Raw genomic sequence first — 117,206 nt, 5'->3', positions numbered from 1 at the left:
GTCATGTGACGCTGCCGTGACGCCGCGAGTTTGACGTCCCTGCTTTAAGTGACGATCTGGAGTGAAAGCCTTGTAGAGAAACGTAAAAAGAGACCTGTGTTAGTCTATTGTAAACAAGATTCAGAAGGAGTCTAGTAGCAGCTCTTCAGGCAAATGTTTTGTTTCATTAAAAGGCATTTCTGATTTCTTTTTCTTAAAAAGCATGAGCTTTTTTAAAAAAGACGTCTGATGAAAAGAGTTGCAGTTCACAAAAGAAAAAACCTTTTAAACAAATTTTAGTCTGAAAAATACCTGATTCCTCCTAAATTTTGTAAGACAAGATGGTTGCCAGCAAGCTGATTACAGTATGACAACAGACCTTATCTTCTTGGATGAAGTAAACTGAAAATAGAAAAAAACCTCAAATTATCAGTTTCTGTATCTCTACTGGGTCTCTTGATTTTGCACTTTTGTCACAAAGTAAGTCCTCCAATCTGGAGGTGATAAATTGACAATACTATTATTGTCCTGTTGCTAGGAGCTAGGAGGCAGATTTGTCAGCAGAAGATAAGCCTCTGGATGAATCACAACTACTGGACTGACAAACATAGATTAAGTGTTCAGAATATTGGTCTGATTTTTTTTTTACTTAAAATAGAAAAGGGCATTTTAGCCTGGGGTTCACAGACTCCTTTGGAGTCCTAATAGCTTTCTAGAGGTCTGTGAACTTGGATGGGGGAAAAAAAGTTACTTTATTTTCTCTAACCTATTATTGAGATTTTGCTTTTTATTCAATTGAATGTAGGTAAACAGCCTAATTTATGACCTCCAGATGCCAAAACTGTTATCTTTAATAAACTGAATTTATTATATTATTATTATGTATTCTTTTCTATTATAAATTTGAACATTAATTTCCTTTGTAAAGCAATTAAAAACATTTTTCAAAGAAAGGATTCACAGTTTCACCAGACACTCAAAAAGCACAAAAAAAAAGAAAAAAAAAGAACGAACTCTGAAAATACCCTAATTAGGGATACAATATATTAATGGAGAAACTTTGTTCAGTTTAAATCTTTTTGCATTTTGCATTTTATTTCAATGAAGCCCCCTAGAGAGAGAATACTTTTTCTCAGATCTGGGACTTATTTGGAATTTGAACTCTCAAAATGGTTGCCATATTTGTTTGAGTTATATTCAGGACCTCATAGCAGCAAGCATAGCCCTATCCCACAGAAATGTCTGAAGAAATTTCTTGTATGAGAAGCAAAACATTTTCAAGGAAAAAAACCAAGAAACTCCAGTTGCCTTTTGGAAAAGCATCTTTGGGACAACCATGACCTGGGTAATTGACAATCTCGATAGACAAACACCTAATGCATTTCCGTAGTTGAAGATGGGCTTGAACATGAACTTCCTTCTCCACAATGCCAGTCCAGCACTTCAGCCCGTGCTACTTCATGTTATTTGCAGAAGGGATGCAACAGAGATTGTTCCCAATTACAAGCTTAACTACTCCTGGACTAATACCAGAGGTCTTCTTCACCATATGATCCACAGCAGCCTTTCCTAATCAGATGTCTCTGGGACCTGGACTTCATGCTGTCTATGGATTCTGGAAATGGAAGACCAACCCCATGTGATCAGTACCAAGATGCAGAAGGCTACTTTGGTGTAAAGTAGTTGCAGACTTGAAGTAATTGAGATTGTAATCTGAATAGGTTGCCCTTGAGGCCCATACTCTTGATAGATAACTTTGGGAAACTGGTTGTAAATTGCTTTCTGGAATCCATCCATTCATCCGTTCATCCATCCAGTCATCCATCCATCCATCCATCCATCCATCCATCCATCCATCCATCCACCCATCCATACCTAACCCTAACCCTAACCCTAACCCTAACCCTAACCCTAACCCTAACCCTAATCCTAATCCTAATCCTAATCCTAATCCTAATCCTAATCCTAATCCTAATCACCCTGTTTAGGGTGACCCGCTCCCTGCTCCATCAGGAAGCGCGGGAGGACCCCTTGGAGGGAAGAGCCGAGGACTTTGTTCAATATCTGCATGACAAAATCATTCAGATTCAGGAAGATCTGGACTCCGACTGGGTAGGTCCAGCGAGGGTGACGGAGGCAGGTCTTGAGAATGTTATCTGGGACGAGTTTAATCCTGTGACCCCAGATTACGTGGACAGGATTCTGGGTAGATTGAACACGACCACGTTTGTTGGACCAGTGTCCCTCCTGGTTAGTACTGGCTTCCCAGGAGGTGATGCGAGGCTGGTTCCAGGGGATTATAAATGCTTCATTGGGTGAGGGTGCCTTCCCCGCCGCCTTGAAGGAGGCGGTGGTGAGGCCTCTCCTCAAGAAGCCTTCCCTGGACCTGGCAGTATTGGCTAATTATTGTCCAGTCTCCAACCTTCGCTTCGTTGCGAAGGTTGTTGAGAGTGTGGTTGCGCGACAGCTTCTCCAGTACCTGGATGAAACGTTGTATCTAGATCCGTTCCAGTCAGGTTTCAGGCCTGGGTACATCAGGGAAACGGCATTGGTCGCGTTGGTTGATGATCTCTGGAGGGCTCGGGACAGGGGTTGCTCCTCTGTCTTGGTCCTATTAGATCTCTCAGCAGCTTTTGATACCATCGACCATGGTATCATGCTGCACCGGTTGGAAGAATTGGGGGTGGGAGGCACCGTATTATGGTGGTTCTCCTCCTTTCTCTCCGACCGGTCGCAATCTGTGTTGACAGGGGGGCAGAGGTCGACCCCGAGGCCCCTCATATCTGGGGTGCCACAGGGATTGGTCCTCTCGCCCCTTTTGTTCAACATTTATGTAAAGCCGCTGGACGAGATCATCCGTGGTTTTGGGGTGAAGTACCATCAGTACGCTGACAACACCCAGCTGTACATCTCCACCCCGGACCACCCCAACGATGCCCTTGAAGTGATGTCCCGGTGCCTGGAGGCCGTACGGATCTGGATGGGGAGGAACAGGCTCAGGCTCAACCCATCCAAGACTGAGTGGCTGTGGTTTCCGACATCCCGATATAGTCATCTGGTGCCATCGCTGACTATTGGGGGCGAATCATTGGCCCCCACGGAAAGGGCTCACAACTTGGATGTCCTCCTGGATTCACGGCTGTCTTTAGAAGAGCACTTGACAGCCGTGACCGGGAGGATTTTTCATCAGGTTCGCCTGATCAGCCAGTTGCGTCCCTTTCTAGATCAGGACTCCCTACACACAGTCACTCATGCCCTCGTCACCTCTCGTCTGGACTATTGTAACGCTTTCTACATGGGGCTCCCCTTGAGGTGCACTCGGAGGCTCCAACTGGTGCAGAGTGCGGCCGTGCGGGTGGTTATGGGAGCAACGTGGAGCTCCCATGTAACACCTCTCCTGCGCGAGCTGCACTGGCTCCCGGTGGTCTTCCGAGTGCGCTTCAAGGTTCTGGTTACCACCTTTAAAGCGCTCCATGGTTTAGGACCTGGTTATCTACGGGACCGCCTGCTACCACCAATTGCCTCCCACCGGCCAGTATGCTCCCATAGAGAGGGGCTCCTCCAGGTGCCGTCGGCCAATGTCGACTGGCGGCCCCTAGGGGAAGAGCCTTCTCTGTGGGGGCACCTACGATCTGGAACGAGCTCCCCCCGGAGATACGGAGGGTCCCGGATCTGCGCACCTTCCATCGTGCGCTTAAAACGTTTTTATTTCATCAAGCTGGCCTGGCCTAAATCTTCTCCTTTTTTAAATTTAAATTTTAAATACAAATTTTAATTTGTTCAATTATGGGGTGTTTTAAAATTCAGCCAAATTATTTAATTCGTTTTAATTTATTTTAAATTTTGTATCTCTGTGTTTTATCTTCTGGCTGTTCACCGCCCTGAGTCCTTCGGGAGAAGGGCGGTATAGAAATTTAATAATAATAAAAAAATTCATGACAGACATTAAAATGTCCATCATTAACCTGGCCTTTTCTGTCTGATAAAATTCATAGCTGCTTTAAAATTTATATTAATTTTTGGAATCTTAAAGTTGGAAGATGCCATTTAGGTCCCAATGTTCAATCTCCATTTGGGGCATATATTTAAATGAAGGCTATGCTGATAGATGCCTAAAACATCTAGTGAAGGGATCCGACTACCACTCCACTCTCCCTGGAAAGCCGGTTCTTCTGTTGGCCTGCCCTTACTGTTCAGACTTATTTGCTTAACTTTTGGTTGCAATCTCTCTTCCTGTAATATTAACCCATGTTTTATACTCTCAAACGAGAGAGGACCTATTTCAACAAACACTTATATGGAGACTTAGAATACTTGAATTTGTTTTTCAAACATTTGTGAACAATGACAACCCACTCAACTGCTCTATACATTTTTGGGTATATACCATTATGTAAGGGAATAAAGCCATTTGGATGAACTAATTTAAGAGGGTAATAAGTAATGCACAGTAATAGTGCACTGAAATCATTGTAGAAGACATGATGTTTGATAATTTACCAGTTTTGAGACATGATGGTTCCTTTTTGTTTTACTTCTCTGAAAGTCTGAGTTTATTGGAGGCTAACATTTCACTTCCCACCAAGGTTTGGAGGTCAGAGATTTCTAAGGGCTGCAAAAACGGATTGAAGATGGATGTAGTTCAAGATAGTAAAAATTGTAGATTGGACAGTAACTGAATACTAAAAACCAGTTTATCAAAAATTATAACACACATTCCACCCTGAAAAGAAGGCTTTTTAAATATAATAATTTAGGAAAGGTCAGGTTCACCTATTTGGGGAAAGGCATGCCAGTCAAAGAGAATCCCCCAAATTTATGTAGCAGTGACGAATCTTCTCTTCCTGGTTTTGTCTAGTTATTTAGATCAAGGAAAACCCCCAGATTTAAGTTTATAGGAAGAATTAATACTTGGAATTCTCTCAAAGCGCCACACCCACCAGGTGTGAAACCAACAGGCTGGGAGGAAAATAGGACAAGCAACAAGTGGCTGTTTCTATGAATCATAGCCCTTGCCCAGCTGTTGGGCACAGTTGGCAATCCAATACCCACTTGACCCAGAATAGCTTTTTTTTAATTATTTATTTATTTGCCACACATCGTCTTTGGTGGCAGCTGCTGGCATATTTGTGACCCAAACCGATATTCATGAAATATTATGCACAGGCTGAAAGAAAACAAAGGCTGCAGCTGCCATGACCTCCAGCTGGCTGGAGAACACGCCCTACTCATGCATTTTAAAATCCTCTGGTGCGTCTGACAGTTTCTACTTTGTAACTACAGGATTATGAAGCGGCCATGAAGGTTTATCCACCCACCCACCCCTTGGAAAAAAAATAAGCAAGGTTACTTTCAGTTACTCATTTTGGCATTCCAGAAAGTTAGATATTCCCACCCCCTCTTGAAACATGTAACTCTTCCCCCAACACCCCGGCGAAGTGTTCCACGGGGGGGGGGGGGGAAACCAGCACTACGATTCCCAGAATTCTCCTCTGGCATGGCCACTGACAACAGGTTGTATACGCAAGAAGGCTGCTGCGTGTGCCCGTTGGAGCAATTCCAGAGTCTCTCTCTCTCTCTCTCTCTTTTTTACGCCGATCCTTGCAGGCATTCTGGTGCCTCTCTATCCGTTTACATTCTGGTTGACGTGCAGGCATGTTTAAATCTCGATGCAAAGGGCATTTCTTAATAGTTTGCGTCTCTGCCTGGAGGGAACATTCAGGATATTAACCAAAGGTGCATAATATAATCGAAGGGACAGGAGGACGCCAGGCTGTGACCTGGATCGCAATGCATTTAGTTCCTTCTGAATGACTCCTTGATCCGTTAATTAGGAATTCTGGAATCTATGTATACGATTCTGTTCCATTCCTGAAAAATATGAAAATAAATGCCCAGATCTCAGCGCGCCTGGCCGTCGTCTAAACCGCAGAAGGAAGTCCTTCTCGCCTCCACGGCTACAGTGCACCTGCAGAGACGCTGCCACGTGATCGAGAAATTTGTATAATTCCAGATGCCGGAATTCCCCGCACCCCACTGATCGTAACTCCTGGTTATCCGAAAAGACTATTTTTATTATTATTATTATTATTTTGTCCCTGTGGTTTTGCTAAGCCACAGTGCGGCTTACTTGGTTTGGCTCATGGGCGGTGAATCTGGATCACAAGCCTGGAAAATCCACGAGCGCAGCAGTGTCATCTAGCTAACCCCGGTTTATTCTGCACGCGCGTAGCTCAGCGCAAGGTGCGACCACGAGGCCCGTTGGTGGGGCGTTTGGAGCAATAGGCTTACCCCGAAATACCCACGCGTGTAAGTAAGGGGATCAGAAATTCCCGCGTTTACCTTCCCTAGCACGGGAGAAGCGAAAACGCCAGCAGTGAGCAAATACTGGAAAAACCCGATTGATCCAAAGGAAGAAGGCAAACGAGCGGGGGCGGACGGAGGTCCCGCCGGTATTTGTGAAACACCCGATCGGCAGCTTTTAAAGTCAACGTGGAAAATAAGGCGCGTCGTTCGACCTCCCTCCCCCCTGGCCTCCAGGTTAACGAGAAGAGTTGCTGGGCTGCTTTTGCTTTCGGGCAAGCGAGGGTTAAAACGTGGAAGGCGTCTCTGGGCTGCCCCAGAGGTTGGCCCTTGCCGCCGCCTCCTCCTCCTCCTCCCGAGCGGACTGAAAGCAGCTGGGGCTGAGAATCGAAGCCAAGCGGAGCCGAAGCCACCTCGACTCGCGTTGTTTTCTGAGCCCGCGAGGCTAGCCAGGGCGCTTTCATTGCACGGCGGGGCTTCTGTCTCAGGTAACGCCGGGCGTCGTTGCTGCCCCTGAGTGGAGGGCGATTCTGAGCTGTAGGATTGCGGGGCTTCGTGGTTTTGAGGGGAATGGGGGGGGCAGCGAGGACGGACGGGGCCGCGAAGTGGGGCTTGCCTGCCCTTGCTGGCCGCCGCTGCTTCCGATGGCTTGGGGTGGGGGGCTTATCTGGATCGAGGGAGAGTCTCCCCTTCAGTTTCCTCCTAAAGGATCTTTCGTCGCTTTTGCCTTTTCCGTACATCTTCCCTCCGTTAAAATTCCCCCTCCCCTTATTATTTTCGACTGGATAGATCTCGTGTCTGAGCATTCCCACATGACGATGGATCTGCCCCCCCCCGCCCTCGAGCAGAGTTTTTTCTCCCAGTTCTTTTTTTTTTTTTCCTGCGCGCTGAAGGCATCCAAGGATTGTGTAGGGCAATGATTTATGTTTCGAGGGAACTGTGGATGAGAGAGAGGAGGGGGGGGGAGAAGGGCCACGTCTCCACTACGAAGAGCCAGCTTGACAACTGATTTAAAAAAAAAAAAAAAAAACAACAACAATCCGGAGGCCTGTTCTTGGGTCTTCGCTTGGTCCTTTTGCCTATTCCCGAGGATCCGAAGCTCGATTATTTATAATTTATTGGGTAGGGCAATAGACTGTTTCTTCAGGGAAGAAGGAAGGAGGTAGGAGGAAGAGAAAAGCCCCCCCTCTCCCCGAATAGTTTTCAGGTTGGGTTGTTTTGGCTCTGCTTCTGCTTCTCTGGACAATAGTGGCAAGACAAGCAGAAGTTCAATAGGTGAAGACTGTTCCTGGCATGAGGGGCATTGCTAGGAAATGGTTCCACTTGAGAAAAAAAGGGATTTTCCAGGTAAACAGCACCGGTTTGGAGAAGGGCCGGTGGGAACTCCCTCCCTCCTAGGGGAAACTGGTGGGTTCCTTTTACACTAAACCTCTTCCTTGACCAGCAATAGCCTTTGGAAGCTGTCTGGCTGTTACTCAGAGTGTAAGAAGGGAGTGGGTTCAGTGATTGTCAGAAAAGCTCTCCCAGAAAAGCAAGCACCCCCCCCACACACACACTCTTTGCTCTTTGAGCATGAAGACTGAAGTCCAGCAAATTGCCAAATTGCTGAAGCCAAAGTGTTGTCTTGTTGCTTTCTCCAGTGGTGAATGAAAAGCAAGCAAGTCAGTTTTGAAGCCATCATATGTTAAATAGGCTTTTGAGTTTCACACCCTCCTTCTGAAGGTAAAACAGCTGATTGGGAGTGAGAGGCAAACCACTAATAAAGAACAAGGTGCTCCTTTTTACTGCCAACTGAGAAGGGCAGGGAGCTTCCCTCTGCCCAAGGCTGGAAATTCCCAGGTTTCTCTCTCTACTCCTGGCTGAGCGAGGAGGGAGGCAAACAATAGATAGTTGTGTTTGCTTGCTCACTCTCTGTGGCATCTCAGTATGGAGAATGACTTCTGCATTCTGTAGCCATCTCATCCTGCTTATACCCTCTATAGGCAGGGCATTTTAGAGGCTAGGTCATCACAGAAGTAGCCATCTGGCCTTTGGAACTATGTGCTTAGCTCAAATTGTCCAGCCCTCCTTATTATCACTTGAAAAGGTGAGTCATCAGGTAGAATGCTTAGTTTAACATGGAGGGAGAGTGAGCAACTAAGCAACCCATTACTTCTTTCCCGTCATTTTTCTACTAAGCTTTTTACTTCCTTGTCTAAAGAGAAAGACTGAGCATGCAGATATTCCAGTTTTCCGAACTTGCTGGTGTTATGTCAGATATTAATTACCCATCATTCAACAGGGATGATGGGAGTTTTAGTGCAGCACACCTGGAAAGCACTGCATTGGGGGAAGAATGGGAGAGGGGAGAGGGAAAGTGAGGTAAGCAATTGCTGAACAACGGTACTATTGCTTCCTCAAGTCCTACTGAGAAGGTCAGAGAATCTCATAAGGACTGAGCAAATGTATAGATGTGACAGCTTTCTTTTTGAAAGAGCAGTTGTTTTGCTCACTATCCTATCACTTTGAATAATACAGTAGGAAAGATTTGGACCCCTGGGTAGAATCTCTTCTGCTATCTCAGAACACAAGATAATAAGGTTGAAAGGGACCTTGGAGGTCTTCTACCAGTGAGAAAATGGTTGTTTCTTTAGTGGCCAACCTTTTCCGTTTTGTTGCCTGCCGGGTTCACAGAAGCTAAATCAGGATTGCTTGATTCACTGAAGTTTCCAATTCATAAACCAGAGATCGAGATTTCAAAACCAGCTACTGTAGTTGATAAAAATTAAATCAAAAGTAAGTAATCTTATACAGTTTCACACAACATGTCAACACTGTGAGATAGGATTCCCATATGCTAAGATTAAGTTAGTTTAGCTGTTTTTTTGATAGGCGCCTCAATGTTGTTTGATTTTTAGCACTGTGTGATGTAACAACCTAGTCAGGATTGGTAAATCATGGTTTGTGTATAAATAAAATTATTACTGTATGTTCAACACATTATGGTTAAAATAAAGGATGGTTTAATATGTAAAACAGCTTCCATGTGACAGAAAGTTCTAGGTATTTGGAGTAAGAGGTAATAAATGAGAAAATGAATCTGGAGGGCCAAATCTACATGCTACACTGCCCAGAATAAAGCAAATCAAATGTACAACAGAGGCTGTTTGCTTCTTGGCTCTACACCAGACCTGCCATATTGGGCCTGCAAAGTTCTGAACAACTTTGATTCCACTGATGCTGGAAACTATTTGTTGCCATCTAGTGGTCTTCTACATTTTTGCTTTGTTTGTTGAATCGCTTCATTTTTTGTCTTCAGAGAACTGGAGGATCTTGGGAAACTGGATGGGCAGGGAAATTCCAAGGTTTGATGAAAGGTCTTGCTCTTGCTTTCTTTTTCAACTTCCATCTTTTTTTGGGGGGGGGAGGTGTTGGAGGAAGAGAGAGAAGTAACAATTACAGTCATTTCCCCAGTTGCCTCTCTTTTTTTCAGGATAAAAGTGTACCCATTCGATTAAGCGTTTGCTGTCATGTATGGTTGGGCCCCCAGGAGTGCGTACATGTGTGGAGAGAGTTAGTGGGTTATTTTGCCATAGAGTTGGTAAATGCAGTCAAGCTTCAGATTGTAGACTGATGGTACTGGTACCAGGCTGAAAGTTCATAAGACATATTTGCCATAATAGCTGGCTGTTGGGAGTCTGAGGATATTTGGAGAGGGGTGAAAAATATTCCCTGAAATTCATCATTTTAGATGTAGGGGTGGGGTTGGGGGATTGTATGTAATCAGTTGAAGAGGAAAAATGAGCAAAGGGGCCTGGCCTTAAAACTATATTACTAAAAAAGCCTTAGGTGTGGCACAGAAGATGTACGTTGAGGCACGAATCCCAGAAAATCTTCACCTGCCCTGTCTTCCAAGCTTGTCTCAGCTAGTGGTGTCTCCTGGTGAGACATTGAATTTGTCTGACAATCGTATTTTGCTAATGAAGTGGCCTAATGTACACGAGCCTATTTGAACTAGGTTTGTATGCCATTTGTAATTTGGAGGTATGAAGAAATTGAGGCTCCCCAAAATTGGGTCTCCCATATAGAGATTTGTTAGGGGCTGCACTATTCTGATTGGTCCCCTAGGACAGAACTTTGTTATGGTCATTATTTATCACAACAACTGAAGGAGTGGTTTATAAATTTCCTAAAAAGGCAGTTTTCTCAAGGGAAGTTTCACTTGTTCAGAGCGATAAACCAATTAAGTTGGGCAAATAATTGTATGTGTTGGTACATTTTGTAGTCAAATATGATAGTTCTCCTGGCCCAATTTGAGTCAGCTCTAAGATTTTCCTGATCCATCTTGATCAAAATGTTGGTGATTAGGTGCTTAATGGATTATAGTCCTATGTAACTATAGCTCAGAAAAGGATGTCATTGCGTTGATGTAGCTGGGGATCTTTTTCAGGTTGCTTAGGAGAGTATTTTGTCATATTTAAAATTTGGGATAAAATTGAAATTTTTGCTAGGCCAGGAATATTTTAAAAATATAAATAAATGGATTCTTCTGCAAGAATGAGAAGAATTGGCAGATGATATCAAGAAATTAGGATTTACTTCCTAAAATATAACTCTTGTCTTCCTCTAAAATCTGTTACTTCCCCTCCTGTTCTCATCCTGTGGAATAGAAGTCAGCTAATGAGATATAGTGGTTAAGTTATTGGATTCGGTATTGAACTCTAGTTCATGTTTGATCTCATGTATGGAAGCTCATTGGGTGATTTTTGGCCCTGACATTGTTTCTCAGACCAACTTACCTCACATATTGTTGGGATAAAATGAAATGAAAGGCCTTTGTAGGCTGCCTTGAAATCCTGGGATTTCAAGGCAGCCTACATGGGATATAAATCTAGTAAATCATAGCAACCTAGATGATGGGTGTGGATGCTCACAAAATACTTTAATGTGGAGAATTGTGCCTTGAAGAAGTAAAGCATCCTTGCCTAGAATTTTACATGCTTCAGTTGAAATAATATTTTTCCCTGTAGATTTGGATCACCACATGCAAATTACATGCTTTCATTTGGTAACTCTTAAATGTACTAACTAAACTGTTTGTCTCTTCCATTTAATCTTTTACAATGGCTTTCATTTGTGGGTGCATTTATATTTTCTGATCAAAAAACTTCTACCTTGTTGTCTCAGATTATAGTGGCAAGAACTAAATTGTATGCCATGAGTATGAAGTTGGCTTGAACTTTTTGCCTTTTGTTTTGTTGCTATTGTAGTCTTGGATGCTTCTTGGCTGGGCATACCAACATGCAAAATAGGCATAACACTGAAATGGAAACTTCAGGAACTAATGGCTTGCAATTTTATGGATGGACTTAGGCCAAGCTTGGAAGGTTCAAAAGAAAACAAGTAATTTTCTGAAACTGTACATGCAAAGGGATCATTAACATGCAAGGCAGAAACTAGCTTTCTGCAAAACCTCATAAAAAATATAAGCATTCTCAGCTGACCCATTCCAGAGAAGTTGGTTTGTAATCCTTCAAATTATCTATAGACGATATAAAGTGGTGAGTCAGAGGCACTTCTTACATGAAAACCAATCGCTATAGAAGCAGGTCTGCTTCATCAGAAAGGGAAATGAATCTTTGTTTTTCTTGAGCATTTCAGATATACCATACGACAGTTGTTACCCTGTGGGTCCTTCCACAGGGCAACAGTTATATTGGGGCTACAATTTCTATAGTAGCATCATCTTGCCAAAAGATATATGAGGAATTTTAATGTTAACAGACATGCTGGACAAGTTGTGTTACTATCAGATACTTGATTATTGCATATGCATGTACTGTTCTGTGTACCGTCTTTCCCAGAAAATAAGACCGGGTCTTATATTAATTTTTGTTCCAAAAGATGCATTAGGGCCTATTTTCTGGTTAGGTTTTATTTTTTGGGAAATATGGTACTAAATATACCCATCTGGCTGACAAATCTTAGCTGGGGCTTATTTTGGGGGTAGGACTTATATTACAAGCATCCTGAAAAATCATGCTAGGACTTATTTTCTGGTTGGCTCTTATTTTCGGGGAAACAGGGTAGCAATCTGAATATTTCAAGTTAGTAAGAAAATGTTTATTTCATGCAATGAACAGTAAAGCAGCCATTACTGAGTGATTCCAAACATTAGCTTTTGATATTGTGACCTAACCAAATAATATCAAATAATATCCTATACGCAAATAATATCCTATCTAAGCTGAACCTCTCAGTTTTGGTGTAAAATATAAATCTTGGTAGAAGAAGGGGATCTACATATTGCAGCCGTCTATGTCACAGCAGCAGCATTTTAAATAAAATAGCATAAGGATGACAAATAACACTGCGGTTATGTTAAATGTAGGCTTAAGCTGATTTAATATCCCAAAGCTAGAATCTTTCTAAGAGTGACTTGGGTTGCAGTTTGTTTAAACTATGACTTATGTCAAAATAGAGGGAAAAAAATCCCTAATCCTTTCATGAGCTAGTTTAGTAGGCTAAGGCATCAAACTACAAACCAGGACACCTTGAGTTGTAGTCTTGCCTTAGGCACAAAGCCAGCTAGGTGACCTTGGGCCATTTACTCTCTCTCAGCCCTAGGAAGGAGGCAAGGGCAAACCATTTCCCAAAAACCTTGCCAAGAAAACTGCAGGGACTACCTAATCCAGGCAATTGCCAGCAGTCAATACTGGCTTGAAACTGCCAAGAAACCAAAAAAAAAAACAAAAAAAAACCCCACCTTCCACAGGGCTGGATGCTATTAAAAGGTAAAGGTATCCTTGTCAGTCGTGTCCAACTCTAGGGCATGGTTTCTTGGCCAAGGGACCCAACGTTGTCCGAAGACGATTTCCATGGTCATGTGGCCAGCATGTCTATATGCCAAAGGCACATGGAATGCTGTTACCTTCCCGAATAGGTACCGAAGTGGTACCTATTAATCTATTTGCATTTGCATGCTTTCACAGTGCTAGGTGGGCAGAATTGCTATTCCATTAAGTAAATGTTAATCTTTTCAACTTGAACATTACAATAGAATGAAGTTAAGCACCCAGACAGATTTGTTATAATATTCTCTCATCTTTTGTATGTCTTTAATAAGACCATCTATAGCACATTGGAAACAATGTATATCAATGCCTCTTGTTCCCGCATATACATCTTACACTTTACATTCAGTTGTAACAAGGCCTATGGGGTCTGCATTATTCATAAGGGATGCTTGTTTTCTTTTAATTCATTATTGTGAATTAAAATCTAAAATCCAAGAGAACAAGCCACAGGTGAATTTGGCAGGTATCTTAATCATAGACAGCATCCATACTATTAAGATCCTGGCATCCTGCATGTATCTGTTGCCAAGGCTGCTGCATCTGCCTATGAGAACTGAGAGGTATTTCATTTCAGATGAGTGAAGGATTGCAGGCAATTCTCCCTGTTCCTCCCAGCACCGAGAAGTGAGTTATGGAATTTTGTTCCCTTTTTATTGTCAGCTTTCATGTTGTCTCTCCTTCAGGGGTGGGTTCTACTTACTTTTACTACCGGTTTGCAACCGGGCCACATGTGCACTTACTTTGCTCGTGCTTGCTTTGCTTGTGTGCGTGCTTCTGTGCATGCGTGCTTCTGCGCATGCGTGCTTCTGTGCATGCGCGCTTCTGCGCATGTGCACTTCTACGCATGTGCAGAAGCTTCCTGATGATGTCGGGGTCAGTGGGCAGAGCCTCCCGCTGGCTTTACTACCGGTTCTTGCGAACCGGTCCGAACTGGGGGCAACCCACCATTGCTCTCCTTCCCAATCTTCAGTCTCTGTTCCCTTATACCCCTGAAAAGGATTTTGCTGCTTAGAAATACCTTTCTAGATATAGTAATATTTTAGGAATTCTAATATTGCATTATTTCTTGAATTTTTCTTGAATTGCAATCAAGGATTGAGGAATAGGCAGGAACTTGACAGACCAGTGTTCTGGGTACTGGACATATGAGGACCCCAAATATATGTTCTTGGTAACCTGAAAACAATGCTGGTTCAGATTAAAAAACTGGCAAGATTCAAATAGCATTTATTTGGTTTCAGCATACTGTGATGGGTGAACTTGGCTGCTTTGGTTGTGAATGTTGTGACTTAATGTAAAGTGTGAATCCAGACACCTGTGGTCTATTCAACAAACCATGATTATGCAAACTGTGAGTCAAGCATGGTATATGAAGTACTGTTTCTTCTCTCCCACCTGAAATTACATTAAACTTTTCCTTGCCTGCATGGTGAGATTTCTTGAAGTTAAGACATCCTGAGTTTGAAGATTTTGGCTACTTGCCAGTGTGAATGGGGGAAATCAGTGTTGCATAAAATCTTCAGCCACAGGTTTCTATTTTGGTCTCAAGTAATTTACCTTAATTTTTTATGTTCCACTTGTTTTTCTAGTAGAGGTAGTAGACTACGGTAGGTCAAATTGTGTACTGTGTACTGTGTACGCTGAAGAGATCTCTGCTCTTAAGCCAATGCAGTGCCCTCCAGATTCATTGAGGCTAGAGTTCTCATGCTGACTGAAACAACGACTTTGATTACTCTGGGAATTTGTTGTCTCAGCACAATTGTTGTCTCAAGGGCTGGGAATAGCTGGCCTATGGTGTGAACTGTATTTTGCAAAATTTAGGATTTCTGCCAACTGTTTTTTTTCCTGCTTCTGTTATTACTGTGTTTTTAGGGTTGGTGTGTATCTAACTTCCACTACATGGAAAAGCCAACTGAGGTATGAAAGGAGAGATAATTTCAACTCTTTAGGGTCAGATCTCAAGCTGACTTTGGCTGCTTCTGTGACTATTGTGTACTGTGCCCTCTGAAGACCAGCCAAAGCTATGCCTTGTAACATTCACAAACATTTCCTGTGCACGCAGTTCTCTGACTTCAGTCAGCAGCTGAGACCATTGGGGTAAAGAGTATACATTTTAAGCAATGAGATATATTCCCCCATTTAAAAATCTGCTTTGTATATTTACCCAGCTATGTACAGTATAACAATGTGATTCTGAGTAGCATAAAATGTTGAAAAAGAATGCAAAAATAATACAAAGAAAACACAATAACATCCAGACAGAGCAATAAAGAATAAAACCTAACATAAATAATCCCATAAGAATCCTACCACCCATCCATGTCTGTAGGAAAAACTATGCTTTTAAGGACTGTTAGAACATATGCAGGCTAGGGGCCTTAAGAGATTTCTGGGAGGGTGCTGTTCTGGTGGGTGGATGCTGAAATGGAGAAGGTTTATTTCTTGGGTCTTTATCAACAGATAACAATTTGTTACATAGGACCTGGAACACGGAATGGGATGACCCACAGCCAACTCAACCATGGCCAACTCACCACGGACAACTTGCTGCAGGACAACTTGCCATGGCTAACATTCTGTCCCTCCTTTTGCATCCTTTCTTTGATATTAGTGTAACTCTTGTCCCACAGCGAATTGGCCATGGCGGCAAGTTGGCTGCGGCAAGTTGGCCATGGCAAGTTGGCTGTGGCGAGTTGGCTGTGGGGAATTGGCTATGATAAGTTGGCTGTGGAGAATTGTCATAGGCCACCTTGCAGCATGTCAAGTCGGTCTGATTGTACAGGATAGTCAGAAATTATTGGAAGTAGACGGAGATAGATGAACATATGTATTAAAGTGGTGTTAAAATTCAAAATGTAATGCATTCGTGCTATTCGTATCTCCTTTCTCTTCATATGTTCCAAACTGCCTTCAAAACATTGTCGTCTTCTTTTTGCATGGACTTCATTTGGCTTGCATTCCTGTGTTAAACACTGTGTGCACTGATAGTGTTATGGAAAAGACAGCCTGCTAAACAAAATGGTAAACTTGGCAGCATTTTCTCCTAATGACACACCTCTGTACTCTGTTATAAACACCCTTCAGTTTGGTTTCATAGTTGTGCAATTAGAGATTGTTTGATTTAGGCTTAGTGGCAGTTTGAACCTAGTCATTTTGGGTTGTAAAACTTGGCTTAGCGAGGTATGTTGGACTCTGCCAATTGTATCAGCAAACGATGGTTTTACACAATGTGTGAACATTGCTTTGGTGTGTCTAGTAGAATAAATTGGTCTTGCTATAGTATCTACAGATATGAAAGTTTAGACAGGGAAGAAAGAGGAATGTTTTAAGGAAAAATTCATGCTGTTGAAGAATCCAAATGGCAGTGTTTTCTGCCAAGTTACAGATGATTCATTTTAGAGAAAAGTGTTCTCTTTTTAAAAAAATGTTGATGGTTACAAACGAGTGCCTGCATAAACTTCAGCTTTTTCAATAGTTCCCCCGTCCCCCCCCACTCCTAGGGAAAGGTAAAAAAAACCCAGTCTGTCACTTCTGGAAATGTTTCATCTCTGCTTTTAAACCTTCTAAGGGTTTTTTTGAGGCCTTGAGGATAGCTCAGATCAACTGCAGTAAACAATGAGTCAGATATGGTGAATCTTAGAAAAAGGTAACAGTCTGGAGAAACTTGTTATTCCACATGACTTCAACCTGCTTATGGCTAAAACCTCTCTGGCCACTTAGAGGCTAAGGATGAGGGTGCCCTTCTGTCACAGAGACATTCAGCCTATATGCAGCATGTTTCCCCTCTTTTCCAGAATCTCATCCATGTCTGTTCCTTTTTAAACTGGAGACACCAAAGGTTCAGCCTGATTGCCAATGTGTCATAATGTTTTATGCATATATGCAGCATTCTTAGCGTAGCATAGCTGGTTGATACATCATGCAGACAGCAAGCCCTTGTAAATAGCAATAGCACTTAGACTTATATACAGCTTCACCATGCTTTACAGCTCTCTCTGAGCAGTTGACAGAGTCAGCATATTGCCCCCAATAATCTGGGGCCTCATTTTACCCACCTCGGAAGGATGGAAGGCTGAGTCAACCTCGGCTGGTGAGAATCAAACTTCCGAACGGCAGTCAGTCAGCAGAAGTAGCCTGTAGTACTGCATTCTAACCACTTTTCCTATTCATAAATGCACGAATGCTCTGTTAGCTTTTGCAAGATGAAGGGAAGAGATGAGATATAGGCTCATTGAAACAAGGTGGGGATTGGCAATATGGTGCTGATGACATCACTAAAATGGGGCCTTCAGAACTGAAAGAGAGGCTGACATGATTTTAGATGTTATCTCAGACGCATTTGCTCATTTACTATATTAATTTTGCAATTGATTTGTAGATTTCACATCTAAAAAAGGGGTCTGATGATAGCACAACTTGAAAAGAGGGGTGACCAGGACATATTGTAAAATATGTGTAGCTATTGAAAAAGAGAGAAAAAAAAGATCTTCACAAATATTCTGACATTATATATCTATCAAATACTAGTAGATTTTTAATCTGGGGGGGGCTGAAGAGATTGAAGTCTACTATTCTGAGTGGCTGTACTCTGATGTTCATACCTTATTTCTTTGTCTTAACCTCCTTGTGTGAATCTTCATGGGTGTTTGTATTAGGGGAAAGAGGCATCTGCATCTTCCTGTTTTTTTTTAAATAATGCATAATTGCTATGATTTTGCTATTTTCCAGTTGTAAAATTTGGGGTTTTCCAACTGGAGCACATAAAGCTTCTAAACAGCTGTCCTTTGTTCTGAGAAAGAATATTGCTTTGTAGTCCAGGATTGTAAATTTCTAAGCAGGTATCCAGCAAGTTTTAATATGAGAAATGAGTGGAAAAACAAACTCTATAGATGAGGAGAGAAAGCTTGCAATGTTACTTTGCATCCAACTACCATCAATTGGACAGTAGAGACCAACAGTAAAAATGAAATAATATTCTTGAAAGATCCTGAGAAAGCAAGTAGTAGAAGAAAATGAACTTCATGTGGCAGTTGATAAAAGATGCATGTGGAAAAGACAATTGGCTGAGCAAAATTTCCCTCTTTCCATGCAAGGGAACAGTATGAAACAATTTTAGCTTCTGCTAATTATTTAATATTTCCCAGATTTTTGGCTAGCTTGTAAATATTTTCCAAATGAAGAACTGATGAAGGAGCAGTGAGTAGCTGCAGTGAGTTGTGGCACTAAGGAGATCTTGATATAGACCAAGACTGTGAGACTACTGAATTAGTAGTCTGGGATGATAGGCCCTTTTTGGTTTTTCAGACATTTTTAAAGACTAGAGCTAAATCTAAAATCGTTAACACAAGAAAAATCACCTAATTTTACAGTTTTTATTTTGAATGTAAACATTGAGTGACTTGTCCAGGCAGTGCCCAAGAGTCAATACTGACTCAAAGGCTTACTTAGATGTTTCTTAGCACTATTTTGTAGTTTGCCCCCTATTGCCCAAGCCAGATATTTTGACCTGCTTTCCACATAATGCTTAGCAGTAAAACCATTTGTTTTGGGTGTGGCATAATATATCTTTCCATACATCCTGGCATTACATTATGTATAAACAAGATGAATATGAATTCTTTGGCTAATTCTTTGCTGTTAAACAATAACTTGGTTTAGGATTATGTTATGAGTGGCAGATTTTTTGTTATATTTGCTCCATATTTGTTAGAATAGCTTTCTTGGGATTTACAGACACTTCCCGCTATTGTTGGTAGATTGAAAGTCTTGTTGTTGAACCTCAGACTCTGCCCCTTTGGAGTGGGCATGTGATACATTTATGCAGTCATAAAATGGGCAAAGCTTCTGGCATGAGACTTTCCTCCCAACCTCCTTCTGCAGAAGCTGCCAAACGCTTACTTCATCTTTCTTCACATAGATGTTTTGGAAACCCGTTGATCCTCTTGTGTTTGGGGTGGTAGTTTTGTTACAAGACAGTCCTCTTTATTGAAAGGCCTGGAACTGAAATAGTGTGCATGCAGTCAAAAAATATTCAGTTATGTAGAAATCTGATACTTATTGCATTAAATACCTCCTCACACCTCTAGCCGAAGAATGCATTCCTCAAATTCTAGACCAAACTTGCTTGGTTGGAATCACTCAACTCTCCAATTATATGGTCAGCATCAAGTTTTGCCAGTTTGACTGCTATTTGCTAGTTTACTCTGAAAATATTCAAAGGGCCTGATGGCTCAGCAGACTGATAGCATTGTGATTTAACACCAGCTGTCTGCAATTACTGTAAGTTCGAATCTCACCAGGCTCAAGGTTGACTCAGCCTTCCATTCTTTCTAAGGTAGGTAAATTGAGGACCCAGTTTGTGGGGGCAATAAGCTGACTTTGTATAAATATACAAAAGTATGAAGGTTATTGCTTAACGCATTGTAAGCCGCCCTGAGTCTCCGGAGAAGGGTGGCATATAAATCAAATTAAAAAAATATATATTACTTTGACAGTCCCTACTATTTGCTAGCTTAGTTTGAAAGTAGTTTACTTTGAAAGTTCTTCTGGACTGGAAACTTTTATCTACCCCATTCACCTCTATTTTTCCAAACATTTATGAAATAGACAACATTACGTTCCCTCTTGTCACTGTTTGCTCCAGGTTTCTGCACAAAGTGCTGTGAGGTGTGTCAGGTAAAAAATCCACCTTGGTGGGCTCTTTGAGGGCCTCTCTACAAGAAAAGACTCTCATGGGTGTAGAAAAGAAGTCAGCCTGTGCTGCTAATTTGGGGGGATTTAGTTTGAGCTACTTGAATGAGAAGATAAAATGTAACAATATAATATAACAGTCCTGCATTTGTTTACAAATGACCCAGGATCATTTATGATATCTAGTATTGGTTTCCTCAGGGTTTGAAGCTTGTCTTACAGTGATATTTTTTTAATTTAAGGAAACTAGCTTAATAACTGGATCCTCATTTTTGTCACAGTCTGTAATTCCACAGTCAGATGATGAAAAAGCAGCACATTCTAAGTTATCTTGGTTCTCTCTGAGCTTGGTTGTTTTCTTGCAGACTTTTCATTACCCAAAATAGTTAACATGATCAGTGCTAGCCCTCATTTCAATCCTGAGCTACAATTATTCTTCTTTATTGGTCTAAATTATCTTTCTTCCACATTAAGAAGAAGAAGATGTATGAAGAAGAAGAAGGTGTAGAAGAAATCTTCTAAGGACATAAGAAACATTCAAAGATGCAAGATTAAGAGGAAGCGACATATAGGGATAGCAAATAGACACAGCTTAATGACTTAAGTCTCTCTTAAGATCATTTCCATTTCTGAAATTTTATGGTAATTCTTTCACAGTATTCAGAGCCTTCTGATCAGCACTCATTGTTATAGGAGCATCTGATAAAAGTATGATACCAGATTAGCAGTGGTTGCAATGTAGATTGGGCCCAGTCTATTCACTACTTGTTTCTCTCTCTCTCTCTCTCTCTCCCTCTCTCTCTCCCTCTCTCTCTCTCTCTCTCTCTCTCTCTCTCTCTCCCTCTCTCTCTCTCCCTCTCTCTCTCCCTCCCTCTCTCTCTCTCTCTCTCTCTCTCTCTCCCTCTCTCTCTCCCTCTCTCTCTCTCTCTCTCTCCCTCTCTCTCTCCCTCTCTCTCTCTCTCTCTCTCTCTCCATATCCTGTGAAGTTCCTGGGAGCATTGCTTGCATACATTTCTTGGCACTACAAAAGAATCCTTCATTTAATATGCAGCATGTGTGGCGGTCTGCAGCTTCTCCTCCTCTTGGTTTCCTGATTTTGCTGTTGCTCTCAGATGCTGAGAATAGAACTTGAATGATTAGCAGGGGATAATAATGGGAGTCAGCCAATGGCCTTGGCCCTACACCAGAATTCAGCTTGTGGAGTGAATAGGGAAAAAGGAACTTTAATAGTAAGGCCTGGTAGGCACGAAATAAAGCCCTATGAATAAAAAAGTTTCTGTTTGTGTTCACAGGCCAACCAAAATATCAGCTTCTACTTCTACTTCGCAATGGTGATACAGTGCAAAGTGTAGCCTAGGAAGAGAGTGATGGTTTGCATATTAATTAAGCAATTGATCTCAGCTAATCACACATATTTTTTGGAAGGGAAAAGAGCTGCAACTTGAGAAATAGGATGAATGAAGAATAACATAGACTTTATTCTAAGGAGGAGGGATAAATTTTTACCATTTTTTTTTACTCTAACCTAATAGGAAGGAAAAATCACTGTAAGTAATTGTCTTGTACCAAAACAGATTTAAGTACCTTTGTAGTAACTTTTGATTGTTTGTTTGTGCTCTGTATCGAACAGAAATACCATCTCCTGATTAGGAAATCAAGTCTTGGAATGTATTAAGCAAGAAGGGTTTTTTTATTTTGCCTGTACTAATCTCTAACAATGCTGATAGTTTAGTGCATTTTCATCGGCTTCTTCCCTTTCTTTAGAATTGTAATGCATACTGTTAACCAAATATTTCAATAAAATAAAATAAAATAATAGTGTGTTTTGAATCTTGTAAAGAATGTTCTAATTCTCTTCACGTGCTAACTTAAAGACTTTGATATTATTGAATATCAAGTGCATATGAATATTCTGAATTGGGCCTCTGGAGAGTTGAATGCAACTATTCTTTGGATTTCAAATGTAGGCAGGATTGGGCAGTCTTGGCAGGAAAAGGTTTTCATAGATTCATTGTGTCAAAAGTAAATTGGATTATTGCTTATCCACGGGTTTATATGTGTGCATGTGTGTATGCACACCAGGGGTGGATTCTACTTACTTTTACTACTGGTTCGCAACGGGGCTGTGCGCGCTCATTTCGCTTGCTCACTCGCGCGCTCTTCTGCACATGCGCAGAAGCGTTTTGATGACATTGGGGTGGGTGGGTGGAGCCTCCCTCCGGTTTTACTACCGGTTCTATAGAACCGGTCCGAACCGGGCGCAACCCACCACTGATGTACACATGTATGTATGTAGGTAGGCATGTATGTGTATACACACATTAAGCCTCCCAGGGAGTCTCCCTAGTGGACTGCTGAAAATGAGAAGCCTGATGATTTATATTAGTGAACTATAGAAATAAGTATGATGTTTTTACTTATGGCCATCTTTGGGAAGCAAAATATGAAGAGAAACTATAATCTGCTTTTGCTCATTGTCACAGCATCGAAGATGTCTTGTACCTAGGTTGTACATAACTTGTTTATGTTTAGCATTATGTGGTTAGTCTTCTTCCAAACCTCTTCCCTTCTGTAACCATGAAATATGGTTTCTTATTGTTCAGCCAGAATCTTTTGTGTAACATCCAGCAGGCTTAAATTTAAAAAAGTAAGTGTTAACTGTAGTTTATGAAGTTACCTTGTTTAAATTAAAGTAATTGCAAGGAATTCTAAATGGTGTTTCTGAGCGCAACGGAATAATTTGCTACTATGTGGTCAAGAAAGATAGACCACACAAACAAGGAGAAGGCTCATTTAAGTTAGTACTAAGCTGTAGTTTTGTTATTTGAATGTGAACATTTTTTGAATTTAGTATTATTTCTAAAATAAATTTGATTTCCAAAAGAAAATAGCTTTAGACATCATATCCCATATTTTGAACAGTCTCCTTTAACTTGTTGGGTACAGATTTAGGCTAATTGATAATATAACTTTATTAACCAGTGTAACGCCATATCCTCTGCTGATGATGAAGCTAATTTATTTTGCTTTTGCCATCTAATCTAAAATAGTAAAACTGTTTTAAGAAAATATAAGCTATATTTCCAGCGATATTATTTTTCTTTGTTTAGACTGTTTCTAGGTCTAAACATTGTGTTTTGCTTTAACTTCTCAAAATGATTTGAAAAAAATATTATTAAATCATATGAAACTCAAGTACTGTATTTTTTTTAAAACAACAAATCAGTTTTAAAAACTTGTTGGTGCCATTTTCGCTATTTTTTTAGCTTATTTTGATGACTGTCTTCTAGAAGAAGTTGGGTTGACAGTCTTCAGGTTGGATTAGAAGATGGATTCATGAATAATCATCTTTCTAAATAATATCATTCAACTGTAAGTGACATTAAGACCTGCAGTAAATTAACAAGCCTCTTCTTTTATAATTATATCCCTTCCCCATGAAATGTTGCATATCTTCTTGTCAATAGCAGAATTGAATTGTGATCCTCCCACCATTTTACTGCCAACTCCTTGGGTAACAGTTCTTGAAAGAAGGCCAACAGTTACCTGTTTGATTTGAGAAAGTGGTTCTACTTCTTTACTCTTCTTACCGCCTACACGGTTGCTTTGTTAACACTATAGGAGACAGCTTTATCATCAGATATGTAGAAGTTGGCCCTGACCGGAGACCAGTCACCTAACCTGAATCTGTTATTTCAGTAGTGCTGCTGGAAAGATAGTGTTCAGCAGATTGAATGTGCAGCTCTCTCCCTTCTATTCATAATTTCAACTGAGAATGAAGACATTCCCAAAGCCAAAGTATTTTCTTGAGTACTGAGAAAATTGTGTCCTTGATGGTCAATCTAGTCCACATTTGTTCTTTGGGTAATATGCTGGGGGGGTCATTTTCTGAAAAGAAGGTTAGGACAGGGCATACATCAGGAAATGTCCCGGTTCAGACTGGTTCAGCAGAACCGGTAGCGATGGCAGCCAGTGATTCAGAGAACTGGTAGCGATGGCGGTGTGAGGCTCCACCCACCTGCCCAGTCATCATTTAAAACCAGGAAGTAACCTTTTTTTGTGCATGCACAGAGGGTCCGTGCACAGCGCGGTGCATGCACTTCTGAACCGGTTGGGAAAGTAAGTAGATTTTACTCCTGGCATACATCTAAATTGAAATGTAATTAAATGAATATAATGAATATAATTATTATTGTATTATTTCCTCCTTCTGCCACTTTAAAAATTATGATTTAATTGCAAGTTAAGAATTGCTTCCAGTGATTTGAGGAACAGCATGGTAGTTTAGGGACTCAAGTTGTGCTCTTCTGAACTAGAAGGAAGATGCAACACACATACAATATTGATAAACTGATCTATCTTTAAGATTGTACTATGGAGATTAAGCATGTAGCTTTATTCCCCAATTGCATCGTAGCATCAGGAACAAGATCCCCAGAAGTTCTTACTCACTCTAGGGCAAATGCAAAATTACATGTTATGCCACATAAAGTGTAATATAATTAAACGTTACAAAACATGTGTTTTCTTTGGAATGGAAATAACCTAATATCAAGAGGCTTGAGTTTAACTCAGTAACATTATAATTAGTTTCTTCTCTCTGCCCAAAACTATGTTAACTAGGATTATCTTTTGCTAATAGAAACCAAAGAATATTCAGGGTTAGTGATGTAATATGTATTACTCAGGTTTCATACACAGATTCTGAAAAATAGTGATACTAAATTGCCCTGCTCTTATTCATAAGATTATTATATTAATTATTCTGAACTTTATGTAATATTACTGCAATAGCTACAATTTTAGTACTTTTTATGGAACCTCCTATGTCAAACATTCTTTACCCTTTTGGCTTGCACACCTCAAGTTTCATGCATCATTGAGTCTCTCTAGTATAACCCAGTCAAAGCAATTTCTGAAGTCAGTAGAAAATATTCTGCAACTTTTGAAATTTTTTTTCAGATGAATCTTATACTTAATGTTATTTAGGCATCTATATTTATCTTATTACAATAGTATTAGAAAATAGTACACCTAGAGCCTAGGCATTAGAACTGTGTGAAGACTCATTTTGGAGCAATGATTTAAAAGATATTCACTCTCGGAGATCAAATTGATGATTTGATTTGAGGCGTTGAATTGAATTAGGTACCTTTGAATTGCTTTGGGGAGATTTAAACTAATTCAGTGGACTTTCTGATGCTGCTGGCTTTGGCAACAGGTTCATGTTGTAGCTTTCTTTGCAGTTTTAGCTAAAGCAGAAGAAACACTGACTAGTGTGATGGGTTTCTTGAAGTTGTCATGAATAGCAAATCGGTGAGCAGGGTCTTCCTATAAGAGACTTTCTTTTCTTTTTTCCCCTTCTCGTGTGTGTGTGTGTGTGTGTGTGTGTTTCATACCTGTCTATTATCATATATTGAATAAAACTTGGGCAGTGAATCTTTAGATTCGCTTGTGTGGGAATGCACTAATCTGTTTTCTTTATATCATAAGCACTACATATATAAGAGCTGTGGTGGTGCAGTGGTTAGATTGCAGTATCGCAGGCTAATTCTGCCAACTGCCAGCTGTTTGATCCTGACCGGCTCAAGGTTGACAAAGCCTACCATCTTTCTAAGGTTGGTAAAATGGGGATCCAGATTGTTGGGGGAAATATGCTGACTCTGTAAACAACTTAGAGAGGGCTGTGAAGCACTATGAAGTGGTGTATAGCCTGTTTCCCTCAAAATAAGACATCCCCTGATAATAAGCCCAATTGGGCTTTTGAGCGCATGCGCTAAAATAAGCCTCCCCCTGAAAATAAGCCCTCCCTGAAAATATTTAAACATAGAGCTGGAAATCAGGTAAGACAGCAAGAGGAGCCCCATCTTGCTCAACACGCCCCAAAATAATAAGACCTCCCCAAAAATAAGTCCAAGTGCTTATTTCGGGGTTCAAAAAAAATATAAGACAGGGTCTTATTTTCGGGGAAACATGGTAAGTCTAAGTGCTATTGCTGTAATAACTAACACCCATTTTTCTGAATGTGGAGAGTATCCGCAGGATGACAGTGGCTTTGATGCAACTGCACAATTGGAAGCCCCAACTTTTATTTTGTGGTGGTGTGTGTGAAATACATGTAAAAAAAGAGGCTAAAGTTTATCAGGCTATTGCAGCTACTATCTTTGCTTTTTAATGCGCACTTGTGGTAAAGTGGAAGTATATGTATTCTTCATATCGCTTATATATTCATTTATACATTTCCTTGGATTCAGAAGCTATTCATTTCCACCAGACTCTGGGCAGCTTACAACATTAAAAGCAGGAAAACAATGGAATTGAAGATCATGTGCCTCTGGAAGAGAGAAGATACGTAATTCGATAATATTCCACAGGGACTCAACACCCCTCTACCTCAAAGTCTAAGAGAACTGTCATGTTATCAAGCCTTTCCAAACATCCTCAGACTTGACAATCATCTAGATCTCAGGGTGGGAGAAAATGGGGTGCTATTCCAATGAGCAAATACCTCAACAGAAAGGGTGCACTGAGCTGATAGATGGCATTTTGAGTAAAAGGACCTGGAACACACTCTGCAAGACAAGCAGAAGCTATTTGAAGTAGGCAGTCCCTCCTATGAAAGCCTGTGTCCTGAACAGGCTATCTTTAAAGATAGCCTTTATATTTTAATTGTGGAACTGTATATTTTATATTTCTGAAATTACATTGGCAATAAGCCTCTGTTAATGTAAGATCCAGACTGAAGAGAAGTCCTATCAAGTTTGCTATTGTAAAATTCTAATTAAGACATCCTTTCAATGTTCATTTATGTTGTAAAAATCAATTCATAGACGTTACCTTTTCTTGGTATTTTTCCCTGTTTAACAATTAATTCCCCAGATTCACTTCATGCAGCATCTAATCTTATAGGCCAAATAAATAGGTGCTTTATTCATTCTTCCACCATAGTAGAATTTCTCCATGTTTGATGAGTGCAGCTTTAAAAAAATAAGTATCCCTAGGATTACAGTTCCTAAGTACTATTACAGTCATTTGTACACCTTACTGAACATGCCTTTCTCTTCCAAGCTATATATAGCTAATTCTGGGGCTAGAAGTTCTTCTCTAAACCCTCTTGCTCCTTGCTGCAACTTCATTCTGACCTAATAAACATGCTCCATTGTGAAAAGAATCTGCTGACTCAATCAATGTAATTGGTTTCAGCAAATTGCATCTGATCTGGAAATTCCTAGATAGATAGATAGATAGATAGATAGATAGATAGATAGATAGATAGATAGATAGATAGATATAAGGAAATAAATGTTTCACATATTTTTGGCTCTCATTTTTTCCCCTTCTTGTGATGAAGTGGTAACATAAGTAGGCCTTCCTGGATCTCTCAGCTGCCCTACCCTGTACTGGTTCTCGTTTTATCCAGTTAATTCTTGGTAGTCATTATGTGTGCCTGTGGTTTTGAAACTCTTATCATAAATTTTGAGGCTGTTGATTATGGGGAATAAATGTCTCAAGGTACATAACTTGTACAGATATCACCTTCCAAAACAAAATCTTTTTGGTTCTTTCTTTCATTTAAAGTAGTAAAATGTTTTAAATGATTGCATAAAAACTATATAAAACCATTTTGAATGGGGCAACTAATACCCATATTCAGTGATGGGTTCCTCCCAGTTCGGCCTGGTTCTCCCGAGCCGGTAGTGGTGACGATATAACGTCACCGAACCGGTTCTGCCCCCCCGTTCCCCCCCACTCCCCGCATTATTCTTACCTTTTATTTGGCCCCACCCCCAATCTATTGCTGCCTCCTGAGTCCCAGCTGATGGCTAGAGGGAAAAAAACTGTTTAAACTCTTGCCAGGGGGCTTCAAAGGGCCCGCCCTACAGCTGATCAGTGTTAAAAGAAAACAAATGAGTAGACCGGTGCCTGCAAAAATACATGAGTAGATCAGTGCCTGCAAAAATAAATGGGTAGACCAGTGCCTGCAAAAATAAATGGGTAGATCGGTACAGCTCTGCAAGCAGTTAAAAGCCTGGTAGACCAGTACCTCTGCTAAATCCTAAATAATTGTACATGACCATCAAGCCACGCCCACAAAATAACCCATGCCCACAGAACCGGTAGTAAAAAATTTTAGAACCCACCCCTGCCCATATTATAACTGATGGTTCAAAAACTTCCATCTTACTGTTTCAACAAAAAAAAAAAAAAAAAACAGTTTAAAAACAAAGTAGCTGCCAGCCTACCATAGAAAGACTGCTTCAAATATCAGTCAACCACTGAAAAACCTCTGACATTCCAAACTAACAGGTGTAGATGCAGGCCTCCATGGCCATGCTTAACTTCTATGTGGATTCAATTAGACATTGATGATCTTTCAATGAACAGTTTCATAGCCATTTATGGCTTCCAATATCGGCAATTTAAATTGAACCTAGAATGGTGTTGGCCTAGGTCAGGGGTGTCAAACTGGTGGCCAGCAGGTGGGTTGCGCCACACTCAGGCCACTCCCACCCGAGCTCCACAAAGGGGAAAAATGTTGTGATACGTCACGTGACAGCAACATGATGCTGCGAGTTTGACACGCGTGACCTAGTTGGTATTAAATTGGTATAGTATGATTTAACCCTGAAAATATCCAAATCTCATTCTGTACTAAAGAGTGCTTTTAGTTAGTTTTGAAGGCAGCCTTGCTTTTAGAGCATGTTAGGCAAAAAAAATCTTACTTAGTTCTAGCATCACTAGGTGCTTGGGATACATTAACTGTGGAGAATAAGAGGTCCTGAAGTTCTTGCCATGGTTTCTTGTGGTGCTTTTAAGCGTTTTGTGCTCTTAGTAGAGGAGAACATTCACCATGTTGATGGGTAGCATAGTTCCAGGCAATAAATACTTCTGCCAACAGATAGACAATAGATTGGAGAATTGGTTTTGAACATACACAGGAAAGCTTTTATAAAAACCTCTGGATGCTTTTAGACTAGGCTTTTGTTAGGCAACCCCAGAATTTTACAGAGGATCCAAATGAGGCTGCTTTCTATGTATAATCTTTCCAGGTCTTCCACTTTTTATGAGTCTCCTTCAACTCAAGCTGAATTCCTGTGGATTTCATGGATGCATTCATATTTTTTTCTTGGCAATAATAGGGAAACGATTTGCCATTAACCTATGTTGGGGATAATTTTCTGATTTCCAGTCTAGCCTAAAGCACTGGAATGTTCTGATGGTCTGCTGTTCCTGATATCCAAACCTGCTTAGTTTGCCAAAATCATCTAAGTACCCGACTCTTTTTTTTTTAATTTCTAAAAAACCCTCCAACCTGTCAAAGGGAAGATGGAATAGATGTGAAGTGCCTCTTAGTTGTTAGTGTTAGAACCCTGTGAATGCAGAATTTAAGTCTATTCAGATGTGGGAAAATGTGGATATTTCCAGCTATTTATCGACTAGAGGTAGTAGATACAACTCTTGATTTGGATACATACATCAGAGAAGTTTGTACTAGACGTGTTTTTTGTTCTCTTATCGCCTCATCCTTGGAGCTCTCTACTCTCTGGCATTCTTGATGGCATCAATTTCCTCAGTGTGAATTGCCAAAAGGCTAAATTAGGAACAAATGCTTGAACATGCTTATTTCTTTTTCCCTCCCAATCTCTTTTCCTTTTATACTGGGTCAATTACATTGTAAGCTTGAGAGCAAGAATGCGCCATTAAAAAAAACCTCTCTGGGAACCTTTTGGGCTGAAGAGTTATGCAAAATGCCTCAAATATTTTTTTTTTATATTTTATTTTTGCATATTCAGTTGTAGAAGTTTTTTGCAGCCATTCCAAGCCATCCTTTGTTGCCTCATGGATCTTTTGGTGTTATTCCATCCTTCAGCTACAAGAAACAAAATGTATCCCTGTTAGCTCATTTTGAAGAACCTGAGAATCCTAGGTACTCCTTATAGTTCTCTACCGACTTGGACTTACTGGCTTATATGAATTTAGGAATAATAAAGGGAGCCATAACTTTTGAGATTACAGTCCTCACACCTCTTAAAAAGCCCAGTTTCAAGTTGGAATTGCGCAAATCTGATTCTGTTCAGGCTTGGTGGGCATGTGATCTCCATGTTACAAATTTAAAGCATAATGCTCTGTGCAATTGGAAGAGGCCACCCAGCCTGCTTTTGTTCTTGGTTAGCCCATCTCCAGACAATCTGGACTGAAATGCAACATCACATATGCCTGTCTGGAGCCCTTGGAATCCCTCCCACCCCTCCCACCCCAGTTCTCCATATGTACTTCCTTGTATAAATCCAGCCTCTTCTTCAGTTGCCAAATTCCTGTGGTACTTGACACCATATGTATGTTCTTCCCCAGCCCCTCACTTAGCCAGAGCTCCATCTGCTTAGATTCGTCCGGTCAAAGTGATAAATGCTCTTGTGGCTTTTCAACCATGGTGCAACAAATGGTAGAGGAGACTTAGGATAATGTCAAAAAATCAGTGTCGGGACTTGGTTATGAAACTCGCCAGTTCTTTAAAAAACCAATGTATTCATGCTGTTCTACTTAGTGCATTAGGATCACCCAACTACTCAGTAATAAGCTCCACTCTGTTCCCATTCCCAGTGAGTATAAAAATCTGTTCATCAACGTGATGCCGCTAATAAGGTTTTCCTTGTTTTCTTTGTTTAAAAAAATCTGAAATTTCCCATTTAGCTTGATAAAACAACTGAACAACAACTTCTGCTCAGCATAACGACATGACATAGCTTGTGCTGCTTTAGACAAAATTGAATACTGATGTCAGAAGTTGCGGTGTTTGAATTAGGGCAAGGAGATGGGAGAAAAATGAGGATGGAGGCCATTATTGGAGGTTGGTTAGTGAAAAGTAACATGGAAGAATCCAGAAATCTAGTGCTTGCAGTGTTTTTAAGCTTTTGATCAGGATGGATTTGATTTAAATTGAGTTGATTTAAATCACAATTTAAATCATGATTTAAATCACTAGTAAAAAGGCTTGATTTAAATCAACTCGATTTAAATCATAATTTTTAAAGAGCAACTGTCATCTCTGCTACTCCTTTGACCCACTGTTGACTCACCGATAGTCCCAGTGTTGCAGAATATACAGCCTCATGCTACATAACTAAGCTCCATTTCATGCTGAATAAACTAAGTTATTTATGTATCTTAAATAGAAAACTATCTTACGATAGATTTTTACCCCAAAAGTTTTTTATTAAAATAAATTCGATAAAAATTAAAAAAATCCAATTTAAATAAAAAAAATCTGATTTAAATAAAAAAAATCTGATTTTATTTTTTTAAAAAAATCATTGATTTTTATCGACCCTACTTTTGATTAATGTTTGATTCTAATGTCACATTTCCCTTTAAATCACGCAAGCTGGAAATATTAAATATATAAAGACTGCCCTTGGATTGATGTAGATATAGCCTCCTATATCTTTGGCAGTATATGTGACTCAGTTATTTCATTGGATGTTAAGATGCATGTAAACATTTAACCACACTGAACAGTGAATAGGACTGACTTTAGTCCTGGCTCAAGAATATGGTGCTTCTAGGTGATTCGATATGGTACCTAGGTGATGATAACACTACCTATCAGTGCTTACACTTGGATTTTTAAGAAAACATCCTCTAAGCTATGTGGCCCTGGGACAGTGCTGACATTTAATGTATAATTTCAGTGTCACTGGTTGGAAACACTTTATGGACTTTTTTTTTTTGATAAAAACATTAAAAAATATGAAGTTATGATTTGATAATTAGAAAAAGTAGAATGTGGAAAGAAGAGACCTAAGATGTAATCTTAAAGAGGATAAAATATAAGTGCATTTAAATTTATTTAAATTAAATTAATAAGAGACTGGACAGCCACTTATCTGGAATGGTATAGGTCCATGATGGCGAATCTATGGCACGTGTGCCACAGGTGGCACGCAGAGTCATATCTGTGGGCACGTGAGCATTGCCGTACCTCAGCTCAGCACACATGTGTGTGCCAGCCAGCTGATTTTCGGGCCTTCCAAGCCCACCGGAAGTCAGGAAACAGGCCATTTCCAGCCTCCGGAGGGCCTCCGGAGGGATGGGGAAGGCCTCTGGAGCCTGAGGAGAGAAAAAAATGGGCCTACTGGGCCCACCGGTAACCTTTTTGCTGTCGCGTGCCAAAAGCAGGGGAGCACAGTGGGATCGTGTGCGCATGCACTGGGCGCATTGAATTATGTGTGTGGGCACATGAGAGTGTCGCCCCGCGCTTTCCCCATTTTTGGCACACGACGGCAAAAAGGTTAGCCATCACTGGTATAGGTTCTCCTGCTTGAGCAGGGGATTGGATTAGAAGACCTCCAAGGTCCCCTCCCAACTCTGTTATTTGGCAATTCTGATGTAAAAAATATATTTTACTTTTTTTCTTTCTTGGTCTTTTTTCTTTCATTTCTTTTCTATTTACTTTACACTTTTCCTTTTTTTCTTTCTTTCTTTCTTTCTTTCTTTCTTTCTTTCTTTCCTTTCTTTTTCGTTTAAATCTGTATTGTTTTTACTTTGTAAAAAATCTTTTTAAAATAAAAATTAATTAATCAACTTGAAACTTGGACGCAAGATATGTTGGGATTAAGCCTTTTAATGTTACAATAGTAGTTAAGGAAATGGGGCGAACAAATTACCTCTTGGGTTTAAACTTTTGTGCATGGGATTAAATCAGCTCACATAGCCAACATCGTGGTTATAAACTGTGCAGAACATTCTATAGTAGGAAGTGAAAATGCAGTCTTCTGACTGGATTCTGTGTGGCTTATGTGCCTTTTTTGAGCAAAACAAAAAATTGTTACCATCAGTGAAGCAATTAAGCTCTTGAGAATATTAATTCTGGAGGATTAAATGAAGAATTTATGAATTGTGAATATTAAATTAGATTTTAAAGGTTAAGTACAATTGAAACCAGAAACTTTTTTTGAAGCTAATGGGTAAGCAACTACAAAAAAATAAATAAAAAATATCATGGGACATTTTTTATAACTGCAGTGAGATGCTCAAAAATGAAAAAGTTCAACACTACCCACAATGGAGGAATTGTTGGTGAATATGATTAGAAAAGAATTGATAGCTACATTTATGCTTGATTGGAAACCCGGTCTTTTTGCATGAAATGGGGAAAAATGTACTTATGATTTGTGGTTTTGATGATTAGAAAAAACTGGAAATTAGGAAAAAAAGTGTAATTATGTCAGCATTACCTTGTTATAATTCAGTAGGCAATTATACTGAGTTGACGAACTGAGAAATAACGGTCTTATCCCTGTAAGATTTTTCATATTGACTATTTCTATGTAACCTACATAGTTTAACCCATAGGAAAAAACCTTTCTCTTTTTACACGTGATAAAGCCATTCCATAATTGAGATTTGATGCTCAAGATCTTTGTCAGCGCCCTTCCTTACTTGCATCAAACCACTGTAGACTAGACTAGACTAGACTAGACTAGACTAGACTAGACTAGACTAGACTAGACTAGACTAGACTAGACTAGAATAGAATAGAATAGAATAGAATAGAATAGAATAGAATAGAATTCTTTATTGGCCAAGTGTGTTTGGACACACAAGTAATTGGTCTTTGGTGCATATGCTCTCAGTGTACATAAAAGGAAAAAGAAAAAAATCATCAAAAATCATAACATACAACACTGAGTGATAGTCATAGGTTATTAGTAAGCAATCAAATCATACTAGGAAACAAACAGAACAATATAAATTGTAAAAATTCAAGCAACATGGTTATAGTCATAAGTGGGAGGAGATAGGTAATAGGAAGGAAGGGAAGAAGAATAGTAATACTTAGTCTTAATAAATAGTTTGACAGCATTGTGGGAATTAGTTGTTTAGCAGAGTGATGGCATTTGGGAAAAAACTGTCCTTGTGTCTAGTTGTTTTGGTGTGCAGTGCCCTATAGCATCATTTTGAGGGTAGAAGTTGAAACAATTTATGTCCAGGATGTGAGGAGTCTGTAGATATGAAGTATCTTCCTGCTGTTTCAGCCATATGATCTCCAGTCCATGCCTGAGGCAACCTTAAGTCATCCTTAGCTGTATCTCTGTTAATAGCAATAGCATTTAGACAAGCACTCCACAGTGCTTTACAGCACACTGAGTGGTTTACAGAGTCAGCATATTGCCCCCAACAAACTGGGTCCTCATTTTACTGACCTCGGAAGGATGGAAGTGAAAATACAGTCTTCTGCCATGGTTCGGTGTGGCTTATGTGTCTTCTTTGAGCAAAACAAAAAATTGTTACGAGCAGCGAAGCAATTAAACTCTTGAGAATATTAATTCTGGAGAATTAAATGAAGAAAATCCCAACATGACTTGTCCATCAGGTTTCAAGTTGATTAATTAATTTTTATTTTTAAAAAAGTTTTTTACAAAGAAAAAAACAGTACCGGTGAGGATCGAAATGAGTCAACCTTCAGCCGGTGAGCATCGAATTGCTGGCAGTCAGCAGAAGTAGCCTGCAGTACTGCATTCTAACCATTGTGTCACCACAGTGTTAAAGCAATGCTTTCCCTTCTCACACATTTTTTATAGTGGTTGCAATCTGACATGCTTTGATTGATCTGTCATTGGCATAATAAAATGAAGCCCCAATGGGTACAATTGGCCCAGATTTTATTAGCTACTAAGTCTGATGATGGCATACCCATTCCATTCTGAGCCCTGTCCTCTAGGGCTATTTTGTTTTGCAGAGTAGGAAAACTGGTTCTTTCAAATTGGGTATTCTGTATAACAACTATGCAATAACACAGGAGGAAACTTTCCCCCACCAATTTAGTGCTGTTGAGAAAGTAGCCCATTTAACAGATGACACACCCAGGAGAAGGGCTGTACATTGGGGCAATCTCAGTTCTGTACATTGGGGCAATCTAGTGTAATCCAAGTTACCCTATCAGCTGATAGGTTAAAAGTGCTCAATCCATGTTTAAAAATAGACTGACTGGGCTTCCCATGGGTTGTGTAATGTAGTTGGTGACTCTTTCCTGAAGAATCATTCACTGTTCCCCATGCCTGTCAGCAGCTGCTCAGTGCAACAAATATTGCTGTTCAACTGACAATGTCATAGGGCAGAGAGGTTGCACAATGCAATGGGGAAAAACTTTTTTTGTTGTTTTTTGCTGCATCACCCTGTTTGGTTTTGTACCTCAGTAGAAAACTCTTTACTATTGTGTCCCATATTCCTTCTACTTGTTCCTTTAGCTTCCTCTCTCCTCCTCTTCCCATCTCTCCCAGTTTGGGGATCATCTGATGGGACTGGGAAAGGTGGTAAGAATATACTTGGAAATCCTCAAGATCAGCAGTTTTGGGGCTTTGAAAAAGCTGCCCTATTCTATTCACTGTCTTCTTCTTTGGCCTGATCAGCTGTGGGAAGCCAGTTTTCCTACCTTAGTTAAATCTGCTGGTCTATTCAGCTTCCTAAGTTTGCTTCAATCTCAAACCATTTAAGAAGAGTGATTGGAAATTTATTTGTTTGTTTGCTTTTCCTATTTCTCAACTTGGTTGTTTTTGTAACAGCTGGTACTGTTTTATTGGAGGGAGAAAGCCAGGAAAAAAATCCACTAGTCTCTTTTATCGATTTATCCAAGCACCACAATTTGGTTCTTCCTGTTGCAAGATAACAATCGGTAGGGGGAGAGGGGCAGCAAATTGTCTGCCAATATAATTATAAGATTGGTGCATAGCACTTTAAATATACCCTGGGCAAGAACCCTATTTTGGCTTTCCTGTCTTAAAGAGAATATGCTGTGGATTCAAGGCTTTGCCTGCCTGCCTATCTATCTGCCTGCCTGCCTGCCTGTCTCTCTGTCTGTCTGTCTCTGTTTAATAATTGGCATGAGGGACTTTCCAAGAGATTACATATCTAGGAGTGGGTAGACGGCAGTGGAAATATGTATTCTGGGTGCGGAAAGATTCCAGTTCAGGGCAGGAACAATATACGGTAACTCAAGTTTGCATTTTTACAATGTTTAAATAGAATTTCTTGATCAAGACATTTTTCTGCTTGCAAAGAGAAAATAGTCCGCTGTCATCCTTTAGTGCAGTCCAGATTCACAGTTAACTTATTAGCTCACTGGAATGAGAGTGTGGAAGATCTTTCAGTGTGATTGGGACTTAAGAATTAAAATTTTTTAGAGGAGGAAAAAATATACAAAGCTATGGTATAACATACAGTAAACTTTTCCATTTGTGACACATTATCCACGGGAATAAAAATAGCTGTGAAGAATGATAAGTATTATTCTTTCCCAATCTTTCTTTGTCAACTATTTTTGTTTTTTTAGTTTGATGACTCTTGCATGAACAACTTCATGCAAAAGAAACTAGTTCTTCATATCTATTTCCCATATGTAAAACCGGTTCCTCTCCTTGATTCTCTATTCAGCTTGCTTTGTACTATTTAGACTGGGGGATTTACTTTGGCATAAAAGTGAATCCTTCCTTTTGGATTTATTCTATATGTAGCAATATGATCAGATTTATGCTGTAGATGAGGTCCCCCCAACCTTTTTGGTTCAGTGGCCTGGTGGCAGCAGCAGTTTTGGCCATTTCAGAAGCGGGGCAGGGGGGGGAATGGTTTCATGGGTGAAACCTAAATCCTGCGCATGCCCGAATGAACCTTTGCATGCTCACCCACCGCTTTGATGGCCCAATCCCCACCACGCTATGGCCTGGTAGCAGTCCACGGCCCGAGGGCCGGGGACTCATGCTATAGATTATTAAGAATTGAAATATGTTTCTGGAGTGCTATGAACATCATCCTTTACTGCCAATGGGCCTTTTTTATTTCTTTTTTTTTTATTATTGTAAATGAAGATTATGCTTCTAGCTGAAGCTATTACACCTGTTTCCCCTGTTGGTCAGGGGAAAAAGTCCTTATGCTATGAGAAATCTCTTTAGCTTTTTTTTTTGTAATAAATCTCTTAGCTTTTTTTTTTTTTAAGTACTCATGTGCTTTTTGGGGGCACTCTTGACCCTAATTAGGGGAGAAGCCAGTAAGAGGACGTTAATTGTATAAAGGCATTTATGTGAATCCCTTTCCACCCTCTACTTACCTGTTTCTCCCAAAATAAGACATTCCTTGATAATAAACCCAATCAGGCTTTTAAGCGCATGGCAATAAGGCCAAGTGCTTATTTCAGGGTTCAAAAAAAATATAAGACAGAGTTTTATTTTCAGGGAAACACGGTATGATTTTCTGAAAGCTATTCTACATGCAATTGAACATCTCAAGCTTACACATTTCAGGTGCTACCTGAAGAACAAACGGAGAAGTCATTGCCAAGAAACAGCAGGAGGAATAATTCAGATATAGGGAATTGTATAAGGCTACAGTTGTCCAAAGGGGATGTGGTGGCTCAGTGGCTAAGACACTGAGCTTGTCGATTAGAAAGGTTGGCAGTTTGGCAGTTCGAATCCCTAGTGCCGCATAATGGAGTGAGCTCCGTTACTTGCTTCTGCCAACCTAGCAGTTCGAAAACATGTAAAAATGCAAGTAGAAAAATAGGAACCACCTTGGTGGGAAGGTAACAGCGTTCCTTATGCCTTCGGCATTTAATCATGCCGGCCACATGATCATGGAATTGTCATCACACTGTGCTGGCTCTTTGGCTTAGAAACAGAGATGAGCACCGCCCCCTAGAGTTGGGAACGACTAGCACGTATGTGCGAGAGGAACCTTTACCTTTACACTGTCCAAGTCATGATCTTGGAAAAAATCTCAACACAGTGCATGCAAATGTTTTAAGAATATTTCTGATTTAGAACAGTACTGCAAATAAAAGGTTGCAAAAAATAAAAATAGAAAAAAAGAATAGAAAGTCTCTGGTTTATTTCAGAAATAGATTGGAAATTGTTAAATGTCTATGGAGATTCTTAGTCATCCAGGTCATGGTTGTCCTAAAGATACTTTTGATTCTTGAAAAAGCATCTTTGGGACATTGGAACTTGTTCTTTCTGTAAAAGAGTTGTTGCAGAATATTAACTGAAACAGTGTCTAAATTCTACACCTGCTATATTCTTATTTCTGCCTGTAAACAGCTTAAGTATACATTCAAATTTGTGAATTTATATAGATTCTATCAGCTTCTATTCTTTTAGGGATGCAGGGATAAATACAATTTGACCAGATGTCTAACTTTTTGCATACAATTCTGCAAAATTCTTTTTCCTTCACAAAACAAAGTGGCTTGTGGAACTGGGGTTTAGAATAGCAGTTACGATCTCTGTATGTTCCTCCAGGTGCCACACTGTAGCAGGCATTATGCCTTCTGATTTAGAACCCGACTTACAAATATAAAATCCAGTTAATTCAAACTAAAAATCTCTCCAGCTTCAAAATTCCTGAATGGTTGGCACAATTCATTTTTGCAACTGACTTAACAGGAAGGTTTCATTGGTAGATGATGAAACAGTTCTGATGTCGTATACTTTTAATTACAAAACGGTGATGTACTGGAATTGTCTTCGGATATTTCATTTTGACTGTATTTGACAAGCCTAATCTGATTGGTAGCTACAAACTTCCTGGCGGATTGCCCCCAGGGATGGGTTGACTCCTATTAGTAAACAAGGAGATTATTAATTCTGCCACTGCTTATTAGTTTGCTGCAGGTATAAGGAAAGTATATAGAATGCTTATTCAAAAGATCGCCATACTTACTCATTTTGTTGTCTTTCTTCCCTAACTTTAAAAAAAAAATAGCTTGATTAAAGAGCTTGGAGACAAAGCTATGTTTATAAATCTTGTCTTTGGAACCTCAAGCTAACTGGCAGAGCCAGGTCTTTAGGCTCTTACGGAAGGCCGGGAGGATTGACTTACTGTATATACAATTACAGAAACAAAATGCCATGAGCACAATGGGTAAGGACACTACAAGCTCAGACGATCCTTTCATGTAGTAATTTCTTCTTGAGTGTACCTAACATATGCACATACTGTAGAAAACATTGTGCACTTGTGGAGTTTCAGAGAGCCATTTCATTTTCCCACTGGGCCAGCTGAATGACATTCCCAAGGGATTACTGGGGCAAGCAGATAACTTGTTTACTGACTTGAAAATTAGAACAAAATATGATTTTTTATTAACACAGGGAAAATAATCTTTCTGAATGGAAAATGAATGTGTGTATTTATGTGTGTGCACACACATACGAGCAATTAAAGGTTTCCAAAAATTTAGTTGGCAAGAAATGGTATTTCCCTTCTTGATTGGAATCCAGTTTTCACAGTAAAGGATGTAATTATAAGAAATGTGATGCTCCCATCATAAAAATAATTACTTTGAGAAAGGTAATGCCTTTGTGCAGTGGTTTCTCTGTTTAGTTTTCCCCCCCAAATTATGTGAATGTCTTATTTCTGCATGTAAGCATATATTTAATGAAGGCAAATATATACATTCCAGGATAATGTTGCAGGAATTTTGTGGAACACATTCTGGTAGAGAGAAGTTCTGTGAGCTCCAGCATGAGTCTGAAAGCATGGAAGACTAAACCTTTGGTCCAGGCAGCCAACCCAGATTGGATCCTGCAGTATACTGGACCCCTCATATGGGGGGGGGGCAACAATAATTTGTGTATAGAAGAGTAGTTGTGTTATAGGCTCTACCCCAGTAATATATCATGGTATTGTTCATTGGTGGATTGCAGGGGTGGGTTCTACTTATCTTTACTATTGGTTCATAACAGGGCCGCATGCACGCGCTCGCCCTCTTCTGTGCATGCACAGAAGCTTCCTGATGATGTCCGGGTCAGTGGGCAGAGCCTCCGGCCGGTTTTACTACCAGTTCTTACAAACCAGTCCAAACCGGGGGCAACCCACCACTGGTGGATTGATAATATCACAGATTCTGGGTGAGAAAGAGCAAGCTACCCAGAAAATAGCTAGCACCTGTGCTGTGTTGTCCTGTCTCTTTAAGCCTTTCCCCAGTTAGCAGGACAATGTGCTGTGCTGAGAGAACTTGGTATGTGAAAAAGAGGAGAGGCAAGGAGGTGTTTGTGTATGGAAGTAAAACAGCTAGAAAGAGATAATTTTCTCTAGTAAAACTCACAAGGAGTAGGAATAATAGTCCTCATGAGAAGTAGTTGGAGTAGCAGTAGTAGTAGTAGTGGGCAAGAGTGGAGTAGGGATAAGTAGTGACTGTAGCTGTGAATGCTTGTTTGTGTAGGTTGTCTAGCGACCTGTGTTGTTGTTGGCTCTTTTGGGCATGGAATCAGTAAATTGAATATAGTTAAAAGAACATGTGACTTTCTAGTGATATAGATTTCTGATGTTCTTTCAATAATTTAGAGCTAAAGATAATATAGTTTGTTAAAGAGACACAATGATTTAATTCTGTTTAGGAAAGTTTCAGATTATAGCTTGAGTTGAATTCGGTCTATGGACAGATGCTTATACCAATTTTTGTGCATGAAGTCCAAAGTTGGCCTTTTGCACTTGTAATATTGTGCATGTTGCAGGACATGATAGCTGGGCATTAACAGGTGAATGTTAAACATGCGAAACAGGAATTTGGACTAATAATGCAGCGCTAATAGTTTGCTGTAGCTTTGTCTGATGGATTTCCCTGGGGTTCGTGAGGATCTATTCAGCAGAGGCTTTTGAAATTCTTTTATTTTTTTTTCCATTGAAAAAACCTGGAAATTTCCTCAGACCCTTCCCTCTCTTTCCCACAGTATCTTTTTACACTTCTTTCAGTAGACTATTTGGAAGCCGAGACGGTGTAAGAAGAAAGAGGTGGAGCAGCAAAACATGCTATGGGTTTGGTCTTATTGATGTATGTTTTCTAAAAAGAAGGCTAGCTGGGTTTATATTACAAAATCGGAATGAATAGATTGTGAATGTGCATCCTCCGACCTACTGGAAAAACATCTAATGTTTTTCTAATGAAGCCCAAATGAACAAGATGTGCATGATAGTGTGAACTCCAAGTATTGAGTTAAATATATTCAGAAACCCTACATTTAGCGTCCTAAACAAAATAACCTATTATACCATCTTCTATGGGAGACCATTTTGATGCCCAACCTTGCAGCCTCCAGATATGTTGGAACTTCAATTCCCAGAATTCCAAGTTGTTGTAACTGCTGGTTAGAAACTCTGGGAGCTTAAGGTTTTTGCTGAAGGGTGTTCACTTGGAAGAGCATTCTTGAATGTGGCATTTGCAAACTTCACTTGAATTTTGCTCAAGCAGTATCTTGAGTGGATGCCCAGCTCCCAACCGAATTCTGCTTGTATAAATAGCAGTTATACTTACATTACTAAAATACATGGGACAATTACTTTTTTGCAATGTGCATATAATTTAAACTTAAGAAAATGTTTCCAAAGTTCTCTTCCTTCCCCTCCCCTTATTTATCTTGGAAAGAAGAAGAGCTGTTTCTGAAATGCTTAAGATAGAAAATAGCAATTTTAGAAAACAGGCTGACCATACCCTACAGCGTCTTATCTGCATTCATGCTTCACTCAGCTACTCTCAGTAACGTGTTTCCGTTTGTTTATCCTGCTTTAACATTTTCCTCCTTAATATGGAATATAATACATAATATGTAATATAGCATATAAGATAATGTGTAAGATAATATAATGTGCTAGTGCCTGGGGAGAAAGATGTTCCAATTCCATTCTGATCTTGGTATTGACCTAAATAACCTAACAGGATTAGAAGCAGGTTTTAGACTGGAGCATAATATCTGGCTTTATTCCACTATCCTTTGCTGAATTGTTATCTCACACAAGGAAGCTCTGAGCTGATCTGCTGCAGGTTGAAGGGCTAGCTGCTCTTAAGACTGTCATGTTTTATTTCCTGTTGCATTGTTGTGGAAGGTCATTAAGGATGTTGTCAGATTCTAGTTGCTCAATACGGGTCATGAGAATTGCCAGCTGATTTCCTATTTTAACAGCTATGGAAAAGGTAAGTTTTTGGTGAGTCATAGAAAGCGAAAGTCTCTGATGATTGACTAGATGAGACAAATACACATTGTCTCTATTCAGCATTGGTCTCTAACTTTGAAATATCAACACAAACTAAGGCATATTGCACAGCTGTTTCATTTCTGTTTGTGTATGGTTGGAAGGGATTTCTTTCTTTTTTGAGTTCCGAGCTCAAATTTTGAATAGGAGGAACATAACATTTCCTTTTAACAGATCAAACCATCGATTGGAAAAGAAATACCAAAAGGAAAAGACAATGTGAATCCTATGTTGAGTTAGTTGGCATATCTGGTATGCAAATAAGGGTGGGTGAGAAGAGCAGAATAATGTCAAGGATGGCTATTCATCTAGTTCTTTCTACTTCTAGATCTGAAGAAGAAGAAGAGGAAAGATGGCATCAGGCTGCTTGAAAGTCACAAAATATTTTCTTTTCCTCTTCAACCTCCTTTTCTTTGTAAGTATTTGCAGACAGAATCTGAATAAGCTGCTTTTAAATTTTAGCACAGAGAGGATTTATGCCAGGAGAAGTGAATCAGAAGGCCCTCCAGATGTTGCTGAAATACCCCTAGCTCATTTCTCACCATTGATGACACATAGTGAGTCTTCTGAGAGTCGTAGTTCAGCACCATTTGGTGGGCCGTAAGTTTTTTCTTCTCTTTCCTAGCCTAACAGCACAAGTAAATTATAAGACTTATTAGAAACAAGGGTTCCAGCTATGACAAATTCATTGCCAAAGGGCACAAACACAAGGCATAACCTGACTGTGATGTTTAATGATCATATGGGAGAAAATAAATACATTTATGTTCAGTTGAATGGAGGAATGTTTAGCAATATTGAAGGTATGGAGGGCTGGGTAACAATCTGGACATTAAGGTTTTTTTTCCCCCTTGAAAACATTAAAGAGGAATTAGACAACATGATGGTCTCTAAATGTTTAGGAAATAGCCTTAGTAACCATGGCCCAGCCACTAGGAGGAATAGTTAATGACTTCTGGGATCTTCAAACATTTAGGAGGGTATTAAAATGCTACTGTATTCAGAGATATTATTAACTGTAGTCAGGATACCGTCTTACCTGTAGGGTGTTTATTTTATGATGACCCATATAAAGGGCACATTGCAAATGAATAATAGAATACATAATAGAAACATTTTATGCAATCTAAGCTAATCAACTCTGTGAAGATACCTTTAATTGGGTTACAACAATGTAGACTGGATGATTAAATTTCATTAAGAACTTCAGACTTATTTAGCATTTTGGTATTATTGAAATCACCAAAATATTATGTTAATGGTCTTATTTCACAACTCAGTAACTTGTTAATTAGACGGAATAATGAATGCCTTACATTTTTCCCATAGAAAATAATTCTCAAAGGGAAAAAAACAGTGGCTAAAGACATGGTATTGATTGTGTATTATCTGTAAAGGTTTATGTGTTTTGTGTGTTGTACACTCTCCTTGACACACAGCCAAATTGGTGGCCAATGCATGTTAATCAAGCCCATTCTAAAACGATGTTCTGTTTTATGCAACTTCATTGCAGTGGCCAAGATGAGCAGTAAATCTATTTCTAGGGTAAAAATCAGGAAAAAAAAGACTAGACATAAAGGTCAACCATTCTTAAAGATGATGTCTTTGTCAAAGCTCTTTATGTCACCATTGTAGAGGGCCATATAGTTAACTGATAGATCTCTGCTGTTCTTGCAGTAAGCTAGTCACAAATATTGACAATTCCCTCTTTCACTCCCTCTTTAGATGTGTTCCTTTGACAAAAGCACTGGTACCTTGATTTTTTAATTAAGACATAAATTTATGCAAAGGGGCCACAGAATCTGAGGGTCTCCAAAAGCTTTTAAATTATGGTTCCAGCACTAATATTGGCTTGGTATGAAAAGTTTGGAGGAATCTTGTTATATTATTATTTGTTCACAAGAATATGTGAAGCTGCCACTTCTTTAGCTGATATTGGCCTTCAAAAGCATTGAGTTTTTCTCAAGAACCTGGAATGTCATACTATATCGGCATAATATATGTGCAATTCAAGCAGAGTGGCTGTTTGCAATTGACAGATACAAATTTTGTCAATGCGCAGGTTTTCTAAGTGCCATCCAGGATTTTTTGCTATGGCATTTAGCATGCCAAAACCACTGGGACCACCATTGCAAGTTTATGCCATAATCTTTCAATTTTTAGATCTTATTACTCTGTGATCATCTCAAATTCTTTGCCTTCTATTGTACTATTCCCTGGTATTGCCATATCAATTACCCCCTTTTTTTTTCAGCCACAGTTATATCTGATGCATTATGAATCAAGACTATCAATCTGTTTTCACAAATCCTACAATATTTTAACCCCCTTGTTTTCTGCTACTATTTCCAACTCTGTGTTCAGTTTTTCATTGCTGGTGCATGATAATTTTTACAGATGTTCCAGGGAATAATTTTGGTGACTGTGTTATGTGGATTTTATAATCAATTTATGTATATTATTATTATTACCATATTCCTGCTGCAGAAGACTACCAATCAAATACTACCCCACACTGTGGATTTAAAACTTATTATTTCTACAGTATTTTAGCTATTTAAAAGTTGAGTATATTCCAAAAAAGATTTTATAACCCATGCTTTCTCTCCTGGCTGTTTATAAGAACAAAATGTGTTAAATTATCTTTTAAATGATAATAAAGGATAAAGATAATAAAGAAATGAAGATGCTGGCAAGCCTATTTGAAACCTCCAAGTACAGGAAAAACTGTTAGAGAAAGCTATTTTGTATGTTTTATTTCTAGCTTTACTTTTTATTTTTATTTATTTCACCAAGATTCAGGTGAGTTATTTTATCTAGATTACATTTTTGCATTTGTCTAATGATAAAACATGGTGAATCAGAATCTGGAAATAAAAATAAGATGTGAAATGTATATTGTTTCTAATTTGTTGATATTTTTGCATTAATAGCTGGATTGAGACCTATATCTATTCTGCTAGTTAGGAGTAGTAAGATATTTTCATTTTTTTTTATCATTGTACACCATATTAGAAATTATCAACATTAAACTATTTTTATTGAGATGAAACGCATGCCTCATATTTCAGAAAGCATCAACATATTGAAGTAGTTCCTCTGCTTGTTTCTTTTCATCTGTTCAGTCACATCCAACTTTCAGAGATTTTATAGATTATTCTAAATTCTTTCCAATATTTTACAACTTTATTTAATATTTCTAGGTTTAAAGCAGTATTTTGCTTGATGAAACCTCTCAAGGATGTTATTTGCTGGTCTTGCTTTGTAGTTTCTTCAACTGTTCCTAGCATAATTGATTTTTCTAAGGAATTCAAATATATGATATGATCAAAATTAGCTTGGTAATCTTAGCTTCTAGTGATATTTCTGGTTCAACTTGGTCTTCTTGTTCATCATTTTTCCTGTCCAAGGGATGTAGATAATCATCTCCAAACCCATAATTTGAGGGAGTCATTTTCCCCCCCAATCTACTTTTCTTATTATCCAAACTGTGTTTTGCAACTGTAGGTAGTTATAGGAAAAATGATAGTGTTCATTATTCTGCATTTGGTATCAAAACATTGCTTTTTGAAATCATTTCCATGATAGTCATTGCAGTGCTCCCATTGTTTAACTTTGGGGTCTTTGTTTATTCAGTTTTGGTCCCGAGGAAAATAAAGTCCTGGACTGATAAATTTTCATACTGATTTTTATCTTCCAGTTATCACCACAACTATATTGTTTTTGATGTTCAGAAGCAATCTTGGTTTTTTAATTTCTGCTTTCACTTTTATACTATATTCAGTTTTACAGTATAGCAATGTTATCTGGATATCTTAGATGCTTTTATTTCAATTTTCAATTCATCTAAATTAAAGTTCTTCAAAACTGCCTCAATATATAAATTTAATAGAAAAACCGATAGAATACTAGAAGTGAATCAAGTGTTTTGGAATGACCCTTTCTTTAAGGTATTTCCATAACTCTTCATATGCAGTGCAATGAACAGTTTTACCGTAGTTGATGAAGGATATATATACATAATTTTGAAATTTACATGCATGTTCCGTGAAATCTAATTTTATTATTTTTCTAGTTTTAGGTTAAACTTCTGCATTTAGCCGTTTTGCTTCATCTCTATTGCCCATAATTTTAGATTTCTTTTTGGTTCAGTGATTTGGATAGTTTCCTCTGCTCCCTATTTATTTCCTTGTTTTCAGTTTTTTAAATGTGCAAATGTTATATGCAACATGTTTCTGAACTGATTTATTGAGCTGGTTTATTTATGTTTTTCATTTTTTCCTTTCTCCTATTTGGTGGTTCTTCCATGGAATTAAGCAAATTGATATTGTTTCTTAATTTCAACTGAACATAATTTTTTTTTCATATCATATTTCCTGGGTGTTCAAATTTGAACCTGAAACAGACTTTGGCTACAAATAGTTGTGGTCCAAACCACAGTCTGCAGCAAAAGTAAAGAAATATGTTTTTTTCCCCACTGTTGGCTGTGTAAGATATAATCGGTTTGGTTGTAGTACAGTCCATTTTGAGATGCCATATATTCAAGTGACATTCATCAATTTTGGTGTTGGACTCTTCCATAATGAATACTATATATATATTTTGGCACTTGGTGTAGCACTTCATGAATGTCAGCACAGAACTGTTTTATTTCTTCTTCAAATGTACCTGTTGTTCCTGCATAGATTTTGGAAATTGTGACATTTGGCTGTATATCTTGGACAAAACAACCTGTGACCCATTGGGTCACCCTTTTAGAGATATTTCCTTACTTAAACAAACAAACAGAGTGATTGTTGCTGTTTTGGTTTTAAAATTAAAGAAAATGAACCCATCATTTTATTAAAGAAGAAAGATCTGTAGCAAGACAAATATAGATGCTTCTTGTTTAACAAAGGATGCTTTTGATGACAACAGTTGTGATTGATCTGCCACATACAGCTGACTATGCTGAAACAATGGTTTCTCCAGATAAATCATTCTCCATGGTTTGTTCTCCCTCTTTATATATAGTGACAGCAAAGCATGACTGTGTTCAGAACTGTGTCCACTGAAGAGGAACATCTTCGCCTTCTGATGAATTGAGTGTAATTGTTGGAATCATGACATTGTCATTTTTTGCATGCATCAAAATTTATCTTTGCTACAATGACATTACTGTGGAGTTCTTCCACAATCATCACATTTCCAACTCTTGGAAGGTTCCTTATTAAATTTGTTATTAAAATGGCAAAGAGATTATATCTTCCATGCTGTGGAAAATGAGTAGAGTTAGCTCCTTCACTTTTTTTTTTATTTGATTTATATGCCGCCCTTCTCCGGAGACTCAGGGCAGCTTACAATGCGTTAAGCAATAGCCTTCATACTTTTGTATATTTATACAAAGTCAGCTTATTGCCCCCACAAACTGGGTCCTCATTTCACCTACTTAGAAAGGATGGAAAGCTGAGTCAACCTTGAGCCTTGGAGAGATTCGAACCAGCAGTAAATTGCAGGCAGCTGTGTTAATAACAGGGTGCATAGACCACTGTACTATCAAGGCTCTTGAGAGAGAGCATTAAAGGAACAATATTATTTCATCATTCCAGGGAAGCAGCTAATGGATGGGCGTCAAACTCGTGTCATCATGGCAGCATCATGTGATGTAGCAGGACTTTTTTTCCCTTCCCTTTTTTTCCTGGCCAGTGTGTGACACATCCGCTCTGTGTTTGACAGCCCTGAGCTAATGCATGTGGATGATTTTTATCCTCATTTCATTGAGGGGAACCATGATAGAGTTCTCTAAAAACAGTTCTACAGGATTGTCAAATGTGGTAGATGAAATTTACACATTCTTCCATATGTTTTGCTGACAGTACCATATCTTCAGGTAGTCCTATTTAATCATTTTGATTTTTCTGAATTTTGTCTTTTCCAACATCCAGTAAGAACTCTGAATTTTTATCTTCCTTTTCCCTGATTCTACCACATGTTTCCCTTCAATTGAAACTTGACAAAACATCTCCATAAGTATGATTTTTTAATGCCTGAATTCTCCACATCAGCACCATTTCCTCATTTTACAACTGGTAAAGGTTGATGAAAATTGTAACAGCAAATGGTTAATATTCTCCCAAAGTCCTTTTTCTTGCCACATGTATCATGAAGACTCTGGTATGGTTTCAAAGCCCTCCCTCTTAACCATGGAGCTGTCATCCTAGACAAGAAGTCTAACACGTCGAAGCAAATTTGCAGCATTGGAGTTTTCTTCTCCCAATCCTCCTTCATTCCCATCTCCTGTTAGTCCAAGTATAGAAGCTTGGAATATCCACATAATACAGTGTTTTTGTAAAAGCGTGGTCGTTCACCAATATCATCATTCTGTTGCACAGTGGCATTATCTTGAAAGAATATTGATTCTGTTTTGGAAGGTGTGCTTGAACAATGGCTGGTTCCCTCTTGTGAATTCGAAATCCAAATATTGATGCAACGGTTTCAGAGGGCCCACTAAATCTGCCTATCAAGTACTGTGTGATTTCATTTTCTCTGCTCAGTGCAAACATTGCCTGATCTCTCCCTGTGTGGTATACTTGATGATATACTTGATGGATTTGACAGATGATCATATTTCTACATTGAGATGAAAAGGGACCTCTTCAATAGTTGTACATTATAGGGTACCAGTCATTGAGAAGGGTAGTTCAACCCTGTCATCCTGCTTGATGTCCTTCAAATCCTCCCATTTCTGAAGACTGTCTGCTGCAGACTGGATATGAATCATCACCACACCTTGTAAGCTCATTGAACGCTTTGAGGTAACCTCTTACTACATATACCGTGTTTTCAACATGCTGAGTTTCTGCTGCAAAGTGGACTATTGATCATAATGCTGGATAGAGAAAAGAGAGGCAGGATAAACTTTGTTAGAGTGAGAGTAGTAAGGTTTAGTCCAACAAGATTCTATCTATTGTATAAGCAAACAAAGAACTGAACTCTGGCTGAATTGTTCCATGTCAGGGGTTCCCAACATCTGGGCTGTGGCTCACTGTCAGGCTGTGACCTGTTTGGAACTGGGCAGCATGAGTGGCTGGCCAGTATGCATGCATATATGTGTGCCAGCCTGCCACTTGCGCGACCCACTTCCCCTCTTCCTCTCGTCAGGCTGCCAAGCCATAAAGGTTGGGGACCGCTGTTCTACGTCATTCTTGGGCTTAGCCTGCATATATGTGATGAGTCAATTCCCCACTGCTGGGTGAGGGAGGGAGGGGGAATTGCAAGACTGCCTGGGAAATTGCCAAAAGGGATATCATGTGACTTCTGCAACAGCACTGAAGCAACCACAATTTTCCCAAATTGCATTCACTCAAGAGTCATGGATTCTAGATTTTGAACACATGCTGTAATTTAGCCCATTTGAGGTATCGTGGTTCAAAACGTGTTGCCCTATTTTGCATTGTTTGCCCAAGTAAACATGCTAATGAAAACATTAGTGATATATAGATTCAAAGATTCATTGTTCTACCTTGTGCTGCTCAGAATCGTTTGATTCATTTGAGAGTTTTCTTTTGCACTGCCAGTTCCATTCCATTCCTTTTGATATTGTCATTTCCAGAATAGCGTAAACTTACCTAACTGAACATAAATATTTTCAAATGCTGATGTTATTAATGCCAAAATGTGTATGTTTGCTCCATGTCATTTCTTTCTTGCTTGCTGATATCCAGGTTCCCAGGCTTCATACATTCCATGTTCTAGCCCTGTTTGCTTTTTTCCCAGCATGATTTCTTTTGCCATAGGTTTCATCCACTGTGACACTCAAGCAGAGGAACCTTTTCTGCATTATTATTCTTTATCTTACTTGTACATGCTTAGTCTGTGCTGCTCTATAAACCTTATTCTTGATTATATAGATTAATGGGGGGATGAAAGTAAGTGTCCTTATACCATAAATCTCCACTAATCTATGCAAAGGCCTAGTCATTATCTATTGAAATTCAGCCAGAAAATGTGCTAACATTTCTAGACAGTATAAAACCTTTTCTCCATATAATCCCAGGTGAAATAAGAGTTATCTCACAGTTTTATAGTCTCTTGGATTTTCCCACACTTTAAGGAGTACCTGATCTTAACTCTTTCCCCCCAAATCTATGGATGTCCTTTCATCTTTTTTCCCCTGTGACAGTCATTATTTAAGGGCTCTAATTGTTTGACTGCACCTATCATCTACCCTGATTATCTGTTTTCCCACCAGCAGCATAAATGTTAACACAACAGCATGGCAAGTGCTGTGTTTAAGTTACTGGCAAACAACCTCTTGATCGCATTGCTGCAGTATGACTTGCTAAGCATTTGGTTCTTACTTTTCCTTAAATATTGTTGAATACAGTCAAGTATATTTTTAATTTTATAGATAACAAAATTCAAGCATATAAACTCCTTTATAAAGAATGCATATGTCTAACAAGGTTTTGTGAACATCATATTCAAAGGTCCCTAAAAATTAGGTATTTCAATTGGATCATTCAATGTTGGCCAGTATATTCAAATGTTAATCTCCTGTTTCTGGGAAGTCGAGAATGGCAGTATAATTGTCATAAGTTGCCTTTAAGACATGATTTTGAAGCGCTATGCTTGTGAGTTAATTGTATTTATAATGACAAGTGAGCCATATGTTGCCTTTCAAAATAATATATGATGAAGTGTTTGATAGTAGGATCAAAACTCTAGGCAGTATGACCTATTTTCCAACATCTATTTCTCAGTAAAGACATTTTCAGTTGCCTTTTATGGACATTCTGATTTCTCTTTCTCTTGCATTCTTCTTTTCCTCTTTCTCTGTTCATTCTTCTAGGTAAAGATTTCTCAAGTTTGGCAACATCTAGATCGGGGTGAGTTCTACTTACCTCCACTATCGGTTAGCAACATGAGCGCATGTGCATCTGTGCATGCACAGATCATTCATGATGACGTCCGGGCGGGTGGGCAGAGCCTCCCACTGCCATTACTACCAGTTCGCAAGAACCGGACCGAACCGGGAGCAACTCACCACTGATCTAGATGTTTTGATTTCAATTCCCAGAATTCTGAGCAATGGTGATGCCAACTGGGGAATTCTAGAAGTTGAAATCCATGTGTCTGGAAATTGCCATGCTTGGGAAACATTATTCTCAGTCAATGTAGTTTCAGATACTTGAAAAGCTTGAAAGGGCTGTAAAAATTCCATATGCCCAGAAATGGAAAGAAACCTTAAGTCCTACAATGGAGGAATGGATTGAAAAGATAATGGAACTGGTAAGGAAGGCGAACTTGACTGCACTAATTAGGGACAAGAATGTAAATAATTTTGTGGTTACTTGGAACCACTTCTGGGTTTTCTGCATGAAAAGGGGGATGGGGAATGAAATTTTGACTTTGGGTTTTGACAATTAAGTGAGTTACCACTATAGAAATGGCTAATAGTTGTTATTTGGTATAACTAAAAAGTTGATACTTTATTATGCATCTTATTGCATCAGAAAAAGTTGGAAGTTATTGTTTTTTGTTTCTTTATTTCTTTCTTCCCTCACCCTGTCTCTTCTATCCTCTTCCCTTCCTCTTTTTTCCATTGTTTTATTCCTATTTGTATTTTATATTAAGAAAAAAAGCTTTTAATAAAAATACATTCAAAAATGGTACGCTTCAAAGAAGGATTATTTATTTATTTATTTATTTATTTATTTATTTATTTATTTATTTATTTATTTATTTATTTATTAGATTTCTATACCGCCCTACTCCCGAAGGACTCAGGGCGGTGCACAGCCAAACAATAAAAACACATACAATACAAAATTTAAAAAATAGAATAAAATCAAATTAAATAATTTTGGCCCCGACAAATTTAAAACCCCACACTTTTAAAACCAATTTAAAATTGAATATATAAATACTAAAAGATATTTAAAATTTTAAAAATCTTTTATAAAAGGGGGGGAAAATTAGGCCAGGCCGGCCTGGTGAAATAGTAAGGTCTTTAAGGCGCGGCGGAAGGTGCGCAGATTTAAAATGGATCTTAACGGTTAATTTATTACAGGAAACGGCTAAAAAATAACGTAAAATGGTAGAAATCATAACATTTTAAAAAATTTATATGGCCGCCCAATTCCCAGTGATGAATAGAGGGACATAGCAAAATGAAAAATAAAGTGAGATTCCGATAGCATTTGGAGCTGGGGCACCTTCGTTGCAGAAGATGTTTGTGGTATTGAGACTTCACTTACAGTAGTGCTTTGAGTTTTGATCCTTTTCATCCATGTAATTGTACATCCCTTTTATAGGCTTAGTGCTGCCCCACAACTTTACTAAATCGCTAGGTAAAATGAGAGGTTTGCTTTCTCAAGTTGTGGATAACCTCTCCCTTTGCCACTTTCTAACTCTGGGCTATGTAGAGCTTGTCTACAATAAAATGTGCCCAGATAGTGCATCTGGCACACATCTGGAACTGCTTTTCAATTTGCTTTCTGGACTATTTCCCCGCTCCCCTCCTTTTGCTGTATGCTTTGTTGTTTTTAACTTCTGAGCAATCAGCATTCCATTTAAGGCTGCCAAGGACCAAAGGTCATTTATACATGGTTTTAGCATACAAAGGAAGACACTCTTTAAAGAAAAATTGTTACAAGGGGATAGGACTGAATTTGTGTCAGTAGGCGATGTAAAATTCATTGGATACCCATTTGAACTTGTCCTCAGACTAATGGACGACACAGCTAATTCCTGTACATAGCAAGCCTGGGTTCAGAAGCTCTTTAACAGAGTGTCCATTGTATTTATGTTTGCTTTCAAAGGATCATAATGCTTAGTTTGAGGAGTGTGTGTAATTGGAAGACTGAGTCTTCTTTGTCGTAGCTCTAGTCTGAGCTTCTCAGAATATGAGCACCGTTCTTATATCTTAAATGTCTTCTAGCATTGTTGGAATCTGTAATGCTATGCTAATAAACTCTAGCAATGGAAGACATAGGAATTAAAGCAAATCTGCAGCCAAAAATTATCTATATGACTACTGGATATTATGGATATTAGGTCAGGGACTAGCTGGGTGATATTAGGTCAAGGAGTAGCCTCCTTGAATATCCTGGGGATAAAAAGTGTGATGCAAAAGGAAATAAGTAAAATAATGTTTAGTTAGGTCATCTCTGTCAGAAAAAAACATGCTTATTTCTCCCTAGTTCATCATTATCCATAGGCATATGGCAGGAAAATGACATACACTGTGTTTAAGATATATACCTTAAATTAAATGTTACTGTAGGAAATAGGACATGAAGGTTGGGATGATCCATACATTCCTTTATAGGGCGTGAGGGACAAAACCAGCAAGTTATTTTCAGCATCCTATTTTGAGAACCAGAAGGACAGGTAATTCAGGTTTACTTGATGTTTGAAAATGTTTTGAATTTTGAAGCTTCAGGTGTCACATGATACCAATCTCTGTGGCAACTTTTTCATGACAAACAAGAAAAGGTGAAAGGCACTTCAAGGAACTTAAACTGAATGATCGAAGAGAAGAAGCTGTCAATCTACAATGGTCTACAGAAGAGCATTGTCTTCTGATAATCCCTGCTCGTGGTTGGGTTGCCACAGCACTTCAGCGAAGTAGATATTTTCAGTCTTTCCCTCCCAGCTTTCCCTTTCCCTTTGACTTTAGCTAGTGAAGCCAAGTATGTTCTCGGAGCTCTGTTGAGATGGCTCTGAACTGACAGGAGGTGGATCAAAGCTGTGTGGTTGAATAACTCCAGAGCTGAGCAGCAAAGTATTTTCCCACAGCATGCACAGAAGGAAGTGGGAAGTCTCTTGAGGACTGGCTGAAGAGGGAAACAAGTAGCAGGGAAGAAGAAGCTGAAGAAGAAGGGACGACTGGAATTCTTTCCATCAAGACTTTTCCACTGGTTAGACTATAGGAAGCAGCTAGTTTCTGGAGTTCCTCTCTTTGGCTCCTATCATGGCTCTACAATTTGCCTCAAGATTTGGAAATCTGGGCTTTCATCCCATTTGAAGGCATGCAGCCTATGGGAATCTGAACCAGAATCTTGTTGGTAATTAATGATGAACTAAATAAAGCTAGACATTTATTTGTGTGACACCTTAATGCAGGGATGTCAAACTCCCGGCCTGCAGGCCGGATGCGTCATACACTGGCCATACCCACGCCTGGTTTAGCGGATGGAAAAAAAGTCTGGATATATCACGTGATGCCGCCGTGACGACATGAGTTTGACACCCCTGCCTTAATAGGACAATGTTTTATTTTCTCAGTGATGAGATTTTATTGAGTTCACAGGCAAGTGTGCATAGGATTTATTTTTCCACCCGATGTTCAAGGAGGTATAATAAATAATAAGTAATAAATAACTTTATTGTCATTGTACGTGTATACACAGTATACCCATTCAACGAAATTGTATCTATGTGAACTACTCTTTTGTCTTGGAATTTGTAATGCTTATGGTCTAAGAAAGCCCCTCCTAATAAATTATACACATAACTGCTACCCATTGTGGAAGATTTAACAGGAAATCTACTAGATCAGATGGATATACCACTAGTGAGTTTCAGTGTTTAGTTTCTGGAAACCACACCTTGTCTACTGGTCATTGTGATGCAGCTAAGATATGACCATTTACTCAGTCCATTGCTTTTTGAGTTAGTATGTCCTCAAGGCTACCCAAGACATAGTTATAATAAAAAAAACTTGTTTCACATAATCTGGTATAATCAATATTATCTATCCATAGTTCTGGAAATATGAGTCATGAGCAATTACTTTTATAAAAAGCCTCTTGACCATTTAGCTTCTAAACTGAAGGCTGCAGGCCTGGCTAGCAGTCTCCGCTGTACACATGAAGCATCCTGCACATGTCCCAAAGTACAGTTTATATTATCTGGAGTAGCATATGGGCACAAGGAACAGACTCTGGAGGACTTGCCAGAATGTTATTTATGAATGTGTAACTCATTTCACTCAACAGTACTGCAAGTGGTGTACAAACACAATCTTGGCAACCAGAGCAATAACAGCATCCAAGTCGTTTCAGAACCACAGCTGGAAAGAACTCAGTCTCTGCATTTTAAAGTGTTGTTGGCACACTGCAATATTAAAAGAAGATTGCTGTTCATATTTCATATAGTGTTTCTGGGATAACTATATCTGGGCTGTAAAAACTCTTACAGTCAGTAGATCCGACAAACAAGATAAAGAGCACTCTCTTTGCTGTCATGTAATAGTCATCCAGATTTTTGCAATCCACATATAATAGCTCTACTTTGCCACGCAGTGAATCAGTGTATTCAACGCTGCACTCGTTCCTCCTTTTTCCTCTCTTGCTGTTAGTGTTTTAGTTCATAAGCTTTTCCTGAACACGATACTGTGTTTCATTAAAGGAACAATACTTCTTGAAATTGTTCTGCCCATTGCAAAATTAAGGCTGTTCTATTTTTCTCAATTCGTAGCTGTGAGAGGTTTTTTAAGGCTTTTTAAGTCATGAATTTGTCCCACTACATATATCATTGCATGCATGTTTTCATATTTAAATGCTGGTACAGCTTTTTTTTTTTATGCTACATTTTTTTGCTCAGAAATTAGTTGTTCTTTCCAGAGAGGAAACATTCCCACCCAGCTGTTAAAAAAAAATATAATCCTCTGCTATAATTTAACTAGTCACTTATTTTCCTTTTGTAAAATATAGTAGTCATGTGTTTTTCCCAAATCCTGAATAATTTCCATGATGTGGTCAAAATTGTATGATGAAGGCACAAGATACAAATGTGGTTACCTCAAATTTTGTGTTAACATACTTTATGGGGGGAAAATGGGGTGGGTGGACAGTAAGAGGGCTAGGAGAGGTAAATAGAAAATCTGGATGGACCAAAAGAGAGAAGCTTTTAAGATTGCAGACCACAGCATTGTGTTGATGGTCCAATTTATACAGGTAGTCTTCAACGTATAACCACAATTGAGCCCAGAGGTTATGTTGCTAAGTGAGAAATTTGTAAAGTGAGTTTTGTCCCATTTTATGACTTTTCTTGCCACATTTGTTAAGTGAATCATTTGTTAAGTGCAGTTGTTAAATTAGTAATATGATTGTTAAGTGAATCTGGCTTCCCCATTGACTTTGCTTGTCAGAAGATGGTCTGCAAAAGATGGTCACATGACCCTGGGACACTACAACTGTCAAATATGAACTAGATGTCAAGCATCCAAATGCAAATCACATGACCATGGGGATGCTGCAACGGGCATAAGTGTGAAAAATGGTCATAAGTCACTTTTGTAACTTCAAATGGTCACTAAATAAACTATTGTAAGTCAAGGACCACCTTGCCAGTTGCTTCAGTAGCAACTTATATTACATTGTGCATTTTACTTTCTTTCTCTTGCTTGGCAACAAACAGCCCTCTAGGAATGTAATGCAGCAGAGGTTCTTACTTGTGTCCAAAACAGTTAATTTAGTTACTGCTCAAGGATTGTAGCTCAAATGACCATAACTGCAGTACCATGTCTTGTGGGCAAGTTTTCTACCGTGTTTTCCCCAAAATAAGACCCTGTCTTATATATTTTTGAACACCGAAATAAGCGCTTGGCCTTATTTTTGGGGAGGTCTTATTATTTTGGGGTGCGTGGAGGAAACGAGGAAATGGCAAGGACTGGCTGCGCATGCATTTAAATATTTTCGGGGGGGGTATTTTAGTGCATGCGCTCAAAAGCCCGATTGGGCTTATTATCAGGGGATGTCTTATTTTAGGGCAAACAGGGTAACAGTGAAAAATTTCTCATTTGGAATTTTGCAATCCCCAGAGTGGAGTCTCCTTATCATGGGAATAAGGAAGGAGAGCAAGAATTTGGGAATCCAGGCTGGAGGAGTAAAAAGGATCAGGGTACACTTTTCTTTTGGTTTCTGTTGAGATGGATCCTTTCTGACATCTCACGGAATGCAACGGCACTCTTGTGCTATTAATTTTGTCAAATCTATTAAAGACAAGATCCCTTTTTTTCCCCTTTACTGTTCCTTCTAAGAAACAATTTGCAAAATCCTAATGCTCCTATTATTTAATCATAAAATAAACCCTGGAATACAATTTAACAGTTGTCAGTTTTGATATCATTCATCCCCTATACAGAGGAGTTGTAATGCAAAGGAATCCTGAGTTTTATCTTCTAGAGAAGGAATTGGGACTCCTCCATTGTTAAGGTCTCTTTTGTCTTGCACAGCTGAACTCTGTTTTGACATAGAAGTCTACAGAATTGTCCACATTTATTTATCCATCCCCAGGAATGTTTTGCGATTAGCTGAGCAAAAATGGATTATAGCAGCATAATAATTGCTGCCCTGTTCTCAACTGGTGCTGATGGCAACTTCTGATGATGGGTGGAGATTGCCAGCTGGCAGCCATTTACAGCACACTGCTGCACTGCAGTGTGTTTGCAACCTGCTTGCCAAGACGTGGCCCTGTGCCACCGGATTTACTGCTGGTATGACTGTTGTATGATTTGTTGCCTCATTGAATTTGGTTGGTAGGTAAATATTTAGCGTACATATCCTTTGTAAGGGATTGCAGAGCTGCTTCCTGTTTCTATACAATTACACACGGAGGGCCTTGTTTAGTCCTCCTTTAGCTGTTTCCTTGTATTCTTATCATTCATACGAAGGGTGTAGCTCCATTGTGTACTTTATTATAAGCATAGTAATTGGTCTGAGATTTAATGACATGCTAGAAAGAGAAGGGATGTTTGAAAACCTATGGAATGTTGTTAAGCCTATGCACAAAGCTGTCATCTAATTCTTCTGCCTTAAAAGTAGAGATGCACAGCAAATTATAAACTTGAATGTCTATTGAGATTCTCAGTCATCCAGGTCATGGTTGTCCCAAAGGTGCTTTTTCAAGGGGCAACTGGACTTTCTGGTTTTTCTTTGAAGACATTTCACTTCTCATCCAAGAAGCTTCTTGAGTTCTGATTGGATGGTGGGGAATGGAAGGATTTATATTCCTTGCAGACAGTTGATCATTTGCATTCTTTTAAACTTGAATTTGTTTTTCACTGAACATTCAAGTTTGTACCTGTATTACATTTTATGCTGTTTGGGAAGGCTTGTATGGTGGATTGGTTCCCCGTGTAGAAAATTGAAGCATGCTTCACCATTCATTTAAAATCTAAGTATTGGGTTTTTTTTAAAAAAAATATCTCATTTGAAAAAAACATGATGATCTCAGCAATCAGTTTATACTTCTGTTTATGCATTTATGCCACTCTTTAACAGGAACTTCACTGGCTATAAAGGTCAAATGGAACTGTAACCCACAGAAATGTTCTACCTTTGTTGAATTGCACATCATAAATAGGGATTTTCCTGAGTGCTCAGAGACATATGTATGATTCTAGAAGCCAAGAAATGGGAGTGGGTGGGAAAAATAGAATAGAACAGAACAGAACAGAACAGAACAGAACAGAACAGAACAGAATAATGGCAGGGACCATTGTTTCATTCCCCAGTTTTTAATTTTATGTTAAAGAGAATATTTGGCCTGACCTGGTGAGAAAATTGGAAGGTTCTGGCAAAGTTGTAAGTTAGAGATGTCTGGTTGATTAAGTGCAAGTCAGTGCTGAATCTTATTTTTAGTTATCTCTGTGTGTCACCTCTCTGATACTCAAGACATGACTGGATTCAATATATTTGTCACATATATTGGAAAGACTAAATACCGTATTTTTCGGAGTATAAGACACACCGGAGTGTAAGACGCACCTAGCTTTTTTGGTTGTTGTTTTTTTAAAAAAGTTTTTTTTATTTTTTAGACAAGCACACATACAAACATACAATGTATTTTCTTTGAACAGAGTATTTGGCTGGTTCACAAATTTAAACAGTATTTAGTCATTTCATTTTTTTAATTTTTTTTTTAATTTGATTTATATGCCACCCTTCTCCGGAGACTCAGGGCGGCTTACAATGTGCTCAGCAATAACCTTCATCCTTTTGTATATTTATACAAAGTCAGCTTATTGCCCCCACAACTGGGTCCTAAATTTACCTACCTTAGAAAGGATGGAAGGCTGAGTCAACCTTGAGCCTTGGCGAGATTCGAACCTGCAGTAATTGCAGGCAGCTGGTCTTAATAACCAGCTTAATAACAGGGTGCCTTAGACCACTGTACTACCAAGGCTCTTAATTAAATTTACAATTTCTATATTTCCTTTTTGCCATATTTATTCATCTATTTTTTTAAAAAAACCAATATTACCCTTCATTCTCATCTCTAATCTTAATCAAATTCAATTTTTCCCTTCTATTCTATATTATACCTCTTCCCATTGTCATCTATTTTTATATCCATCCTCACATTGGTTAATTATTTAATATTACAATTGTTTAATACAAATTCAACATTTTTATATAAATCAATTACTTATAACTATCTTTTTTGTATATTAATCAATATGAACATGAATATTCCAATTATTTCCATGCAATCCAATTTGTTACAAATCAATTAATTATATTTACCAATAATAATAAACCAAATAATTTTCCCCATATATTCCTCTAAACCATAACTGAACCATTTCTGCTTTCAACACAATATACAATTAATAGCATCTCAATTATTACAATTCCCTAGTTAAATAGACCTTTTTTTCTTTTGTGTTTTAAAATCTTGAACTCTCTTTTGCCCTAAATTTCCCATTGTTTGCACCTACCTTTTTTGTGAGCAAAAAGGAAAAAAAATCTCTCTCCCTGCCTCATTTTGTCAAGTTGCAGCAGAGCCTGCTTTACTTTCAGTTTCGTTTTAGCTAGTAGAAAAAAAAATCTGCTCCAGCACTGTTTGCAGCAAGCAAAGAGCTTGCAAAACAAGAGCTTGCAAAAGAGCCTGCGCAAAACAGCTGAGAGCAAATCAGCTGAGAGTCAGGAGGCCGATCTAATCAACTTGTGCTGATTAGCCTATGCTGAAGCTGAATGGGGCTGTTTTTTCTTACTGTTTGCTTGCAAGGAGGTAACTGCTGGGAGGCAGAGGCCAAAGGGTGGGGCCCAGTGGGTGGGCAGGGCTACATTCGGTGTATAAGACGCACCTAAATTTTCACCCCCTTTTGGGGGGTAAAAAAGTGCGTCTTATATTCTGAAAAATATGGTATATTTTTCCCCTCCTTAAAAACAGCACGTTTACATAGACACTATCTGTCTTTTACTACTGGAAATGCTTCATCCTGACCCTTTGTAGAAATAATTTTGATAAAGGCATGAAATCAAAAAAAGCTATGACTTTTTGTAGTTTGTAACCTCATTTCTATTTTTTTCCCATAATTCAAAGTTTAGGTTTTGTTTCTGTGAGCTGTTTTAGAGACTCTTCTCATTAAAACTATTATACAAATTCATAAAACAAAATTTAAGATTAATATGATCTTTTTAAGTAACTGAATTTTCTTTTCCAGATCCTGGGTGCTGTCATCCTAGGTTTTGGAATATGGATTTTGGTGGACAAAACAAGCTTCATTTCAGTTCTACGTAAGACAGTTTTAAAGTTTCCTACTGATTCATGTAACAAAAAGAAGTACTCTACATTTGAAGAGCAGCCCATCTTTAGATCTTAGTCCAAAGCAGGGATGGCTTCCTGCTAGATTTAGAAAAGCGTTTTAAAGCTAATCAGCTTTTCGTGTCAGGTCAGACCAAGGGAATTGTCCTTGAAAAATTCTTTTCATGATCATTTTCCCCCCTTTTTGCAGAAATGTGAGAGTAGTTTTGAAAAGTTGGCAAATTTCATAATGATTTAAAAAGAAGATATTTTCCTGTTAACAGCATGTGCTATTTCTGCTTTCTATATTTGCATATAGCATAACTATTCTTAACTGGATCACTTCTGCAATGTTATCTATAAAGACGAATTAGCCAGACACAAAAATGGCAAGCTGAATTAAGCTGTGTCCCCTTCCTGTCTCCCTTTAATACTCATCTACAGTTTTAAACAGTAAAAAAAAAAAAAAAAAAGAATTGGAACATGACCTGGTTTTCTCTTGTGATCTGTAAACCAAATGTTTATAATTCTATAACCTAGGCAGATCAAAGTAATGCAGTTATTGCTACTGTGTTCTTGGAGCTTTTAATATGAGCACCCTTTTAAAAAAAGTTTTCTTCTATTTTGTAATCAGATTGTGCATGCAGAGATTCCTGTTTCCTTCCCAGAGATTTCCAGATGGACTCTTTTTTTTTTTTCAACTCTCTTGTTTCCTCCTCCCCCTTTTTCCCTGGTAACCTTAACAGAAAGTTTGGGAAGGAACTTGACACAGCAGGGCATTCCATTCTGTTGCCAAAAAGGCCTCCCTCTTGTGCTAGTCTGGAATTTTTCCCAGAAAAAAAAAAATAGAGGAAAAATTGTGCAAGTGGGAATAGAAATGACTAGCCTTATGCCAGCAAAGTCTGGGAAATTTTCCTCGGCAAACCAAGAAGTGCTACAGATCAAGAGCCCAGCTGAGGCACTGCCTTTCTGCAAGGTTGGTCTTGAAGGTTCTGCTTAGGCTGCTTTGTTAAAAAGGCAGCAGCATTTGGTGCGACAAACTTGTTGAAGTGTGTAGAATTTCTACCTGGATACTGTTCTAAAGTTGAATATCTTAAAAACAGAACACTACTGAATATTTCATGTGTGTTTTAAGTCAAAAGTGGATTATATTATACCCCAACCAAATTTTGAACTGGATATTATGTCATCCCCAGCCAGCATGGCTAATACTTGGGGATACAAGAATGGTCATCCAAGCGTACGTCAATAAGACTTTATCACCATGTAAAAACTAGAAAAGCCAACTTTCAACCATGGCTAGTAATCCTTTCTTGTTTTATTAAAGTCTAAGAAGCACTAACCAGTATTCTTAAGTCAGCTAGTTTTGGTTTTCCCACAAGCAAACCTACCAATTGGGGCCTATATTTTCACTTCCTCGAATACTAGAATGCATTTTCATCCTCTCCCCATCCTTCTGGGTCAATTCCTTCCCCTATCTCTGGACCATTCTTTTAAAATACAGCTTTGTGTTCATCTCCTCACTATCACATGACCAATAAGTGAATGCTCAGTTCCCATCGCAATATATCCATGTAACAGGATTTAGCTGTTTGTTGCTTTGATTTCTTGGCTGCAGAACTTAAAGCAGAGTGCTTTATCTCTCTTGAACAATTATCTTGCTTTATTGGAACATAATAAATGTGCATCTGTTATATGTAGTTTCTCCCCCCTCCTTGGGTTTCCACAGAGACCTCATCATCAACTTCAAAAGTTGGCGCATACATTCTTACTGGAGTGGGAGCTCTCACCATGTTAATGGGGTTCCTGGGCTGTGTTGGAGCAGTCAATGAGATTCGCTGCCTCTTGGGACTGGTAAGCAGGACATGCAGATGCTGGTAAATTCTTTCTGGCTTTGAGCTATAGGTCACAAGTGATTGAGAATCATTTGGAAACCACAGAAGATATGCATACATTGCCACATCCGTGACAACTCAGTATACAGTATGTCTTTGGATGTTGTTACAGAAAGAGCCCATTCTGTGCTTGCAACCTGATTGTGGAATACTTTCCCAAGAAAAGCTTTCTTCATAACCACTCTTACAGTGCTTTGGAGGTCCAATTTGCAAACTCTTCGCTGATTTTGATGTTGCTGTTTTGTTTGTTAATGAGTTCTTGTTGATTCATTAGGTTTTCCATATTTGTATTTGCCATCTTTATTTTTAAAGAAGGTGACAAAACAGTGTGTTTCCCATATTCATTCCAAGGTTGCCTTGTCTTTTATTGTGGGGACGGATCTCACAGTAGAAGCAGAAGGCACCCCAGAATGTCTTCCATCTCTTGCTCTCTACCAGCAAGCTTCTCTTCCTCCAGAGAAAGACTGAAAGTCTGGGAAGTTCAGGGAGGATGGAAAAGATCAGTAGAGACTGTTGCACTATTTCAGACCTGTTCAGCTACCCTGTCTAAACCTGTGCCAGGTTTCCATTAAAACACCTCATGGAAGCAAGCTTAGCAAATTCTGTTAGCTTATTGTGCTCAGACAGGCAGAAAATGGAAATAAATCTCCTTCTGATACATCAGCAAATACTCACTGGGCTCCTAGCAAGAAAGCATTCTGGCTTTGTAGCTGAAGCTTCCGATTACATCTGGCTGTACTGTCTTCTGTAGGACCCCCCTCCCCCTTGAAGAACTTCACCTGTGAGGCAGTACAGATAGTCCTCGACTTATGACCACAATTAAGCCCAAACTTTCTGTTGCTAAGTGAAACAATTTTTAAGCGAGTTTTGCCCCATTTTACAACCTTTCTTGTCACAGTTGTTAGGTGAATCACTGCAGTTGTTATGTTAGTAACACAATTGATAAATGAATCTGGCTTCTGTGTTGACTTTGCTCGTGAGAAGGTCACAAAGGGTGATCACATGACCCCAGGACATTCCAGCTGTCATAAGTCATGTAACTGTAGGGATGCTACAATGATTCTAAGTGTGGAAAACGGTCATAAGTAACTTTTTTTCAATGCTGTTGTAACTTTGAATGGTCACTAAACTAACTGTTGTAAGTTGAGGACTATCTGTATACCAAGTACTAGTGTAACAAATGTGAGAAAAAACTCTTTATTTATTTTGCAGTATTTTACTTGCCTGTTGCTGATCCTCATAGCCCAAATAGCTGCCGGCCTGCTGATCTATTTCCAGAGGAATGCAGTAAGTGACACTTTTCTTTCCTAATTTCATCTCCCTGTTTCCTTGATGAGGTTGAGTTTTTGTTGTTCTGATTCTTATGCATTTTCAAGTAATGTCTTAAAAACAAGATTTAGACATGGAGTTTTTCAGCAAGTATCGCTATGAAGTCATTGTTTTTTTTAAAAAATACTCTTCTCTAACTCTTCGAATCTGACATTCTTCATTTAGGTTGGGATTACTACCATTCTTTATAATTTGCATGAAGTAATAAAAATAAAACTGGTGTTTTAATGTTAGTATCTGATTTGTTCCTGATTAGGTGGAAAAATAATATATATATATATATATATATATGTATATGTATATGTATATGTATATATATGTATATATATATATATGATTATGACTAACTGACTGACTGATAATCTGGTACTTTCTGTTACAAAATTTACAACAGCAAAAATCACAGAAGTATAAATATTAGCTGTGAGTTAACCAAAACGGATTTTCTGGTGTATGTTTTTTTACATTTTGAATTTCTTAATATGTACTTAGGAAAATATTTAAGAAAAAAAAAGCACTTAATTTTATTTAGGGGGTTTTGAATTCCTGTTTTCAAAACAGGTTACTGTCAGCTTCTTAAAACCAGGAACTAAGATTAATAATTAAATAGCAAATAATAGAAAAGAAAAAAGAAAAAGAAAAGCAGAGTGTAGACACTAACTGTAAATACTTTATAGAATTTAAGGAGAATTTTTTCAGTAGCTAATTTTTGTTAATCATCTAGAGTTTAATAATGATTAATTTCTTAAAACCTCCTTTGCTTAAAAGATATACTAATAAGCTGGGAAATAATGAATAACTAGTTTCTTGCTTGTTATATATAGTTGCATTGGACAAGAAATCTGGATAAATATGAATAGAAATACTGGGCCTACTTTTGACTATTTATTACATGCTTTAAGTGTTTTCCATTAAAAGTAATACAAGTTCAATTCAACAAGACAGTGCAATTGTACAAAATTCAAATTTAAAATTCAAAACTGTACAACAGTTGAGAAGTTAAAACCACTACAGTAAATGAGATCCTAAGAACTTTGGGTAAGAAACTGATTAAATGAAGCAATAACAAAAGTTTAATTTGGGCAAAAAAGTAGGTTTCTAGATGAAGTAAAAGTGGACAAAATTCACTGCAGGAATGAATAAATAAAAAAAAAAACAATAGAATCTTCAGGCTTGAAATATGTGAATAAAACATTCAGACCATTTTTCTCCCTTATAATATGCTTCTTTCCACTATCCCGCTTCTTAGAAAGAACCTCTAATTTTTGGTTTATAATCTTAGTAATCTCTGTACCCATATTTGCTATTTTGAGATGTTATTTATGGCTTGTGTAGAATTTAAATTTCCAAACAAGAAAGGAAATGAATTTTGCCTTTAATGTCCGAGAGACTACAAAAGACCAGGAAAAATGGGTTACTCAGCTGCAAAACTCTCTTTCAGATTCTTGAATGTTGAGTTTACATTTTAATGTTAAATTTAATTAATTCGCACTTGAGATTTGCAAACCATGAGAGGAAATAATAGTATATTTCAGTAGTTATACTTCTATGAATGTTGTGCTACAACCTCTAATAAACCTCAAGGTGTTGGTCATCACCTTTAAAGCGCTCCATGGCATAGAGCCTAGCTATCTTCGAGACCGCCTGCCGCTACCAACGACCTCCCATCGACCCATGCGCTCCCACAGAAAGGGCCTCCTCAGGGTGCCATCAGCCAAACAATGTAGGCTGGTGACCCCCAGGGGGAGGGCCTTCTCTGTGGGGGCACCTACCCTCTGGAATCTGTTGCCCCCAGAGATAAGGAGAATCCAATACCTCAGTGCCTTCCGCCGTGCCCTTAAAACCCACTTTTTCCAGCAAGCCGGGCTGGCTTAAGAAGAAATTTTTTAAATGTTTTAATTGGTTTGTGATTTTTAATTTTTGGGGCAAATTTATATATATTTTAATTGTTCTTTAATATTTGTATTTCATGTTCTTAATTCTGGCTGTACACCGCCCTGAGTCCTCAGGGAGAAGGGCGGTATATAAATTGGAAATTAAAAAAAAAGAAAAGAAAGAAATTAAAATATTATTCTGAAAATCATACTGAAATCTGAGTAAAAACTGCTCTGATGCAAAACTTACATATAAAATACATACCCATTGTTTTCCAAAAATGTACTCATTTTTCTACAACCTGTTTTGCAAGTTAATGTGTAATGGAGATAATATAGAAATAGGCATAGATATATTACATATTTCTATAGGCATAGAAATATGACTTATAAATAAATAATATTAGAACCTGCCGTGTTTCCTCAAAAATAAGACTGTCTTATATTTTTTTGAACCCTGAAATAAGCGTTTGGCCTAATTGCCATGCGCTCAAAAGCCTGATTGGGCTTATTATCAGGGGATGTCTTATTTTTGGGAAAATAGGGTAAGAGTAGTCAAACTTAACCTTTAGTTTAAATTGAAGACAATTGTATATTTTTAGACCCCTTCCCCCCAATATCTTGACTTACAGAAGTCAATGTGGCAATGGAGAGTAATGAATTTAAGTATGTGCTAGGAGAATTTTCAATAATGCGTAATGTTGGAAAAAGTGAGTGGTCGTTGCGAAATTCGACTTGTGGAATCTGGGAGGTTTTGCATAAATTTGTTCCTGGCACTAGAGTGTAATTGCTTCTATCACTCATTTCTTCCCCTCCCCCTTTTTTTTTCTTCCATCAAGGTTTTGGTTTTAGCATCTGTGGAGTAAATATGGAAGCTACATGTGGCAGTAGATGTGTGCAGTAAAGATGGAAGGCTACATGTGTTTCTTCAGGCTTGCTTTAATAACAGGGATTGATGAAGGGCTGTTTTTCTTCTTCTTTTACCTATTGTGGGGAAACCTCTGAGGAAACTAAATGGAGATTCTGTTGGCAGGAGAGGTTCAGAATACCAGACTGTGTTCTCCTTCCCAGTATTTTGGATTATGAAAGTGGCTAAGTTTCAACTATAATGTGACTGCTGGGTGGGAAAGCAGCCATCTGTCCTCTCTTACACTGGGTTAATTTATATTCCATATTTCTGCATTTAGGCTGAAGGAATTTGCTAAATTCCATATATTGTTTCTTCATTTTCATTCAGAGACATGGAGGCATTTCCCCCCCTCTATAATGCTTGCTTTAAAACTTCATGAGTGTGTTTAGAGCTTAGATCTAATGAATTATTCATTGGAAAGATTCATTGATGGATCCGTTAATCTTTAAATTGTCTTTGAATTAAGTTTTCTCCAAGTTGCATGTAATTTATGTATAAATTTCATGTAATTTATACATACATACATACATACATACATACATACATACATACATACATATATATATATATATATATATATATATATATATTGATATATATTGATATATTGATATTGTTATGTTGCTCTTTGAACCCAGATTCAGTCATACAGTTCACTAGCCGGTATTCAGTTTGTGCAAATTATTTCCATTTGTTAAAATAGCTGATGGAAACTTCATTTAATGTAGGTTGAAAATATCACAGACTGATATTGCAGTGCTCCCTGCATATTCATCCCTCTGTCCCTGCTCTGATAGGCCAGAATAAGAGAAAAAGATAAATCTCTGGGTAGCTCTCCAAGTTCCTCAGAAAATATTTTTCAAGTTTAATTTATATAAGATTTTCATGAGTTGCCTTAACGTTGTCATATGACAGTAGAAAACCAACATTTGCAAGTCATCCTGAAAATGAGAATTGTAAACAGCCCAACACTTCATTGTGAAAGGAAAATAAAAGCACTGTAATAAATGAAAAAGAAAAGAAAAGAAATTTTCTCACTTGGTGCCCATAGTGTCTAACATTAATGCATTTTCAAAAAGCAAATAGTCCTGAGTTTATGTTAGTATTGTTAATTTTCCTGATCACAGTATGTCTGTACTGGACAGGAAGATTTTCATTTCTTATCATGTCCATTATTATAGCAAATTGAAAAAAGGACAAATTCTACATTGATCAATAACTATAAGACCCTCTATGTTTAACATGGTGCAATATAATTTTTTTTAAAAAACCTTGCACAATATTCAAATAACTATAAATTGCATTCCTTTCACATTCTTCTATGTAGTATCAGGTATACCTTAGTTTTTGGTGCTAGTAGAGGAAGTAAAAATTTAAAGCATGGACTGCAGTTTGACTTGACCCCAGAAAGTTAATTTTTAATGGAAACTTTTGACCTTTGTGGTAATTTCCAGTTTCACTAAGAGGAAATAGTGAAACATTTTACTGTTCTTGTCTGACATCGTCTTTGCAGTTGGCAGATAGTAATCCAGACACTTGTGCCATTCATAGCTCAAGAGATGAGTTTGCATTTTGCTGACTTGACACTTGCTGGGCTCACGCAGCAGGAGGTTTCTGCCGTTTGCTCAGACATGTGTCCTAAAAACAAAAAGGCAGATGGCTGTCTTCTTTCCAAATCTGTAGCAGTTGGCAATATCTTGCAGCAACTATATTTTGCAAGAACTTGTTTGCTTGAGTTTCTTTCTTTAATCTGTGGCTGCCATATTGTCTAATTGCCACAATATGAACCCCGTGAGTTTAGTGCTCAGCACCAACAGGCTGATATTCATATTTGTTCTTAAGATACTAATAGAATAGCTAACAATTACGTCATCACATCTTAGACATCGTTTTTAGCCACTGTGCCTTTTCCTTTTGTAACCTTTTGTAAGTCCTGTCTTAGCCATGCTGGATGACTTTCGGCCAGACACTCTCTTTCAGGTTGTTGTTGTGGGGAAAATAGGAGGAAGAAGGTGTGTTGGTTATGATTTGTGTTATTTATAAAAATAGCAAAGGTGGGACACAAACAAACAAACTAACTAACTTTAGGCCTATATTGACTTCCTAGAAATCCATATCTCTATGATTTTTTTCAAAGCCATGTAAGTTTCAGAAAAAATATCCCTAAGGCATCTTAAGGGTGACATCCTTTACTTCTGTTCTGGTTTTACCATTCTCTCACAAAAGGTGGCATCTTTCTGAAGTCCTGAAAAATGGGATGATCCAGCAGACTCCAAGAACAGCCAACATGATAGTAGACTTAGGTGTCTAAGGCCCTGTGTGTGTGTGTGCACACTCGTGCATGTGTGTTTATCTGTGTAGATTAACAGATTAATAGAATTGGAAGGAACCTTGTAGGTCATCTAGTCCAACCCCCTGCCCAAGCAGGAGACCCTATACCCGTGATGGCGAGCCTATGGCACGTGTGCCACAGGTGGCACGTGGAGCCATATCTGTGGGCATGCGAGCATTGCCCTAGATCAGCTCCAGCATGCATGCACGCGCTGGCCAGCTGATTTTCTAGCCTTCTGGGCCCACCGGAAGTTGGGAAACTGGCCGTTTCTGGCCTCCAGGGGAGTGGGGAAGACTGTTTTCGCCCTCCCCAGGCTCCAAGAAAACCTCTGGAGCCTGGGGAGGGTGAAAAATGGGCCTACTGGGCCCACTGTGCCATTGCCGAAAGGGGGAGTGCGGGGGTGCGTGTGTGTCGCAGGTGCATGCATGGGGGGAGGGGCTGATTGAATTATGGGTGTGGGCACGCGCGACCCCCTGCACCCCCCCGCTTTTGGCACGCGATGGCAAAAAGGTTAGCCATCACTGCCCTATACCATTTCTGACAGACAGCAGTCCAATCTCTTCCTGAAAGCCTCCAGTGATGAAGCTCCCACAACTTCCGAAGGCAACTTCTGTTCCATAGGTTGATTGTTCTCACTATCAGAAAATTTCTCCTTATTTCTAGGTTGAATCTCTCCTTGTTCAGTTTCCATCCATTATTCCTTGTCTGGCCTCCAGGTGCTTTGGAAAACAGCTTGACCCCCTCTTCTCTGTGGCAGCCCCTCAAATATTGGAACACTGCTATCATGTCTCCCTTGGTCCTTCTCTTCTCTTCACTAGACTAGCCATGCCCTATTTGTGTAAGAAAAAGCTGCCATGAGAGGAGTTGAAAGGAATTCTTTGGATGGATTATAACCTTTGCTCTTTGGAAAAACAGGTTTATTTTAAATAAAACATAGACCTTCAGTGTTGAATGAAATGCTCTGACTTGTCCCTTCCTTTCTTTTTGTTGACAGAGAAAATTTTTGCTGTTGTTGTTCCTCCTTCTCTTTCCTTCTCTCTAATTCCTACTTGCAGGACATGCTGGAGGACACATCTGGGGCTACATCAAAAAATGAAAAGGTTCCCTTATTATGGAATAAAGTTCAAATAATTTGTATATCTTCAAATGTAAGATGGGATCAATAATCACAGGACCAGTGCTTAATTATTTTTTTGTATTATTTTTACTAGCTTGAAGCGGAAATGTCTGGGATTGTTAGTGAACTTGTCCAGAATTATGATCCTTATGATGACAACAATAGGACCCTTGAAAATGCTTGGGACTATGTCCAGTTACAAGTAAGTTGCAATGCAAGAGTTAATGAGGCTGTTAGTGGTATTGTCAATAATACATATTGCTTTTTCTTGAATGAGAATAGTAACATCAACAGTGATCTTCATCTAATTTAATCATAAATTAATATTGATATGTGAAGATTGGCTACAGGCAGAAGTAAGTGGATAAAGAACCTTATGAACCAAACACAAGTTCTATATATGAGGAACACGTTGCTTTCATATAGTGGGTCATATCATCAATATACTGTCTTTTTGTTTGCCTCTGGTATTGTTCTCAAGATGCCCAGTACAAAGGTACAAGCAGGAGATCCTGTTGAGGTACTTATTTGTTAAAATCTCTTTTCACCAAACAATGCTCATGATATGGAGTTCTACTATATATCCAAGGAAGTTATTCAATCAGTCACTGCAATCCCAACCTGTTTTTTCTCTAGAGCAGTGTTTTTCAAACTTGGCCTCTTTAAGATATATGGACCTCAACTCCTAGAAGATGGACTTCAACTTGGGGAATTTAAGATGCGTGGAATTGAAATCTACACATCTTAAGGAGGTCAAGTTTGAAAAACACTGCTTTAGAAGCTCAAGGCAGTATACATAATTTCCTCTTCGTATTTTATTTTTTAATTCGATGACTTAGATTAGACAGAGAGTTGAGATCATTGAGTTTCTTACTTGAGCAGAGACTTGAACCTGAATCTCTCCAGTCCTAGTCCAATTCAAATTGAACATGTGTGGAGAATATGGATCCATCAACATGTGTGAATAATTATGCAATATCTAATTTGCCAGATGTAAAGTTTGGCATGTCCTGTACATGAGATCTACTTTGGGTGTTACCACAGAAAAATGAAGCATGCCGGAATTGTCCACGTGTTCAATTACTACAAGGTGCAAAGCTGCATCATGGCAATGTATTTATATATACATTTTCAACACTGTGACCGCATTTACTAGCGAGTTCCATATGTGAAAACTTGTTGCCATTCAAGGTCCACAGACAGTTTTCTTATAAATTCAGACATGGTTTATTTCATATTTTTAATTGTAGGCTTCACATAAACCAGGGCTCCTGAATCATTCAATGACACAGTTTGTATACATTGTTGAGGTCGGTACTGGTGGCCCCCATAATCTGCCTACTACTGATGGCTCTTGACAGCAACCATCTCTGTACTCCAGTCATTCTTACCCAACTGGCTTAAACACCAGTTCTTCTGTATGTAGCCTATAATGCCATCTAATATAGTTTCAGCTTATCACAGCATCTGGTTGGTAAGAAGCCAACAAAAAATAAAACTGGGACTAGTTAGCTCTAAGAGGTTTCCAGTTATATTGACTTGGTCCAGATATTTGTAGGATATAGATAAATAAAGAGCTGGATTATGTGTCATGAAGTTGTCTTTTAATAATCATACATAGTCTGTTCCTAATCTGGTCCTTCAGGTTTTCTGATGGTGCATTCATCTGTAACTGAGTCCATCCACCTTGCTGTTGGCCTTTCTCTTTTTCACTATCCTTCCTTTCCTAGCATTATACTGTAGGTTTTTCAAAAGAACTATAGTTGTTTGCATAAAGTATTCAACATATGATAATTTGACCCAAATCATTTGAGCTCTGAATAAGAGTTTTGGATTGATTTAATTCTATGATGCATTTGCTTTGGTTTTTTTCTTCTTTGTTATAGTATTCTCAGGAGTCTTCTCCAAACCAAAGTTCAAAAGTATTAATGCTCTTTCTACTCTATCCTGCTTTTTCAAAGTCCAAGGAGATAGATTGGCTTTTAAGGCTTTATGCAATCTTTACGCTGGAATTAAGGACGAATTTCCCTTAGGCGTTACCTTTTTCTGCTGATCCGAATGTCTGCTAGGGTGGCAGAAGCTGGGACAAGTAAAGGAGCTCACCCTGTTACGTGGCACTAGGGATTTGAACCGCTGAACTGCCGACCTTTCGATAGACAAGCTCAGCGTCAGGTTAATTCGACATTGGTGTTTAATTAATTCTTTATCCACTCAGATTCTCATCACTCTGTTTTAGAGATTATATTGCATTCATTCAATATGAGAGACATTTGAGTTTGGTTTTCTTCCTAAACTAATTGGGGATATTTAAATTGGATCTATTAGTTCACAGACTAATGTGTGTTTTATCATAAAACATAAACCTGTAGACTATCTCCAAGTCAAAACATAACATCAGTTATGGTCTTTGAAAACCAGAAATGAAATAATGAAATTCATTTTAGCTACTTAGGAATAAGTAAACTCTCAGTTGGTCCAAAAGTTATAATTTCTTCTCACGGTTTTGTAACTATTGCATAGATTACTATTAACATTTTCAGCAGGTTTCTATTTATATATTCTATTCCCAACAGCAAACCAGCTCTTATTTACATACAGTACAGTATATTATATACTTAAGGCCTACTTGGTCTTTCTTCACAAATTAAAAGTCTTGCCAACTTTTTATATAATCCTATTTCAACCACAAGCAAAAAAGAGAGAATAGTAGAAGAGCTCCATCTTTTGGTGACTGGCTATTCTTAACAATTGTCCTCAAGCTGGTGTTTATGAATAAGACTGGGAAGTGCCTCTATAACATATTTCGTCAATCACTTTCAAAGAACTAGCAATTCAGGGCATTGCATTGGATCTGGAGATCTTCAAGCAGAATGAAATCTAACTGCCTGCTGTTCCAAAATGCCATTCCAGAACTAACAGATGACACTGTGGAAGTGGAAGAATATACAACTTTATGAGAGCATCTATTTTGTTGGTGGCTATGTTGGGTTTTACAATTGTTACCCTCCATTTGAAACTGGATAGGAAATTCACAAGCAAATAGAGTGCTGGAAAAGTTGCATCCAGCTTCAGTGTATTATAATGCCATTTTGGTTAAGGAATTCTTAATAGACCTTATATGGAGGCAGCTCCTCAGTCAGCAGCTCTGTCCGTTGATCTGTAAGCCATTTCCATAGAAGCCCTTGACTTCTTATTAATAGCACCATTTCTGAAGATAGTCTGACACAGTTCTATCACAATGAACTTCTCACATTTCCAGACAGGTGAAGTGGTTTCATATGTGCTTTCATATGAGAGGCCTATTCATTTTTAATAATAAAAATTGTAATAATGGCTACAAAATATGCTACCCATCTCACACCTAACAGTGAAAATTATAACATTTATTTATTAAATAAATGTATACAGCTGCCCAACACACATAAAGTGACTCCCAAAGTTACCCAAAGGGGGGGAAAAACTCAACCCACTCCTACTTATTTTTCTAGCGTGGCAAGTAGAATCATTTTAAATCTCTAAAAGAGGGACATTTTGTTGGCATTTTGTAAATTGTACAGATTGAAATAAATTCTCTAGAATTAATAGAGATGCATTTGACATGGCAGTGTAAATATAGGGATCCTGCAGATATTAACTTTTGATATATTTTGCCTTTAATGTGACTAAGGGGTAAGGAGGAGGATTCTGCTTTTATGAGACTTGCTACTATTTTTTTTCTCCTTAAAATTTATTCCAAACTCACAAAATAGCTAACTTCATCTTATCTATCGAATCAATTAACGTGGCATTTGCTGCTTGAGTTTTACTATCTTAGATTGTAAAGGGAAGTGAGTGTTGCTATATTATAGTGAAGGTGTGGTTTGTTTTGTTTTGTTTGTCCAATTCTGATTCTTGGCAACTACATGGACAAGTCCATGCAATTTTTGCTGGTGTTTTTTTTTTTAAAATAATTGTAAGCTACTCGTAGAATTTTATTAAGCAAGATAGTTCCACTAAAGAAAGTGTAATAGTTAGCAAAAGAGAGAAGCAGAAGAATCCTCTCAAACAAAATGTGTCTTGGTTCCGAGTAATGCTCCCAATTAGTTCAAGACTCGGAGGCTGTTGCTTTTTCAAAGATCTTGTTTATTGGGCACATCATATCGGCAGGTTCAAAAGTCAAGCCAATTCTGGCATAATTAAAAGATAGATACTGGCCACCCTTCTGGTGTCCCAGATCACATTACCCAACCAAGTACGTGATGAGCCTCTTAGTACTCCCATCCTGCCGTTGCTAGGATACGCTGGGTCAGCTTCAAGCTCTCACGAGCCTTATCAGTGTTATAGTCTGGCACTCTGAAAGGAAACATTCTACATTCCACAAATCTCTCTCCTTTCCCCCCCCCCAAGCATGGCAACTGAAAAACGAAACAAGAAACTTTTATGGCTTCAGTTAGAGTCGTTTCGATAGTTGACAAAATGGCCCTGTGACACTGAACAGGAAGTAACAAGGTGATGTTTTCTTTTAAACATAGTTGCAATGCTGTGGTTGGACTGGGCCAGAAACTTGGAAAAACAACACAGTTCTTCAGGAAAGAAACCAGACACTCTATCCTTGCTCTTGTTTCAATGACTCCTTTAACTCCCTGGCCGAAGTGGGTTTCTGCTCCCTGAATACTTTTTCCAACTCTTCAACAGTGGATGACTGGCCAGTTAAAAAGCAGGTGAGTGCCTCATTTTGGGAAGTTCTGTCCAGAAGTCTCTTGATTTTTAAAAGAAAAGAGTGGCGTGCATAAGTGCACCACCATGCCTACCATCCCTGTCCTAATATTCCTTTTTACTTACTCTTTTCATGTATTCAAATTATGTTTATACTTTTACCTGTTATCTTATATATGCTTGACAAAATGAATGAATGAATGAATGAATGAATGAATGAATGAATGAATGATGGCAGCTTTTGTTTACCTGCTTTCTCTTCTTCCCTTCACTCTCATTTTGTTTGGCATTTGGTTTGAAAAGTTTTTGGGAGGAGAATATAAAATCTTGCCTTCTTTTTGATGACTTTTGAGTTGCTCTCAGTTGTCTTCCTGGTTGAAGGCAAAGTGTTGAAAGAGGTATGTGAATATAACCACGGGCATCTCCTTGACATGATTACAAACTCCCAATTCCCCGTCATTCTCCAAAATAAAAGTCTTGGCGTTGCTGTTATCTTGGCAGTATATTTTGTGAGTTTTCAAGATACATCCTGATAATGACTTTTTGGTGACAAAATCCTGGAATAGATTTTTATAATATGCAGTTCTTAAGTTTACTTTATTGGCTCCAAAATTTACTTTTTCACTTTGAATATATAAGTGCTGCTTTTTCCTCTAGTGCAGAAGTATTTCTAATGGGTATGGTTCACATTCAGTGTCCAACATCCCTTAGGACTCTAATTGGGTCACAAGTCAGCAGTAAGGAAATAAGATATCCTGGAAAAAAATCCTTGTTTGTCAGAGATAGAGAATCCTGGAATAAAGAGAAAATAATAGCTTTCTAATTTATTTTGGCCTTATCCAAAATAGCTGGCCCAGCTGGCTTTCCTTTTGGCATGGGGCAGGGGGAAGACTCAATAAAAATCCAATTTCCCCCAATAAATGGGGAAAATAAAGGCCCGGTGGTCCAGAGTCCAAAAAGGGGGGTGGGATCTGTTCATCAGGAGATCGGAGAGGAAATTGGTCAAAATTTGGGCAGGAGAGAGGGAGGGAGGGAGGGAGGAAGGAAGGAAGGAAGGAAGGAAGGAAGGAAGGAAGGAAGGAAGAAAATACGCAAGATCTCCGACCTCCGAGTGTTTCGTTGCGCACTGAAGACCCTGTTGTTCCGCCAGGCAGGGCTATCAACTTAATAATTTTAATTGGGGTATTTTAAATGTTTGGGGTTTTAAATCGGCCAAATCTATGTAATTATTTTAATTTTTAATTATTGTTGTGTGTTGTGTTTTTAAATTGGCTGTACACCGCCCTGAGTCCTTCGGGAGAAGGGCGGTATAGAAATAAAATTATTTATTTATTTATTTATTTTATTTAAAATAACAGCCCAGGATAGCTTCAGCCACAAAGAACAGCTGCTGTTACTTTTGCTGAGAGCTTCTAAGCTACACAGCATTCTTTAATAAATACTAACAATAATGAACCATAATATTAAGGATTAAAGGAAAGAAGTGAAATCAGAGGAGAGGGGAAGGAAGGAAGGAAGGAAGGAAGGAAGGAAGGAAGGAAGGAAGGAAGGAAGGAAGGAAGGAAGGAATAAATAAGGATGCGATGGCTCTCTAAGGCTACTTGCACTACACGCCTATCATTCCGGAGTTGTGCTGTTAAAGAAATCCAGTACCATCAGGGAGAAGTCAAGTTGTGAAAGAGTGATTGAAATTCCTCACATTGAAACTAAGTAGTGATAGGTCATAACAGGTTCTCCCTGACACAGTTTCTTGTTATGTGTCGTATAGTTAAAATTTCAGATAAATGTATTTCTCTGCTGTCCAGTTGCCTCTTGCAAGAGAGAGAAAGAGGGAGGGGGGGTGCTGGTGTGGCAAATAATTTAACAGTGGGTTCTCTGCCCTAATGACCGGCTGGGTAGGGATGGCTGGTGTGTGTGTGGGTGTCATGTGACTGGGTGGGAGTGAGTGATGTCAAGTCACTACCCAGGTTTTGTGACTCCCGGCGTTTTCTTTTCTGTGGAAAATGGGTCCAAATAGCTCTTTAAGTGTTTAAGGTTGCTGACCCCTGTTCTAGCTCAATAACATTGTCCTGCTTTGGTAATTATTATCCATAATCTTACAATCTTGGTAAATCAGATGTGATACGTATCTTCCAGGGATGTATGAAAGGTGTGCAGAATTGGTTACAAGACAACCTTGGCATCATCCTTGGAGTGTGCACGGGGGTTGCGGTCATTGAGGTAGGTGTTCATTTTCCTGCATTTTGTAAACTTTTTTGTTAGTGACTGTTTATAATTACAAACAAAGCAAAATATTCTCTGTAAGTACAGTACATTGGCTCTTTGGCCTATGAATACTTGGTACTTGGTGGAAGTTAATCAATTTTCCTTTTTTATTATTTATTTATTTAATATATAAAATACAAAGAAAAATAGAAATAGGAAATTAGGGGAAGGAAAAAGACAGTGAAAAAGAAAGTGTGAGGTACAAGGGGAAAAAAAGGGGGAGGGGAAGGCGTTGACTTCCGACTCTTTTTAGCACAATACAAGATAAAAACACTCTAGCCTCAACTTTTTGCTTTTACACATTAGAATATACCTAGCCATTTCTATAATGACAAATCTTTCTGATCGACAAAACAAAAGTCAAAGTTTCATATTTTTTTTCATCATGGGCACAAAATCCAGAAGTGATATCCAAGTGAAAAATGTACTTAAATATATTCTCCATAATCAATTTTCCAAAAAGTATGAATTGGTCTTTCTATTCCTTAGTTTTTATTATGTCTTGGCTAAAAGAACATTTATTTTTTTTAAAAAAATCTAGATCTACCTGATGATTGGAGCCTTTTAAAGAGGATAGCTTTGATTGAAAGTTTTCCTGCCAGCTTCAATTCATTCACACTAACAATTATTGTTTGTGATTGAAAACAAAGATGCAAAAGGGGAAGTGAGAGAGAATGCCCCTGAGGGAGATACTACAAACCAGATGTAAATGGATCCAAACCAAAAGACCCAAATATCTGAGGAGATCTGGTTATTTGCTCCATCTACAATTCTACATCTTTTTTGTAGCAGTCTCTCAATTAGAATGATCGTTCTTTCTCCCATGGCTGATTGAGATTTACCTCAGCTCAGCAAGTTTCTGATTTTCATTTTTATTATGTATGAATTCCTATCTGCTGATGCTGCATTTTTGTCCTGACATGTTTCAATATGATGACAAATCGACTATATTGATCATGGCAGGCTGAATATGGTTCATTAGCTGCTTCTTACATTTTTATTTGGAACATTTTATTAAATATGTGAAACTAAATGCAGCAGTCCCCTCATTCAGTGACTGTTCAAAGTTACAATGATGCTGAACAAAGGGTACTTATGAGGGGTTCTTATAGTTGTGTTCATTGCAGCATCCAACAATCATGTGGTCACTATTTGTATGCTCAGCAACCTGCATGCAATTACAATGTTGCAATATCAAAATGTGATCACATTTTGTGCCACCTTCCAACAAGCAAAGTCAATGGGGAATAAGGCAGGAGATTGCAGGTGGAAATTTTGTGACTTTGGAACGCTGCAACTCATAGGATTCGCTTAACAACAGCAATGGGGACTACTGGAACTATCGTCATAAATTGATGCAGTCATGTGATGCCCCACATTATGAATGTATCACTTAGCAATGGAGTTCCCAGTCCCAATGACCGACAGTAAGCAAGAACTAACTGTAGCAAAACTCATCCAAGAATGAAAGTGTTTTTTATAGTAATGCTAGAAAAATATAGCTCCCTCTCTGGAGGAGCTTATAATTGCAGTTTTGACAGGAGGAGGAGAACCAAGAAGACTGAGAAGGTAAAGGGTGTTGAAATAAAACATGTGGTGGCGCAGTGGTTAGAATGCAGTACTGCAGGCTACTTCTGCTGACTGCCAGCAGTTCAGCAGTTCAATTCTCCCTGGTTCAGGGTTGACCCAGTCTTCTATCCTTCCAAGATTGGTAAAATGAAGACCCAGATTGTTGGGGGCAATATGCTGACTCTGTAAGCCACTTAGAGAGGGCTTTAAAAGCACTATGAAGCGGTACAGTATATAACTCTAAGTGCTCTTGCTAAAACCAGAAAACACGCTTTGGCTTATTCTTACATTCCATTATATGAATGTGTTTGGTGTAAATCTGAAAAGCTAAATTCTGTCCAGGGATTCCCCATTTCTTTATAAGTGAAAGGACCAGCCTTTTCATCCTTCCTTCCTTTTTTCTCTTGCAGTTGCTGGGAATGGTGCTCTCTATCTGCCTCTGCAAGAACATTCACACTGAAGACTACACCAAAGTGCCCAAGTACTGAGAGACTGATGGTCTTGAGAGCTGCCCCAGAACATACAAAATGCCCCTTTCTTAAATCCAGACTGTCTTCATCCCTCTGGTGACAACTCTGCGGTGTTGCTGCAGTTCAATTAGGTTGTGCGGTATTGATGAATTATTTGAGGGACTTGGGCAGTCTCCTTTTATCTCTTGACTTTCTTTTATGAAACAGGCCATTTAAATCTTCTCCTCCTTGTGAGATATCCTGCACCTTTATTGCCAGCACCTCTTCCTCCCTTCCTTTTATCCACATTTGTCGAGTGTGACTAAGCTTAGAGTATTCACATATTCCAATTGTTGCAGCTGTTTGCTATATGTACATAATCCTTATACTGTTCATCGAGGAAGATTTGGAGGGAGGGGGTTCTAGCTGTTGTGGTTTGATATTTTTTTAATCACATGCTTTTAGAAAAACACGCTGTAGAGAGGAGCATCTCTCTTCTAAATAATCGGATGCCTCTATCTTTTTTAGCTTCAGTTCCTCTGATCTATTGAATTGACACCAGCCAGATCAAGAATTGGACTGTAAGGCACCAAGCTTAAAATACCACCATTTACCTTTTGAAACAGGAATGTATGATATGGAAAATCTGATATCATTTTTTCTCATTTCTGCCATACTTCTCCCTTTGGGAGTACATTACATTGGAGTCATTTTAGTGACCGCATCTCCAAGGATGAATCTGTCCTGGCTCTCTGACATCTACTCCTGGTTTGCCAACTTTATTTGAGGTGGTGATGGAGACTATATATATATATATTTCCATTCACATTAGTATGAATCTTCTGTAATTTTGTCTTCTCTTTATTATGGTGAACTTATACAGAATTGATTATTCTTCATGCCAGTAGTGGCAGGGAACACTTTTTCTGGCCTTTAGTTTATATGTACCAAGGAAAGTACATAGCTCTTCTTGCCTCTCTAGTTGGGGATCCTGTGACCTTGGAATCACTGTAGTTGCCACCAGAACCCATGTTGCAGGAGTCACTGTGAAGAACTTACTGTTGATATCTGGGAGATGCTTCTCTATTCAAAAGCCATGCAAGCATCTATATTCTAAGGTGAATGCAAGGAAACAGCCCAGTTTTGTAAGGGAAATCTCTCCTTCCCAGATTATGGAACAGCTGCTAGTACATAAAACTGTGAAAAAGAAAGTCCAGATTGTGGTCACAGTATCATTAGCATTCTCTCCTGACACCATGGCTCTGGTTTTGCATGGAGAGCTTCTATTTGAGGTGTGTCAAAGAAGGCAACCAGGAAAAGTTAACATGTCCAGAACTACAAGTTCCTTACATTAACAATTATTAATGTATAGATCAAAGTATGAATGCTTCATTCCATCATCTCACGGCACAGAAGGTAGTTTTTGCAAATAGGAAACTTGATCTTTGTCTATTGCGGGAGAATGAAATGGGTCTGAGTTAATTTAGAGACCAAATCTAGTTAAGAGTACCTGCATTCCCATGCTTTCCTACCTTGCAAATATTATAAGTTCTTAACTGTAACAAGGGGTGAATTTGATAGATTTTGTGCAGTAAGACAGTTGGATGATTCACAGTCCATCATTTGAATAATTTCACATTAACATTCTAGCAAACATGAGTCATTTTATTTGAAACAATGGTCCAGGTTGGCTCTACTGCCATCATCCACCAATCGCTGTTTCATTTTTGAATGGATTGTAATGCTAGGCTGTGTATGCATCACTTCATGCTTCATCTGATAAACTTCACTGATAAGGTGTTTATGCGATGGTTCTTGTTCTCTTGGATTCAGCTCTGAATAGAAGAACGTTGGAGTCATTTTGGATTTTTTTTGTTTTTGTTTTTAGAAACCACTTCCAATTGAAACAAATGCATGTACAGATTTAACAAATAATGGGCGGGTATTTCAATAATAAAACATTTGCTTAAAAAAAAATTAAGAAAACATTTCTACTTTCATTTTTGTTGTAGTGTCAACCTATCTTTGTTTAGGAGGCTGATGCAAATGGGGATCTTCTGCGCTCAGCAGGAATACTTACGTTGATGAGCATTTGTTGAGCAATAGAACTGGATTGGCCACAATAAGTTTTAGCAGCCTGTTTCAAACAATGACTTTTCCCCAATGTTCTTTTATGTGTGGGACCTCCCTACTCTATGTAGTCCTAACCAGTGGTGGGATTCAAGTAATTTAACAACCGGTTCTCTGCCCTAATTATTTCTTCCAACAACCAGTTTGCCAAACTGCTCAGAAAGTTAACAACCGGTTCCCCCGAAGTGGTGAGAACTGGCTGAATCCCACCACTGGTCCTAACCTACTTACGCTAAATAAGAAGAAACAAAAGAAACTTCTGTTGGTCTAGATAAGTTTACAAATACAGTTCCCAAAGGAAATGTGATATAGTATATCTCATAAAGTAGAATCACAATTAAAAGGAAAGAAAAAGGATTTGATAACTACCCTGTTTCCCCGAAAATAAGACATCGCCTGATAATAAGCCCAATCGGGCTTTTGAGCACATGCGCTAAAATAACCCCCCCTGCCCGAAAATAAGACCTCCCCGAAAATATTTCACCGCATGCACAGCTGGTCCCCACCATTTCCTCTGGTAGGGTTAGGGAAACAGCTGGAAATCAGGTAAGATGGCAAGAGGAGCCCTGTCTTGCTCCACACACCCCAAAATAATAACACCTCCCCGAAAATAAGGCCAAGCGCTTATTTCAGGGTTCAAAAAAAATATAAGAGGATCTTATTTTTGGGGAAACACGGTAGCTTACATTTTTTTTCAAAGGTGCTTTTGCAAGAGGCAACTGGACTTTCTAGTTATTCTTTGAAGATGTTTTGCTTCAGAGCTGAAGAAGCTTCTTGGATGAGAAGCGAAACGTTTTCAAAGAAAAACCAGAAAGTCCAGTTGCCTCTTGAAAAAGCACCTTTGGAACAACCATGATCTGGATGACTTAAGAATCTCTATAGACACATTTAGCTAACATTTTCTTTATTATTACTTTTTTGCCAAGCTTCTAAAATTGAAATCCACTAGAGGGTGCTGATGCTATATTTAAAAAAAAAAAAATGAAGTCAATGCAGCTATCCTTAGTCCTAGGAATGTAATGTTTTGGACAGCTTTATATATTGCCTGGAGAATACTTAGAATTCTTGAATTTAGACTATTCATGTTTAGCTTAGATTTTTTTTTTACTGTGTCCATAATTTTGTTCAATTCTTTACAACAAATTACTTCTCCCAAATCAAGAAATAAAACACCTCAGAATTCAGACTAATCCTTTTTTTAAAATTTTTACAGAGTTTCTGTTTAAGTGCCACAATGAATTATCTAAACAGTTTCCTTTTAAATAAAAAAGAGTAAATATATAGAATAATGAGTAAAATATAGAAGTAAAAATATAGAATTTAAATTTACATTTAAATTATGAAAGTTTAATAATACGTAAAGATACATAACACCAAATTTGAGACAACTGAGGTATTTAAGGAGAATTTTAATTACCATTGTTTGGGGCTGCTGCAGTAATATACCCTGCATAAAGGACAGGACTGGATTAAGCTTAATCTCAAGGCCTGGATTCAACATGCAACTTTGTAAGAGAGTGACGCTATCTGGGTGAAGGGTAGTAAAGTAAAAATTGCTTTGGATTTCAATTGGTGAGGTGAGGTGAACATTGCTCAACATGGTTTTGTAGAAGCAAAAACAGATAGCATAGGACTTGGTCAGTCCACAAGACAACCATTCACATCCTTGTCTACTCACTGCCTTATGTAGAACATTAATGCATGCACTCTATGTGGGGCTGCCCTTGAAGACTACTCGAAAACTTCAGCTGGTCCAGAATGCAGCAACACAAGCAATGATGGTCTTACCTCATTATGCCCATGTGACAACTCACCTCTACAAGGTCTATTGGTTAATGTGTTTTGGGGAGCAATTCAACATGCTGGTTATTGTGACCTAGGCTTACTGAGTCATTAAAACACATGAGTAGACCCAAAAACCTCTCATTGCAACAGCTGTGAATTACTTTCATTCACAGCTGAGTCCCAATTAGTTGCAATCGGGAGAAGTCCTTCAGGATAATCACCAACCTTTATCTCCTTTGACACGCTGCCAAAGACCATCTTGGCAAAGTCACACGGAGTCCAGAATCAAACAAAGATGCCTACTGGGAACAGAATTAACAATGTTGCTTTCCTGCAAAGTGCCCATATGCCTTTGCTCCTCTTTTAAGCCTTATGGAAGGGGCCAATCATCTCCAGGCCTTACTCCTGATTAATTGTTTGTGCCTTCTGGCAGCTCTGCGCATGCACGCACTAGGAACAGGCTCCTCCTATCCCTCTGCCTCTCTGCTGTCTGACTCTGGAGGCTCCCGAGTCTGCGCATCACTCCCAGATGGCCTGGCCCCATCTCTGCCTCCAACACAGAGCCCTCATCCAGGCCTTCCCTAGATTCCCCAGCCTCCTCACTATCCGACTCCGCTGCCAGCTCCACAGACTGCTGGCGGACCACAGCAGTTATTACCTTCATGGCACAGGATCAGGTTATTTGACTGACTGACTGTCTCCTATGCTTTCCGTCTGGTATAATCTGGCAGAGCATGCATGCCATATTTCAGGACTCAGGACGTTCACCTACGTAGCACACCTGCCCTTTGGAATGAGGTTTCCCCCTTGAGATCCATCTGGCTTCCCCCCCGATGGTGCTGAAGAAGGTGTTGAAGACCTGACTACTCTCCCAGGCCTTGAGGAAGACTAGATGGGACTCCCCTGGTCATTATATTCTATGTGATGATACATTGCCTGGAGTGCCATATTCTAATTATTTTGTAGCTCTTTTGGTATATTTGATAAACAGGTTAATTTATTATATTTTTTTATGTTGCTCTATATTTTTGTGAGTCACTCAAGAGTCAAATTTAGGCAGAATGAAAATAGAATTAATATATAAAGGATCTGTTAGAGCCAAGCTCCTTTATTAGTAGGGAAGCTTTCCCTCCCCCTCCCACCTTCTGTCAAGAGGACTGCATCATTCTTGAGTGAAAGGGGAGGGAGATGTAATCTGTATAAAGCTTCATGACAACAGAGATGGGACTAGAACCAAGAATGGGTGGTTCCATTTCCCCTCCTACCCATCCCATTGGATAGTGAGAGGAACCATGTGACAGAAGAATAATGTTGCATGTAGAACTTCTAGGAATGACTTCAAGGGTTTCAATTTAACCAAGAATTGTAGGTTTCTCATCTTGCTGCAAGGATTGAGAAGTTTTCTCCCCCATTCCTCATTTTGTATGCCATCTCCAACAGCAGGTCACCTAAGACTATTCCATTGCAACTGGACTGGTTGGATTGGCACTTTTGTTTCACTGCAGCAACAAAGTCCTACCAGCAAAATAGCAGGAAATTATTGGGTTGAGATGAAATTAGCAAAGTCCTGGATATCTTGCATTGTCTTTAAAATTCCTTTTTTCCTTTTCTTACTCCCGAATCTCTTTTAAGGAACACAGTTCAAGTTTACACCATTTTTGGTGTGCTTAGAGGAAGGAATTTAAAGTAGAGAATACTTACCTGGTCTCCATTGCCCTTTGCTTACAGTGACCATATTTTCCTGGGGGGCGGGCAAACCTGGAAAAGGCAAAAATCTGAAAGAGCTTCATAAGGTTAATTTTTTTTTAAAAAAAGTTTTATTGGTTTTTTTTTTTTTTAAAAATTCAAGAACAAAACCAATAACAAATAATTAAATCTAAAGGACAACGTTCTGAAATACTGTCCTTTATAATAAAAGACATATGATCATTGTGAGTTTCTTCCAAATTAATGTTACTCTGTTTAATTTTTGAACTGGACTCTCCATTTTCATATAGAATAAAATCTTTTCAATTTAGCTGTAGCAAACAACTGGGTGTCGCTTTATTTCCCCCCAAAAAACTGGGTGTCATTTCATTTTCTCATCCTTCATAAGAATCTTCTAATTACATGAAAATGCCACCAAAACTACACATACCATGTAGGTTTCGGCTGAATTAATTCCAATTGATGTCTTGCACAGTCAGCAGTAAGAAACTGAGCTCTCGATATGCACTAATCTGTAACAACTAGACAACGTGAGAATTAGTGCTGATTTAGAAGTTACAATGTGTGCCAAAAGCTCATCTCCCAACATTATCCATCTCTAGTGTAACATTAACACTACAGTGCACAAATAATACAATTCTCAGACCTAGCCATTACCGTGTTTTCCCAAAAATAAGACCCTGTCTTATATTTTTTGAACCCTGAAATAAGTGCTTGGCCTTATTGCACTCAAAAGCCCGACCGGGCTTATTATCAGGGGGTGTCTTACTTTGGGGGAAACAGGGTAGTAAATTCTTCCATTTCAACCACTTCCAAAACTAGTGGTGATGGCAATTGTTATTCTGTGCAGGGAAATGTTTATGTACAAACTTTATTACAGCTTTTCTTTCTGTTTCATGTTGTCTGAGGAATAGGATCTATTTTAACTGTCTAGTTTTTTGGTGGGCTTTGGAATGATTTCTCCTTTGGCTCTAATTATAATATAAGCTTAAATTCCTTAAACATGAGCTTGAGTAGGAAGAAAAAGAGAAAAGAAAAAATACTATCATTCATTTACTCAGCAATAAACAAGGTGAACATATTGAAAGTTTTCATGAAATTGCACAGCATTGAGAAAGCAATGGAAATAATTTTTTTCAGCTTTATAGTGGGAGCAGGAAGACAGTAATTTAGCCAAATATCTGGCATTATATTGTCCTCTTTAAAAGTTCAAAATAGGTTCTACTTGCATCATAGTTGCTTTTCTTAGTTGTCTTCTTATGCAATTAAGAGAGCATGTTGACATATTATATCCCTAATTTATTATCCTAATTTTCTCAACTTGATTTTCTTTGTTCACATAAGACACTAAACTATGAACAGAACACATGGTCTGAGATTTGGTAATGGGTTTAGTTAAAATGCTGTTGACCAGTAACTCTGTAAAGCAGGATTGTTCTGCATTGCTGCTTAATGTTGGGTTGAAGGAGTGACGTAAATCCAACTAATTTGCAAAAGTAGGGTCTGCTTGTGTCTGCCAAAAGCTTATGTTTGCCTCCACACCACCAGTCCAAGCACTGATATTGAGAGCTTAGTCAGGGGAAATAGCTTGTTTGTACATATCTATGTGCATGGAGGATGGTTATATGATCAGGTAAGTGGTGGTCCACAGAGCAAGGCTAAGGAATGCTTTAAGGCAAAGGTGTCAAACTCGATTTCATTGAAGGCCGCATCAGGGTTGTGTTTGACCTCCAGAGGACAGGATGGGCATGGCCAGCTCAACATCACTCATGTCAGGGGCACCTATGGTGCAGGGGTGGGTTCTACTTACCTTTACTACTGGTTCGCAATGGGATTGTGCACACCTTGCTTCTGTGCATGTGCAGAAGCTTCTGCGCATGCGCAGATTGACAATGACATCCGGGGCAGTGGGCAGGGCCTCCCACCAGTTTTACTGCCAGTTCTTGTGAACTGGTCTGAACTGGGGCAACCCACCACTACTGTGGTGGTCTGAGCCAGCGAAAACAGCCTCCTGAGCTCCATTTTTGGCTGACACAGCCTCCTGCAACCCTCTGCCAGGAAACCGGAGCTCGGGAGGGCCGCACACGGCCCTCCCGAGCTCCGCTTTTGCTGGCTGAAGCACTACCAACCAGTCTGGTCCTTCACTGTTTCCAGAGCGGCCCCACAGGCCAAATCTAAGTACCCTGTGGGCTGGATCTGGCCCCCGGGCCTTGAGTTTGACACCCCTGCTTTAAGGTTTTCGTTTATTTAAAGTTAATTCCTCTTTTATTGTTTGTTATTTGCTCTGCAGAATATGATTTGGAGTACACAAACTTACTTTAATATCCAAATGTAATTGTCACCTTTCCTGGGATCATAGAACATAGAATAATAGTAGGGGCCTTGGAGGTCTTCTAGTCCAACCTCTTGCTTGAACAGGAGACCCTATACTTACATGTACAACATGTACATGATCTCAGAAAAGACGACACAGTTGCTTTCAGATGTTACAAATGGAAGTACTGGGAGTGATTGTATGTTCTGAAGTCCCTCATAGAGACTGAGTAGGGAAAAAATAAGGAAACAAATATATTTTAATTGGCGACAGCGCCTTTAAGCAGTTAAGACTCAAAGATGTCAGCATTTGGAACTGCTGGAAGTTGAACTTGAAATAAAAGAAAAGTAGGGTATAAGTTCAGCTCAATACTGTGTTATTTATTTAACAAGTGATTGAATAGAATTCATTGCTTTGAATGATTGATCATGGCTACCGAAACACAAGAAAGAAAATTAAACCTCTTTGTTACTGATCCAGCATGTCTTAGAAAGCATTCATTCCCTATTTATTTGTAACATTTATAAATTCCCTCCCTCCAAAGGCTCCAGCTGTTACACAAAATAAATCAAGCACAATACAGAAAAATAATACAGCTGTAAACAGTAGCAAAACAATGTTTGGCAGAACTCCTAACTGTTTGATGAGTAGCAATTTTCACAGAAAAAGAAAAGTTATCTTGGCCTACTTGTGGGTTCAAAGTAATAAGATATAAATTCCTCCAGTGGTGTCAGCAGACTCGAAATACCATTCATAACTGTTATATTCCCACATCGGTAACCTGTGTGTGACAATAGCATGGAAGAGGTTTTTTTTTTTTAAAAAAAAAAAGCATGCTCACAACTCTTGAATAATTCCCATTAACCAAATCAGGGCAACTTCAGATAGGAAATATGAAGGTATGAAGAAGAATGCTATCTCCAATGTCTAAGCTTTTGGCAACAGCTGCATTTGAATGAGGTTATATCCTGGAGCACCTTTCTAGTATTCTCTTTTAGGAGCCCATATGCATCCTGGGGAAGGAAACAGCAGATGTACAAAGGCCAGAGAACAGACAAAACAGGAAAAGGACAAATGTTGAGGACCACAGCAAGCAAGGGTGGCCTTCAATCAAGGGCTTCATTTCTTGGCACTATTCAGCCCTCAGTTTTTCTCATCCCCTCTTCTTCCTGTTTATCCGTGGCACTTTTCACTTTATGCCAGCAGGGGTCATCCCCAGACTCTATAATTGAAGGCCTTCTCTGAAGAAATCTGGATTTTATCTAAAAGGAAGGCCACTTTGTCTAAAGATTAACTTTGAAAATGAGAGGGGTCTTCATAGATTTTGCAACAATATATTGAAAGAAGCAGATTAGTTTTTCTTCCCTCTCCTTCCTTTGGCAGGGACGTTCATCTCAAATTCAAGCTTATCTTTTATGAGCAGATGCCGTACAGGATTCTCCATTCTTTTCAGGAAAAATGCAATGTGAGAACTGGCAAGCCTCACAATGAAACTTGGAAAAGGATACTACTATATGCTATTTGGGATTTTAGTCATTCTTCTTCTTCTTCTTTTTTTTTTTTTGAAATAGAAATAAAAGAAATATGGTATGCAAATCCCATAAACTGCAGATGCTGGAAAGATCTAAGCTGTTTCCAGTGTTAACAGCTTTTCATCATCTGTTCTGTGTGATGCAGGTAAGGACAATAATTTGGTGCCTGAAAGTCAAATTTAATGGTTTTAGGAAGGAGGTGAGAGCTGCAGTGGGTGTGGCAATGAAGGCAAACAGGTGCAACTGGGATTTTGGGTTGATTTTCCTGGATGTCCTGTTTTTTAAACTATGCTAAAATTATTTGGGAATTATCATATTTTTTTGCTCCATAAGTCAAATAAGCAATCAAATTACTTATTTGATTGATAAGCTTCGGACAGGGGTGAAATCTACCTACCTTCCGTACCAGTTCAGAAGTGCACACGCCGCGTGCATCACATGCACTCTTGGGCCCCCTGCGCATGCGCAAACCCTTCTGCACATGCTCAGAGGGTAAAAAACAAGTTACTTCCTGGTTAAAACCAGGAAGTAATGATGACCAGGCAGGTGGGCAGAGCCTCATGCTGCCGCCGCTACCGGTTCTCCGAATCAACCGCCGCTGTTGCTACTGGTTCGGCCGAACAAGTCCAAACCGGTAGCATTTCACCCCTGGCTCCAGACCATACGATGCACCTAGCTTTTGGGGAAGAAAACAAGAAAACAAAAAATCTGCCTCTGCCTCCCAGCCCCAGCATGTGGCTCATCAGGGCTCCACTCTGTTGCGCCTACCACCGGTCAGCTGATCGACAGCTGGATCCTGGCCTTCCGTAGCCCTGCCAATCAGCAGTCTGGCTGACCAGAAATGGCACTATTGCTGCCTCCTCTGTGTCTGCTGCCTCAGCCAGGGATCACTGGAGCCTGCGACAGCGTTCCCTGGTTATCGCCGCTGCTAGCCGCCACCGCTCGCCGCTGTCGCCGCTCGCTACCATTTGCTGCCACCGCCTATTGGATTGATCTTACCTTCAAAATGACGCTATACAGCACTGCACACCAGGATAACTAGACACAAGATCAGTTTTTTCCCGAAAGCCATCACTCTGCTAAACAAATAATTCCCTCAACACTGTCTAACTATTCACTAAGACTGCATTATTATTACTATTAATTTTCTCATCGTTGCTATCACCCATCTCCTCCCACTTATGACTGCATGACTGTAACTTTGTTGCTTTTATCCTTACAATTTATATTGTTTCCTAGTATGATTTGATTGCTTATTTGTATCCTATGACTATCATTAAGTGTTATACCTTATAATTCTTGACAAATGTATTTTGTCTTTTTATGTACACTGAGATCATATGCACCGAAGATGAATTCCTTGTGTGTCTAATCACACTTGGCCAATAAACAATTCTATTCTATTTTAGATCATTTTAGACTGGTTTGTCTTGTGGTTTTATTTTGCATGGAGGGGTTGGGTTAGCAGGTTTTTTTTTTAATATGCTGCCCAGAATCCATTGTGGTTGGGCAGATATAACAAATTTGAATAAACAAAAATAAATAAGTAACACTTCTCTAGGAAAACATTGATATAAAACAATGCTTGTTCATGTTATGTGTGATTATTTTATCCTATGGATATAAATAGCTTATCATTTGTTTTAACCTAGTGGGAGCAGTGGTTAAATTCAGAAATTACCACTGACACAGATGCCGCTCTTTTGACTTTTTGTGGCAGCCATATGAAACACACACACACACACACACACACACACACACACACACAGAGAGAGAGAGAGAGAGAGAGAGAGAGAGAGAGAGAGAGAGAGAGAGAGAGAGAGAGAGAGAGAGAGAGAGAACTGCAGGGACTTTTCAGAAGACTGTCTATGTATATCCTAAATGTCTATGGAGATTCTCAATCAACCAAGTCATAGTTGTCTCAAAAGTGCTTTTTCAAAACACAACTGGCCTGGGTTTGTTTGTTTGTTTGCCTTTATGAAAAAGCACCTTTGAGATATGTCTATCATAGTTAATCATATCAGAATCAGAGAAAAACTGCAATATCTACATGTGTATGTTTCCTGTACAGTGCCTGCTTAATCACAGAAGCCAGCTATAGGAAAAGACATGGAATGGCAAATTTCCCTTCCCTTTTCTCCTGTCACAGCATGGATCCTCCCAAAGTGATAGTGAAACAGGCAGCAACAGAAAAAAAGAACAGCTGGATCACAGGGCCAATGATAAGCCTTTTGTTGAATGATGGCCCTTTGCTGACACCTAGCTGCACCAGACTTCTTCTGCTCCATGCCTATTAACTGCAAGATAAAATACAAACATTAAGTGAATAATTAAGAAAACTTAATATTACTAAAGTTAATGATAGTCAAGGTTATGAATCTAATAGTGTGGTAAAGAGCAAAGAAGAGTGAATCACTAGATTCATTACCCTGTTTTCCCCAAAATAAGACACCCCCTGATAATAAGCCCAATCAAGCTTTTGAGCGCATGACAATAAGGCCAAGCGCTTATTTCAGGGTTAAAAAAAAATATAAGACAGGGTCTTATTTTCAGGGAAACACAATTACAAGAGCTATCTTCTCTCAGTTTCTGTTCCTTGAAACTTTGTTTTGAAAGAGCTGTTGGAAAGTGCTGACTATTTCCTATCCTTTTTCTCTGGGTAGCAAAATTGGTGGATTCAGCAAGTTTTGCAGGGTTACAAAATGTTGCATGCATCTGAAATGAAGGTGGTCCCCCATCACAGGAAGTATCAGAGTAACTGCATAAAGCTGTCCTGTGACCTTCTCATTATAGATGTAGTTGGCCATTTCTGGACTGTAATTTCTTTTTTATCTTTTGTTATGTCCAACTTTATTGAGAGTTAATAAACTATCTTCCCACTTCCTATTCCCTGGGATATTCATGCAGTTTTCTTGCTTTAACTCTGCTATGTTAGCAGGCCTAGAAGATTAATGAAAATTCTGTTGTTGGAAGAAACTTTGGTGTATACAAGAGCAAATACCTTCAGCTTGGTCATACAACACATTTTAAAGTCAATCATGACTGTCTTTCATTAAATCAATGATTTTGATTAGAGAAGAGAATTTGCAGATGATGCCAAGCTGGCAGGAATAGCCAACAACCCAGAAGATAGGCTCAAGATACAGCAGGATCTTGACAGACTTGAACACTGGGCTCTATCTAACAAAATCAAATTCAATGGTGAGAAAAGTAAGGTTCTACATTTAGGCAGGATAAACTAAATGCACAGGTATAGAATATGGGGTACCTGGCTCAATAGTATTAACAGCAGAGGGAACTTGGAGGTCTAGTGGACAATCACTTAAATATGAGCCAGCAGTGTGCTGCAGCTGACAAAAAAGCCAACACAGTCTTAGGCTGCATTAACAGAGGGGTAGAATCAAGATAAGTGAAGTGTTAGTACCGCTTTATAATGCATTGGTAAGGCCACACACACTTGGAATATTGCATCCAGCTTTGGTCACCACAATTTAAAAAAGGTGTTGAGACTCTAGAAAGAGTGCAGAGAAGAGCAACAGAGATGTTTAGGGTATTGGATGTTAAACCATATGAAGAACATTTGCAGGAATTGATTATGTCTAATTTAATAAAAAGGGACTCAGGATGAAAGGATAATTGTATTCCAATGTCTAATGGGCTGCCACAAAGAAGAGGGGGTCAAAGCACCTGAAGGCAGAAGAAGAAGCAATGGATGGAAATTAATCAAGGAGAGAACCAACCTCGAACTAAGGAGAAATTTCCTGACAGAACAATTAATCAGTGAAACGATATGCCTCCACAAGTTGTGGATGCTCCAACACCCACAATTCTAACAATCTCTAAGAAGAGATTGGACAACCTTTTATCTGAAACTGTATAGAGTTTCCTGCCTGAGCAGGGGTTAGACTAGAACAGCTACAGAGTCTCTTCCAATTCTGTTATTCTGTTAAAACAAATAAAAGGATATATTCTTATCAATCATTCATGTCACAAACTCCCTCCATCCCAATGTTTGGTACAGTCTCCCCCCTACCCCCCCCCCGCAGCAATCCATATAATTTGTTTTCAAATTTACAGCTTCTTATAAATAACAAGCTCAGTTGATTGAGGGCTGATCAGTGCATGGAAATGGGGATACATGCATGCATGCATGCATGCATACATACATACATACATACATACATACATACATACATACATACATACCTCTGCAGAACTACACTCAACAGTTTCCAAAAGCTACATGGGACTTTAAAATTACAAGTTGTGTACCTTGGCTCTCTAGTTAAGAAGACGTAGTTCCCTAAATTACAAGAGTAACATCATTCAAAGAGTTTACTTGTTCTGCAGCTCTAATTAAGAAAATCAGAAATGGAAAGACCTGTTCTCATTGAAGGCTGCCATCCAGAAACTTCATTAACCTACATGTTGTTTGAATTAGTAATAATCTATTTGGGTGCCTGAGCATCACTGGGCTGGGGTATGAAGGAGAGTGATATTAACTCTTTGGCTCCTGCACTGTTTTTATGAGCTCTGTCTTATGGTGCAGTGGTTAGAATGCAGTACGGCAGGCTATTTCTGCTGACTGCCGGCTGCCAGCAGTTTGGCAGTTCGAGTCTCACCAGTTCAAGGTTGATTCAGCCTTCCATCCTTCCATGGTTAGTAAAATGACCCAGATTGTTGGAGGAAATATGCTGACATTTGTAAACTGCTTAAAGAGGGCTGTAAAGCACTATGAAGCATTATATAAGTCTAAGTCTGTTGCTATTGCTATCTTCTTTAGGAAAGCTAGCAGCTTTGAGAGTAGTAGTTTTTATCAAGACATTATGGAAAGTCAAACTATTCCAAGGTTACTTTCTTCTATTTACTTGTGTTTATATTACAATCAAGGTGCATGTTTTTTTGGATTCACAGTGAATATTCATATTGTCCCTGACTTGCTGAACTTGCTTCAAAAGAAACAGATTTTAAAATTGCCTATTGCAGAACTAGGAGGAAAAAATGCAACTGCTTGAGATAATGTGTCACACATGGGTAATCCATTCAAATAAGCAGCTACCCATATCCTAGAAGGGACACAGTGGCTCAGTGGCTAAAATGCTGAGCTTGTCAATTGAAAGGTTGGCAGTTCAGCGGTTTGAATCCCTAGTGCCGCATAATGGGGTGAGCTCCTGTTACTTGTCCCAGCTTCTGCCAACCTAGCAGTTCGAAAGCACGTAAAAAATGCAAGTAGGAAAATAGGGACCACCTCTGGTGTGAAGGTAACAGCGCTCCATGCGCCTTTGGCATTTAGTCATGCTGGCCACATGACCACGGAGAGGTCTTTGGACAGCGCTGGCTCTTCAGCTTTGAAACGGAAAAGAGCACTGCCCCCTAGAGTAGGAACGACTAGCACACATGTGCAAGGGGAACCTTTACCTTTACCATATCCTAGAGCAGTTGCTTCATTGTCCTAAAATTGCACAACTCTTTGGATGCAATGTGTACATTATTTTGAGTGACTTGTTGAATGTTATGAGCCTGTTTGAGGCCCTATAGTGGAGAATCAAAGCTTGCAGGTTCTGTCCTTACATATGAGGCTTTAGAAAAAGCAGAACTTATAGATCTGAAATAGTCATGTAATCAGCCATCTGTTGTAGAAGCATACCAACAGGCTAAGTAAGTCACTTGACCTAGAGTCCAAACAAGACAATATTCCCAGCCTTCACATGCAGAAGGTTTGAGTGAGTAGAATAGTTGTGGAGCCCTGGGTGCTCTCTGAACTTGGTTGTTTGCTTGCAGATGTTTCATTAGCAGATTACATCTTCAGTATTAGAAGGGAGTAGGGCTTGATCTCTATTCTTATACAGTAGCTTGCTGTTAGTGTTTCTTTGGAGTAATTCCTTGAATAAGTGGTGGTTTGCTGCTTGATTGCTTGTCTGAGTTGGTAGAAAGGAACTGAGTAGTGCAATGGATGAGTGAGAGTGGAGGGATGGAGGAAGAACAGATTTCCCTCTCACTTCAACTGAGTGAGTACATAATACTGTATTATGTACTACATGGAATTACAATTTTATCTGAAAAGGCTCCAAAAGGTTAAAGCCAACAAAACTAAAGAGCCCTTATACACAATGTACTGTTATCAGGTAGAATAACAGAACCTTGAAAGCCTGAGAGAGTATCTCTTTGCCCTCTCTTATACCAAGCAGAATCAAAATGAGGTTATCCTGAGTTTCTTTCTCATCCCCAGGTCTAAACTGACAATTACTTAGTGGTTCTTGCATTCTTTCTTCAAAGCTATCTTTGTACTCTAGTACAGGGGTGTCAAACTCATGGCGTCACGGCAGCATCACGTGACGTATTGGGACTTTTCCCCCCTTTGCTAAACCAGGCATGGGCGTGGCCAGTGCGTGATGCATCCAGCCCGCAGGCTGGGAGTTTGACAGCCCTGCTCTAGTATACATCCTGAATGAATTTAACTATTGCCTACTGTGGATCATGCAAACGTAGGCATACCTATAGGCATACCTTTTCCTTGAGATATTTTGTTCCCAAATCAATCACAGGCTTCAAATTTAAATCAATTCTTTCCTTCCTGTTTGTTTACATTCAAGAAACAAAATGCTGCCTTTTCGCTTAAAAGTTTCTTTTGTGTGGAACATCTGTTTGCAAAAGGGTTAAGGCAAAGAAATGGTAGGGTTAGGGAAAATAGCAAGCAAGTTGGATTTCAAATCACCAGAAAAACGTATTTAGTAGCCAGCCAGCTTGCCTCCCATGCTGCTAATACTAATTGCAAATGGCAGTCAGCTGTCTTCTGAACTTGAGCTCCACTGCTGATCTGTGCTATTCAGATGAGCCCTGGCAGATGATGGCAGTTCACGCTTGACTGTCATTGCTCACTCGCTGATTAGTTCTGGAGGTTTCTCCTCTACCCAGAGTCTGCATTTGATTGTTCTCCCCCAGACATTACTTGCTTTGCTAGAGCAGCATCTTTTCTATGGGCATCATCATCATCCTTAGGTTCTCATTTAATCTAAATGGAGGCTCATTAGTCTCCCAATATGTTTCTTTTCACTCTTTACGATTAGCCAATGCTGGAAATAATAATAAAAAAATCTTCTTTTCCAGGTGTAGGCTTGGAACTGTGACTGCTTGAAGCAGAGACATTATTGAAACTTGGCAAGCAAGCTTGCTTGCCAAGGTGCTGGCAAGAGAAATTGCTGTGATTTTACATGTGCTTTACACATATATGCGCACACACAATGTCTAGATAGCAATGTAGTTGGGCAAAAAGAAATACAGAAAATATAGAACTTATCCAGAAATGCATACATGAAAGAGATAATTTTCCTAACAATTTTTTTCTTAGGGAGATTGATATTGGTGGGGTTTTGGCAGCCTTGTTTCTCTAACAGTAGATTTGACTTCCTTGCCTTGACTAAAATTTCTAAGATAGACTGCTGTTCAAATATCATGGGCAGAACCAATGCTACAGATGAGGAACATAACTGAACCCTAGGACTTGAAGCAAAGATGGTGGCCTTCTGAAAATGGGATATAACCCTCTGTTGCTCCCAGAACACTTGAATTTGTTGGAAGAATTGCAGCCCTGCAACTAACGTGACGCTGAAAAAGAACAGCTTGATAGATGAAATGCAGGATTTTCAGTTGCACTTCTGAATGAATATGATCCAATTCAAGGCCTATTATAGCACTGGTATAATATGTATCCTACTGACTTTCATTGCACATTTGGGCTTTGATATCACTTGAAGGTTCCTGATGATCTTTAATTATAGCTCCATGTAGAGTGCAAGGCAGTCATTTAAGTGAAAAAATTATGGTGGCATGAGCCACAAAGGCAAGTTCCTCATGTCCAGGTGCTGCAACTGGTACACCAGGCAGAGATGGACCAAAGCCATCTTGGGTATGGTTTCCATTTGCTGATCCAGTAGGAACCAGCAATCTAGGAGTACCCCCAAGTCATAGACTCTTTTAAGTAGAGTGCAACTGCAGCATTGCCACTGGAACAGTAAGGGAACTCCAAAGTATAAGCACTCAATCATGTTAAGGTTCAGTGTTGACTTCTTACCCACCAGACCTTCCAGGTGTTGGGACAAGACTTGGCCAGCATCTCCAGCAGTGGTGGGTTTCAAATTTTTTTACTACCAGTTCTGTGGGTGTGGCTTGGTGGGCGTGGCATGGCTTGGTGGGCATGGCATGGTGGGCGTGACAAGGGAAGGATACCGTAAAATCTCCATTCCCTCCCCAATCCAGGGGAAGGTTACTGCAAAATCCCCATTTCCTCCTGATCAGCTGGGACTTGGGAGGCATAGAATAGATGGGGGCGGGGCCAGTCAATTTTTACTACCGGTTCTCCGAACTACTCAAAATTTCCGCTACTGGTTCCCCAGAACTGGTCAAAACCTACTGAAACCCACCTCTGATTTCCAGTGAGACCTGGAATAATGGGGTAAACCTGGGTATCATCAGCGTGCTGATGATACTAAAGCCTAACCTGCTGGATGATCTCTTCCAGTGCCTTCAAGCAGATATGAAATAACAGAAGGGAGTTAACGATCCTGGTGTAAATCTACAAGAAAGCTACTAATGCATTGATGTATTTTCCAACACTGTTCTTGTATTTTTCACTGCTTAGAAACCTTTGGAATGGAGCAATTTATAACTCCTATATAGTAAATACATATTTTAAAATAATGGTTACTCTTAATGCGTAAATTATTTCTAAATGTAGATATTTGGTTCTTTTTAAAAAAAAATAAATAAAAGCGTAGGCTTGTTCTTTAATATTTACAAATAATGAAAGAACAGAGTTGTGCATCATGAGACCTTAAAGATGTTTCATAATAAGAAAGTCTTAGCACAAACATTCTCCCATCTTGTAAACCATGACCTGTAAATTCTGTAAGATGCTTTTTTACACATGACTGGGAAGATGGACGATTCTGAGCTTTTTGTTGTTTCCTACGGTATTTGAACCATGTTAAATGAGATCAAACACTTTTCTAGTATGGGAAGCAGCAGCAGGAGGAGCAATGCTTGAGGTATAACACCAACATAATTTACGGGAGCTGTTTTGCAAGAAAGAGCTTATTTTCTCAGGGACTCGGAAAATGGAAGGAAACCGTGAGTATCGCAAAGTGTGATGAATTAATTTGTTTGTCTGAATAGCATGACAAGGGTTGCCCAACGGCTATCTCATGAACAGAGGTGGTAGAATCCTATATATGCTGCCAAGGTAAAATGCTAATAAGGATATTGTCACTTGGATTGTAACAGGCATTTTTGAAGCCAAACCCATAAAACATCACAGAGGTTGATAGAATCCGTTAATCCCCCTCTGTGTGTGGTTTTTTTTTTCATGTCCATACAAATTCTGTGAAGTAGTTTGTCTATCATACAAAAAAAGAACAATTTCTAAAAGGCAAGCTGTTGGAGCTGATTTGAGATGAGACTAATAGAGCATTTCGTTTATTTTACCTTTGGGTTTACCCTCATTTGTTTGAAATCTGAGTTACAATTTCAGTTAGAGGCATGCTGAACAATAGGCTCGGGAAAGCTTATTTACCTTTGGAATAAATAAAATGCTTACTACTATGTGCATCACTTTGATGGGGAAGAGTCTATCAGCTTGGGAGAGACTGACTGGTGGAAGAATGATGGCAATAAGTAGACTAGCTTAGGAAAAGGGTGGGAAGGATGACTACCTGCCTTCCAAGGATTTGGACATTCAGACACTGTCGCTTTGCCTCCACACACACACACACATACACACACACACGCACACACGCACACACACACATACACATGCACTCTTTAAATTTAAAAATAAATTGGTGAATAGAAACTGCATGGCTTTCTGGAATGAAGTTCTGGAGGAGAAAGCTGATATGTCATATTTTTTAGTGATTTGCCTGAACAAAGACTGAGGGAGGCATATGACTATCAGAAAAAGGCATTTAGAGACCTTGCTCCTATTTTGCTACTTCTGCTACTTCTGATGCTTGTTCTTAAGCATCATGGACCAACACAGAATGGGAATACTGCTTATACAAATGACCCATCCTTCTGCCCAACAGTTTCCTATAGAAGTTAGCCAAATGATTTGTATGCAATTGTGGAAATCCCCAATACTGGTAGTTCTAGGTATTATTAAGACTACCATAACAGGAGTAGCCCAAAATTTTCCCACCATCTCTACAACTCCTGCACTCAGAAACCGTTCTAAGGGTTTCCAAACCCTTTGAAGCATGTTTTCTACAAGAAGAACAGAAAATCAATTTAAATAAAATGTGGCATTCTGATTTTTATAATCTTTAACATACTATCACTGTTTTCATGTAAGCTGCTAGTAGGATGGGGGAAAATAATTTTGTTTTATTTTGACCAGTAAAAATTAGTAACTTCCTTCTGACTTGATTTTCTTTTTTAAGGACGACCCTGTTATGTGACATAAAAAACTATTATGTCCTAACTTGCTTTGCTGACCAGTTTCTACGTCTTCTACAGCCATGTGAGAAGCAGGAAAGAAGTACTTCATTTACCAGCTGCATCATGTGAGAGTTAGGGAGCAGACAGCATGAGAGAGTGAGATGCAGATGGCCAAGGATCTGGTAGTTATGATGAGACTTTACAAGATTCAGTGGGTCAAGAGGATTTACAGCTGTGGTTACTGACACCAAAGATAGCAGATGCTTGTGTAAGGATGATAATAAACAGTTTCACCAAAATACTTCTTCATACTTAGTTTGAAGCTATATCTGTTGAGCAAGGGGAATTCTCTAGTGTGTTGAATTCTCTTTAATAAGCTCTTTGCCCTTTCACATTTCATAGGTTCTTTGATGCAGAACTAGTTACTTTATGGAAAGAAATGAACTTTCCCAAGACTTAGTAGAGAGAGAATGAGCCTTTTTCATGGCTTTTCCTGGAAAATAAATTAGCTGTTATTCTTTCAATTATTATTATTATTTTATTTTACTATAGTTTGCTTGGATAGGGGCAAAGAATAACTTGCATTAGTCATCCTAAATGTAAAATTCAGTATGATTTCTCTGGTAGTGTCACAAGCACATATGTTACAAAATATGCATTTGTAGATTTTCTTTATCTTTGTTTCTTGGTCCTGGGATTTAGTGTTTCCAATAAAGATGAATATTTGTAGTTGAGGGTTGAACTATGGACTCCTTAGAGCTCTCTGAGCTTGGTTGTTTTCTTGTAGACATTTTATTACCCAACTAGGTAACATCTTCAGTGCTAGAAAAGAGTGGGATTTGCTACCTGTTTATATATGGTGGCTTGTATTGTCAGTGTTGATGGGACTGTTGCTTTCTTCTTGGTACTTTTTTCATTAGACTGTTGTTTACTGGTAGATTATCTGAGGAGGTAGTTCCTTGATTGGGGTATTGTTTAGTGCTTGATTGTTGGTTTGGTATTAATCCTGGTGTTAATCACTGCTTATCTGGATGTTGATTGCAAGCAAGGAGGTTTTTTGGTCTTTTTGTTTCCTTAAGTAAACCAAAAGACCTAGTCCCCCACAAGAAGAGAAAAAACTCAAGTCATCTACAACATACAGTGTAAGAACTGTAACAACCACTATGTAGGACAGACAGGCAGAAGTCTAGCAAAGTGCATCCATGAACACCAATTGCCAGTCAGAATACATGATGAAAACTCCTTAATGTTCTACAGGTGGCATTTACCCCCTTCGAGATTAGCGAAAATGTACTCTAAAATGAGCCCCATATGTTGAAAATGTAAAAAGAAAGCGGGAACATACTACTATATGTGGTGGTCCTGTCCTGAGGCTCAAAAATATTGGCTAACAATTAAAGATTGGCTACAGGAAATTACTAACAAACAATTAGACTTAGAACCGGAACTCTTCCTATTGGGGATCTTCAATATATATATATATATATATATATATATATATATATATATATATATATATATATATATATATATATATATATATATATATATATATATGTGTGTGTGTGTGTGTGTGTGTGTGTGTGTGTGTGTGTGTGTGTGTGTGTGTGTGTGTGTGTGTGTGTGTGAAGGGCACAAAATATCTAGTACTGCACATATTAACCACTGCCAGGATTGCCTACGCTCAATGTTGGAAACAGCCATGTACACCTGCAGAGAAACTGGTCATACAAAAGGTCATGAATTGCGCAGAAATGGACAAATTAACGTTGAGTCTAAAAGATAAAGAGGCATCGATATTTTACAATGTGTGGGAACAGTTGTATAACTGGATAGAATGGAGATAGATTAAAGATAGATAGTTATTAAGTATAAGTAATAGATAAAATAAGAATGTAAATACGCACAATTTAATTTTTGTAAATAATGCACAAATTATTGTCACAAGAAAAATACCACAAATAGCTGTTGTTGAGTGAAATAATTTTTTATGTTTTTAATGTAATAAAAGCTTAATAAAGTGTATTGGGAAAAAAAAAGAAAACTCCTTAATTGGACAGACTTAAAATCATAGTTTTAACTAGGGAACTGTGAGCATCCTAGACCAAGCTAAATCCAAAAAATATTAGGGAACTGCTATAAGCTTGGTATTCAGGCAAATGAGCCATTAAAAGGGACATAGAAGTAAAAAACATTTATATATCATTCAAAAGAGACAATGAGAAAACAAAAAAAGGAAATAAAAATACTAGAACACCTCCTCTCCAGAAAGCAACAGTGTGTAACTGAGAATTGTTCCTGGCTGCTTAATCCATTTACACCTAGAATTTGCCACTACCATATGCATGCTTAGCACTCAGTCTTCCTGAAGAATCCCTTACATTTCAAGATTTTACTCTTCTTCTGCAAAAGAGCATCTGCTTCTTTCAGCTCACTCATTTGGTCTTTTCAAGCCTCTTAAAGAAATAGGAAAAAGTTGCTTCTAGAATTTGACTGCCTTTTTCATAATTGGAGAATGGACAGATTAATTCAATTCATATTCAGATATTTTGGCAGAAAAAGCAAACATCTGATTTCTGTAATAACTGCTAAGAATAAACCAACAATATGGTTTGGCTAAAATTTAACAACTGGCAGTTTAGAATACTGGCTAGCTATATACTTCAATAAAGGGGAGGGAATAATAAAAAGGAAACTAAATAGTGTTGGTAATACAGTTAAAGACTGGATTAAGTTAAGGTGATAACTGGAATTATTTTTGTTTTCCACCTAACTTTGGGGGGTCGCACATTGAAGTTTTTTAAGGGTGCCCCTTTAAACAAAGGAAGTGTTCATCTTGGCCCATTTTATTGAAGACTTTGGAGCTGTGTTCTCATGATGTAACCTTAACCAGTGGTTGGATTCAGCTGGTTTGGGCCGGTTCGGGCAAAACAGTTTTTAAATTGCTGGCAGGCCCTGCCCATCCCTGCCCCTTCCAGGAGTCCCCATGTGCCCATTTTGGCTCCCAGGTAAGTGCAGGGAGGCCTACTAGGCCCATAACTAAGGTGACCAGACGTCCCGCTTTTGGCGGGACAGTCCCGCTTTTTAGCAATTTGTCCCGCGTCCCGCGGCGTTTCAAAAAAGTCCCGATTTTTCATTCTGCCTCCTCAGTCCCGCTGCCTCTTGAGCCCCAGCTGATGGCTAGAAGAAAAAAAAACTGTTTAAACTCTTGCCCGGGGCTTCAAAGGGCCGCCCTACAGGCAATCAGTGTAAAGAGTTCCTGAAGCAGTTTTTTTTTCCCCTAGCTAAGCTGCAGAACCGAAACCGAAACCAGGATCTTTGGTGGAACGTGACAAAATGAGGCAGAGAGAGATTTATTTTTATTTTTATTTTTCCTCCCCAAAAAAGGTAGGTGAAAAACTTCAAACAATGGGAAATTTAGGAGGAGAGTTCAAGATTTTAAAACGCAAAAGAAAAAAAAGCTGTATTTAACTAGGGAATTGTAATAATTGAATTGAGATACTATTAATTGTATATTGTGTTGAAAGCAGAAATGTTTAAGTTGTGGTTCAGAGGAATATATGGGGGAAATTATTTGGTTTATTATTATTGGTAAATATAATTAATTGATTTGTAAGAAATTGGATTGCATGGAAATAATTGGAATATTCATGTTCATATTGATTAATATACAAAAAAGATAGTTTTATAACTAATTGATTTATATTAAAATGTTGAATTTGTATTAAACAACTGTATTACATAATTACATAATTAAACAATGTGAGGATGGATATAAAAATAGATGACAATGGGAAGGGGTATAATATAGAATAGAAGGGAAAAATTGAATTTGATTAAGATTAGAGATGAGGATGAAGGGTAATATTGGTTTTTAAAAAAATAGATGAGGAATAAATATGGCAAAAAGGAAATATAGAAATTGTAAATTAAATTGAAATGACTAAACACTGTTTAAATTTGTGAACTGGCCAAATACTCTGTTCAAAGAAAATACATTGTATGTTTGTATGTGTGTTTCTAATTATTGCTATTTATTCATATTTGTTCTCTTTTATTCTTTAAAGTTTAACCATTCATTCTTTATCTTAATATCTTTATATTTGTTTGGGGTTGGCTTTCTTCCCTTTCATCTTTTTTATTGTACAGCAATCTTTCTCCTCAAACCTACCACCTCTCTCTTTTCTTTCCTTCTTACTTTCTCTTCCCCCCCTCTTCTTCTCCTCCCTACTTCCTCTTCCTTTCTCCTTCTCCTCTCTTCCTCCCCCTCTTACCTTCACTCCTACTCTAATTTCCCTTCCCTTCCTTCATCCCTCTCTATTGCTGTATCCTTTTATGCATATGGACTACTCAGAGGGCTGAAAAAGTTATTTTTGACTGGTCCTCGCACTTTTGACCAGTCCTCGAACTTACGACTGTCTTCACATTTTATGTTTTTTGCCCTATCTTATCACCATGGTGAAGAGAAGCAGTTGTGAAATGAGTGACATGGTTGTTAAGGATGCTGCATGGGCATAAATGTGAGGATGGTCATAAGTGTGAGGACCAGTCAAAAGTGCGAGGACCTGTCAGAAATGACTTTTTTCAGCCCTCTGGTTAGTCCTTTTGTGCATATGGACTACTCAGAGGGCTGAAAAAGTTATTTTTGATTGATCCTCGCACTTTTGTCCAGTCCTCAAACTTACGACTGTCCTCACATTTTACATTTTTGCCCTATCTTGTCATCATGGTGAAGAGAAGCAGTTGTGAAATGAGTGACATGGTTGTTAAGAATGCTGCACGGGCATAAATGTGAGGATGGTCATAAGTGTGAGGACCAGTCAAAAGTGCAAGGACCTGTCAGAAATGATTTTTTCAGCCCTCTGGTTAGTCCTTTTGTGCATATGGACTACTCAGAGGGCTGAAAAAGTTATTTTTGACTGGTCCTCACACTTTTGACCAGTCCTCGAACTTACGACTGTCCTCACATTTTACGTTTTTGCCCTATCTTGTCACCATGGTGAAGAGAAGCAGTTGTGAAATGAGTGACATGGTTGTTAAGAATACTGCACGGGCATAAATGTGAAGATGGTCATAAGTGTGAGGACCAGTCAAAAGTGTGAGGACCTCTCAGAAATGACTTTTCAGCCCTCTGAGTAGTCCCTATACACATAGCCATGGCCACCCGGTCACATGACCAGCTAGCCACGCCCACCCAGTCACATGGCCTCCAAGCCACGCCCACACAATAAGTCACGCCCACAATGGTGTCCTTCTTACCAATGTTAAAATCTGTTCACCTTACCCTATACACATAGCCATGGCCACCCGGTCACATGACCGGCTAGCCATGCCCACCCAGTCACATGACCAGCTAGCCACGCCCACAAAATAAGCCACGCCCACAATGTCCCTCTTTACCAATGTTAAAATCTGGTCACCTTACCCATAACGGGGCATGGGGGTGTGTGGTGTGCCTCCCCATGTCCTGTTTTTGCTCCCAGGAGGCTGCAGGGAGACCTACTAGGCCCAAAATGAGGTGTGGGAGTGCGGCATGCCCCCCCCCCTGCAGCCTGTTTTTGCTTCCGGGGGGGGGGTTAAGGAGGCCAAGTGCTGCCTGTCACACCTCCTGACCATGCCCACTGTTAAGGATATTGTTGTTGTGTTACCAACCAGCAGAGTGTAGAGCACAGAGAAACATTGCTGAAAGCAATGAATAAGAGATGTGCAAACTGGTTTATCAAAAGTTTACTTTATAGTGAAAAACCAATCTCATAGTCTTTAAATCAATCCAAGTCTTTGCCAGTTAAATCAGTCCAGTGATACAAAATCTTCTTACCACACAAACAGTAGTTGGTTAGAATAACAAACTCACTCTGGTAACAAACCACGATGGTAGCAGATCCATCCAACCGATGATAGCACAATGGATAGCACTCCTCACTCTATGGTAGCTTATCATCAACTGGGTGATGATTATAAATTGGGTGTTTTAATCTGTGTTTCGGCCAAAATATTTAATAATTTTAAGGGATTTTTAATATTTGTATTATCTGTATTTTATCTTGGCTGTTCATCGCCCTGAGTCCTTTGGGAGTAGGGCGGTATAGAAATTTGATTAATAAATAAATAATAAATAAATAAACTGAATATGTTACAGTACCTTTCTTAAATACGTTCACAACTAATAACAGCATGACTCAGCATTACAATGAATCATCAAGAAAACTTTAAAGTCACACAATACATATTCATATTAAAGTCACAGAACACATATATTGCCTGGACAACTTGTTAGGCTCAAACCATATCCTAACACCCACCATGGCCATTCCCACCCAGCTGGTCATTAGGGCAGAGAACTGATTGTTAAATTATTTGAATCCCACCACTGACCCTAACCTTCTGGAATGGCCTTATACAGGAAATGCCACTGGCTCCAAAATTCTCAGCCTTCCAGAAATAGTTGACAATAGAAGGCAAGGAGTATGCAGTGGGGCATAAATGTAATAATAAATGGTTAATAAATGGTAATAAAGTTCTTAAATTTGGGATTACAGGAAGTCTTAGATTTACAACAGTTCATTTAGTGACCGTTTGACGTTACAGCGGCACTGAAGAGCGATTTATGACTGTTTTTGACACTTTTGACCATTGCAGCATCCCCATGGTCACATGATCAAAATTCAAATGCTTGATGTTTTATAGGTGGCATTTAGATCCTAAGAAATTGTCATGCGTGTATCCTAATGTTCAACCAAAATGTTGGAGATGTGATTGTTTGGATGCTACATATTATCATATATGGTGGACTTGCAAGAAAGTGAAGGCTTTCTGGATAAAAATTTGGTGGGTTATGCAAAATGTTCTGAAGAAAAAACTCCAATTTTCTCCTCAATTGTTTTTATTGGGCATAGTTAAGGGCTTTTCAATGGGTGAAACAAAATTGATATTGTATATGGTGACAGCAGCTAGGTTACTGATTGGTCAATATTGGAAAAGGGATGTTTTGCCTACTATTGAAGAATGGACTTTGAAGGTGGCCAGTTTTGCAGAAATGGCGAAGATATCAGCATACTTAAAAGACCGGACTCAAGAGACTTATGTATGGGAGTGGAAGAAATGGATAGATTATGTGCAGAATAAATACCAAACTAGGAAGTACCAGATAGCTTTTAGTTGAATGTTGTGTAGAAATGTATAGTATATAGGGGGTAGAATAATTCAATGTCATGTAGAAATGTATAGTACACAGGGGGGAGAATAGAAGGGCGGTAAAGTATGATAACATATGATTTGGATTTGGATTTCACCTTGGGGAAGTCATGGGAGGAGGGGAGGGTTAGGGAGGGTTAGGGAGGGAAAGGGGGGGGGAAATGGGAAAATTTGTATTTGTAAAACTTTTTCAATAAAAAAAAAAAATCAAATGCTTGGCAACTGACTCATATTTATGACGGTTGCAGTGTCCTGGAGTCACATGATCACCTTTTGCAACCTTCTGTCCAGCAAAGTCAATGGAGAAGCCAGATTCACTTCTTAGTAACTATGTTAGTATGTTAGTATCTATGTTACTAACTTAACTAAATTGCAGGGATTCACTTAACGACCGTGGCCAGAAAGGTTGTAAATGGGGCAAAATTCACTTAACAACCGTTTGACTTAGGAACAGAAATTTTGGGCTCAATTGTGGTCGTAAGTCAAGGACTACCTATTGTTAGACTGCGATGTTGCTGTAAAACTTCTCTTGCCATTAGGAGAGTGTTTTATTATTATTATTTTATGTGGCTATTATGTAGATCAATATAAAGTGGACTGTGTTAGTAGATTAAATGTTTAATTATTATATTTTATGTGGTGCATTTTATTTTTATTGAAATGCATTTATAACATGTGAAGGCCACCCACAGAACTCTACCCAACAGATGAACAAGATACGTCCATCAATTTCTGAGTTAGTGGGTTGACAAGGTCTTGGAAAGTTAGCATTCACTTTATGGAGTCATTTCCCAATACAGCTTCTCTAATACACTGCTGCTGCCTTCGAGCAGAAAAAGTTTCCTTGTCCTGTGCTCCAGAACAACTTATTCTGCAGCACTTGTGTCTGTCACGCAACTTTTAAAACAAGAAAGAACCCTGCTAGAAAATTATAGATCAAACCATCTATCTCTCTATCCATAGGGATTTAACTACTCTCAATTAACTTTTCTTTTCCTAAGAAAAGATCTTTTTTTTCTAGACAGGGACAGAATACAAATGGACGGCTGTAGAAATTGAATAAATTAATTAAAAAAGGAAAATATGTTCTACGGAGAAATAATACTCTAAAATAAAGTGATCATTTTAAAAATGGGGGGAGGGTGTTGTTGACAGGATGGGGAGTCTGACATAACTAATTATATTACCTGTTTTCTACCCCTTTCTTAGACCTCTCATTGTATACTTTTCAATATGCACGTATAACTGAGTGCATCAGTGAGCAGGCAGTGGAAAGGGAAGCAACATTAGGCAGAAACATCTGATTATGCAAAATGATCTTTGCAGACCTGGAGGAAAAGAGAGATGCTTACCTGCAATCTAACTAACTAAGTATGTAAACTAGGGCATACAAAACTTTGCTAGACCAATTCTTGAATACAGCTCGTCTGTCAGGAATCCACACTGTATATAATTGAGCGAGGCCAGAGGTATTTCACGAGAAGAGTACTCCACTCCTCTGCTCGCAACAAAATACCTTATGCCACTAGGCTTGAAATTTTAGGTTTGGACAACCTAGAACTACGCCACCTATAGTCCCACCTAAGCGTAGTACACAAAATTATCCGCTACAACGTACTACCTGTCAATGACTACTTCAGCTTTAACCACAATAATACAGGAGCACACAATAGATACAAACTCAAGGTAAACCGCTCTAAACTTGATTGCAGAAAATACGACTTCAGCAACAGAGTGGTCAATGCCTGGAATTCACTATCTGACTCTATTGTTACATCCTCAACCCCCCATAACTTTAACTTTCAACTGTCTATTGTTGACCTCACCCCATTCCTAAGAGGTCTGTAAGGGGCGTGCATAAACTCACCAGCATGCCTTCTGTCCTTGTCCTACTGTCCCCATTTATTCATTCCCATTTCCTGTATTAATATCCATGTTTATACTTATTCCTGTTATCTCGTGCATGTTTGAGAAACTAAATAAATAAATAAAATAAATCCTGACCATTGTTATCCTCCAAAGAACAATTAAAGGAGAACCACCAACATTCTACTAGTCTTTGTAATCCTAAAGAGGTGGGGAAAATCAGAGACTTTGCTTAAGTCTCTTTAAACCTTCCTTGTTGTTAGAAATTGAACCCACAGATGTGTCTAAGTGTAGAAATGGATTCAAATTTTTTACTTCTAATGGAAATAAACATGATCAGTCCTTGTAGCTCACCTGTATACTTCCATGCAGTATTTAGAGAGCTGTCAGATTGGCAATCTGGATGATTGTTTGATTTCTGTGTTTAATTCAGACAACTCAGAGGTTGGAGGTCTAAGGAGCACTCAGTGGTTGCCACCGACAGCTATTCCATCTTTGGTATTTTCTGTGGATTTCCTATCTTTGTTTATTCAGCCACTATCTCTGCTAGAGGTTTTGAACAGAGGGTAGATGGTTATCTACCAGAGATGCTGCTAAATGGGGGATCTGTACTGAGCAGAGGGTTAGACTAGAAGACCTTCCAACCCTGTGTTTTTATCATTTATGGATCTATCATAATCTTAGTGTCCTTCTGTTTGAAACTCTAGGTTTCTTCTGTCTTTTCCAGACCTCATAAAATCCAATTGTCATGGGAAAGAGCCATGGTTTCATTGCTGGCTCTCTGTTGAGAGCCCCCTGACTGGGGTTCTTGTTTATGCTCCTGATAAAATCCTACCTTTTCCCACTTCTTATTTCAGAGTGATTTGAAATTTTGTCTTGACTTACATAATACAGTAATGTAGGTGAGATTTTGAAATGCGTGTGTGTGCATGAGGGGTATTATGTACTGGTACATACATATATACCAGTGGTGGGCTGCAAGAACAAGTAGTAAAACCGTCAGGAGGCCCCGCCCACTGCCTCGGATATCATCATCAGCAATCTGCGCATGTGCAGAAGCTTCTGCTCATGTGCAGAAGCAAGGCGTGCGCACGAGCGAAGGGATCGCGCACGTGCGATCCCATTGCGAACTGGTAGTAAAGGTAAGTAGAACCCACCCCTGATATATACATACACTTTCATGTGTAAAAAAATGTGTGATGAGTGAAAAAAAGTTAGCTGTTTAAGTGCATACTGTAGAGTGAGCAGTTTGATGTAGAAAACAGATGTCTCAAAAACAGGATGGAAGATTCTCTGGAAAGTTGAAGAATGACAAAAAAAGTATTTTAAAAAAATCTTGATTTTTTTTTTTTGTTTAAAACGAGGACGCCATGAATGAAGACAAAAGCATGGTAGAGTGTCAAAAGGTCAAAAGATGGTGGCTATTATTGCATGATTATAGCCCTGTCTCTTTTTTTTACATATCACACATGCGATAAATGCAAAAAGATAACAAGACGTGATTTGTGCAGTCCCACAAACTCCTGGTTTGATTAGAATTAACCTGAAGAATCACCTAACCCCCTTCACACTTTCTTTTGTTCATTGGCTTCTCCAGTGAACAAATCTTCACCACAATCTTATGACGTTAATGCTGTCCTCAGCTTCTCCTCCGCTTCAAATAAAAGTGTAAACTCTCCCACCCTAAAATCGATTTGCTTCTGCATTAAATAAATCCCATTTAGTGTACTGCTATACAAGTTGTCCACATACAAACATTGCTAAATTAATGCATAATGTATATGTTTTTAGCAGTGCAAAATTGTTGCTGTTCTTTAAAAAGACAAATGGATTAAAATCTTAAGAAAGATGCCTAGCTGACTTGTCCTGTCTCTCGCCTATCCGGGCATGTGGTGTTTACTCAAATGGCTAGAATACAGTGCTCAGAGTTGCCAGCAGGCATAACGTAACATCTGGGTTGGTGCCATGCAAGCAGACAGCTGCTGACTTGTGGGGTAGGCAGATATTTGCCAGCGGTCTACTCAGGACCTTGCTGAGTGCCTCTCTTGCACTAAAGGCAAAGTATTTATTTCAGGTCATTGCATTGCCTGAACTTTTATCATTGTTCTTTAATTGGGCATAACCCACCAATTATGTAATTAGGAAAATAGAAATAGTGTCCTTCTTATATTTACAATGCCAGTCAGCCAGAGTTTCCAAGAAACTCTGATTCCATCTTGTCTTACCCAGTTTTTCAGCTTCCCTCCAAAATTGGTCAGCATCTGTCAGTTCCACTAGGTAGACAAAACCAGGAAATTAACTCCACAGGAAGACTAACACTATTTTTATTGAGAATCTTGCAAGCCTGATTGCGCTGTACCTCCTCCTTCTTCTTATACTGAATTAGGGGAGCAGTTACCCGAGGCATTTCCAAATGTTATCTCATTGATCCAGACTTTTAAAAAAATACTTCAGCCCCTTTTGCCGAGGTAATAGTTCCTGCATATTTCTGTCACGGTCATCTTCCATATTCTCTATAGAACCTTATAGTTCTATAGAGTTCTATAGTTCTATAATGACCTATTGAATGCCCTCCATCATTGTTGGAGTATGTTGGCTTCCTTCTCTTTTAATGTTTTAATGACCTAAGCATAATACACAAAATTGTCTGCTACAATGTCCTACCTGTCAATGACTACTTCAGCTTCAACCTCAATAATACTCGGGCAAACAATAGATACAAACTCAAGGTAAACTGTTCCAAACTCAATTGTAGAAAATACGACTTCAGCAACAGAGTGGTCAATGCCTGGAATGCTTTACCTGACTCTGTTGTTACATCCTCAGACACCCACAGCTTCAACCTTAAATTGTCTACCGTGGACCTTACGGACTCCTAAGAGGTCCGTAAAGGGGGCATGCATAAGCACACCAGCGTGCCTACCGTCCCTGTCCTACTGTCCCCATTTATTTGTACTCATTTCCTATGTTCATGTCCATGTTTATACTTATACCTGTTATCTTCTACATGTTTGACAACCTAAATAAATAAATCAAAAATAAATAAATGTTTTTTCATTATCATTCTTGTATTTCTGCAAACCTTAGCCTTTCCACAAGCCTGTTGCTACCCCCCTCTTCTTGTTGGTTCACTGTAGAAGTACAAGTTAGATATTAAAGCAGAATAATATGAAGATAACTTCTCCTTGCCAATGCTGTCCTAAAATGAGCAGGTATACTTGAAATGACCTTCATGATGCATCTGGAATTCTAGTGCTGATGGTTCTGAAAATGAAATATCTGTTGGAGGGCCTAATTCAGTGGTGGGTTTCAATTTTTTTACTAATGGTTCTGTGGGTGTGACTTAGTAGGCGTGGCGTGGCTTGGTGGGCATGGCTTGGTGCGCGTGGCAGGGGAAGGATACTGTAAAATCTCCATTCCCACCCCACTCCAGGGGAAGGTTACTTCAAAATCCCCATTTCCTCCTGATCAGATGGGATTTGGGAGGTAGAGAATAGATGGGGGTGGGGCCAGTCAGAATTTTTACTACCGGTTCTCCGAACTACTTAAAATTTCAGTTCTGGTTCTCCAGAACTGGTCAGAACCTGCTGAAACCCACCTCTGGCCTGATTCCTTACATCTGAATGTGAACTAGTCTCCTTTCTATGACCAGAACCACTAGATCTAGAGCAAGAGAACTCTCCAGTTGGAAAAAGGGTAATTGAAGGTGACATTCCCTTTAACCTTTACACCCGAAGGAGACCTCAAAGGTGCTTTTCCAAAAGGCAATTGGAGTTTTTTTTTTTCTTTGAGAAATATGTTTTGCTTCCCATGCAAGAAGCTTCTTCAATTCTGACTGAAATTTCATTCAGTCAGGACTGAACAAGCTTCTTGGATGAGAAGCGAAACATCTTCCTCAAGGAAAAAAATAAAACAAAACAAAATAAAAAAACCTAAGTCCCTTTGCCTTTTGAAAAAGCACTTTTGAGACAACCATGACCTGGATGACCAAGAATCTCCATAGACAGCACAAACGTTGGTTTGTTACCCAAAAGTTTCAGCTGGTTCCAGTGTGAACCACCAAACCGCTGCTTTGAAAAAAAAATAAAGGCGGCAAACTCATAGATAGTCAGTTTCACCTAATGCTGCCTCATAGCCAACTTCATTCACAGCATGACAGCAAGTCAAGTCAATTGCTTTGAAGCCAATCTCCAGCCAGTTCCTTTGACTAGTTGATCTTACTCCGTTTGACTTGGCCATTCAAGACATGGTTAGGAAACATGCTTTTTAAATGTGGGGTGGCACATAAAGCTCTATTTAAAAGGAATGGGGAATGTTCTCTTGAATATGTACATAGCCCAGCAGCAGCTTATCTATGCCATCATTCTTAGAACACAAACACAACAAACTGGAGGACTTAGTTGCCCTAAATAAGCAGGGACATTTGTTTTGAAGGGGATATTTTGGGAAGAGGCATCTGAAGGGAAAAGCAGAAGCAATTCCTCTATCACTTTTCTCCATTCATCGACTAGACTGTTATAAAACTAAAACAAAGACCTAACATACTATCACTAATGTGGGGTGGGAGCAACATCACAAAGACAAGCAACCACAAACCAAATTCTTCCCAGCAGTAGTCATCTAGTGAGGCTAATGTTTCTTAACCTTGGCAGTTTTAAGATGTGCATGCGGGGGAAATTCTGCGGAGTTGAAGTCCTGACATCTTAAAGTTGCTAAGGTTGAGAAACACTGATTGAAGCCATTGTTTATCCTCCTGTAATGGTTTAGACACAGGTCCCGTCTTAGTTTTCTCGCTCTACAGAAGAGTCTGAGATGCAGAATCATTCTTCATGATACTATTGGCTGGTGGAAAGCTTGCCGCTCCACCCCAACTCCCAATCATCCTTGGTAGTCTAAACTGGGAGAAGAAGAGACATGGCTGGTTCTAGGCAACAAAATGTAAACGCATGTAAAACCCACATCCCCAAACACTGAAATATCCTTACCCCAGGAGTGGGGAGGGAATGGGGATTTTGCAATATCCTTCCCCTGCCATGCCCACCAAGCCACGTCCACCAAGCCATGCCCACCAAGCCACACCATGCCCACCAAGCCATGCCCACAGAATCGGTAGTAAAAAAAATTTGGATTTCACCACTGGTATTTATATGCCACTTACTCCCTTAGTGGCTCCTTTAACATCCATAGATGCTACTCTAAATGAAAATTTTGAAGGATGCTAGGAAAGCTAGAGGACTCTTTGTGATATTGTTGTTTGTACTATGATGGAATCTGTACTGGCAGACCATGCAATTAAAACAAATATTTGTCAAGAAATTGCAATCTTCCTGGTGTTTTTTTTAATATCTTGAGTTGGTCATGCTGGTCTATGACTGAATAAAGATTTAATTGATCGATCAATCAATCAATCATGAGTTGGACATAAAGTATCTAAGCAAGCACTGGGGGGACAGGTGGAACAACCCACCTCCATTTATGCTGAGGTTTGTCTTTCACCAAAACTTGTACAATCTTGCACTGACTCAGCAAAATAAGCCCCTCTCCTTGCAGCAGCTACTGCAGTATATTAAGTTCCATTCTGCTGAAGCGTAATGAAAATATAACTGCATCCAGGGGTTACATTTCTGGTTCAGCATCCATTTGGAGGCTTTTTTTCCACCTTTGAGGATATGCTCTTTGTACGAAGCACCACCAACAAAGGAAAACCACAATATTGTGGTTAGGAGAAACGGTCTTTTTGACAAAAGTTCCTCAAAGCCAACGTGCAAAGCCATAAATGAAGTCTGCACTGACGGAAGTAGTCTGAGTGCCTTTAAACAACACGAATGGCTGATAATGGAAATGGAGGCTCACAAAGCCACACTGGATAAAATATGAGAGAGGAATTGGAATTAATGGAATCAAATGCACTCTTTTCCCATATTGCAGTTCAGATTCTGTGCCTGTCTGCCTTTGAAGAACGTTTTGCGCATAAAGAGGAAAGATCAAAAGGATGGACTTCCTATTTCACAAAACATCAGATGACACACCTTGAATGATTTAAAAAGTAGCTGGATGTAACTTAATTCTTTTTCTGGTATATCCAGCTACCCACCTTCCACCATAGCTACCCGTTTTTGAAATTCTATCTATACTTCTTTCTGGTGAGTGACAATACTCAATTTAAATAACCGGGGAACATAAAATGGATATCTTGGTGTTATGAAAGACCCTATAAAATACAAAATTTAATATTAGTTCTCTATTTCACCTATAAAAAGAATTAATTTGCCTGTCCAGGTTAATATTATTCAGCCATTATTAAAGAATGGAATGGAATGGAATGGAACGGAACGGAACGGAACGGAACGGAACAGATGAGATGAGATGAGATGAGATGAGAAGAGAAGAGAAGAGAAGAGAAGAGAAGAGAAGAGAAGAGAAGAGAAGAGAAGAGAAGAGAAGAGAAGAGAAGAGAATTCTTTATTAGCCAAGTGTGATTGGATACACAAGAAATTTGTCTTTGGTGCATATGCTCTCAGTGTACATAAAAGAAAAGATACGTTCATCAAGAATCATAAGGTACAACACTTAATGATAGTCATAGGGTACAAATAAGCAATCAAATCACATTAGGAAACAGTCAATCAATAAATCATAAGAATACCAGCAACAAGGTTACAGTCATACAGTCAAAAGTGGGAGGAGATGGGTGATAGGAACAATGACAAGATTAATAGTATTTCAGACTTAGTAAATAGTATGACAGTGTTGAGGGAATTATTTGTTTAGCAGAGTGATGGCGTTTGGGAAAAAAATGTTCTTGTGTCTAGTTGTTCTGGTGTGCAGTGCTCTATAGTGTTCTTTTGAGGGTAGGAGTTGAAACAGTTTATGTCCAGGGTGAGAGGGGTCTGTAAATATTTTCACAGCCCTCTTTTTGACTCGTGCAGTATACAGGTCCTCAATGGAAGGCAGGTTGGTAGTAATTGTTTTTTCTGCAGTTCAAATTATCCTCTGAAGTCTATGTCTGTCTTGTTGGGTTGCAGAACCAAACCAGACAGTTACAGAGGTGCAGATGAGAGACTCAATAATTCCTCTGTAGAACTGTATCAGCAGCTCCTTGGGCAGTTTGAGCTTTCTGAGTTGGCGCAGAAAGAACATTCTTTGTTGTGCTTTTTTGATGATGTTTTTGATGTAAGGTGTCCATTTTAGGTCTTGATATATGGTAGAACCTAGAAATTTGAAGGTCTCTATTGTTGATACTGTGTTGTCTAGTATTGTAAGAGGTGGTAGTATGGGAGGGTTTCTCCTAAAGTCTACCACAATTTCTACGGTTTTGAGTGTGTTCAGTTCCAGATTGTTCTGGTCTCACCACAAGGCCAGTCGTTCAACCTCCCATTTGTATTCAAATATCTCGAAAATGATACATTACAGCAGAAAATGCAATGTTGCTATTACTGCTACGGGGTGTGTGTGTGTGTAAAGTGCTTTTATGCCACTTCAGGCACTGTACATGGAGCTGCTCTTGAAGACACTTGGAAGCTACAGCTGGCATACATAGTAGCAATAGCAATAGCACTTAGATACTGCTCCATAGTCTTTATAGCACTCTCTGAGTGGTTTATAATGTCAACATATTGTCCCCAACAATCTCATTTTACCAATCTCGGAAGGATGGAAGCAGGGGTGAAATCTAATTTTTTTTTTGCTACCGGTTCTGTGGGCGTGGCTTAATTAGTGGGTGTGGCTTGGTGGTAAGGTGACTGGGTGGGCGTGGCCAAGTCAACGTCACTTCTTTGCCCTTTTTTAACCTACACAACACAACACAACACAACACAACACAACACAACACAACTGGCTCACCCACAATATAAAAGTAGCTGTGCTAGACTCAAAATGGCCCCGCAACAAGCAGGAACCTCACACAGCCACAAAAAGCCCAAAAAACCAACTTTCACACTTTACACACACAAAATTCCACATACAGCTTTGTGAGATTTTGTGTGTTTGGGTAGTTAGAGTGAAACACTACAGAAACACACTAAATCTCAGAAAGCTGCACAAATATTATTTTATTTTATTTTTATTTTTATATAAAAGCAGCTAAATTTAAAACTTCCTAAACTTTAAATGGCTAGGTCTAAAAAAAGAACAACTAAAAAAAAACCCCAATTAACTATTTTTTTAAAGCTCCCAAAGGGGGAAAAAACTTACCCAATAGAACAGGGGTCTCCAACCTTGGCAACTTTAAGACTTGTGGACTTCAACTCCCAGAATTCCTCAGCCAGCTTTGCTGGGAGTTGAAGTCCACAAGTCTAGGCAAGCAGGCAGGCAGGCAGAAAGAGCTGCTCACCGATGAGCTTGATTGCAGGCAGGGAGATTCAGTTGCTTGCTGATGCATGGATTGCGATCGTCATGCGATCAGCAGTTAAGGTAAGCAAGCTGGAGGCTGGGAGGGGGCGGGGGAGAAAAAAAGAAACTTTTTTTCTTTTACATGGCTCTGGCGATCCAAGCTGAGTTGCCTGATTAGCAGGCAACTCAGCTGGGATGTCAGAGCTTGGCTGGTCAGAGCCATTTAAAAGAAAAAAAAGGCGCTGATGATCGCGGGGCTCAGCTGGGCATGGGGGGGCGGGGGCAGAGATTTTTGCTACTGGTTCTCCGAACTGCCCGCCTCCATTACTACCTACTCACCCGAGCCGGTCCAAACTGGGAGCATTTCAGCCCTGGATGGAAGGCTGAGTCAATCTCAAGGGGGTTCTGTGGGGGATCCTGTGAGGATCGAACCCCAAGCTCTGGGCAGAGTTTGTCTGCAATACTGCATTCTAACCATCAACCAGGGCTCTTAGTAATGGGAATGCCTCAATATGTACAGGTAATGCCCAGAGTTGCCCTATTGGGGAGATTAGTGATAATTAAACAAACAAACAAACAAACAAACAAACAAACAAACAAACACACACACACATACATACATACATACATACATACATACCACTGTTACACAAGAAACACTGGTGGTCAGTAGGCTTCTGGGTGCAGTGCAAAATGCTGATTGTCTTAATTATTTAAGTACCTGTCTATTCTCCAACTGTCTCTGCTCATCCTATGAGATTTGATAGGCAGGCTTTGGGTCCCATCTATTAATAATGCCATCTTGTGAAAACCAGGAGGGATATCATCTCTGTTGTACTACCGGATGCATGGAAGGATCCTGCTGTCCTTCAAAACAGCCTTGAAAAGAATCTTGCCTTTTACTTTAGGCACTGGACTAGGAGTAGGTGTGTATCCGCTATGGTGTGTATTATGCTATGCAACTGGTCAAGAGGTTTCTTTTCCATCTCCTGGTATTTATGAAATTACTGAACTTATTTTTTTTATTGTACTTTACTAATGGTTTAATGTTTCATTCTTCTTCTTAGTCCTTGTAAGCTAACCAGTTTTGTTGAGTGGGATTCACTAAAAATTAAAATTATACATTGCTATGCATTG

The 117,206-nt window shown here is 39.0% G+C and overlaps 1 protein-coding gene across 1 annotated transcript; it reads left to right on the top strand.

Annotated features, from left to right (window-relative positions):
- The first annotated feature begins 6,654 nt into the window (after nt 1-6,654).
- On the top strand, nt 6,655-80,756 carry CD82 (CD82 molecule). The gene is made up of 9 exons (XM_034417411.3): nt 6,655-6,770; nt 42,154-42,240; nt 60,265-60,337; nt 62,074-62,198; nt 63,452-63,526; nt 69,896-70,003; nt 74,313-74,501; nt 76,633-76,716; nt 78,741-80,756. The coding sequence occupies exons 2-9, from the start codon at nt 42,178-42,180 to the stop codon at nt 78,816-78,818; spliced, it is 795 nt and encodes a 264-aa protein (XP_034273302.1). The 5' UTR covers nt 6,655-6,770; nt 42,154-42,177; the 3' UTR covers nt 78,819-80,756.
- The last annotated feature ends 36,450 nt before the right edge of the window (nt 80,757-117,206 follow it).

Source organism: Pantherophis guttatus, chromosome 1 (genome assembly GCF_059756535.1).
Source record: "Pantherophis guttatus breed Tessera chromosome 1, ASM5975653v1, whole genome shotgun sequence".
In the NCBI taxonomy this organism is placed as follows: Eukaryota; Metazoa; Chordata; class Lepidosauria; order Squamata; family Colubridae; genus Pantherophis; species Pantherophis guttatus.
This window is presented reverse-complemented; position numbering and strand designations above follow the sequence as displayed.

What these genes read in the sequence shown, in the direction of transcription:
- CD82 (XM_034417411.3), top strand. Translation starts at nt 42,178, where the DNA reads ATGGCATCAGGCTGCTTGAAAGTCACAAAATATTTTCTTTTCCTCTTC. An exon ending in TCTTCAACCTCCTTTTCTTT is followed by an intron (nt 42,241 to 60,264) that starts GTAAGTATTTGC and finishes TTTCTTTTCCAG; the next exon opens with ATCCTGGGTGCTGTCATCCT. An exon ending in TCTATTTCCAGAGGAATGCA is followed by an intron (nt 63,527 to 69,895) that starts GTAAGTGACACT and finishes TATTTTTACTAG; the next exon opens with CTTGAAGCGGAAATGTCTGG.